The 144,179-nt window shown below is 39.0% G+C and overlaps 3 protein-coding genes and 1 long non-coding RNA gene across 6 annotated transcripts; 2 read left to right on the top strand and 2 right to left on the bottom strand.

Annotated features, from left to right (window-relative positions):
* The first annotated feature begins 44,779 nt into the window (after positions 1-44,779).
* Positions 44,780-99,061, top strand: LOC136676606 (dnaJ homolog subfamily A member 3, mitochondrial-like). 2 transcript variants are annotated; one of them, XR_010796305.1, is made up of 13 exons: positions 44,780-44,992; positions 46,614-46,750; positions 48,224-48,307; positions 49,373-49,573; positions 50,166-50,318; positions 51,592-51,739; positions 68,936-69,000; positions 70,140-70,268; positions 70,824-70,939; positions 72,021-72,118; positions 73,137-73,261; positions 90,305-90,364; positions 98,580-99,061. XR_010796305.1 is itself a non-coding variant. In XM_066653712.1 (12 exons), exons 1-11 carry the CDS (start codon positions 44,791-44,793, stop codon positions 73,247-73,249), a joined length of 1,446 nt encoding a protein of 481 aa, XP_066509809.1. In that variant the 5' UTR covers positions 44,780-44,790; the 3' UTR covers positions 73,250-73,261; positions 74,784-75,624. The 2 variants fall into 2 exon arrangements, 1 of the variants encoding a protein (XP_066509809.1); XM_066653712.1 differs by lacking the exons at positions 90,305-90,364; positions 98,580-99,061 and adding an exon at positions 74,784-75,624.
* LOC136676607 (GTPase IMAP family member 7-like) lies at positions 76,038-80,329 on the bottom strand. Its single transcript, XM_066653713.1, has 3 exons — positions 80,294-80,329; positions 79,440-79,485; positions 76,038-77,778 (listed from the first exon to the last, which is right to left on the bottom strand). The coding sequence occupies exons 1-3, from the start codon at positions 80,327-80,329 to the stop codon at positions 76,505-76,507; spliced, it is 1,356 nt and encodes a 451-aa protein (XP_066509810.1). The 3' UTR covers positions 76,038-76,504.
* A 10,235-nt stretch (positions 99,062-109,296) lies between the features above and the next one.
* Positions 109,297-131,457, bottom strand: LOC136676611 (platelet-derived growth factor subunit A-like). Of its 2 annotated transcripts, XM_066653720.1 has the most exons (6): positions 131,021-131,457; positions 128,587-128,683; positions 120,492-120,605; positions 118,282-118,469; positions 111,002-111,122; positions 109,297-109,890 (listed from the first exon to the last, which is right to left on the bottom strand). In XM_066653720.1, exons 1-6 carry the CDS (start codon positions 131,090-131,092, stop codon positions 109,880-109,882), a joined length of 603 nt encoding a protein of 200 aa, XP_066509817.1. In that variant the 5' UTR covers positions 131,093-131,457; the 3' UTR covers positions 109,297-109,879. The 2 variants fall into 2 exon arrangements, with proteins under 2 accessions (XP_066509817.1, XP_066509818.1); XM_066653721.1 differs by lacking the exon at positions 120,492-120,605 and having other exon boundaries at positions 109,298-109,890.
* Positions 116,704-126,515, top strand: LOC136676616 (uncharacterized). The gene is made up of 3 exons (XR_010796307.1): positions 116,704-116,828; positions 123,849-123,889; positions 125,985-126,515. It is a non-coding gene; the product is annotated as an uncharacterized lncRNA (long non-coding RNA).
* Positions 131,458-144,179: the final 12,722 nt, after the last annotated feature.

Raw genomic sequence — 144,179 nt, 5'->3', positions numbered from 1 at the left:
AGGGATGATGAGTGACAATGTAAGATGCGTTGGATGTGTGTGGAATCCTCTGCCTCCACACACACAGTTTACAGGACCTCAGAGAGAGTCCTTTCTGGTGGACAGACCTTTTCATTCTCTAAAATTACAGATATGTTTGAATAAAAGGGGCGCTTTCTGGGTTAAGATCACTCAGTACAGTGCTAGGCAATATGGGTGTCTTGTAACTAACAACAGAATCTGTGGTTAAATGTTCTCCTCCAATCATGCTGAGCTCCAGCAGTGAATTGAAGAAGGATGTACTGAGAAAAAAAAAACAGGACAGAAGTCAAACCGAAGTAGTACAAAAAAACAGTGTAAAAGTAGGATGAGATAGAGATAGAGAGAGGGGGGGGGGATTAATAATTAATTCTTAGAAGGAAAATTGGAAAACAGAAAAAGACAGAAGACCAATAGATGATGAAAAAAAGACCCAGAACAATCAGAAAGGACAAGAGAAAGTGAGAGACAAAGAGAGAAAGAAAGAGATAAAGAGTTTGGTTATGTGCTGAGACAGAAAATGCAGTGCTGGTTGTGTGTTTGTGTGTAGCAATGATAAATCAGATGTGGGAACATCAGCTCTGAACACATGAGACTCCTGAACGACGCCACTTTAAAAACTCACAGCACACATGCTCTCCAGATCCATTCAAACACTCTCTAAACAACTACCTCACTCAGTAATGGGTCTGCTTTCTCACTCATATGCTTATTTGCTTACACAACCATTACTGACAATCGATATTAAAAAACAGAGAGAGAGAGAGAGAGAGAGAGAGGGAGAGAGAGAGGAATCAGATAAGAAACAAGCAACACAGAAAGAGAAGGTGCAGGAAAAGGAAAAGAAGAGTAAAGAAGCAAAGAAAAAAAGATAAGAGCTCATTCAAAACTCATTGAACATATCTCTCACTGTGAAATGATACATTAATTCATTACCAATGTAGTATCGACTATACTGACTTCTGGCCATTGAGTGTGCTGTAGTGGTGTTTGGAAACAATCTTGACATAAATTGGAAGTCACTGGAAGCTTCAGGAGTAATAGAACAGATCGGCTGCAGGGGACACTCATCATTATGAAATGTTTGAGTTTTGCCTGGTCATCCTTAAATTACACTGTATTATAAAGATGCCAGATGCAGTAATACTGAAGTTAGTAATGAGAGGAGCACTGTGAAGTCTGCTGCTGAAATAGTTTCTCTTCAGGGGTCACTGAGGTCAGGCTTTATTTAGAAAAATCTGCAACAGACCATGCCACTGACCCCGGAACCTTGACATCGCAGCAGGGTCAAATGACCACAAATGATGCAGCAGCAACACATATGACTTGTTCTGCTTAATTTCTGAGACACACACATACACAGACACACATGGACTAATTAAAAACAGCAGTGAAAGAGCTATATCATGTGCAGTTCCTGGACAAAGGGTCAAGTCACTCCCCAATGGATCTACATTTTGCTTTCATCAATAAAACTCTTGCTTAATATCAGCTGTCCTGATTTAAAACCCTTTAAAGATACTTAATGCTTAGCTACAACTACCAACACTAACCCGACAAGCCGTTTGAATATTTAGTCTAAAAACAAAATGGCAATTCTCACAGGTCTCAGTTGTTTCTTTTTTCGAGGCCCCAGTAGAGAGTTTAAGAAGACTGATATTTCCCAATCCAGTCCTGCTTTCCAGCAATAGCCTTAGGCTCAAGATCAGCTCATTCTCTGTAATGATTTGCCTGCTAGTGAAAAAGATCCATCAGTTTAGAGAACACAGTTCCACTGCTCTACATCCCAGTGCTAAATGACTGTACCTGTATACTGTACATGAGGCATTAAACAAGCTGACATTGGGATCATGTTCAGAGTTTCCTATGTAAATAATTGTCCTTCATTAGTCCCAGAAATGTATTGCTAATGTTCTAATGGAATGTATTCTCCCTAATTCTCATAGAAATGCTCCAGCATCTAGGGTAAAGCCTTCTCAGAAGGGAAGAAGCTGTAATTGCAGCAAAAGGGGAACATATTAACCATTATTATGCTTAATTTTTAAAGAAACAAGCTGACTTTGTTGACTATTCAAAACCGGTTTCTTGAAATGTTGGTAATTTTTGTAAATACAATATAACTGACCTGTGATTTGTTTGTTTACCTGAGTCTTTATGTAACTGACAAGAATAGGCAAGCCTAGTTTTGCCGGACCACCATTAGCCATATAAGCAAAAGCAGGAAAGCCCAAAATACATAACCTTGTCATTGGAAGATCTGGAAAAGCTTTGGTGCTTCATATCAATGTCTTTGTTTACATCAGCAGCAGGTAGTGTCGCAGTCACACAGCTCCAGGGAACTGGAGGTGGTGGGTTCAAGTCCCGCTCCGGTGTGGTCTCCCCGTGTCTGTGTGGGTTTCCTTCATTCATTGTCTGTTAGTGCTTATCCAATTCAGGGTTGTGGTGGGTCTGGAGTCTACCTAGAATCACTGGGCACAAGGCAGGAAAACACACATTCACTCACACCTAAAGAAACTTTTGAGTAGCCAATCCAATGTGTGTTTTTGGACCATAGGAGGAAACCCATGTGGACATGGGGAGAACACACCAAACTTCTTACAGACAGTCACCCAGAGCGGGACTTGTACCCACAATCTCAATGTCACTGGAGCTGTGTGATTGCGACACTACCTGCTGTGACACCGTGCCACCCATTTTGTTGATTTTAAGAATTACAATTACATATTTATTCACTGTAGCTGGTTAGATTAAACATATGAAGGTTAAGGAGGCTTTGTGCAGCTATATGGATCTTTATATACACACTAACGCCACAAAATGTCTCCCCACCATTTCCCTTTAGAATATTTCAGACAAAGACACACGCTCATATGAAATGAGACAAATTCAGTAGTCCTCCTCTCTCTGTGATATATAATGTATGTATATATTGCTGAGTTCCAAGCCATCTCGCTGAGCTTATGAACAGCCACGGCTCTGGCCAAAGCACGTGGTGTCGTGCCAAATACAGCCTCAGAAACACACACAAACGGAGCATTTTCCTGTTTCGTTTTTATTTATTTATTTATTTAAATCTTTGTAAATGTCCTTGTCCAGTTCTTGAGTTTTCAGTGACTAACTTGACTCCAAAATTTGGGATGAGGCAAAATAAGGGAGAAATTTTGTAGAATATTTGATCAACAACTTTTTCAAGTACTTCACAATTAGCAAATGAATATAAACATTATAAAAGCAATCCACTAATGGCTGAGGCATTGCTCACATAGATGAACACACAATGGCTCTATGCACTGTGGGAAAATTGTCCAAAAGTTCAAAAAAAAAAAAAAAGGAAAAGAAAGACAATTCTTAATGCAAGATTGAAAAGAATTTAATTATTTCAGCACCTTTGGCTAGTCCAAAAACCATGGATGAATGTAGATGACCATCAAGCTTTCAGTTGGCATTGCTTGAGAAACTGCCATGCTTCTGTTGCAAATATAGTCTCATGGACTTAGGAGTACCATTGTCACTGTCACATAACAGTCTGCCATTGCCTCAAGAAACGCAATGAAACTCTGTTATGCAAATATTATATACAGAAATGCTGTCAAGTTCTTTGGGCTCAAACTCATTTCAGATGGTCCAAAAGAAAATGGAAGCATGTGCTGTGGTCAGATGAATCTGTTTAAGGATGGCTTTCCATTCTATCTCTGGACAAAAGGTGACAAATTAATGCATCAACATTTATTAATATAATAATAATAATAATAATAATAATTATTATTATTATTATTATTATTATTATTATTTATTTATTTATTTTTAGAGACTAGATGACAGACTACTGCCGCTGCCTTTATTCCTTAATGTTTATATGGATTGTCTTTCCTTTACTAGGCTGTAGGCCTGACCACACTGACCTCACCAAATGGTTATGTGGTGCTAGAGGCAACAATCTAGCACTTCTCCATTAAATTGAAAAGTTTTATTAAAGATAAAAAAAAACAACTGAACAAATGGGAGTAATGAGAAATTGCTGAAGGAGGAACAGAGCACATTCTTAGCCACTTTATTATCATACTGATCTTTCACAAGAACTAATAAAAAAGATTTTTTCTGCTGTTTCATTTTTTCAACTCTGTGTCTCGTTACAATCTGCCAGTCACTTGTACATGGTGCGGCCCTGTTGGGACGGCTGCTGGTGGGGGTACGCCATAAACAATCACAACACTGGCCTTTCCTGCCAGGAACTTGTATAATTTACTCCCTCTCCAACACACCACAGCACTTAAGTGCCAAGGGGAGATGTAAAAATCACTTTTCCTTGTCTTTGAGCTCTGAAAAATACTTCCAAACCATCTCTATCCCAATGTTACTGCTAACTAGTATAGAAGCTACATTAGCTACTCTTTTTTATTTGGCCTCAAGTAGAAATCATTTAAGATATTTAATCAGATTTGTTGTCTTTACTCACTAGAGTAAAGACTCACTCTAATCAACAGAGTATATTTCATATATCAGTATCTATCATATATAATTACATGCACTTCATAATCATATAACTGCACAAAATCTGATTTTGTTAGTAGTAATCAAATCATTTACATACACTTGGGAAAACATAATAGAAAAACTCAGAGTTCACATGCATCTTGCAATAATTTGTGAACTCTGATAATTTCTGATTTCGGCATTGCAATGACCAATTGCACAGACAGGCATGACACAAATTTCCTGCTGTGGCTTTTTGTAAACATTGACCCACTTTACCTATGAAGAGGGGTCTTATTTTTTTATGAATTCTAATCTTCTCCATGATTTCCCTATACTAATGCTGAGACAGTGACAGTGACTTTTTTAAAATGAGTATCTGTTCTTGGACACATCATGTCCCTCCCTTACAAACAGACCTAAGCAAGTGAAACTATGGATTTTTAGATAAAGAATGACAAGAGAACTTCAGAATGTGTCGGAGATGGCTCTAAACACTTTCCAGTTACTTTGCGTACACATGTAGGCTAAGAAATTAGAAAGAAATCAGGGTATGTATAAATGCACTGAGAATTCAGATTACTAAGCTAAAATCCAGCTCTCTTAAACAGAGAATTCTTAATCTGATTTCTAGACTCTGAAATCTGAGCTTAATATTTACATATTCACTTGCTCTGCAGAAATCCGATTAAGAACAGATTATTAAGTGGAAGTGAAGCCACTCAGCATCCCAAACTAACTTAACAGACAAGTATAAGCTTGTTTACAAATTAATATACTACATTATGAAATTCCTCAAGAAGCCTATAATATTTTGTTTTTACGTTTGTTTACAATGTTCACTATGTCCTGTTTTTCTTGTTGTCACTTTAAGCAAATTATCTGCTACAGGGCTCTAGGCCTTCAATAGACTTTTGGAATGCCAGTTGTGCCAAATCATGATTAATATGAACACAGGGTCATTTATGACTTGTGAAATATTTGTATTTACGAGTGTACATGCACTCATGCTTGAACGGTGTCAAACACACTAATGATTCTGCCTTTCCCAAAAAGTGCAATTTCCCAATAATATTCTGGGAAGCTTTGGCCTAGTGTACCAAGGCTAGATTAGAAAGAGTTGGACCACATTCAACCCCACCCACTTGGGTGGTTATGTTTAGAATTAGGTTGTGAGTCAGTTTTAGTGTAATTTGGCAAGAACACAATGAGGATTATGGACTTCTATTTCTGCAGTGCCGGCCTTCTCTTTTAGGTATGTTTCAAAATAATTTATAGACACAGAGTTTTCCAGCAGAACATCATCCAGACTACATTCACCGTCATATTCATATCCCACAATGCACCTGGTCCATCCTGTCCTCAGGTAAACAAAGCACAAGCATGGGCAGTCCACATGACAAAAGAGAAAACTGAAATGATTGGACCAGGCCCTTCTTCTCTCATTCTGAGCTCCATTTCAGACACTTGCAGGCCTGTTGGCAGCTTTGGATGGTGGACAGAGGCTAGTGTGTGGGTATGTGTATGTGTGTGTGTGTGAGTGTTATGGAATGTGCCCCAATAATTTGGGTCTAATGACTGGTTTAGAAATAAATTGGAAATCTGGAAATGAAGATTTGGCCCTAGTCTGCATTATTCAGGTTTTCTGTTTGTTAACTTATTATTAAATACATCCCAGATTTTCACATGAACCACTGAGATTATAAATATTATAATCTGTGACAAGTCAATATTTTGGCTCAAAATCAAATTACAAGTTTGTATCAAATTACAGACTGTAGGTTAACTGTTGCAGCTCAGGATGACAAAATTCATCATTGGCCAGTTTATGACTAGAAAAATGCTGCTGTCCAAATATTATTTGGGTGGTAGACCGTTCTTTGCACACAGTGACACTGACATGGTTTTAATATTGCTGTGCCTTTTGAGACAACTGATGTTGGTGTGGTGGAGCTGACTGAGAATCCAGGGTACTGTATCTCCTCTAAAACAATCTGCATTTAGAGCAGTCTTGGGGGCTATTTGGGAGGGTTGTGTCTCTAAACGCTCGTCTACTCTGAGCTTTTTTCCATGTGATTGGCGCCTATGTTTGTTTTCACACAGCTGCAAGTGTGTAGTGGGGTTGGAAGTGTAATACTTCAAATGATGGGACCTTTTTTGTATACCACCATTTCCCATATACTCCTGGTTCTCATTCTACCCCTGTTAAAAACGTCTCTGGCAGATTTTCCTTGGAAACATTGGTCCCTATATATTATGTATTTATATTAGCAGTCAATTGACTACATTAACCTTGGTGTATTGTATTCTGTTTTTGTTAGGAGAGACTTAATTTTAATTAATTAATTTATTAATTTACTATTGCCCTGTGGAGGACTGGTGCCCCTTCCAGGGTGTATTCCCGCCTTGCGCCCAATGATTCCAGGTAGGCTCTGGACCCCGCGACCCTGAATTGGATAAGCGGTTACAGATAATGAATGAATGAATGAATGAATTCATTTTCTATTGGTCATTGACACTGTTTGCTTTACCTATGTAGTATGGCCACAATTCTTGTCATTAATATTGTCGCTGTCCAATTAAAAAACATAAAAGTTACCTAAAATAGTAACTTTACAGGAGAAGAAAACCTTTTTTAACCTTCAATGGAAGTCAATGTAAAAAGATTTCTAGAGCATTTCTATTGGTCCATTCACCATTACATTTTCACATAGTGTGAAGGATAGCTAATTCATTCATTCATTGTCTGTAACTGCTTTTCCAATTTAGTGTCACAGTGGGTCTGGGGCCTACCCGGAATCCAACCATATCCAATCTTTCGGAATTCTGTTGTGATAGCTAACATATGCCTGCATTTTCTATAATTACGCTGAGTGATCTACAGTGATGTCAGTCAGTCTCCAAATTATAGAGTCAGCGCTTGTCAGATTTTTCACTTTCTTTTGTATTTAACTGTTTAGTGAATATTGGGTAGCAAAATGTTGGGACAGATATATTGGTTGTAGCCACAAAATCACTCTGAGCTCAAGATCAGCAGTTCAAGAACTACCCAGCTTTGGATTTGGAATCCAAACGACGCAGCTGTGAAAGCTAGCTTTATTGTAGCAGCGTACAATAGCAGCGTTTGCTGAAGGTCATAACTTGTGTTTGATGATATTTTTCTTTATTCACTTGGATAGTTTGATCGTTGATTGATGGAGTAATATGAGTTTCTTAATCTGACAAATTAACAGGATTTATATTGATAACAGAGCAACAAGCATATCTATGCAAATATTTACAAGCTGAATGCTGATGTGGCCCTCTGTGAAAATGAGTTTGACACCCCTGGAACATGATTTTTCACTTTCTGCAATGATTATTCTTTCACAGTCATTCACTGTCTGTAACCGCTTATCAAGTTCAGGGTCTCGGTGGGTCCGGAGCCTACCCAGAATCACTGGGTGCAAGGCAGGAACACACCCTTGAGGTGGTGCCGTCCTTCACAGGGCGAGACATGCACTCACACATATGGACACCTTTTGAGTTGCTAATCCACCTACCCACATGTCCAGGAAACCCAAGTGGACACTGGGAGAACACACCAAACTCCTCACAGACAGTCACCCAGAGCGGGACTCGAACCCCCAGCCCCAGATCCCTGGAGCTGTGTGACTGTGACACTACCTGCTGCATTACTGTGCCACCCTTCTACAATGATTAGAGTGTGAATTTTGCTTCTTTATTTTAGAACTTTATTTTAGGCATGCAAGGCTAAAGTGGCTAACAACACAGGAGGTGAATATTTACTCGATTAGTTTATCAAGAGTGCTTTTGGAAATATTAACCTTGCAACTCTAGCGCTAAAATAATGAAGCACATTTTGAACTCTAATCATTTCTCATTAAACCTTACTCAGTATAGACAAATCTATGCATATTCAATATGTACTCTTTAAAGGCATGAGGGATTTTTTCTTTGATGAACAGAGATGAGCTTTTAGGGGTTTCATAGATGATCAGAAGGATATTTAATCCAGCTAATAAACAGAAGATTTGTATTAGAATGAACAGAAATGTGTTCTCTGTAGAGAAGGTTTTAACTTATGTTTACTGAAATATCAACACAATATTTAATCTAATCGAGTGTGTCTAATTATTTTGGACACTGGTGTAGATTTAATCACACACACACACACACTTGTCCAAAATAGCTCTTTGGACTGAGCACAATATGTTTTGGTCCCCACAATGTGATATATACATATATTCATCACTCACACACACACACACACACACACACAGAAAGAGAGAGAGAAATTCCCTCTGCAATTTTTCCACAGAAATATAAATACATATCAACAGACAGTCTATATTGCACATTATAAATATACAGAACACATTACTCCCTGCTTCCCCATCATACACACACACACACACACACACACACACACACACTCACTGAGCCAGGTACTTTCCCTGCTCTCCTCCCTCTGTGGTTCCTCACAATTCGTACAGAATGTTTGAACATCCAGTTCTCCATAACACCCCACCCATTCCACCTCTCTCTCTTTTTCTCTCTCTCTCTCTCTCTCTCTCTCTCTCTCTCTCTCACACACACACACACACACACACCCCTCACTTATTCCTTCTATTTCTCTGCCACAAATGCTTGCTTTCCTTCTGTCACATCCATTTTTCTCTCTTCCTCCCCTATTTCTCTCTCTCTCATTTTTCTCCCCCTTCATCCCTTGCTATTTCTCTCTCTCTGTATCACCCCCAATATCCTCCTGTCCTCCCCCACATACCTCCTCTCTGCTGACAAAAAACAGGAGAGACAGAGAGAGAGAGAGAGAGAGAGAGAGAGAGAGAGAGAAAGATGAGATATTATGTTCAGATTCTGTGGAGGAATTCATGGCCAATCCCACTGCTTCATTCCTTCATTTCCTGCCTCAGGCTCACCAGTCTAGAAAATTGGAAACAGATCTTACTCTTTCTATCCTACTCACTCTGTTTCTCTCCCTAAATATATTCTCTTTCAGTCTCTCCGATTAATTTGATCACATCGAACTACAAATACAATATGTTTGTTTTTCCATTATCTCCCTTTGTATTATAGAACTTCAATAAAATTTCATTTGTAGCATCACTGGGTTAGCTTTTGTATTTTTGCTCCTGGGCTTCCCTTACAGTTGAGGAATATACTTAACTTTTACAGCACACTGTCCTGAAATCAACAAAGAGGTGGAGGGAAAGCAAGCATGGGGGAGTGGTTTCCTACATAGGGCAGTTTCTGCAGTGCCTAGCCTCAATTCGCAGCAACAGTGGCTCCATACTCTCTATTAAATGTTAGTGAATCATCCCAATGGTTTTTGAAGTTGTTAAGGTAAAAAACATTACCTACACTCTCAGAAAAACTGGTGGTACATTCAGGGGTACATCTTCGGTACCTTTAATTAGGGGAAATATTTGTACCATATTCTATAGTAATTTTAGATTTTTAAGTTGTGTTGATTTCATGCACCCAATTTCTTCTCCAGGATTTATATTTTATTATTTTATTTTGCACAGTTTTATAATGAAAGCTTGCAAATATTCACCTCTCCTTCTGGAGTGAACGTAATGTACTTTTAGAGACAAAAGTGGACTTAAAAACCACTGTTTTAAATGTACATTTACACTGCTTAGTCTCAATTATGCACTTGTACTGTACTTTGTTTTCTGACAGTGTGCCTTTAAACTCTATATTTAACTGAACACAAAGGTATAATATTATATAAATTTTGAATCTGAACAAATGTTAGAAAATGGTTAGATTTTTCTCTTAACTGCGTCCACAGATTCTGCTACTGTTTTGTCCTGCACTCCAAACTTCATGGTGAAGCAACAAATCATTTTGCTGTCGCACAGCTCAAGGGTCCTGGCGTTGTGAGTCTGAGACCCACTCTGGGGCCCTGTTTGTGAGTAGTTTGGTGTGGGTTTCCTCCAGACTAATTGGGAGGACACGCAAATGAAAGGCTTCTTGTTGAACTGAACTGCCTTAAGGAGAGACAATAGTTGGATGCTTTTGGTGAACCATATTACACAATTGGGTAGAAACGGCTTTGCTTGTTATGTACATGGCAGCTGGGCGAACTCTGCAAAGGTACTTTTGGTTTTGTGCAAGCCTCATAAAAGCTGTCTATGCAAGAAGTATGCTACCTGTGCTAATTTTTTATTTACAATATGCTTTTAATATTATTATAATGTTTTGTTGCCTTTTCCTTTATTATTGATGTGGCAACTTATTTATTTATAGATAGTTACACTTGAATAGCATCAACGCTGCCTAGAACGGCATTGCTTTTAACACTCACTCAACACACACACACACACAGGTGAGAAGTAGCAGATGGGAGGCGAATGTGCTAACCACCATGCCACCGTGCCACCCAATTATTTATTTAATGTATACATTAAATTAAAAAAACCAACATAGTCATGGTTTTTAAAAAATGTTAATTTTGCTACCGCTTTGACTCCTCTGTAAACTTTCCAAAACCTTCCACTGCATTTAGGACCTTTTCTGTGAGGATTTGATTGCATCAAGCCATGAGAATATTACTGAGGTTAGGTATTGATGTTGGAATCATCTCAAAGGTCTTGAATGTGTCCCTATCCCTCCAAAGAGTCAATTTCACTGTTTATATCAACATTAGTCATTGCTCTTCTATGGAAATTATACATGCTTTGTGTGCTTAGTTGAAGTCTTGTGTAAACAATGATTATGCTTTACTGGATTTGACCAGTAAGAAGGAATGTCTAAGTACTTTGTACATGCCCATCAAAATCTAAAGTTCATGAGCTATCCATGCGTGTTACTGAATAAAGTGTGAAACTATCCACTATTTATTGCAATAGACATAATATTTATATAAACACTGCACATGTTTATATGTGTGAATAAATATTTATGAAACATTCAGTGCATTTATTGTGAGATCTGGCTTCTGTTACATTAGACGCAGAAAAAAAGGACCTGCAGCCAAATATGTTCACTATATATATATATATATATATATATATATATATATATATATATATACACACACACATTTGTATATTGTAAATTAAAGCACAATAAAATAAAAAATAAAACCTTGTTTGTTCCTGCCCTCTGTCCAGTGATTCCACCCCCCTCTTTTTCTGGTTAATCCATTTCAGGGTCAAAGTGGCAAAGGGGTGAGCAAAGACCAGGCATCTTTGCCCCATGTAACTTCTTCCTCCTGGGGCGCTCCCCCGGCAGCCGGGAGATGTTATCCCTCTAGCGTATCCTGGACCTACCCCGTGCCTTGAATACCTCCAGTGAGTCTATTAGGCATCTTTATCAGATGCCCGAACCATTAGGCTGGCTCCTCTCAACGTAAAAGAGCAGTGACTCTACTCCGTGTTCCTCTCTAATCATTGAGTTCTTTGTCCAATCACAGAGAGTACGCCCAGAAACCCTCAAATTAAACCCATTTCAGTCTTTTGTATCCGCAATCTCGCTCTTTTGCTCAGGTGTCCAACAGTGAGTGCCTGGTGGCCGGACAGCCCACGTAATGAGCCTGAAACAGTAATGGTGGAAGATCATGTGGGCCCACCACCCACAAGATCCTGAGTAGGGGTGTGATGTGATGCCCATTGGGCACAAGGCAGGTATGACGGGTGCTGTAACTCTCTTGCTCTCGTGGGAGCCGGTCGCATTTTCTCCCTCTCCGCTCCTTATCTCCCCTGCTCGCTTCTCTGGTCTTGTCTTGTCTACCCCGGGTCTCTCTAACGCCGCTCTTCGAATTACAAATCAGAAATGGAATTGATCAGTTGGTCGCTCAACGCTATTGACACCATCTTCTCAAGGAGAAGTTTGGGCACGGGGGAGCCCTCCTGTCCTGATGGAACGACGCTGGCTGGATATGCCATGGATGGATGGGAGAGGTGGCGTGTGGTATGTCTGGCGCCTCTCTCCATTGAGGACATTGAAGATGTATACCTATTTGGATTTATGATCGTGGGATTTCTGCTGATTGGATTGGGCGGTGCCCTGGTTTATTGGACAATTAGAAGAGTTGAGTCAGTTGTAAACAGCCCAAAGAAACTGACCAACATGATTGATGGGATGGGCAGAGCCGTTGGGGCACAGACTGGGACTGTGAGTAGAAGCTTCGATTCCATCAAGGAGCAACTAACGGCTTTGAACGCCAAGATTGAACGTCTGGAAGACCAGTGCAAAATTGGAACTTTGAATCAGAGGGACTATTAGCTCAAAATTCAGCTCACATCTCTGATTCTAACAAGCTAAACTTTATCTGTTTTGGCTGTCCCTGCTATCAGTGACCTTGGCTGCTGATAATTTCAACTCCTCCAGAAGGAACGTTCATCATGGAGATCTGCTGCACCTCCCCTGTCTGGGCTGTGGGCTCAAGGACACGTGACCGCTACTACATCTGGATATTTTCAAGAACTGAAAAAAAGAAAAAAATGCACCACTCACTTATGGATTAAAGCAACCAGCTTGATTAGAAATGCACTGATATTTATCAAAAACACAGCAATTAAGTGTTATAACTGATATTACACACAGTGCTTGCAACAATTCATCAAATTAGTACATATTGTTTGTTAAAATATGAGCTTCTCTAATGCTTACCTCGAGCAATTTACAAAGTGCTACAAGGGGTAAGAAAAGCACTGAGGGACAAAAAGGGAGAAAATAGAAACTTTTGCATTTGTGTGTGTGTACAATAGGGAATTGTTACATTAATGAGGCACAAATGGATATTCTTAAAGGAATAAAGCATACCAGGTGGCATGGTGGCGCAGCAGGTAGTGTCGCAGTCATACAGCTCCAGGGACCTGGAGGTTGTGGGTTTGAGTCCTGTGCCAGGTGACTGTGTCTGTGACTGTCGGTGTGTTCTCCTTGTATCCGTGTGGGTTTCCTCCGGGTGCTCCTGTTTCCTCCCATGGTCCAAAAATACACATTGGTAGGTGGATTGGTGACTCAAAAGTGTCAATAGGTGTAAATGTGTGAGTGTGTGTCGCCCTGTGAAGGACTGGCACCCGCTCCAGTGTGTGTTCCCGCCTTAAGCCCAGTGATTCTGGGTAGGCTCCGGCCCCACTGCGACCCTGAATTGGATAAGTGGTTTCAGACAATGAATGAATGAATAAAACATACCACTTTAGAATAAGACTACACTTTTAAAGGCTTATAAATTGTTTAAAATCTGTTAATTAATGGTTATTAAATATGTGGCTAATGCATTAAAAGTCATTAATAACCAGCTATAACACAGAGTGAATGGGAAGTGACCTGTTGTTTGCCAAATAGTGAACCCACATCCATCTACACTGTTAAACCTCAAATCCAGACAGGTACTGCTCTTGGTTTTCCCCATCAGTTGACATTAGGCCTGTCAACATTATCACATATTTGTTAACACATTAAACCATTTAACCACCAAGTTTAATAAATTAACCACCAACAGATTATAATATAGTTTATCTAAACATGTGAAATGACTAAACTCACATTCTCAGGTCTGAGCTTATGCTTTACCTTCAGTATTAGACAAAAAAAGAGGTCAGTGTCGCCCTTTCTATCTCAGTTACAAATGACTTAATTATTTTAAAAGGTGTGTACAACCTATTTAGTAACCATGTAATAAACAGGATTCATGCCATGTATAAACCTTTTTAAATGTAATCTAATTTTAAAGTGGTACCCCATAATTTGGGGAGTATTTACACTGATTTTACACAGAGGCGAATGAGCCCCTGTTGTCATAGTCCTTGGAAGGAGGTGAAAGGAGGATATGAATAAGGTTTGGAGTTCAAGCTAAGCTAATATTACAGAATTTTAAGGAAGGCAGATTTCTGTGATACATTGCTATTGATCTGGTTTTAGAGTGCATGTTTGAAGCTTAAAAACAGTAAAAAAAAGCAATGTATTTAGGCTTTGTGACTTTATTGATTATTGCTTGCCTATATTGTCAGCTTATTTTAGACTGATGGGAGAGGGAAGTGAGACTGAAAATTCAATGTAAGTTAAGTATATAAGTAAGCCAGCAAATTTTAAAAATAAATCATACTAGTCAAAATGGTGAATCAGAGTAAATAGTAAAAAGAACTACTATACTATATCGTTCTAAATATGATTTATGTTACTGTAGTATATTTATACTGTACTTTTAACCAGTCTTGTATTGTAAACTACAATACAAATAACTATGAAGTGGTGGAGCACTAATGGTGCAGGTCAGGATTACAGAGTGGTGAGATTGAAAATAATACGGTTTGCTTAAAATAAGCCAGCAATAATTAATCATATTGTATAATGTATTGTATAATAATATAATTGTATTGTATAATAATGGGGCGGCACGGTGGCACAGCAGGTAGTGTCGCAGTCACACAGCTCCAGGGGCCTGGAGGTTCGATTCCCGCTCCGGGTGACTGTATGTGAGGAGTTGGTGTGTTCTCCCTGTGTCCACGTGGGTTTCCTCCGGGTGCTCCGGTTTCCTTCCACAGTCCAAAAACACACGTTGGTAGGTGGATTGGCGACTCAAAAGTGTCCGTAGGTGTGAGTGAATGTGTGTGTGTCTGTGTTGCCCTGTGAAGGACTGGCACCCCCTCCAAGGTGTATTCCCGCCTTGCGCCCAATGATTCCAGGTAGGCGCTGGACCCACTGTGACCCTGAACTGGATAAGCTGTTACAGATAATGAATGAATGAATGAATGTATAATAATGAATCTTATTTTTATACTGCCATATCATAAAAAGAATATTAATTAACTATAAAACATTATTTATAAAAGGTAACCATTTTAAGGAATCATACTGCTGTAATTGTATATCAGTAATGATGCATGTTGATGACCAGTGATGCTATAGGCCAGGAGTACCAGCTGACAACATTACACCCAAGGGATGGTGTAACATTGACTCAATGAGAAACCTTTTTACATTTCATATATTGGTGGTAATAAAAACACCAAAACCACAAAGACTCTTTTTTGTTGATCTGCACAACCGTGTTTCCATATTTACAGTCGTTTCTGTTATTCTCTGAACTTTTGCTTGAGTGATTATGAAATCATTCCACAGACATCCCACACTCACCTGTGTGTATCATCATCATCTTCCTCTGAATCTGTCTCATAATATCTATGTCAACATCTGAGCCAAAAAATTTGGAAACAAATGCTTTTGAAAATTAATAATACATTTATGTTTCATAAAAATACTTTCTAAAATTGCCTAAATGCATTTTGCTGCTGTAAAAAAAGTGTTTGAGGTTTCTGAATATTTATTATACTTATTTAGCATTTGACAGGTACAATACACTACATCTATGAAAATGGACAAAAATTCATTATCTGTAAGCGCTAATCCAGGTCAGGGGCACACACACACGGTCACTTTTGAGTCAACAATCCACCTACCAACGTGGGTTTTTAGACTGTGGGAGGAAACCCACGTGGACACAGGGAGAACACACCAAATCCTCACAGACAGTCACCCGGAGCGAGAATTGAACCCACAACGTCCAAGCCTTGGAGCTGTGTTACTGTGAAACTACCTGCTGCGCCACCGTGCCGCATGAACAAACATGCTTAGTTTTACTACAAGTAACATCATACAAATCATACGTGGAATTGCTTCAGTTTGGCAAAAAGTATCCTTGAGATGTTCTCCTATGTTTTCTTGATGATAGCAACAATTTTGTAATGGTTTGGTAAATGCATGAAATGCTTCCACTTCATTCATAGTTCAGTAGAATTCACTTAAAGAACACTTGCCCCAAAATGATGGACATTTGTTTTGGTATTTCTTTTTATTAGATGATGAAAGAGCCAGCTCCAAAGATCATGTATCATATTTAATACGTTTGGGTTTATAGGGTTATGGTTTGATGATTACAAAGCTAGTTACTGGTTCCTTATAAATGAGCCAATGCTTGTTTATGCTCAAAGCTTTATCTGGATTTTTCACTGCATTTTATTAAAATATATACTTTTTTTTTACTACTTACAAGTTTTATTTCTGCTCAAAACTAAGGGCAAGAGAGAAAGGGGAGAGAGTGACAAAGAAATTCTGATATGAGGTCAGATTGTGAACAGCTTTTAAAAATGACCTCATGTTGTGAAGGTCACATTGTCCACACAGCTGAGACAACAGAACTGACCAAAAGCATGCTTCTCTTAGTCTCTTTGTCCTTCTCTGTCTGTACATCACTTGCTCTCTTTGAGGTTTCTGTTCACATAACATGTATGTGTAAAAGTTACAAGAGGCCCAATGTATTTGATCTTGTGATACATATTATACACATGTGAACACTCAGAGAAACACACACACACACACATTCAAATTAACTGTAAGTCCTTAAAATAAGATTGCTGGAATTTCAGTGTGCTATTGTGAGTGTAGAAAGAAAGAAAGCTACGAGAAAAGGGGAGTGTGAGTACAAATAGATAAAAGAAAGCAAAAGAAGTGTGAGAGAGAGAGATCAGCAGGGAGGTGTGAAAGAGGAAGAAGAAGGAAAAGATCAAATGAGATCATTGAAATTACCAGAGTTAGACAGCAGCAAGAAAGTGTAGAGTTATAGACAGTGAAGAGATCCATCTGTTAGTGGTATGAGGTGAAAGTTCAGAAATGTCCCAGTGAAGTCTCTCTTAGGATCAGAGTCATTAACACTGTCTCTGTGTTAATGACACTCACTGGCGATAACAATGGGTCAGAGTGCTGTGTGTGTTTCACTCAGTGATAGTCTCTCGTCCCTCACTTGCCCTCGCTTACTCTCTCCCTCACACAGAGGCCGTGGGAAGTTTCCCTCAGAAAAAAAAAAAAACAACACTAAATGAATAAACAGAGAGCAATATCACTGTGTGAGCCCTTCACACTGCAGCTAAATATATCAGATTATAGTCAAGAGAGGCCACAGTGCTCTCTCTCTCATGCTTTCTCTTTCTATATCCCATAATCAGTCTCTCTTTCTCACTCTCTCTCTGGAGTTGATTTTTTATTTTATCAGAACACACACAGTGTGTGTGGGTTTAAGAAAAGTGGTGTGTTAATGGGGACACTTTCATTAATTAATTTCGTTAATTCTTTCACACTTTCAAGACACACACACACACACAAAGGTCCCTTTTCCCTATCAAGCTCTGTGGTACAAATGAATATTAATGAGTTTTTCCAATCTAATTAATATCCATGTAATTAACAGATTTTGCACTTTAAGCGTAGTCTTATTTTAAAATGGTACCAAACCTTTGAAACAGCTCTTTTCTACAATCTGTTCTGTAGGTGTAAGATCCTTACTTCATAATCCTGTAAATAACACATTTTAGAATATGGGACCATGACTGGAATAAACTCAGATATGAACATAAGTGAACTCTGTTACTCAACACTAAAAACATTGTTCTGGATGTACCATTGTGCTGTTTGAGGCATGTCATGTTTGAAATTGGCTTAATGCTAATTGATTGGTTATATGTTTTATAAATCATTATCTACATTAGCCTCCTCCAATGCTAAGATATCACCATTTGGAAAAAAGATCTGTGTATTTTAAAGCACTGATCTGCTCTGGCTGATTTTGGAATACGTTTCATTTGGCGTTGACTGCATTTTAATCATTAGACCCCCTTTTCAACAATAACAAGATTATTTTTTAAACAATAACATTGCCATGTTTATGGAGGAAGACCAGGCCTAAGGCATCTGTTGGATGAGAATCTGCAGCTGGACGACGCAGGAGCTAGTGCTATGCCAAGTTAAGTTCAGGTTTTTCTAAATTTCAGTACCATAAATGCCAAAATAGACAACACTAATAAGTAACTACCCAGGTGCTAGCATGATGTACTGTCAGTTGTGTTATCATTAAGAGCTGCATTCAGCTCTTTATGATTTTCCCATGTCTTTATTTACCTATATCAATTGTATTCAGAAATCATTCTGACCCAACACAGTTATCAGATCTGAGAAAAATTAGCAATACCAATAACATACTTCAAAAAAGCTGCACATTTCAACATATTTCTTCTAACTTCAGAAATAAATAATTATTTTACTATACTAGCTTGCTATTTTCTTCTTGCCAGCTATGCATCAAAAGGCAATACAATGTCTTTGTAAGGCAAATCTATTTTTGCCATTTTATTTTCTTATCTACAGAGATTTACAGTTAATTATGTTTAGTTCACCATATCATATGAACACAGCAGCTGTCCTTCACATTGTGAATAGAAATGCTACAAAATAAATAGAAATTAAATTATTTTTACACTGACTTCCATTTAAAGTTAAGAAGGCTTCTTAACTTCTTAACTTCTCCTTCTACTGTAACGATACTATTTGGGTGATATATGTTTTTCATCAGACAGTGACAATATAAGTAAATGTAACTGGAGAAATCTTGAGTAAGGTAGGGAATAAAATCTAGCCCACTGTGCCGGATGCAATTGTGTTTTTCACTATGCCTGTCAACTAAAGAAAAGCAATAATGTAGTACTTTATGTAAAAAAAAACCTCTTTTCATTACAAAGTCTGCATTGCTAGTTATGACTTTAAGGTGCATGATAACTTCTTTAATGTCTGAGTTGGATAATATAAAGACGATACCAAAAACTTGCAATTCCTGGTTCGTTATTTCCAGCCCATAATTCAATGAAGCAAAAGGACCAGTTCTTTTTTAAGTGGAGACATTAAAAAATATGTTATTCAAGTAGAAGTACAGATTTATTTAATTGAATTTGATGAAAAATTACTGTTGTGAGTAAATTACTGGTTATTAGTCAATGAATAGTAGAATGATCTCTAAGTACAAAAGAACAAAATAATTTTAAGAACATTCAAAGACCCCATATATATAAGCAATAAATCTCATCAAATCAAGGAGTGGGGCTTTCATGCTGCAGAAAAGATAGCAACAGGGATGAGTTCAGTATTCATAGATCCATGTGCATGTGTGTAAAAATATGCAGCTTTGATGAACAGAGTTGAGTTTTTCAGGGTTTAATACACCCTGGAGGGGGCAGCCAGCTTACATTGAAGCTGATTTTTTTTTATCACCGGCTATTCCTAGCTAATGTGTAATGTGTGCTGAGTAATTTAACAGGATTTACACAATTCGCTGTTTCCCGATCTCAGGCTATGCTCCCAGTTAAACACTGACTGGTTTGACTCAAAAATGATCAAATACCTGGTCAAAAGCAAAAAACCTGTGCAATGTAATATAACGCCAAGTTCTGGATTCTTAAACTGTAGGACACTAACATACTAAAGAAAAAGATGTACTTGATGCAGATTGACTCTCATTTACTTGTAAATCAAGTTGAATTCCAATCTAGTGAAACATGATTCAACTTAAACTGAGTTCAAGTGATCTGTAAACCTCTCTGGTAATAGCTATGTAAGCACTGACTGGTTCATTTAAAAGAAACACCAATATAATTGTTTTTCTTTGATACATGAATGTTATTTTCCTCAAAGCTATTGATCGGGAAACAGGCAAACCGATACAACAATTAGAAGTAATTTCAAAGTAAAATGCTAAATCTAACCTTTGCTAGCATTAGTAAGTGAAAAGTACAGCAACCAGGTTTAGGTACAAGGCTATAGGCTGTTGGGTACTGAGATGCAACCAATGCTAACTACTGCATGTGGAAGTAGCAGTGTAACTGCAGAATTCTTACAACAAAAATTAATTAATTCATTCATAGTCTGTAATCGCTTATCCAGTTGAGGGTCACCGTGGGTCCGGAGCCCACCCGGATTCAGTGGGCACAAAGCAGGAACACACCCTGGAGGGGGCGCCAGTCCTTCACAGGGCAAAACACACTCACTTACACCTACGGACGTTTTCGAGTTGCCAATTCACCGACCAACATATGTTTTTGGACTGTGGGAGGAAACCGGAGCACCCAGAGAAAACCCAAGTGGACACAGGGTGAACACACCAAACTCCTCACAGACTCCTCACACTTGAACCCCCAACCCCAGGTCCCTGGAGCTATGTGACTGCGATACTACCTGCTGCGCCACTGTGCCACTCCTAATCACATTATTTTCAAATTAATTAACTATTGCAATTCAGCAATCAGACTAATATTCTTTGATTATATATTAGTGTATTCCACCTTGTGATGTGTATGCATGAATTAATAAATGACAGATTTGTTTCTGAAGGTGGCCCATGGTGAGTTAACACGTCAGTTGGCCTACTGTATTTTGTGGCTGTAACTTTGCCAACCTCCAGGTCTGTCAAAAATGTCAGGGGGTGTCATCCAATCTGTGGGTGTAAAAATATTGGTAACCCTTGGTGTAACAGATGAGCTTCAATCTAAATTTGTATATTCCTCAGGACTTAGACACAGCAACATAATAAGCAGAACAAATGTGAAGGAAGTGTTTATATTGAGGGCTTATAATGAGCAAGCTAACCTTGGGTTAGCCTGTGGATTAGGTGCTTCTATTGTGATCAGACTGCCTGCTTGACCTGGAAAATGTATTTCATTAAAGCAGATCCTTGGACTAGCATTTCTGTAATGGCCTCACATTTAAATATTGGTAATTTAGTACATAATTACAAAGTTGTCTAGGACCAGACAGTTAGCACCCTCCACCATGCTGGATAAGCAGACTGAAAAAATCTAATCTAATTAATTAAGATAATGTTTTATCAAAATCTAAGGAAAATGTGTGATGAATTATACATGTTAACTTGTAGCTTTAAGCTTTAATTATTGAGGCCAATCATTCCAATGCCAAAATAATGAACCAAAAACATCTTTAGCTGGTTATATTTGTTTATTTACCTTTAAAAGGTGTTTGGTAGTGTGCTTTTAATCATAGATTTTCCTTACCCTTAGTCAAAATTGACCTTTCAGCAATAGACCAAAGACTCACACAAATAAAACTGCTACCACTGTACTTTCCTTGAAGCAATTAGTCATCAGTTTACTCAAACCACTCCCCTCCCTCCCGCTTACACACATCCCTCATACGTGTGCACTGAGCTGTGTGTGTAATGATGAATGTGCTGTGTTTATACTGTGATGTTGTCAGGCGTTCCAAAGCAAGGACACAACCTCATCCTGTCCTTTTTACAGTACTATTCATCAACAGGGTGGAGTGTATGTGTGTGTTCCCCACTAAGTTTGGTCAATGTTTAGCTAAAACAGAGCTAAAGACAAGGAGTGAGTGAGAGAAATGATTTCTAAAACATTGAAATCTATAACACAGCCTCATGTCTGACTATTCCAAACTCAGCTAAGATACTTAAAACATCTCAAATATGGGTGTACAGATCGTTCTTATTGTGTCTAAAGACTGGTGCTAAGCTATGATCTAACTGTTAGATCATGGCTTAGCACCAGCTATTACACACATATATACACACACCTACACAAGGCCATTCTTCACTGAGATGCTTCCTTCTGCTTTACAGTGGAAGTTCTATGCCTTTTTACCCTTCACACTCCAAACAAAAATTAAATCTTTTAAGCAAGCAAATTACTCTTCTGAGTTCACACACACTGAGGAGGTAATACCCTCTAAACCCAAACACACACACTCACATTTATATACATGATAATGCTATCCAACTCACATTACCATGCTTGTTCAGCGATTAGAAACCATGGTCTTGATTACGGTGAACAGCGGCTTATCGCATTTTCTCAGGCATAAAATTGGTATGGGACAAATGCAGAATGCACAGCCAAAATCAGATCTGTTTGAGTAAATGGTCGATAAAATTTAATTAAATAAATAGAGGCCAGTCCTGAAGGCAGTTTGTTTGGAAGGCTCCATTTACAGCTTTGGAAAGGGGAAGAGCACCTGGATGTTAACAAACACATTGGTTACATTGCTACTGTAAAGAACAGAGCTAAAGGCAAATTATCTTTCCCTGGGAAAAGCTGTTAGCTTGGTCTGCACCAAGAGAGAATTTGCAGGAGCTCTTTATGTTTGAAATGCTAACATACTTGTGAGCTACGTGTCTGTTGCTAGGGGGAAGTTCAGGTGTAGCGTAGAGAGAGTTGAAACTAGCAAGCTAACTTTTTTTTTTTAATAAAAACTATATACTTATGTAACTGCTGATATGGTTTTATACACAAATAAACATTACTCACCACTGTCTTCTAAAGATGTTAGTAGCAAACTACTACCACCCTCTAAATGTGTTCTTATCAAATGTGCCAAAAACCATACTTATTATAATATTCAGTTTGTTATAGAAACAAACTAATGGTGAAATTAACAGAGAGAATAATTGCATTCAGCTGAAATAACAAGCAATAACTGCAAGTTAGTTTGTTAAATAATGTGCATGACAGGCATAGTTTGGATTGCTTGTATAGAATGTATACCGGACTGTCATTTGAATATAGGGAATTTTAACTATATACTGGGCCCAAAAACAAGAGGAGGTCAAATTGATGGTAAGTTAATAGGAGTTTCACTAAAAGTTATAGTGGACAATGAGTATAGATGTAGTCTTCAGTGAATGGGTCTAAATTACATCCTAGTTGTTATATCTAAAATAATCATAATGGAAAACACTAAATTGTTCAAGACATGGATTGTGAAATACACATGTTCTCTATCCAGATTAAAATCTAGGCTGAAGTGATTGGTGTGCCTCTTTGCTGTGAGCTGATTCGGCCCAAGCTGGAATGCTCCAGTGCAGCTGATTGAATCCAGATGTTAATGTAGCTGCATGTGAAGTCAGAACACAAAGTAGGTCCAGGGGCTCGCTTTGACTCTGCCCACTGTTGAAACCCAAAACTCAGTTCCTTAAAACTGAACAGGGGTCACATACTGATTTTGCAGAGCATAGCTGAGGGACTGTTAGAACTGATCCGATATGTATATAGGGAAGATAGTCAAAATAAATAAATAAAAAAAATATATCAGTTAAAAATTACATAATTGAAAAAAGATTAATTAAGCTCTAAGAAATCTGTCCTAGAAAGAACCGGAGGGAAGTTATAGCAAGATCAAGAAGGTAACTTTTTGTAAAACATGAATCCTAATATTAATTATTAAAAAAGTATCATGCTAACATTCTTAAAAAACAACCTCTATTTCCACTAATTTAGCACATGTTGTAATATTGATTTGCTTTTGTATTGAATATCCTCAATTTTTAAAAAATAATTATAGACTATATTATATATATGTTCAATAATGAAAAAATATCAAAGCTATAATTATTTAATTAAGTGACATTACTGAGTCAAGTGAGGTACAAATCTGCTAAATTATAGTGTCCATCTGCTGCTGGGAATTTCCCTGAAATATTCCTCCAAAGTCAGTCCTGTTAGATCTGATTTGACATCATGACACATTAGATGTTTTTACATATTGACCTCACAAACACATACTCAAAATAGGTGGTCTGGCTCCATGGGCTGTTTACCTAGAGTAATATTAGTGGGGGTGTTGCACTCATCTGATCTGTACAGGGACAGGGTTCGCGTGGCAAAAAAAACTGATGCAGAAGCAAAGAGAGATTCCAGAAGCAAAAGAACGAACTTGGAACAAACAAACAAATAAATAAAGGGTGGTACAGTGGTTTCCCCCTCACACACAAAGCTAACACTTATTACTACAGCTACTCAATGTAATAACCTCTATCCGTTTGCTGTCCAACGGACATGCTAAAACCCTTAGCGCCTGATTATGTCTCCATGTATACCAACCCTGTGACAAACTAACTTTACAAACTGATAGAATATGCCAGCCCCTGTTCATAATCCACAACTAGGGTCTTAACCTACCCATTGTCCAAGATTTTGCAGTGTTGGAAGGATATCATAAGTTGCTCCCAGCAATGACTTGCCTGCATCACCCACAGCTCTTGCCAGGAAATCTTCCACTTCTCTAGATTCTCCCATCAAAGCCACTGGCCTTGCATTGCCTGTGACACTGCTGTTGCACACCATGCCTCCTCCTCATGCTCCAGTATAAAACTAGTCATCACTTGGCTTCTCTCTAGTGATGTGACCTTACTAAAAAGCTTTCCACGTATCACCTGACCCAAGGCCTGCTTTTCTGCAGTGTACTTTGGCCAATCACATCCCTTAGTTCTAGTGAGTTCCTGGCTACCTGCATGGCCACTTTCAGATTCCACCTCTGTTTTTGTGATTGGTGCTGCTGCGTTTACCATTGCATCTTTCGATCCTGACAAAATCTCACAACTCATTGCTGAACGTTTAAATTTGTCAACTAAACCTGTGAGTGGCAACTCCAGTACCCCTCTCCCATATCATGCCATGCTACTTAAATGCTACGGCACCCCTAGCCACTTCCTTATGGCCTTGTTAATAACCCTTTCCATTCCTCTCTACTTATGAGATTGAAACATCATAAAATGTCAATGGCCACCTAATATGAGGCAGTAAGCCAAACTGCAGATGCCACAATATTAACTTCCCTGGCAAACATGATCTATCAATGCTATTAACAGCCTTCACCAGTTCAGCTTTTGTATTTTGTGTTGTGTCATTTAGTGCCTCACTATAGACCTGTGAAGATTTTAGGTAGATAGTATATAGTACTGCAGGGATCATTTCCCCTTCCATTAAACATTTCCTTGCTCAAGTTTTCCTTTGACAATCAGACTTCTAGATTTGCTTGGTTTCACTTTCAGCCTAGCCAACCTTAAATTATCATTTAGCTTCTCCAGCAACCGCAGTGTTTAATGAACAGTAGTGGTTAGTGTCATCATACCATCCCTGTAAGCCCTAACTGGGTGGAGCAAAGTACTGTCATTCAACATTTTCCTGCCTACAACCCATTTAGTGCCCCTAATTACTACCTCCATTGCCATTGTAAATGCTAATGGTGAAATCATACATCCAGTCATTATACCGCTGCAATGATGTAACAAATTTCCCACATAAGTTTGTGGCACTGAGGCGAATGCATTAGCTAAATATAGGAAAACATGTAAATCCCTACCCGCTTTCTTAGCTGTCTGAATCTGATGCCAGAACCCCTGCATTTGTACTGAAGTATCAATTAATTAGCTTGCTTTCAAATAAGCAGCAAATCTCCATGCTATTACACTAAAGAAAATCTTACGCTCAATATTCAGAAGACTTATGGGCCAAAACTGTTCTATACTCACAGCATCTTTCTCTTTAAGGATAAGAATATCCCCTGCTCTTCTCCACACTTTTGGAATGATCCCTTTCTTCCAAAAAACTACCATAAACATCCACAAAAACATCAAGACCTCAGGTGCATACTTATACACCCAATATGGCACACAATTAGGACCTGGAGCAAAACCCGCTTGAATTCACTTAAGGGTGGAATATCTCGTGGCAACTCTAGCTCTTTTGCCTCATCTTTATCTGTATACACACCATTGAAATGCTTCCCTTTTTCCAACTTTTAAAGTTCCAGATTCTCCTTACCAAATAAAGTCTTCACAATATTAAATGGATTCTTAAAGGCAGCTGCCCGTGCATATTCCTCTTTTTTTCTCAAGTTCTCTACTCTTAACACCGCCAACCTACCTTTAAGCTCATTCTGTAGTACCTTAATGCCCTCTCTTTCCTCTTCCCCCACTCACCTCCATTACTTTCTAAGAGCCTTTAACTCTTTATCTATCCCTTAATTAGTTTATCTATTTCTACTTGCCATCTTACTGTAATGTGGCAGCTCACCCAGGGGTGGATTGAAACAGGGCAAGCCATCAACAGGGCACTAGAGAAATAGGCCTCAAGTGCAGAGACACACAAACAACCCCTCTGGATGTTAGGAATGCTGAGACAAAATGAAACATGAGAGGAAAACAAGATGTCAGGGGAAAACTGATCAGCTCAAAACTGAGCAAAAGAAAACAAAGGCAAGAGAGTTTCCCAAAACAAAAGGGAAGGACAAGATGAGACAAAAGAAATTAAAAATAGAACACAACTTATATCTACTTATTTATGCCAAAAAAAGGGTAAAGAAAAGAAAATATTGAATACCAAGAAAAAAAAACAGAGGGAAAGCTCTGGTGGAGAAGAAGAAGATAGAGAGACCCAGGAGAACACTCAAGAGCCTTTACCAAATTACCAGCCAGACTTGCACAGCACTCTGAAAAGAAAAACCCAAGACTGAGCACAGAGGTGTGCGTTGGCTTCCCTTAAGTAGGGGTAATCCTACCAGGTGGAACCCATTGCCCCAAATTAAGAGTGTCTCTGTCTCCCTCTAGTGACTGGGGGTGGCTTAGCAGGCAGCCTTGCCCCAGCCCCAGGCAGACCTCTTACACTTACTCTTTCTTGTTCCCTTGCATTTTTTGCAACATACCAAAAAGAGTTTGAAGTGTTGCCGTCATGACCGCATCATGCTTAATTAAGTGAATTCCATTTGGAGTGTTTACAGAAACTATTCTAAGAGCATATATCCAAGTGAATGAGAATGTCTATCACTGATAAAACTGCATGATGATGTCTGCAACAATAAGTTATGAGAGGTTTCATAGAAATAATTTGGTGTTGTGTGAAATGGCCACCATTTTATCTCCATTACCCTCTGAACCTCCATGTTAAAAAGGAATAAGCATTTTGACACAGTTCAGAAATAAATTGGTGCTGGTTTGGTAGAGGGTGGCATGGTAGTCTCGCAGTCAAACAGCTCCAGGTGTCACGCCCTCGTCTCGTCATGTCTGTTTTCCCAGGTCATGTGCTCTTTCTCAGCACATGGCTATGTTTTTTTATGTTCTAGTCTCCGCCTTTGTTCCGCCTCCTTGTCTGTCATCTGTTACCCTGCCCCCTTGTTATCTGTCTCAGGTGCGTCTCGTCAGTGTCTTGTATTTAAGTCCCCTTCCGGCACGTCCTGTTGGTTGGTCATTTGTTCTCTTGTACTTTGTCATGTCAGTCGTGTACTCAAGTCTGTCTGTCTCTGTAAGTTTCTCTGTTATTAGTTTCCACGTTGTCATTGTATTTCCTCTGTCGTTTAGTTCTTTAGTCTGTCTGTCATGTTTGCCCTGCTTGGATCCCCGTTTCTTGTCTTTTTGTTAAAGTCTCTTTGTTTTGTTATTATTTGTTATTAAAAGTTTATCTGTGCTTTAGCGTGTGCGTCCGCTCCGTCAGTTCGCCCCGCGTTCCTGACAGAATGACCAACCAAACTATGGACGCAGCTAGCACGGAATATTCTCAAGGGGTGTGCCATTCGCTGGACTCCATTCTGTACAGGCCCCAAAGATCCTGTGGGGGAGGTTTTGAAAGTGGCCTCAGAATGGAGTCGCCGGCTCCAGCTCCTGCCTGGCGCTGTTCCGAATCCTATACCGGAGGAGTCGACTCGTGAATCGAGTAGTTGCGCCAGCGGGAGTCGAAAGAGTCGGCGGAAGAAGCGTGCTGGAGTCCCCCCCTCGACGGTGGATTACCCCCTTAGGTCCGGGGAAATTTTTTGGGGGGGGTTAAGGGTAGGGGCTGTTAGCCTCCAACCTCAGGACGACAGAGGTGGGGCTAACAGGGGCGCACCTCTGAGGGATCTAATGGGTGTGCCTGTGAAACCCCCTGAACCCTCTACAGCTCCAGCGTGAGCCCGGCGAGCAGCACAAACCCCTGTACTCGTAAAAGCGGCGCCTCCAACCGCTCCTGTCTTCATGAACGTGGCGCCAACGGCCGCTCCTGTCTTCGTGAGCGCGACGCCCGCCTCTCATGTCTCCGTGGACGTCGTCGCAGGTTCCCCTGTCTCCGTGGACGTCGTCGCAGGTTCCCCTGTCTCCGTGGACGTCGTCGCAGGTTCCCCTGTCTCCGTGGACGTCGTCGCAGGTTCCCCTGTCTCCGTGGACGTCGTCGCAGGTTCCCCTGTCTCCGTGGACGTCGTCGCAGGTTCCCCTGTCTCCGTGGACGTCGTCGCAGGTTCCCCTGTCTCCGTGGACGACGTCGCAGGTTCCCCTGTCTCCGTGGACGACGTCGCAGGTTCCCCTGTCTCCGTGGACGACGTCGCAGGTTCCCCTGTCTCCGTGGACGACGTCGCAGGTTCCCCTGTCTCCGTGGACGACGTCGCAGGTTCCCCTGTCTCCGTGGACGACGTCGCAGGGCTCCCTGTCTCCGTGGACGTCACTGCAGGGCCTCCTGTCTCCGTGAGCGCGGCTCCCTCGGCCGCTCTTGTCCCCGTGACTGTGGCTATGGCCGTTTCTGCCCCCGTGACTGTGGCCCCGGCCGCTCCTGGTCATGTCCGTAGGTTGGCCCGAAGGACTTCGGGGCCGATCCCTAGAGTTGTGCCCAGGCTGGCTTCTCAGACTGCCCCACAAACATTTGCCAGTGCTGGGCATCCCCCTGTTATATTGGTTCCCCTGTCTGTTCCTGTCTCTGTCCTTGTCCCTGTGCCTGTCTGCCTTTGTCTCTGTCCCTGTCACTGTATTTGTCTGTCCCCTTGAATGTCTTGGTCCCTGTGCCTCTGCCAAGTCCTGTCCAGTCCCTGTTTCAACCCTCTGTCTTGTCTCATGTCCAGTACCCTGTTAGTCCAGTCCCTGTTTCAACCTTCTGTCCCCTCTCCAGTCCAGTCTCCGTTGCAGTCTAGTGTTATGTCACTAACGTTTCTGTCCGGTCCAGTGCCTTGTCCCCTGTCTCGTCACCAGTCTCTGCTCCCGTCCATTCCCAGCAACCAGTCCTGTCATCTGTCCTGCCTCATGTCCAGTCCCCGTTCCAACCCTCTGTCTTGTCTCATGTTCAGTCCCCTGTTAGTCATGTCCAGTCTCCGTATCCGTCCAGTGTTCAATCACCTGTCTTGTCTCCATTCCAGTCCCCTGTCCTGTCACCTGCCTGTGTCCAGTCTTCTGTCCCCAAACATGTCCAGTCTCCGTATCCGTCCAGTGTTCAGTCACCTGTCTTGTCTCCAGTCCAGTCTCCCTTTCAACCCTCTGTCTTGTCTCAAGTCCTGTCACCTGTCCTGTCTTCTGTCCAGTCCCTGTTCCCATCCAGTGTCATGTCCAATGTCAAAAACCCTGTCCAGTCTCCCGTCAAGTCTCATGTGTCCACTCCTGTCCTGTCCGTTCCAGTCTCTTGTTGCCCCCCCTTTGTCAGTCATCTGTCATGTCCCATCTCAGGTATTCGGTCCTGTCGTGTCCCCAGCTCCTGTGTCTGTTCCCGTCCTGTCCTGAGTCCTGTCTCCCATGGTTCCTTGTCTTGTCTTAATCTGTCTTGTTTTCCGTGCCCTCTCCTGTGCCAACTCCTGGGGGTTTAGGTGTACGCGCCTCGGGAGTTGCGCGTTCGGGGGGGGCATCTGTCACGCCCTCGTCTCGTCATGTCTGTTTTCCCAGGTCATGTGCTCTTTCTCAGCACATGGCTATGTTTGTTTATGTTCTAGTCTCTGCATTTGTTCCGCCTCCTTGTCTGTCATCTGTTACCCTGCCCCCTTGTTATCTGTCTCAGGTGCGTCTCGTCAGTGTCTTGTATTTAAGTCCCCTTCCGGCACGTCCTGTTGGTTGGTCATTTGTTCTCTTGTACTTTGTCATGTCAGTCGTGTACTCAAGTCTGTCTGTCTCTGTAAGTTTCTCTGTTATTAGTTTCCACGTTGTCGTTGTATTTCCTCTGTCGTTTAGTTCTTTAGTCTGTCTGTCACGTTTGTCCTGCTTGGATCCCCGTTTCTTGTCTTTTTGTTAAAGTCTCTTTGTTTTGTTATTATTTGTTATTAAAAGTTTATCTGCGCTTTAGCATGTGCGTCCGCTCCGTCAGTCCGCCACCAGTTCCTGACACCAGGATCCTTGTAACTATATACACTGCATACTCAAACACTAGTTAGCATTAGCAAAACAAAAAAAAAAGTGGTTTTATGCCAAAAATATGGATATGTGGTTTTACTGAGAGATATGTTGATGTAAGAAATCTCTCTCTCTCTCTTTCTCTCTCTTTCTCTCTCTCTCTCTCTCTCAGGCATAAATGTAAGTGGATCAAATCAAATTTATTTATATAGCGCTTTTCACAACTGATGTTGTCACAAAGCAGTTTCACAGAATTCCAGTAAGACAAAGATTTGACATGAAATGTAAAAACAAATGTAAAACCCTCAAGTGAGCAAGCCAGGGGCGACAGTGGCAAGGAAAAACTCCCCCAGCTGAGGAAGAAACCTTGGGAGGAACCAAGGCTCACAAGGGGTGACCCATCCTCCTCTGGTCAATCTACTGGTGATGATAGTTAGTAGTCCATGAGAACTTCAGTGTAGGGACAGCTTCAAGGCACTTGGTGGTTGCTGGAGCGTGGGCAGCTGGTCTGAAGCGTGGAGGAGGGTCTTGACAGTCATCCATCAGTGTCCAGACAGACAGGTGGGCAGTTGTTTACTCGGAAAGATGTAAAGGGATGGAATTAGTTTTGAACTGTTTTGTGTTTGTAAAGTAGAAAATATGAAAATTTCCAGAGTGTGGCTAATGACTCCGGCAGATCTGACTATGACAGCTTTAACTAAAAGGAGAGAACCAGGAGGACACACAGACACGGGAGCCTCCTGAAACACTGGCATCCCTCCGCTCCACCGTCAACAAACCTGAGTGATCGCGAGAAGCGGCGGGACGACAGCACCAGCGTCTCAGTTTACTATAATTCCCTGTGTCCATGGACCCCCCGGATCTGCCGCCTTTATCTATGGGGGAGCATTAGCTACCAAAAGATAAACTAAACAAATGTGTTTTTAGCCTAGATTTGAAGATTGCTACTGTGTCTGAGTCCCGAACATTTTCTGGAAGTCATTCCAGAGTCTGGGGGCTTTATAAGAAAAGGCTCTTCCCCCAGCTGAGGCCTTCTGAATTCTGGGAACAATTAAAAATCCAGTATTCTGTCATATGAGTGAACGTGGAGGCTCATAATAGGAATGGATGACTGTAATGACGCGAGTCCCATCTAAGTCTGTGGTATCAGATTCTGTTTCCTAGAAATAAACGCCTGTCCTGCACACTATGTCCTGGCTTTCATAGCAAATCAAGACAATATGTTGAAAATAGGCCCCTTCAATCAAAAAGAAAAGAGGGTTGCCTGATTTCATTAATAAAAAAATAGAACAGCATGGTTAAAAAAAAAAAGTGCTTTAAGGCACATAAAATTTGGTTTCCTTACATTTTTGGCAGGTTACCTGATACTGTCCTGCATTACAGACCATTAAAATTGGACTTCATTTTTGTAGTCTGTCTCATGCCCATTTTAGGAACTCTGAATATTTGTTATATTTCTGCGACCCCTAAACGTCTAAAATTGCCTGACCACCATTAACTGCAAATAATTTGTCACACAAATGTCACTGATATTTCAGTAATGGGGAGGTAGTAATTCACAGTGAGGCATTTGTGTCCTGCACATTTGTGCCCTAACACACTCACTTCATCCCAGTAAAGGATTGTTAATGAGGTGATTACTAAGATCAGGTGAGTTAGGAGCAGGCAAATCAATAAAAGGCCGAGTACACTATGCCACAACCTGAGGTAATTTACACAAATGAATAAATTCCACATAATATATATTTTTCTACACTAATGTTCTGACCCCACCCCAAGATTTTAGTAGGCCTGTATGCTAAATAATAATGTGAGAATTCAAGCACACATATTATTATGATGAAGAACATCAGTGTATTATATAATGATATAGGCATGTCATAAATAAACTCAACTTTATACTGGAATATTGGAATAATGTTCAAATTATATAAACAGAATAAATGTGCTAAGCCCAGGTGTAAATAGAAGCAAACTTCAGAAATCAAAATAACTTTGTAAGTCACATTTGGTGTGAAGCATGTGTTACTGTGTTCTTTTGTGAATTGAAAATAAATCTGTTACAGGATTGTATTTTTGTTACTTTTGAAAGTAAAGTTTCAAATAGCTTTCTACTCCCTATTTAGTGCATTAAAGAACTGTACACATGAGACAAATACAAAATGGACTTAAAATAAACTAACTGTGTGCTAGTCCTTTGCTGGGTGACGCACACTCTCACATTCACTCACACACCCACACTTAAGAGGCCTAACACTATTTCAAGCATGGACACACATGAAATGACACAACTATCTTTTGTTACCTCTTGTCTTAGCAAACAATGGATGTATTTGCTCTTGTCTGTGCCATCAAACATTATCTATGGCAAGTAGTTATGTGGCCACAGGCCAGATCCTCCTCATGCATGCTTGCTTCAACAAAGTAAATCACTAACCCAGTCAATCAGTCAGGTTTATATGGCAATTTTTTAAATTATTTCTATTTTCATTTTGTTATTTGTCCTTTATTAAGTTTCCTGTTGAATGTCAAAGGATCCCCTGAATTATGAGGTTGTTTAGAAGTGAAAATGTAAATAACTGAAAGAATTTTTGTAGCATAGCTGATTGCCACCTACTTTCTTTTTCTCTCTCTTTGGGTTTTCTCTGATGCTGACCTGAGAAAATGAACTACTCCCTTAGCCTCATAATTTAAATACAAGCTGCTCTCCTACACTCGTTTTTGTCCAGGCTAAATAACACGTTGAGCTCATTATTACTTTTTTCTGGAGAGAGATATAGATATTGTGGTATTAGGAATTGTTACATAAATCTAAAAAGTGATCCTAAATACAGATAAGCCTAAATAAATTGTAACAAAGCTAAAAGTATGTTTTTTCATTAGATTCCTATGGTTACCATTGAAGAAACCCATTTGAAGAAGCAAAGAATCAACAAACATAATTTGGCTGATTCAATAAGCTTCATCTTTGGTAGGAAAATGGATAATTAAAAATATGTTTCTTCACAATATTCTTGCAAAATGTCCCAGAGAATCTTATCTGCCTTATTAATTTTTAGACATAAAGTTCATCCATTTTTTACTCGCAAATCTTGTAGTATTTGTTATTAGAAAGTTCTTGGATTTCCTCTTTCCATACTAATCTACCACATTCCCTGAAGAATGCAAAGAAAAACCCCTATGCTGTTGCAACAGAGTGCCTTGGTTTTTCCCTTTCTGGAATTGAGCGATGGCTTTGCAGAGTGAAGCTGAACAAAACCGCACTCAGCACTCAGATCACTTTCATATGTGAGCAGTACAGGTTTCTCCATAGTTCTGCTGGACTCTTGCTGGTGTTAATGACCTCTGTGGCTCTGAGTGTGATGGTTGCATTGATTGAAATATAGCTGGAATGAAATGCTCATCAGATAAATGACTCTGACTCACACTGCTGTTATTCTTTTTTTTTGGCAAAATTCACCCAACACTGAGGGCAGTGAGGTCATTGGAGAATCAGAGATGTTTCTAACACTCTAATTGGTTTTGATGTGCGTCATCTCAGTCTCCATGTGGTTACCAGAGATGGAGTACAGGACTGAACTCAGAGGGTCAGAGTTACTCTCTCACAAAGACTTGACCTTGTTTTGAGTTTAATTAGTGTTTATCCTGTAGAGAGAAAAATTGTGATCCACTCCTTTGGCATAGCCAGAATATAATTTCATGGAGTCTGTTTAGAAATCTTGAACAGCTAACAACAAGTAAGGCTCATTTTTATAGTGAGAACGCTGGCCAGCAGTTACTAGACTCTTTAGCTAACAAAAGTTTATGTAAATTGTTTTTACTATTATTATTTTTACTACTATGAATTATTTATTGATAATGATACCCATTTGTTAGGACTATCTTAGTCACACAGTCCAAGCTGACAAAAGCTTCCTTCAGGACATGCGAATCCAGTCTCTGTTTCATTTTGATCTGGTACTAATGCAACACCACAGGACAGCTCAACTCACATGGTGAAGAATATTATAAAGCCTCGCTGAGTGATGGGGAACAGGGTAACAAAGCTGAGATGAAAACCAGCTAAAGAATTTTGCTATTAAGTAAGTAACAAGCTACTAAAGTTTCACTGTATGCTGTCAGAAACACTGTCACCTCTATGGTACATATTCAGTACCTTTAATTAGGGAACATAATTGTACTATAATGTATAGTAATTGATGGTTTTTAAGTTGAGCTGATTTAAATGTGCTCAATTTCATCTTCAGGACTCATATTTTATTATTTTATTTTACACAGTTCTATAATGAAAGCCTACAAATATTAATTTCTGCTTCAGGAGAAGAGAATTAAAAGACACTTTAAGGAACAAAACTGGACTTTAAAACCTCTGTTACACATTTACACACTATAATTTAGTGACCTTTTTTTGAGAGTGTAAAGGCTGTGTTAAATTGTCATTGCCTGCATAATTTGCCTCTATTTTAAAATACAGTCTATTCCTTTGTTACATATCATAGTGTATAATAACGTAAATGAGTCACTTTTTTGGTACTAGATCCTGCATGAATGAGAACAATGCTAAGTAAAAGTGTATTATACCATAACTGCACTGTCTTTTTTTTTACTTTGGTGGTAACCCCAAGGGCACATTTCAGTATCATCAGTTAAGGAACATTATTGTACCATATTATATATTAATTGTAGTTTTTTTAAGTTGTTTTGATTTAATAAAACCCATTTCATCTCCAGGAATTCTATTATGTTTTTTTGTTATTTTACACCGTTCCATAATGAAATATTACAAATATTCACCTCTCCTTCTGAAGAAGAGAATATTATGTACCTTAATGGAACACAACACAACTTTACAACCACTTTTGTATCTCTAAAGGTACTTTACACTTTTCACTTTACAGTTTGTACCTTTAAGGGCTTCTACTGTACTTTTTACTGAGAGTGTGAGTTAACTGGTGGGGCTTAGCTGTTGAATCTGTGCTCAGTATATTATCAATTTAATCTATATGAAATCTATAATTTAATCTATTTAATTTATATGCGTATGGAAAATGTGAATGCATGTGAAGTCACTGTGACCAGTTTTTCTTCTTGTTTTCTTGTTTTGTGCCAGATGCTGCCAGGATTCACCCTTAGAGATTCCCACAAGGGAGGCTGACCCTTTGGACACCCCAGTCAGGGGGCAGCTCCACTGGGGACAAGACAGTGGGCAAAGAAGTCAGGGACAGTGTGCATGAGAAAGAATCCAGTACAAACTGGGATATTCCCAGCGTGAGAATGGTAATTCTGTGAAAGATTTGGTGTAGCATATATATTTACATTGTGTGTATATATATATATATATATATATATTTCCTAATTTTGCCATGGTAAATGTAATACTACAAAAAACTTGTGTAATGTTTGTGTACCTCCTCATTGCTTGGAAATATGACCTCTCCACCTCCCTGCTATTACCTTTCAAGGCCAAAATAAATGTGTGTAAACAGGTATTAAAGTATCAAATGCTGCTTGGGATCGTGGGTGTTATATCATAGAGCTGCTCTGTGGTTTTGTGGTTCATTCCACTGCTGAGAACTGAGGCTGATCTGTGATCAGATAGAAACAAAGCATGGAAGAGGACAGACTTGCTTGGAGCATTCTCATTTGTCAAGTTGCAATTTGAGGGAAATTTAGGCCCCACCAACCCACTGTGTTTCTCTCTTCATGGGAAAAGGAATGACATCAGAATAACTGTTTCTGTGGGCAACCACCCCTGACTTAGCATTGAACAACAGTGGCCGGAAGACCTATCTATAGTTAGATAACGTTGCTTAATAAAAATGGAAATTATGCACTACTGAAATATGTTTCTCCCGCAAGTCTTAGAGGCTGAGGAAGTAAAAGCAAATGCTGTGACTTGGAAATAAGACATTCAGGAAGTCCCAGGAACCATTTTGGTGTGATCACATTCAGAAATTAATCAGTAATTTTATTGTGGTCTATTAAATGTAGTGAAGGCATAAGAATATTAGTCTTCTTTAAACCTTTAAATGTTTTCAATCAGTTCTGAAACACTACTCAGAACTTAACCTGGTCCATCTGAAAAATATGTAAAATTATTTTTAAATTGTCCCCCTTTTCTCAGATGTATTTAATCAATCGAAACCTGTCCTATATATATATAGGCCAAAATAAGCCACGAGGCTTAGGTGACTATTGATGACATTGTTAAAGGATTCACCCCTTTTACTGTGTCTATCACTACTGCTTCAACACCATTCACTGTGTTCTGCAGCCAAACTGGGATCAACATTACAATGTTTTAATATAGTCTCGAACAGAATTAAGCTGACAGTTAAGGTAATGTGTCTCTTATTCATGTCTAATGAGCCTTCGATTTTCAGCTCTATATTTTATGAAACTGAAAATCTTGTCTGTCCTTAAAACACATACCAACAGACTTGACACATCTGACTGTTTTATTATGAGTTTATTTGCACAGTGTCACGCCCTTATCTCGTCAGGTTTGTTTTCTGTCTCAGCACATGGCTTTGTTTTGTTGTCGTTCACACCCCGCCTTTGTTCCGCCTCTTTGTTCGTCTCCCTCGTTATCCGTTTCAAGTGTTTCTTGTTTGTGTTATTTAAGTCCCCTTCCCTCACTTCCTGGTGTCGTTCATTGTTCTTCGTATGGTTCATTTGTCCTTCGTGTTCTTTGTAGTGTTGCTCGTTTCTCTTGCTCGTTTCTCTTTCTCATTTCTCCGTTGTTCTCATTCTAGTCGTGTCATGTTGTTTATCTCTCGTATCTAGTCCGATTATGTTTGTTCCCGAGTTTTGTCGTTTTGTGTATTTCCTGTCTCAGTAGTTTAATCCTCGTCATGTTGTTTTCTTTATTGTTTGTCTATCTTTTGTTAAAATAAAGCTCTCCGTGTGTTAGTAAGTGCGGCCGCCCTCAGTCTGTCCGCACCCCTCGAACCTTACACACAGCTTTGTGTTTAAATTTAACATTACAAGAAAAAGGTTGAATCTCCAGAATATTAAAACCAGAATACCAGGGTTACACAAGGGGTTACTCAGTATATCAAACGAGGCTGTGAATTACATTACATACATTACCGTTTTATTTGTTTATGTAGATCTGTAAGTAGTGATTATTCAAACAGTACTGTAAACCAATACAAACCAATATATATATATATATATATATATATATATATATATATATATATATATACAAACCAAACATCTTTACATTTTAGCAAAATGTAAAGATGTTTGGTTTGAGAAACACTAAGATAAGTCACAGTTAAAATGTAATATTGTATTTTCATGAGATTTCTGGTGTAAACCAGTAGCTTTAATGTAATTTCAACCTAGTGATTCAGTTTTGTAGTTTGGTATGAACAGAATACAATGGGCTTTCCATGATCATACCAATGCAACACACATTAACACCACCACCACCATGTCAATGGCACTGCAGCAATGAGAATGATCAGCCACCCATATTATACCTGCTTTATGGTGGGGGTCCTGACCACTGAAGAGCAGGGTGAAACGGGGATAACAAATTATGCAGAGCAACAGGAGGACTACAGTCTGTAATTGTAGAACTACAAAGTGCTCCTGCAAGGTCAGTGGAGCTGTTAAATTGGAGGAATGTAGATACACAACACATGGTGTTCCTGATCCAGTGTTCGTTCAGTGTATAGAATAATGTCATATTATAACCATATATATATAGCTCTTATAAATTTATCTTTTAAATTACTTCTGTAACAACCTCTCTTCCTTGATTAATCCATGTCTGTTCTTGTGCATTATATCTGCTACCATGACACAATGTTTTCTTTATTTTTTTTTTCTCAGCAAATATGTGAGTCAGGCCTTAAAATCATTAAAGTTTGGGGGAGGAGGGATAATAGTCTCTATCTGCATATATATACAGAATATCAGATTTGACAGACAGGCTGTCCATAACCTATAAACATTGCAATATGAACAAAACTGACAAACAGGGCAGTTATAAAGTTTGATAACAAACAAACAAACAAACAAAAAAACAGCTGTTAAGCCTTTTTGGGCTCCATCTGTGCCTTTGTTGTACAATTTTAACATTAACTTCATCTCCTGTGCAAATCTAAAGCAATATTCAAGGACCAAATATATTTTGGTTGATTGAGAACAAGTCAGTCTCTATACATGACTTTAACAACATACTATTGTATATATAGCTTTAACATAGCTCTTAAAATATTTGTAGAAGGCTGGCCTGGCCCTTTTTGATGCCATTTTTTGCACATTTTGACCCAGGCTTTAAAAGTATTTCAGGCAAACATGATCATTTACATTTCTGAGCCTTCTGATGACTGGGAAAGCGAGAGAGAGAGAGAGAGAGAGTGAGAAAGAATGAGAGAGGTTCACACGGGATGCAGTGATTTAGCATCAGTCACCTTAAACTAAGACTAACCAGACGGCACAAAAGAGCAGCTAATTTTACCCAGAGTGTAATTATGGCCTTGGCTCTGACCCCCATGCGGCTATGTCTGAACATAATTACATGTTTGAGATGAGCCCAAATCCACTGAATTCGAAACCCATTATAGTTTTTAAGCCACTGGAGGGCATGCAATTGTAATTCGTCATGGGCTTTAGGATCCAAAAGGAAAGTGCAAAGGGAAAAGCCCACAAATAGAAGGGCCAGTGGAAATAGCATTTGTTTGTTCTTTTGGTGTCCAAGTACCAAAAACGCAAATTACACATGAGCCAAGATCAGTAATAGGCCTACAAAAGACTTGTCATGTCACCTGGAGACTTAAATTTTTTTTTCTTCTTTTTTTCTTTCTTTTTGATTAGCTCTGTTCCCAACACAGAAATTAATGTATTGAGCCTAATCTGTGTCTGTGAATCAGCACTGCATGTGCCAATGGCACATGCAGTAAGTTTAAAGCAGTTATAGGAAATAACTCTTTTCTTCGTGTAGATTTCTCTGGTGTAGCATGTGGCTTGAGTTCTGTTTGTCTATAATCAACTCTCGGGACATGAACCAAAAGACACCTGGGGCTGCTCCAACAGCTATGGTACCGATCCAGTCTACGCAGGCAGCCAATTAGCCTGACATAGGTTTTGGGTCCAAACTCCAGAAGAGAAAAGCAAAAACTTGGCTGGTGATTGTTAATAAATCACATCCAGTGAACTCCACCCAACAGATTTGTTTCTGTCTGGAATCTGAGGTGAAGGCTACTTTGGCAATTAGTGACTGTGAGTAAGCGAGTCTTGTGATTTAGTGAAAGGCGTCCCATTGCAGTACATCCAACACTAACATGAACCCAACACAACCTGAGCCCACCTAGTATGGAAGCCAGGAGCCTAGGTAGTGGTTTGTTAGTGTTCCATTAGACCATGCTAAGTGAAAACCTCATGCGACACTATCACTCCATGCCAAAGCATTTATGTGTGAGTGTTTTACAGGCATTTAGACACCATGAGCATTTGTAATTATTGCACAAAAATCTTTGCTGTTGCTGGGCTACTTTTATGGTATTTTTAATCTGTATATCAGCAATATTAAGCATCAGGTTGCCAGAGACTTTTAAGATTTTACCTCTTGATGACCATTGAAGTAACAAAGTTCCACATAAAAATAAGTTTTCCCACAATTGCAACAGCTCCAAGATCTTGTGTGGTCCCTGACAGATCCCCATAGTATGGGCTAATGGTAAAATTAGCTAGCAATGACATTAACCCTGCTGTAAATAAATTTGCCCTATAGTGAATAATAAATGCTAAAAATGTGTTTGAAATATGTACACAGAATTATATCTGAAGTGACATGCTATCATTGATCATTAATCAGTGATCTGGCTCTATGTTAAAAGTTGTATTGCTATGTGTTAACACTGCTAGTTAGAGTACACTCAGTAATGTACAGTACATAATACAGACTAAAAACACTATTATATGTCCCACGTTCTGAGAAATGATGTGCCTTGCACTTATAAAAGTATAACAGAACCCATAACCTACAAACTTCTAAAACCTTCTCATTTGTTATTGCCAATTATTTAGGTTAACATTCAAGTGGGTTCATCTCTAACTAGAACTGGGAAAACCTTGGAAAAACTATTTGACCAACTGTAAAATCTCACTTTTATGGCATAATTGATGTTTTTAGATATATTTTTCAATTAACCTCCCCAATCTAGAGCAATAAATCTGACCACTTCAAATACCCTGCCCTCGGGCTGGCATCCTAAAGATTGGGCAAAACCAATCTATGTGTTTTACGAGCAGCCACAGAAAAATGCCTCCAGATCAGAGTCATACGCCTGGAGATGGTGCATCATTTTGTCATGAAATTGTGAAAGTGATTGCCCAAACCACATGCCAGATGGCATCCATTTTGAGAAGAGTTAAATAGCTCAATGAACGGTGGTCAATTCTTTAAAATGAGCGACATCCTCTCAACCCCTGACCCTTCAAACATAGCTGGATGACCTGCATGTGGCTATGATCAGAGCCAATCACAGCACAGTAACTATGAATGTGGGGAGGGGCAGGACTGTTTAATAGAAAGCAGATTCAGAAAGGACATGTGAATGCCAACACTTTTAAAAACTATACACAAGCTTCTTGAAGTGGAATGATGACCACACCTATGACCACACAGCTCAAGCCTGCCACCTGGTCTGTACGAAAGCCCAATTTATGATACTGTGGAACTTGAGGTTTAGCTGAGTGTTTATGATTAACATGCTGGGAGACCCATAAAGATGGCTGGAGATTTTGGATCATGTCTCCATGTGAGACCATCTTTCACTGATGTCATGTACTGGTCAAAATTTAATGTTGTTTTCCTGACATTAGTCAGTGCACTGTCCTCGTGGTGCATTACCACAGTCATTTTAGACTAGAATAACTATGTTATATATAATGTTTATGTAATATATACTTTGTATGTTAGTGTCATGGTGATGCAACGGGTTGCGTCACTTTCAAATGAATGTGTAATGCCCTGTGATGGACTGGCAGGGTGTGTTCCCACCCAATGATTCCAGGTAGGCTCCAGACACTGAAAAGTATGAAGCATTTACAGAAAATTAATGAATAAATGAATAATTGTGTCTGCATTTCTAAGAAATTAGTTTCATTAAGACATTTCATGCATCTTACTTTGTGGTCCAATGAATGTGGATAACATGCATTATCTTACATGGTTCTGAAATTAAGTGCATTAAAGGTGATCATCTTGATTTTAACCCAATACATTTTTTTTTATAAAATTAAGAGAATTCCTCACCACCTATTAGCCCTCTGGCCTGTTTGCATAATGAAAAAAGGTCAATTCCTCCTGCATAATGGGTACACTCTTAAAAATAAAGATGCTACAATGGGTTCTTTGAGCAAAGCCATAGCAGAAACACTTTTGATTACATAAAGAACCATTTTTACTAATACGTTTAAATAAATCTTAAGATCGATTGAGGGCCTTATAAACGTTTAAAAGGTTCTTCACATTCACACATCCCTTAAACAAGCATGGCTCTTAATGGAACCAGAAATGTTTCTTTCTATTTTGACATACATTTCCTGTTTCAGAGCATTACTTAAGGAAGAACTAACTCCAAATTCAGGTGACTGCTGACAAAATGAAATTGCTAAAAACTAAACAGCTCAAGTTACTAATGAGATTCTGTGGTATGTCAAACAGTGAGTTGAAAACTTACAGACAAGTTCAATTTAAACCACAAAAGAATTACAATCAGTCTCTTACTCAAAAGGTGCAGAACTTCTGAAAGAATACAAAGGGAAGAGGGAGTTTGTTTTGCTGTGAGCACAGTAGTCCTCCAGAATAATTGATCTTGCCATTAATATGTTTACCTTTTTAGCAGTAACAGTCTCTTCTGGGAAAGATTTATACTAGATATTGGAACATTATTGTGAGGATTTGATCGCATTCAAACACTTGACCATAATGTTGGATGATTAGTTATGGATCACAACTAATTTCAAATGTATGCAAACTATTTTATCTGCAAAAAAATGGATTTTCAAAATATAAGCCCTTTAACCTCATTAAATGCTGGATTCTTTTAAAAGCTACATAGATAAGGGAGTTGTTAGTCTCTACTTGTCCTCTCCTCTCTTTAACAATTCTGAATCCATGGAAACATGAGGGAATTCAACAGTATGGAGGATTCAAAAACCAAACCACACACACAAAGAGGACCCAGACAGCAGACTTAACAAAACAACAAAAAAGCAGACAGACAGCAAGTAAACCAAAATCAAACTAAGCCCATTGCACAATATTGATGTCAGTAAACAGTAGGCCATATTTTAACTTCCAGCACACACACACACACACACTGCAATATTTGCAAAAGCTCACATTCTTTCATGTTTAGCTTAAACAAACACAAGCAACAGCTGGATAATCAAACTTTCTGTATTTTGACTCTCAGTTAATGAAAGTTTAAACGGTCAAGGCTAGTTAATACACAATTCACAAAGTGATGCTGAGTACAACTCATCTTTCACATCCTCAGACCAATTTAGGCAGCGGTCCTGTATCATCCTGTATCAATGCATATACTGTTTTAGTCTTTTCTCATCTTTCACACACTTTAACATTCATTTTAATAACTAGATGGAGACACCGCCAAGTACTGCTTTAAAATAAGGTTTAAAAATCTGTTTATTACATGGTTTTTAATCAGCTTGTAAACACCTTAAAGGTAATTAATAATCTTTTATAACAGAGATATAAAGGGCAACAGTGAAACTTTTCATCTAATAGTGAAACTTACTGAAAATGTCAAAGTAAAGAATATGATAATACTTTAGAATGTGAAATTAGTTATTTCATATGTTAAGGTGCAGCAGGTTATCATCAGTGTCTAAGAAGACATTCTATCAGTGGTTAATTGATTAAGCTTGGTGAGTAAATGGTTAAAATTATTAACAAATATGTACTGAAACTGACTGGTTTAATGTCGATTGAAGGAGAAGACAAAGTAAGGTAAGTATCCAAAGATCTGAGATTTAACAGTGTAAATGGATGTGGGTTCACTATTTGGTAAACAGCATGTCACTATTGCACTTTCTATTTATGTGTTATAAATAATTATGAATGGCTTTTAATGCACATTTTTTCATTTACAATCTAATTAAAAACCATTAATAAACCATTTATAAATATAGATTAATGTAGTCTTATTCTAAAGTTGTACCCATCAAATTGTATACAGATTCTTCAGAAAGTAATAGGTGCCAATCAGTCTTTCCTTCCTCCTTTTGCGCCATTAACATCTTGTATTGGTTTGGTAAGGCTTTACATTAGATGTATGAACATTGCTGTGAGGATTTGATTTTATTTAGCCAGAGAACCTTAAAAATGGTTGGTATTGAAGTGGTCAGTCCTGACCCTCTGTCTCATACCAGATGGAGCTTCATAACTCTTCTCTTAGTTCTGACACTTGGCAGTGGGCATTTTGACCTTAGGCTCATGCACAGCATCTAATTCATTGCATTTTTAATATCATTAGTTAGACATAGTTAAACATTTGTACCAGCAATGAGTAAACATTAAAAAAAAAAGTATTTTTACAGCTTCAGAATCATTGTGATGCTCCACTGGCCTGTAACAGGGCGAGACTTGTCATTGCTACTCTGGGCTCAGCATTGCAGAAATTGCACTATGTAACTTTTTGAGGAGTGTAGGAAATCACCACTCTCCCTTCCCTTCACAATGATTTCAGTGAAGTGCTTTAAAAATGTATTACACTAGGACGAACCACAAAAACCAAAATTTTTCCTAGTGTTCCTTTAAAACAGAAGGGATCATGAAAAGAACTCTCAAAAAAACTTTTGTCCATGTCATGCAGGCCAAATTTTACATATAAATCATGTTTACCCTCTCTTTTCCTGCAGTCCCAATGCACTCACACGCGGCCTTCAAACACATCACATACGCTGGCCCTGCGTTCAACCAAAAACCAGACTCATCATGCCTTTAGCCACACTTGTGATGATGTCTTGTATGTGGCTGGAGCGCTGTCCAAGCCTCAGAGGCCACAGGGAGGGGCCAGTCCACCACAAATTGAGGAGCACAGAAATAGCCAAACACTACTGACCTTCCACTCCAGGGACACTGTGGATGGGATAACTTTGTGTGTTAAATTTCAAAGGCTTGAGAGTCCAAGTATGACCCCAGACACTTATTGACAACTAGAAAACTGAATGGCTAAAATCCTATTTATTGCATAATAGGTCCTAAACATATCAGTACTGGTGGGGTTAGACTCCTTCTGACACGTCACTCAACGTAATAACCTTCGTCCGCAGAGTAAATCACATTATTGCCAAGGCTTTTCTGCTGAGATTATTCCATCTGTGCGTGCAAAATAAATTAGGCTAATTATTTATTATAAGGGATGTATAGAAACATTTGGACATGCACTGTATGTTGTGTATATGGCTATTCAAATTAACGGAGTTATGATGAGGCGCAGATTGTGAGTAAACGGCGTCCCCTGGTGTAAAACAGGGGTAATAACAAGTAAGTGTTGTTTGTGCGCTTGCGCGGAGCCGGTCTGTACGTAGCTTGTTTAAACATGGCTGCCTCCACGGTGCTGTGTTCCACACGCTGGATTTTAAAGACATTACCGAGGCTCAGTGGGGCTTCTTTGGGATTTAGCTCCTTCTCACACGCTCACATCTCCGGCCTGAGCGTCTCCGGGGGTCGGTGTTATTGTCTGGATCTTAGTAAAAGTCGCTGGAGGGAGAAAAACAGAGTGACATTGGGGAGACTGGCTGGTAGGAGACAGAGGAAATATAGTTTTTACACTGTTTATAATGGGAAATTAAGAGCTCTATATATAGCTTTATATTAAGAAAATACATAGCTCTATATTAAGAAAATTAAGAGCTCTCTCTCTCTCTCTCTCTCTCTCTCTCTCTCTCATATATATATATATATATATATATATATGTGTGTGTGTGTGTGTTTTTCGTAAAATGGATTCAAATTTAAACTGTTAAACATGTTATTTCATTTAACTGAGCTGAAAAACAAAGATGATGTAACTAATTTGATGTCACAAATTATAGTGAATTTGTTTAGTAGTCTTGGGAGTTGAGTACACGCATCATGGGAATTGTAGGTCTGTGCCCGGCCCATTTGCCCTGGGACCATAATGAATGATTTGCTTTAGAAACTACAGCTTAAGGAAATTGGTGGCCAACGCTTAGAAAAAGTGCATATTGATAGTAACTGAACATAAGACACATAATAAAAAAAATAATTTGCTTAAGTAACAGTTTCTACTGTAACGGGCAGTCTTTACCCTGGATGCTAATACAAGCTGTGTGTGCACAATTAAGTATTGGAGTCTAAAATTGATGCAAATTGTTTATTGTAAAGTGTGTTAAAAAAAACAACTTTTGAACATTCACACAGTTCAGCCACCTCCTCAGCTCCACTTACCACATAAGTGGATTTTGTAAGTCTACAGTTACAAACTGTTGACTACATTAACTGGGTTCTTCATAATTAAAAAATATGAGATAGTATTGCGGTGAAGGGTAATTCTCAGGGTTGCAGTGAAATTGATGTGGTGGGTGTGTGTTAATTTTGCAGTGCTATGAATAGATTAGACAGCAGTACTGTTGGAGTTTTATACACTATCCACTCACTACCTTGTTGGTTCATCTTGAGGATGTAACCTTAGCGATAGTATCTCATCTACTGACTAATTTTAATGGCAGCAGCTACTAAGGCTCCCATTATTTATGTGCAACTTACTTTGTACACTCTATTCTGACAAAATGAATTATGTGTTTAGACTGATAATTCTAGTACTTTGCCAGGGCTTTGTGCATCTGACTCATCCAGTGGTTTATTGGCTTTGGAGCCCAAATATTGCAAACTAGGCATTCTATGGCAGCAAGAACCCATGGAGATTTTAAACTCCTCTATATCACTGCTATATTAAGAACCGCTCTCCAACCAATATCCAGCCAGTATCCTGTGGACAATTTCCTTTGACCACTACTAAAGGAGGAGAGTGACTAGAGGTGTTCAGCAGCACTGCTGTTACTGATCCACTCATTCAAGCACATACAACACTCACTAACACACCACCACCATATCAGTGTCAGTACAGTGTTGCAAATGATCCACCACCCAAATTATACCTGCTCTGTTGTTCATATTAAGTATGCAGAGCAACAGATGGACTACATTCTAGAAATACAAAGTGTATGCCTATTGATGTATACAGTATGTTGTAACAATATTATATGTTAAATAATGCACTGTGTTTACAAGCACCAGGTTTAAAGCATCAGAATTAAACACCTGAAGGGCAACAAACTAAAAGCTTTTTATACTAATACTAACTTGGACGTGATCATGCGTTTTGTGTGTGTGTTACAGGATTTAAATGTCACAGAGTTTCTGGTTCACAGTATTTCCATAGCAGTTCAGTGCAGTATGTGAAGCAGGATTTCTACACTGTGCTGGGTATACCTCGCACAGCTACACAGAAAGAGATTAAGCAAGCTTACTATCAGGTAAATTATAGAGACTTTATTAACTCATACCTAGAGGTTCTCTTTTCCCTTTGTTTCAGTGGGATTGTTAAAGGGCAGGCATGCATTATTCTTTGGTTAAACATAATATTTTAAACAATTTTTTCTTGGTTAAACACAGTCCTCATTTTTAAAATGATATATTTTACATCCATTAGAATGAATCAGGCTGCATACATTACTGTGTTATTAAGACTGATGTACAGTGTGCAGATGTTTATAAAGGATTATTTACAATATTAGCTCAACTAGTTATATGACCCTCCTAGATGGGGTGATGTTTGTTAACATTAATGTAGAATTCAGCAGCTGAAATCATTGCTGATAACATTGTCATGAACAATAGAAATAAAACTTCTTAGACTTTAGCATGTTTAAAACATATTTGATTTGTTTTAAATTTACTTTATACTCCTGTAGGGCTGGACAGCATGGTCAAAATGTATATCACAATATATTTCTTAATTTTGGTCAGTATGATATATTTCCCATATCTATATGAACAGTATAAAATCCACTGAAAAACTTCCAAAAACAAACAAGAAATATGACATCACCATGAAACCTATTGGCTTTATATGTATTAATATTTTTATACTAAATTTTAAATAAAATGCACTGAACTGATGACAGTGGTTTGTAATGTACATCAGTCAGTGGCAGATGTTGAAAATAATGCATATTGAAATACGGAAAGTGTTAAAATTAATAACATTATTATTGAATCATTTTATATTGCGATATATATTGATATTCTATTATTGTCCAACCCGACTCTTCTGATATATGTAACTTGATTTAAGTCTGTTTTCATGCTAGCTTGCTAGCTTGGGGCTACTCATTCATTCATTCATTATCTGTAACCGCTTATCCAATTTAGGGTCGCGGGGGGTCCAGAGCCTACCTGGAATCATTGGGCGCAAGGCGGGAATACACCCTGGAGGGGACGCCAGTCCCTCACAGGGCAACTCAGACACACACACATTCACTCACACCTACGGACACTTTTGAGTCGCCAATCCACCTACAACGTGTGTTTTTGGACTGTGGGAGGAAACCGGAGCACCCGGAGGAAACCCACACGGACACGGGGAGAACACACCAACTCCTCACAGACAGTCACCCGGAGCGGGAATCGAACCCACAACCTCCAGGCCCCTGGAGCTGTGTGACTGCGACACTACCTGCTGCGCCACCGTGCCGCCCTGGGGCTACTCAGATAGTAGCAATAAAAAAATGTACGATAGATACCATTCTAATCCTAAAGCTACAAGCTTAAATAAGCTTAAATTCAGTAACAACATATATGTACATTATACTCTTTCAAAATATTGTTTACTTATCCAGCTTAGCTCATATTGTGCTGTGAGATAAATTACAGAGATTACATAAACAATAGCTCAAAACTCTAAGGCAAAATTGTGCTTTCCCAATTTAACATATCTTTTTCCCCAGATGGCCAAGAAATACCATCCTGACACCAACCCCGGTGATCCACAGGCTAAAGAGAAGTTTGCCAAACTAGCTGAAGCTTATGAGGTTAGGATTTAAATGTAATCCTTGCATTAGCCTGTGATCATTAATAATACATATTCTACTTTAAATTCAATGTCTGGGACAAAAGTTTTTGTAAAATGCAATGAAAAACAGGAATCTGTGAGTTGTTAAATTCTGAATATTTGATAAGCAAAAGTATAAAGAAGTGACAATTATTCAGACTTGATTGTATTTTGTAAATATAAACAAATGTTGAATTTGACACCTGCAACACATTAAGAATAAGTTGGGATAGGGGTAACATATGAGAGAAAAAATTGTAAAATATTTAAGTAAAGTCATTTTGAAACATGGGTATCATTGTTGGATCAGTCTTTGCAAGCAATGAGGGGCTGTGGCTTTTTTTCAAATGTTGTGAGAGAGTTACCAAACTGTTCAACTATCTCAAATAAGCAAGGAATTTAGCTATTTCAGCATCTACTCTATATAATATTGGGAAAAGATTCAGGCATTCAGAAAATCCTTGTCAGTGTACAGCAGTGGTTCTTAGTCCTGGTCCTGGTGTTTTTTTTGTGCTATTTTCATAAGCATTCTAATTATATTGTCCATGATTTAATTTATAAAAGCAGTAAAAATGGAAAAAAAATCCAAAGTGGAGAATTCTTTCTATAGGGACGGCATACATGTCTAGTCACACAAGGCTTGATTTATATTATTTATATAAAAGTTTTTATCTATTTCTCAAACAAAAATGCAGCTTTTGTGTCCCATTACAGAGCAACATATTGTATTTGATGTGAATGTTTTTTTTCTATCATTAAAAACATTTTGGTATGAACAGGCCTTATAATATATTTAATATACGTAGGAAGAAATTTTAACAAAAGCTTACCAACAGTAAATGTCATTAAATAAAGAAAGAAATTGAGAGTTTGAGAGTTAAAGCCTGTAGCATTAGTTTATTTACAGGCTCAGTTAAGACAGATTATTATCTACCATATAGCAGGAACTTATAGATATTAACCTTATTAACCTTTAAATATTTGTGTGTGCCTATTTGTCTGTCTTTATTTCTGTGCGTGTGCGTGCGTGCGTGTGTGTGTGTAGGTTCTGAGTGATGAAGTGAAGAGGAAGCAGTATGATCTATATGGAGCAGAGGGTCGAAGTGCTGGAGCTACAGGTCAGCAGCAGTACTGGAGAGGCGGAACCACCGTGGACCCTGAGGAGCTTTTTAGGAAAATTTTCGGAGAGTTTGCTGGAGCACGGGGCTTTGGGGACTTTACCTCGATATTTGACCAAACACCTGAGGTCAGTTCAAGCTCAAAAGACTGCCTTTTTGGCTGCCTCAATGTTTATTCCGTAAAGATGTTGAAAAATAGAGTAAACTGCCTGCAGGTGATTCTGAAAACTGCCATTGGGGCAGGGAAGGAACACTCCTTCACTTAAGTTTGTAACATAAAGGGCCAACTTGTTCTTGCAAACACTATTTTGTTAGTTACATTTATACAGTTGGGCTGGACTTTTAAAACCAGTGTGGTCCTCAGTGTCAGACATTTTAACGCAAACTAATCCACACAAGTATGTATTAGAACACAGCATTAAACAAGTGTGCCCAACACTGTATTTACCTGCTTCTGTAGCATTATTATAAATAAAATTTGTACTTGCTTGTGTATACTCAAATGCGCAGTAGACATTCTCTCCAGGTTCTAAAACACACAAACAGACTGGAGAGCTAGCAAATGGTGAAGTAGTAAGGAAATATCTTCAGAATTTGATGAAAAGTGTTTTCTGATTAAACCATGAACATCATCTATAAGTATTTACTGAATTGCATATTTAATTGCAATATATGTGCTTTGCTATGTCAGATCATGTCTGTATTTCTGTGTGCATGCAGTATGTGATGGAGTTGACGTTCACTCAAGCGGCTAAAGGCGTGAACAAGGAGATCACAGTCAACATAGAGGACAGCTGTCCACGCTGTGAGGGAAAAGGTCATGAGCCAGGCACTAAGGTCACACGCTGCCACTATTGCAATGGCACAGGCATGGTGAGAACGCCTTAGAATCTGTCTCCAAGGACATTTGTTGCTGTGTTGTTATTGTTATTGACTGTATTAATGACATTTTTTTTTGTGACAGGATGTAGTGTGTTGAAAGAGTAAGTCTTGTGGGGTTTGCTGTTTCCATGAATCATTTGGCTGGAATTCATATATTAAAATCTATATATACAAATTATATTTAATGTATTATGTGTATAGTCTCCCATGGCTGGGAATATCTAATTCTAATATCTAATATCTAATGCTGTAATATGAGAGTGCTGGAGTGCTGCAGTTGTGGGCATGATGCTGCAAGGCCATGTCCCTCAGTTCAGTACACTAGGGCCAATATATCATGTTATAACATGAACCTCAAGTGTTTTCTAGCAATTATACACAGTTTGCAATAGCTGTTTATTATTAGGTTTTAATATAAAGAATACAGGAAAAAAGTTTTTTTTTATCAAGTTTCCACAATATAATATAGTTCCACCCCGTGCCACATCCTTTTTAGACATTTTCAACAAAATCTGTATCTTGAATTGGTTCTGGAACCTTGATTTTCTCCAGCGAGCCAGTCTCCAGCCAGCCAGTTTTCACCAGTTTTGAGGGGAACAAGGGCTGTGTTATTCAGAGCTCCTCTCTGTCTAAATTAGGACAGCGCTAGAGCCTGGCATAAATGGATAGAGTCAATAAAATGTTATGGTTTAACCACTGTTTACAGCAGATTCAGATCATACTGATATATGATGCACTTGTAAATAGTGCCTGTAAATCAAGTTCTGTCTGTTTAAGTTAAAAGTGAGTATTCTGGAGAATGGCTTCACAGCCGTCCTGCTGAGCTGGTGAATAAGAGCAGTGGGGAAAAATAAAAGATGCTCTTTGACTTGGTTTGAACACAGTCACAGAAACCACACAAATGTAACGATTTACTTTTTTATTATTATTTCCTTGCGATTTTCTTTTGTTTAGAAATAAGAAAGTGGATTATGGTTCAGCTGCGCCATAGCTCTTTACTCTGCTTGAAACAAGGTGCGCAAACCGAAACCAAAGAAAAAGTCTAGGCACCCCACTTCTGACTTATCGTGTGGACAAGTAAATGCTTATCGTGCAATATTGGCACTCCTCGAGCGTCTCTCAGCCAAGGAGAACTGTGGTATAATGCATGGTACTTACCTCCATTAATGCATTTTGGTTGTTTACACCTGTGTATCAATGATAATATTGAGCTAACGTTACTCACCCACATAAACCTCTTCTTTGCTGTGTGTGTGCTTTGTAGGAGTCAGTAAACACAGGTGCATTTATGATGCAATCCACATGTCGGCGGTGTGGTGGGCGGGGCTCTATCATAATCACGCCATGTGTGATGTGCAGAGGAACTGGTCAAACAAAACAGAGACAAACCATCAACGTCCCTGTTCCTGCAGGTCAGTAAACCCATCAGCTGTGTCCAAAAATCTGGCACTAATTCAGCTTTTCCTGTTTAAAGAAATATGAATTGTTTATGAAAACCAAAATAATTTTGAAATATAGCCGCAAGCGGCAATGGCATGGTCCTAACACGAATGGGGCCAATGGCAAAAATGGCACTATGAGCCAACAATGAGGCCTTAGGAAGCATGGGCCTGTTTGGCCAAACAAGTGAAAATTGGGTGTAAGGTATTGTTATAGATGTTGTTGTAATGTATAGCAACACGGGGAGAACACACCAACTCCTCACAGACAGTCACCCGGAGCGGGAATCGAACCCACAACCTCCAGGCCCCCTGGAGCTGTGTGACTGCGACACTACCTGTTGTGCCACCGTGCCGCCCAGATCTCAATAATGTAGATGATAAAAGCAATATATGGTCTTAGAGTGCCACCTGCTGGTGAAAGTATTTACTATTGTCCTCAAGGGCTCCTGAAAGTCATTCACATTTAGACATTTTAATAGCTTACTGCACTTTGAATATTTCACTCACATGGACATATATGGTATCAGAGGAATCCTAAGGACCTGAACTTTAATTATTGATAATAAAATGCGGAACATTCATCACTATGTGGCTTACAGGCCCCTCCCAATTACAGAAGTCCAGCATGAACACAGAAACTGCACATAACATGTAATTGTCTAATTGTAGCTCTCCCTTTTGATGGATTAGTGTCATATTGTACAGGCTCCTTCAGGGTAAGACTCTACATATGTATGTAAATTGTGGTCTTGATTGGGCTTCATTTGTTTGGGTTACAGCTGAAAGAATGTAAAAACTCAGCACGCTTCGACTAATTGATTTATTGTTTCAACAGTTTGTCCAAATGTTGTACTTTTTTGGATAATTATTTACCTACAGATTCTGCAGATTCCAACAAAGTCAATTGTTTTGGAATAGAGCCAAATTCCACGGACTAGTTCGAAAAAGTTCAATTTTGAACAACAGTCAAATCCCATGATGATTGGATCTTGTTAAGGTGGTCAAACAGCTGCTGAAATCTAATTGGCCGATGATGATCACAATTTTGTCCAAATCGCGTTGTCCTTTATTTTTCACTTATAGCTTTGCCCATAGAAGCAGCATGCCAAAGGACGGTCCGAACAGCCTTGCGGATGCTGAGATATACACTTGTAGCTTTTACAGCGCCCCCTATATGAATATTGGCACTTCCTTTGACTTGGTACCTCAGAATCATGCGTGTAAGTGGAATTTGCAATTTGAACACATTTGAGTAAAGTATACAATTATTATGAATTTTCAAGTAATACAGACGAAGAGCCGAAGAGGTTCATTTGCATATGGCGGCCATCTTGAATCCGAATTCTAACATTTTTTGGATAATTATTAACCTCCAGACTCTTACAAACAATTTGGCACCATGCTCAAGAGAATTGGACAAAAATCCACAGACTAGTTCTCAAAAGTAGGTTTTGCAAATTATGCAAATTAGCTAAAAATCTAAGTAGGCAGAACTAAATGGTCCAAATTGCAAAATAAATTGTCTGATTCCAAGGAATCAGCGAAAAAAAAAAATTTCGTCTCTACGCCTCACGGTTTAGGAGATATTGACCTAAACGCGTTTTATTGCTCTATAGCGCCACCCTTAGGCCAAAAAGTGTCACTTTTATTGGCTGAGTCATTTAACGGGTTCCCTATTAGTCTGCCAAGTGTGGTGTTTCTAGGCCTTACGGTTTATGCTCCACGTTGCGTTTTAGCCGAGAAAAAGAATAATAAATATAGCCGCAAGCGGCAATTAACGGGGTTCTCGCTTAACAGGCCTGTTTGGAAGCAATAGGCCTACATCGCTGCCATGCTACCTTTTAAAAGCATTTCTATAAGTAGAATCTTAAATTTGAACCCATTTGAGCAAAGTATGGAGTTAGAGATGTTCAAGTAAAACCTGTGATAAGCTGAAGAGGTTCATTTGCCATCATGAATCAAAATGTCAATTAATTCTATAATTACCTAGGGTCAGACTCATGTGAACGTTTTGGCACCAAGCTCAAGGGACTTGGTGAAAAATTCATAGACTTATTGACAAAAGTATGTTTTGCAAATTATGCAAATTAGCTCAAGATCTAAGTGGGCTGAGCTTTATGATCCAACAGCAAATTAGTTTGTCTTAAGCCAAGGAATAAGGGACAAAAAGATTTCATCTCTAGGCCTTACGGTGTAGGAGATATAGACCTCAATGCTTTTCCCTTTGCTATAGCGCCACCATCTGGCCAAAGAATGTCATTTTCCTTGGCTGAGTCATTTTACACCTGCTGGACCTTGCTGCCAAGGGAGGTGTTTCTGGGCCTTATGGTCTTTGCTCCACATTGCATTTTGCATAATGTCTCAGAGCCACTGTAGTTCAACAGCACAATGTATAGTCTTAGACTGCCATCTGCTGGTGAGAAATGACTACTTTCCCATATTTTTAGATCAGCCATGAAAGCACATACAGAAAGATTTAAGCATGTACTCCTATGTGGATATTTACCTAACATGGGCATGTACGGTATCAGCTGAATCCTAAGGATCTGAACTTTAACAAAAAATTGTTGCACTTTTATTACTATGTAGCTTACAGGCCACTCCCAATAACACAGATCTAGCATGTATTCCTCAAGTCAAATATAAGCTATATGTGTACACTAATATACACCTATAACTCAAAAATGCTTTCCCCAAAAATTTTAAAACGTCACATACTTGATCAGACTGAGGACCAGATGTCATAATTAAGTTGGGGTGCCACTGCGTTCCTAGATGGCGCTATAACATAAAAAAGCCCATTTAATCAGTTTTTGTCCAATTGTAGCGCCCCCTTTTGGTAAATTTTGATCATATTGTACATACGTCTTCAGGACAAGACCATACATACTTCTGTCACGTTTGGTCTTGATTGGACTTAATTTGTTTGAGTTATAGCTAAAAGAATGTTTAAAGCTCCCCACACTTCAATTAATTGTTTTATTACAACAAAAGTTTGTCCAAATGTTGAACTTTTTTTGATAATTATTTACCTACAGACTCTGCAGATTCCAACAAGGTCAACTGTTTGTGAATATCGCAAAATTCCACGGACTAGTTCGAAAAGCTTCAATTTTGAACATTTGGAAACTGAGAAAAAGCAAAGCATTTTTTGACAACACTTGCAATTACAAAGTTGTTAGGCCCTCTGCAGAGTATAAAAAGAAGCAAACTGCGGGTCAATATGCTTAATTTTCACAGAGATATATAATATTTTCTTGATATAGCGCCCCCTAGTGGCTATCGTTATGACAATTTTTCTGCTCTTAGGGAGGCCTCCCAGGGACATACCAGTCAAATCCCATGATGATTGGACCTTGTTAAGGTTGTCAAACAGCTGATGACAGCTGATGGGCGATGACAATCACAATTTTGCTCGAATCGAGTTCTCCTTAATTTTCCCTCTACAGCCTTGCCCATAGAAGCAGCATGCCAAGCGGCGGTCCGATCCGCCTTACGGATGCTGAGATATAAACTTGAAGCATTTACAGCGCCCCCTATATGAATATTGGCTTCTCCTTTGACAAGCTACCTCAGAATCATGTCTGAAAGTAGAATATGAAATGTAAACACATTTGAGTAAACCATGAGTTTGTTATAGATTTTTAAGTAAAACATAAAATAAGCCGAAGAGGTTCATTTGCATATGGCGGCCATCTTGAATCGAAATTTCAACGTTTTTTTGATAATTATTAAACTACAGGCTCCTGCGAACATTTTGACACCAAGCTCAAGAAAATTGGACAAAAATCCACGGAGGAGTACACAAAAGTAGGTTTTGCAAATTATGCAAAATAGCAAAAAATCTAAGTAGGCGGAGCTTAGTGGTTGTATGTACTTTTTTGATTCGGCAGGACCCAAGGAATCAGGGAAAAAAAAGATTTCGTCTCTACGCCACACGGGGTGGAAAATCTTTTAATGAAAGCGTTTTCCTTCGCTGTAGCGCCCCCTTGAGGCCAATTGGGCTGATATTTTGCGCCTGAGTAGCGAGACCGACTACTACCTATTGACCAAGTCTCAAGTGTCTAGGCCTTACGGTTTGGGCTGTGCGATTCGTTTTATGGCAGAAAAAGAAAAAGAATAATAATAAATATAGCCGCAAGCGGCGATTTACGGCTTCCTCGCTTTTTAGGCAATAAATTTGCTTACGTTTGCCACTTTGAGATCATACACAACATTGCATACTCTTTGCTGACTTAAGAGATCCTTAAGAGAACCAGAAAATTTCTGATTTTGATCTGTCTGTGAGCCTCAAGCACCATTGCTAAGCATTATGAGATGGGTGGTGGATTATTCACAGTGCAACACTGCCATCTGGTGGTGGTGTGTTGTACTGGACCTTGTGGATCAAACCAAGCAGTGCTGTTGGAGCTTTACCCACATACATTTGAACATGAACTACAATCTGAATTATGACCTGATATGCACATATTTGGTATCAGCAGAATCACAAGAACCTGAACCTTAAGGATTATTAACAAAAATGTGGAATTCCATTACTGCATGGCATCCAGATGCTACTAAAAGAGTTATGTGACTTGCCTTAAAAATATCATACATGAACAGCTGTAACTGAAAAATGCTTTTGTCAAATGTTATGAAACGTCACAAGCTTCTTTCATATGTGCTCCAAAACAAATCATTACATTTTGTTAAAAATAAGATAAGACAAGATAATCCTTGGATGATGGGCTCTCAGCCCTCTTCACTGCACAGTGTGTATCAGTCTGTCACTGCCTGAGAGACAGTGGGTAGCACTGACTTCAGTATAACCCATGCATCACTACTTACAACATATGCCCAATAAGTATGTATGTATATGCTATACAGGTACACATATACAGCTTGTGTGTATGTATATATATATATATATTCATATGTTATATCAATTTGGAAATGTTGGAAAAATATTTATTTTAATTATTATTTTTATTATTTACTACTGTTGTCTCTTAGTAAAGCTATTTGAATCTGAGAGAGAGAGCGAGAGAGAGAGAGAGAGAGAGAGAGATAAGAGAGCATGTCAGAAAGAGAAGGGGGGAAGGGGGACTCTTCAATAATGCCTTTGAATACATTGCTGAGAATAACTCACGTATGTTTGACCGCGAACTAGTCTGTGCTTAATGACTTAATATGGACATATGTGGTATCAGCAGAATCACAAGAACCTGAAGTTTAATAATTATCAAAAAAAAGTTGAAATTTCATTACTGCATGGCATCCAGGCTCTGCTTAACACTGGTGTGTAACTTGCATTCTAAACATGACACATAAACAGCTGTAAGTCAAAAATGCTTTTGCCAAATGTTATGAAAAAACACAAGCTTCTTTCATATGTGCTTCAGAACAGATCAATACATTTAGTTGGTACTGCATCCATAGGTGGCGCTATAACAAATAAAAAACTTATTTTTAAGTATTTTTTCCAATTCTAGCGCCCCCTGTATGTGCATTTTGATCATATTTGAAACACTTCTTCAGAGGAACATCTTGCACATGTGTACCCGTTTTGGTTTGATTTGGGTGAAGTTTGCATGAGTTATAGCTAAAAGAGTGCATTTGGCTACGCCCACTTGTGTTTGTTGACGTATTGCAGCAACAGCGTGTCCAAATCTAAAGGTTTTTTTAATAATTATGTACCTACAGGCAATACACTTTGCAATGAGACCAATTGTGTGTTGATAGGACCAAAACTCACGGACTAGTACGATAAATTCCATAATCACATACCTGACAATTGAAGAAAATCTATAATTTTTTTTTAAATAGTTGCAATTGCAATATTGTTAGACACTACGTAGAGTGTATTATGCAACTATTAACATGTCGATAGGGTAAATTTTCACTGAGATATTCCATATTTCATGTTTAAAAAATAAATTGCGCCCCCTTGTGGCTATCAACACGAAAATTTTTCTGCAAATACAAAGTGTGTCCATGAACATACCATGCAAATGCCATGATGATTGGACATTGTTAAGCCTGTCAAAATAATGATGAAATAAAACTGAACTTTGATTGGCTGTTGACATCGTTAAACGTGCCCGTATTGAGTCGTCCTTAATGTCCCATATGTAGGCTTGCTGACAGAATCAGCATGCCAAATGTCAACTTAATTGGCCTTGGAGATCCTGAGATATTAGCCAAAAGACATTGTTAGCTATAACAGCGCCCCCTATAATATTTCATGCAACAGCAAATGCATGCTACCTCCGAATCATGTCTAGAAGCAACGTGTGAAAGGTCATCAGATTTGAGTTAAGCATGAAGGAGTTACAGATGTTTGAGTAAAATTTGCAATTCACGGTACACATTCATTTGCATATGTCGGCCATCTTGTTTCGAAATGTCAGGATGTTTGTGATAATTATTGACCAGCTCACTCCTGTGAACGTTTTGACACCAAGGTAATGGGGATCAGACAAAAATCCAGGGACTAGTTCACGAAAATAGATTATGCAAATTATGCTAATTAGCAAAAAATCTAAGTAGGCGGAGCTTAGTGGTTGTATGTACCTTTTTGATTCATCAGCACTCAAGGATCATGTAGAAAAAAAAATTTCATCTCTACGCCACACGGCGTGGAAAATCTTTTAATGAAAGCGTTTTTCTTTGCTGCAGCGCCCCCTTGAGGCCAAATACGCTGTTATTTTGCACGATCGTAGAGTCTGACCTTATTTATCTGGTGACCCAGTACTAAGTCTGTAGGCCTTACGGTTTGGGCTGTGCGATCCGTTTTAGGTGAATTTTGGGGGAAGAATAATAATAATAATAAAAATCAGAACAAAAACAATAGGCTTCCTTTGCACTTCGTGCTCGGAAGCCTAAATATAGCCGCAAGCGACAATTAACGGGGTTCTCGCAGAATAGGCCTGTTTGGAAACAATAGGCCTACATCGCTGATATGGTACCCTTAAAATCATGTCCTTAAGTAGAATCTGAAATTTGAACCCATTTGAATAAAGTATGGAGGAGTTACAGACGTTCAAGTAAAACTTGTGTTAAGCCAAAGAGGTTCATCTGCATATGGAGGCCATCTTGAATCAAAATGTCAACATTGTTTCTATAATTACCTAATGTCAGACTCATGTGAATGTTTTGGCACCATGCTCAAGAGAATTGGACAAAAATGCACAGACTTATTAACAAAAGTATGCTTTGCATTTCGTGCTCGAACCCCTAAATATAGCTGCAAGCGGCAATGGCATGGTCCTAACACGAAGGGGCCTAATTGGGACCTTTGGCCAGTCTGAGAGGTCAATGAGGCCTTAGGACACATGAACCATTTAGGCCAAACAAGGTAAAAATGAATCTATGATTTTGTTATATCTTCAACTAGCAGCTAACATTTGGAAATGTCTCATGTACTTACGAAGTGCCCCATAGACACCCTGTAAATATTTATTTATGATTGGGCCTTGTTGGGCCTTTCAAAGAGCTGCTGAAACCTCAGTGGCCAATGGCAGCCATTGTGTATAGTAAATATCAACAACAACATGGAATCGGATTAAGTACATCACTCACTAACTGCATGTCACGTGTCCATGAGGTGTCCATTAAAGCAAGGATCTGCACAATGAGGCCTTAGTGTTGGTGTAAGGTGCATCAGTACAGAGAGACCCTAAGCAGTTTTGGACAGTGAGGTTTCACAAGTGCTAATGAACCATTTGTTTTAGTTTAGCAAAGGACATGATATGACTGGTGAGCACCGTTTTTAATTATGATAAATATTTTTGTTCATATGTTATGACTTTTGACCTGTACAGAGAAATAAGTTCTTGAATGTAGATGAACAAAGCAATATATGGTCTTAGAGTGCCACCTGCTGGTGAAACAATTTACTACTGTCCCATAGAGGAGCTGAGCTGTTACAAATGCACATACAGATTTTTTAATCAGGTACTGCTCTTTGAATATTTCATTCACATGGACATATATGGTATCAGAGGAATCCTAAGGACCTGAACTTTAATTATTGATAATAAAATGTGGAACTTTCATCACTATGTGGCTTACAGGCCCCTCCCAATTACAGAAATCCAGCATGAACACAGAAACTGCACATAACATGTAATTGTGTAATTGTAGCTCTCCCTTTTGATGGATTTCTGTCATATTGTACAGGCTCCTTCAGGGTAAGACTCTACATATGTATGTAAATTGTGGTCTTAATTGGGCTTCATTTGTTTGAGATACAGCTGAAAGAATGTAAAAACTCAGCACACTTGGACTAATTGATTTATTGTTTCAACAGTGTGTCCAAATGTTGTACTTTTTTGGATAATTATTTACCTACAGACTCTGCAGATTCCAACAAAGTCAATTGTTTTGGAATAGAGCCAAATTCCACGGACTAGTTCGAAAAAGTTCAATTTTGAACAACTGGTTATTGAGAAAAAAGGATGCATTTTTTCACAACACTTGCAATTACAAAGTTGTTAGGCCATCTGCAGAGTATACAAAGCTGCAAACTGCGTGTCGATACACTTAATTTTTGCTTAGATATATCACATTTTCTTGATATAGCGCCACCTAGTGGCTATCGTTACGTAATTTTTTATGCACTTAGGAAGTGACCCCAGGAACATACCAGTCAAGTCTCATGATGATTGGACCTTGTTAAGGTAGTCAAACAGCTGCTGAAAACTAATTGGCCAATGACGATCACAATTTTGCCCGAATCGCGTTGTCCTTAATTTTCCACTTATAGCTTTGCCCATAGAAGCAGCATGCCAAAGGATGGTTCAAACTGCCTTGCGGATGCTGAGATATACACTTGTAGCATTTACAGCGCCCCCTATATGAATATTGGCTCCTCCTTTGACTTGGTACCTCAGAATCATGAGAGTAAGTTCAATATGCAAATTGAACACATTTGAGTAAAGTATACAATTGTTATGAATTTTTAAGTAAAACAGACGAAGAGCCGAAGAGGTTCATTTGCATATGGCGGCCATCTTGAATCCGAATTCTAACATTTTTTGGATAATTATTAACCTCCAGACTCTTACAAACAATTTGGCACCATGCTCAACAGAATTGGACAAAAATCCACAGACTAGTTCGCAAAAGTAGGTTTTGCAAATTATGCAAAATAGCAAAAAATCTAAGTGGGCGGAGCTTAGTGGTTGTATTGACCTTTTTGATTCGGCAGGACTCAAGGAATCAGGGGGAAAAAAAATTTCGTCTCTACGCCTCACGTGGTAGGAGCCCCGTAAGAAAATGCGTTGTCCTTCGCTGTAGCGCCCCCATGAGGCCAATCAGTCTGATTTTTTGCGCCTGAGTAGCGGGAGGGTTTACTACCTACTGACCAAGCCTCAAGTCTGTAGGCCTTACGGTTTGGGCTGTGCGATCGTTTGTAGTGCAGAAAAAGAACCGGAAGAATAATAATAAAAATAAAAATCCTAACAATTATAATAGGGTTTCAAGCACTTTGTGCTCGAACCCCTAATAATAATAAATATAGCCGCAAGCGACAATTAACGGGGTTCTCGCAGAATAGGCCTGTTTGGAAAAAATAGGCCTACATCGCTGATATGGTATCCTTAAAATCATGTCCTTAAGTAGAATCTGAAATTTGAACCCATTTGAATAAAATATGGAGGAGTTACAGACGTTCAAGTAAAACATACGATAAGCCAAAGAGGTTCATTTGCACATGGCAGCCTTCTTGAATCGAAATGTCAACATTCATTCTATAATTAGACATGGGCAGACTCTTGTGAACGTTTTGGCACAAAGCTCAAGAGAATTGGACAAAAATTCACAGACTTGTGGAAAAAAGTAAGTTTAGCTAATTATGCATATTTGCTCAAAATCTAAGTGGGCGGAGGTAAATGGTCCAAATGGCAGATTAGTTTGAATTAAGCCAAGGAATCAGGGAAAAAAAAGATTTCGTCTCTAGGCCTTACGGTGTAGGAGATATAGACCTAAACGCGTATCCCTTTTCTATATCGCCACCATCTGGCCAAAGAGTGTCATTTTCCTTGGCTGAGTCATGTCATACCTGCTGTACCTTGCTGGCAAGTGAAGTGTTTCTGGACCTTATGGTCTTTGCTCAACATTGCATTTTGCCTCAGATCCACTGTAGTTCAACATCACAATGTATAGTCTTATATGAGAAAGCTGTTATTTCTCACCAGCAGATGGCAGTCTGTTTGGATCAGAAATATTTCACAAACAGAAATATTTGAGCGTGTACTCCTATGTGGATAATTACCTTACATGGGCATATGTGGTATCAGCTGAATCCTAAGGATCTGAACTTTAATAATTATCAAAAAAAACTTGCACTTCTATTACTATGTAGCTTACAGGCCCCTCCCAAAAAGAGAGATCCAGCATGTATTCCACAAGTCAAATGTATGCTATATATGTACACATATATACACCTATAACTCAAAAACGCTTTCACCAAAAATTTCAAAATTTCACAAGCTTGATAAGCCTGAGGAGCAGATGTCATAATTAAATTGTGGTGCCACTGCAATCCTAGATGGCGCTATAACACAAAAAAAACTTTTTAATAAGTTATTGTCCAATTGTAGCGCCCCCTTTGGGTGGATTTAGGCCATAATAGACATGCTCCTTCAAGGTATGGTCTTACATAATCCTATAAAGTTTGGTCTGGATTGGGCTTCTTTTCTTGGAGTTATAGATGAAAGAACCTATAAAGCAGCTCACAATTCAGTTTATTGACATGTTGTAACAACACAATGTTAAAAAGTCATACTTTTTTTTAAAGATTGTTGACCTACAGACTCTACAGATTGCAACAAAACCAATTGTTTGGGAATAGCTTCAGATTCCACGGACTAGTTCGAAAACCTCAATTTTCAAACAACTGGCCATTGAGAAAAAACAATACATTTCTCGACAATACTTGCTATTACAAAGTTGTTAGGCAATATACAGAGTACAGAGTCCAGCAAACTGCATGTCAATATGCTTAATTTTCGCTGAGATATTACATATTTTCTTGTTATAGCGCCCCCTAGTGGCTATCGTTACGAAACGTCTTCTGCTCTTAGGAAGTGCGTCCATGGACATGCCAGTCAAGTATCATAATGATTGACCTTTGTCAAGCTTGTCAGGGAGCTGCTGAGTTCTGATTGGCCGATGACGTTACAATTTGGCGAGTATCAACTTGTCCTTTATTTTCCACTTAGAGCCTTGCCTAAAGCAGCTGTATTCCAAGCGGCGGACCGATCGGACCTGCGGATGTTGAGATATGAATTTCTAGTATTTAGAGCGCCCCCTATGTGAATTTTCGCACCACCGACGACATGCTACCTCAAAATCATGTCCCTAAGCAGAATCTGAAATTGCAACCCATTTGAGTAAAGTATGCAGGAGTAACAGCTGTTCATGTAAAAAGGGCGATAAGCCGATAAGGTTCATTTGCATATGGCAGCTACATTGAATTGAAATGTCAACGTTTTTTTGATGATTATTAAGCTTCAGACTCCTGCGAACGTTTTGACACCAAGCTCAAGAAAATTGGACAAAAATCCACAGACTAGTACGCAAAAGTAGGTTTTGCAAATTATGCAAAATAGCAAAAAATCTAAGTGGGCGGAGCTTAGTGGTTGTATCGACCTTTTTGATTCGGCAGGACTCAAGGAATCAGGGGGAAAAAAAATTTCGTCTCTACGCCTCACGTGGTAGAAGCCCCGTAAGAAAAGGTGTTGTCCTTCGCTGTAGCGCCCCCATGAGGCCAATCAGTCTGATTTTTTGCGCCTGAGTAGCGGGAGGGTTTACTACCTACTGGCCAAGCCTCAAGTCTGTACGCCTTACGGTTTGGGCTGTGCGATCACTTTTAGTGCAGAAAAAGAACCGGAAGAATAATAATAATAAATATAGCCGCAAGCGACAATTAACGGGGTTCTCGCAGAATAGGCCTGTTTGGAAAAAATAGGCCTACATCGCTGATATGGTACCCTTAAAATCATGTCCTTAAGTAGAATCTGAAATTTGAACCCATTTGAATAAAATATGGAGGAGCTACAGACGTTCAAGTAAAACATACGATAAGCCGAAGAGGTTCATTTGCACATGGCAGCCTTCTTGAATCGAAATGTCAACATTCATTCTATAATTAGACATGGTCAGACTCTTGTGAACGTTTTGGCACCAAGCTCAAGAGAATTGGACAAAAATTCACAGACTTGTGGAAAAAAGTAAGTTTAGCTAATTATGCATATTAGCTCAAAATCTAAGTGGGCGGAGGTAAATGGTCCAAATGGCAGATTAGTTTGAATTAAGCCAAGGAATCAGGGAAAAAAAAGATTTCGTCTCTAGGCCTTACAGTGTAGGAGATATAGACCTAAAGGCGTATCCCTTTTCTATATCGCCACCATCTGGCCAAAGAGTGTCATTTTCCTTGGCTGAGTCATGTCATACCTGCTGTACCTTGCTGGCAAGTGAAGTGTTTCTGGACCTTATGGTCTTTGCTCAACATTGCATTTTGCCTCAGATCCACTGTAGTTCAACATGACAATGTATAGTCTTATATGAGAAAGCTGTTATTTCTCACCAGCAGATGGCAGTCTGTTTGGATCAGCCATGAAGGCACAAACAGAAATATTTGAGCGTGTACTCCTATGTGGATAATTACCTTACATGGACATATGTGGTATCAGCTGAATCCTAAGGATCTGAACTTTAATAATTATCAAAAAAAACTTGCACTTCTATTACTATGTAGCTTACGGGCCCCTCCCAAAAAGACAGATCCAGCATGTATTCCACAAGTCAAATATATGCTATATATGTACACATATATACACCTATAACTCAAAAACGCTTTCACCAAAAATTTCAAAATTTCACAAGCTTGATAAGCCTGAGGAGCAGATGTCATAATTAAATTGTGGTGCCACTGCAATCCTAGATGGCGCTATAACACAAAAAAAACTTTTTAATAAGTTATTGTCCAATTGTAGCGCCCCCTTTGGGTGGATTTAGGCCATAATAGACATGCTCCTTCAGGGTATGGTCTTACATAATCCTATAAAGTTTGGTCTGGATTGGGCTTCTTTTCTTGGAGTTATAGATGAAAGAATCTATAAAGCAGCTCACAATTCAGTTTATTGACATGTTGTAACAACACAATGTTAAAAAGTCATAGTTTTTTTAAAGATTGTTTACCTACAGACTCCACAGATTCCAACAAGACCAATTGTTTGGGAATAGCATCAGATTCCACGGACTAGTTCGAAAACCTCATCTTTCAAACAACTGGCCACTGAGAAAAAACAATACATTTCTTGACAATACTTGCTATTACAAAGTTGTTAGGCAATACACAGAGTACAGAGTCCAGCAAACTGCATGTCAATATGCTTAATTTTCGCTGAGATATTACATATTTTCTTGTTATAGCGCCCCCTAGTGGCTATCGTTACGAAACATCTTCTGCTCTTAGGAAGTGCCACCATGGACATGCCAGTCAAATATCATAATGATTGACCTTTGTCAAGCTTGTCAGGGAGCTGCTGAGTTCTGATTGGCCGATGACGTTACAATTTGGCGAGTATCGACTTGTCCTTTATTTTCCACTTAGAGCCTTGCCTAATGCAGCTGTATGCCAAGTGGCGGACCGATCGGACTTGCGGATGCTGAGATATGAATTTCTAGTATTTAGAGCGCCCCCTATGTGAATTTTCGCACCACCGACGACGTGCTACCTCAAAATCATGTCCCTAAGCAGAATCTGAAATTGCAACCTATTTGAGTAAAGTATGCAGGAGTAACAGCTGTTCATGTAAAAAGGGCGATAAGCCGATAAGGTTCATTTGCATATGCCAGCTACCTTGAAATGAAATGTCAACGTTTTTTTGATGATTATTAAGTTTCAGACTCCTGCGAACGTTTTGACACCAAGCTCAAGAAAATTGGACAAAAATCCACGGACTAGTACGCAAAAGTAGGTTTTGCAAATTATGCAAAATAGCAAAAAATCTAAGTGGGCGGAGCTTAGTGGTTGTATCGACCTTTTTGATTCGGCAGGACTCAAGGAATCAGGGGGAAAAAAAATTTCGTCTCTACGCCTCACGTGGTAGAAGCCCCGTAAGAAAAGGTGTTGTCCTTCGCTGTAGCGCCCCCATGAGGCCAATCAGTCTGATTTTTTGCGCCTGAGTAGCGGGAGGGTTTACTACCTACTGGCCAAGCCTCAAGTCTGTACGCCTTACGGTTTGGGCTGTGCGATCACTTTTAGTGCAGAAAAAGAACCGGAAGAATAATAATAATAAATATAGCCGTAAGCGACAATTAACGGGGTTCTCGCAGAATAGGCCTGTTTGGAAAAAATAGGCCTACATCGCTGATATGGTACCCTTAAAATCATGTCCTTAAGTAGAATCTGAAATTTGAACCCATTTGAATAAAGTATGGAGGAGTTACAGACGTTCAAGTAAAACATACGATAAGCCGAAGAGGTTCATTTGCACATGGCAGCCATCTTGAATCGAAATGTCAACATTCATTCTATAATTAGACATGGGCAGACTCTTGTGAACGTTTTGGCACAAAGCTCAAGAGAATTGGACAAAAATTCACAGACTTGTGGAAAAAAGTAAGTTTAGCTAATTATGCATATTAGCTCAAAATCTAAGTGGGCGGAGGTAAATGGTCCAAATGGCAGATTAGTTTGAATTAAGCCAAGGAATCAGGGAAAAAAAAGATTTCGTCTCTTGGCCTTACGGTTTAGGAGATATAGACCTAAACGCGTATCCCTTTTCTATATCGCCACCATCTGGCCAAAGAGTGTCATTTTCCTTGGCTGAGTCATGTCATACCTGCTGTATCTTGCTGGCAAGTGAAGTGTTTCTGGACCTTATGGTCTTTGCTCAACATTGCATTTTGCCTCAGATCCACTGTAGTTCAACATCACAATGTATAGTCTTATATGAGAAAGCTGTTATTTCTCACCAGCAGATGGCAGTCTGTTTGGATCAGAAATATTTCACAAACAGAAATATTTGAGCGTGTACTCCTATGTGGATAATTACCTTACATGGACATATGTGGTATCAGCTGAATCCTAAGGATCTGAACTTTAATAATTATCAAAAAAAACTTGCACTTCTATTACTATGTAGCTTACAGGCCCCTCCCAAAAAGAGAGATCCAGCATGTATTCCACAAGTCAAATATATGATATATATGTACACATATATACACCTATAACTCAAAAACGCTTTCACCAAAAATTTCAAAATTTCACAAGCTTGATAAGCCTGAGGAGCAGATGTCATAATTAAATTGTGGTGCCACTGCAATCCTAGATGGCGCTATAACACAAAAAATACTTTTTAATAAGTTATTGTCCAATTGTAGCGCCCCCTTTGGGTGGATTTAGGCCATAATAGACAGGCTCCTTCAGGGTATGGTCTTACATAATCCTATAAAGTTTGGTCTGGATTGGGCTTCTTTTCTTGGAGTTATATATGAAAGAACCTATAAAGCAGCTCACACTTCAGTTTATTGACATGTTGTAACAACACAATGTTAAAAAGTCATACTTTTTTTAAAGATTATTTACCTACAGACTCTACAGATTCCAACAAGACCAATTGTTTGGCAGTAGAATCAGATTCCACGGACTAGTTCGAAAACCTCAATTTTCAAACAACTGGCCATTGAGAAAAAACAATACATTTCTTGACAATACTTGCTATTACAAAGTTGTTAGGCAATACACAGAGTACAGAGTCCAGCAAACTGCATGTCAATATGCTTAATTTTCGCTGAGATATTACATATTTTCTTGTTATAGCGCCCCCTAGTGTCTATCGTTTCGAAACGTCTTCTGCTCTTAGGAAGTGCCTCCATGGACATGCCAGTCAAGTATCATAATGATTGACCTTTGTCAGGCTTGTCAGGGAGCTGCTGAGTTCTGATTGGCCGATGACATTACAATTTGGCGAGTATCGACTTGTCCTTTATTTTCCACTTAGAGCCTTGCCTAAAGCAGCTGTATGCCAAGCGGCGGACCGATCGGACTTGCGGATGCCGAGATATGAATTTCTAGTATTTAGAGCGCCCCCTATGTGAATTTTCGCACCACCGACGACATGCTACCTCAAAATCATGTCCCTAAGCAGAATCTGAAATTGCAACCCATTTGAGTAAAGTATGCAGGAGTAACAGGTGTTCATGTAAAACAGGCGATAAGCTGACAAGGTTCATTTGCATATGGCAGCTACACTGAATCAAAATGTCAACGTTTTTTTGATGATTATTAAGCTTCAGACTCCGGTGAACGTTTTGACACCAAGCTCAAGAAAATTGGACAAAAATCCACGGACTAGTACGCAAAAGTAGGTTTTGCAAACTATGCAAAATAGCAAAAAATCTAAGTGGGCGGAGCTTAGTGGTTGTATCGACCTTTTTGATTCGGCAGGACCCAAGGAGTCAGGGGGAAAAAAAAATTCGTCTCTACGCCTCACGTGGTAGGAGCCCCGTAAGAAAAGGCGTTGTCCTTCGCTGTAGCGCCCCCATGAGGCCAATCAGTCTGATTTTTTGCGCCTGAGTAGCGGGAGGGTTTACTACCTATTGACCAAGCCTCAAGTCTGTAGGCCTTACGGTTTGGGCTGTGCGATCGTTTGTAGTGCAGAAAAAGAACCGGAAGAATAATAAGAAAAATCCTAACAATTATAATAGGGTTTCAAGCACTTTGTGCTCGAACCCCTAAAAATCCTAACAATTATAATAGGGTTTCAAGCACTTCGTGCTCGAACCCCTAAAAATCCTAACAATTATAATAGGGTTTCAAGCACTTCGTGCTCGAACCCCTAATAATAATAATAACAAATTAAAATCAGAACAAACACAATAGGGTTTCAAGCACTTCGTGCTCGAACCCCTAATAATAAGAAAAATCCTAACTATTACAATATGGTCCTACACTACGTGTTAGTACCATAATAAGATGTTAGTTTTGGGCTGTTTCCTTTACGAATGTTATTCATCCTTTACATAGGTTAAAAACAGTCAAACATCAACAAAAAAGGTGGGGTTTGCTCCCTGCACTTTCTTCAGAGGGAAACTTTCAGGGAAAATTATTTGTATTATGTGACTATTTTGCACTTTCTTAAGTGTCCTGACAGTGTGGGTGTGTTTTAGGAGTGGAGGATGGTCAGACAGTGCGGATGCCTGTAAGAAAGAAGGAGATTTACATTACATTCAGGGTGAGTTTTATTCAGCTACAGTTCCTTTGGGCATTGAAAGTTGGTGTATATTTTGTTTAACACAGTGAAGGGTTTGTTCTTAGACACATTCCATAAAGGTTGGTTTTATGTAGGAGCGGGTGGTATAACAATAATACCCTATACCACTGTATTTAAAAAAGTGGACGATATCCTAAAATGAGGGCGGTATTTATTACGTGTCTCAAATTTCGGTTCTGTGTCTTTAAAAGTCGGCTAAAATGTTCATGTGCATTAAAGAGAGCCACAGGGAGGGGCCCTGTGGGAGCTCAATGACTGCTGATGTCACTGTCTGAAAACAGGTAGAGAAAAGCACAAGCCCAATAGCCCACCTCAGTTGTAAGTTTAGCGCTGAATTTGGGTTAAAAGGGAAAGGAATTAAGCTGTAAAAAGACATAAATCTCAGAAAATCCTTCACTCGACTTTGTGCTCACAGTGCTTTTGTGCTTTATCCTCTAATTGTGTGTTTTGAGCCTGAATTCGTTGAAAAATCTGCTGTGATGTGCTAAACCACAAGTGCCAGTTAGTGCCAGCTGTGCTTCTAAACAGTGTAAACGGTCTTATTTCGCTTGCTTCCTAAATTTCTGTTCCTTCAGCACAAGTTGCTTAAATGTGCTCTCTCAGAAACGTGTTTTTATTGTCAACATGTGTGTCGGTGTGTCGGGCAGTGTTTAGCTAAATTCACTAGACTGTGCTCATGGATATAAGGCTCAGTGCAGACTGACAGAGCACGCCCTCCCCACGGTAATATCGTATACCGAGATAATATTTTGAGATGGTATGGAAAACGTGGATACCGCCCATGCCTAGTTTCATGCAATATTCATTGCAATGTTTCTGAATATAAATCTTGTTCTAAATCGAAGGAGGCTTTGCTTGTATTTAAGAAGCAAGTATTTAAAGAATAGGGATGTATTCAGTTTAGTTGTGTACTGTATATACTGAACCTATAAGTCAATGAAGCTCATAAATATAAATAATAAAACGGAAAGTGATTTTTATATTGAATGTCATATCCAATACTTCCTTAAATTATTTGTATAAATTGTGGTTGAAATGCAGAAGAAATGTTTAATGTCTTTAAATATATTCATTTGTTTTATTTTTTGTGTATGTCATAGATCCAGAAGAGTCCAGTGTTCTGGCGTGATGGCCCTGATATCCATTCTGATGTGATGATCTCTGTGGCTCAGGCAATTCTGGGAGGAGCAGTTAGAGCCCAAGGACTTTACAGTACCATTGATATCCCTGTGAGTTAGGACTGCACAAACAGTTGGTTTTAAATCAGAAAAGAATAAATTCTTCAAACAGTAGTAGGGTATTCTGCTTTAATTCCATGTGGCCTTTGTTATAAAACAAGCTGGTATTAGCCACAGTAGTCCAATGTTAATACATAGGCTTATCTTTTATTAATCTCAGTTATACATTAAATGATTATTAATGCTTTGGTGTAAAGAATTTCATGTCTGTGATGCTGAAGCTGACTAGGCTTGAAGCAGGGCCTCTTACCATAGCACAGAACTAACTTTGTTTTGAGCAGGAGACTTTTCCAGTGTGGACTTTGTTGCATGCTGGGCAAATGTATGTCATGGTCAGGAGTGTTTTTTTTTTTCTAGCAGCTGGGGAGCGGTGTGTGTCTATTTGAAGTTGTACAGCGTCCTTCAGATTCTATATAGCTTTTATGACAATTGAGATTTATATTAGAGAAAGTGTTCTTTCTCTGCCAGACAAGTGGTTCTAAGCTTTTATTTTTTTAAAAGCAGTTTTAGATACTGTTTAGAACTGTTTTTATTGGCTTCCTGCAGATCCCACCTGGTATTCAGGCTGACCAGACAATTCGGCTGTCTGGCAAAGGAATAGCACGCATGAACAGTTACGGCTATGGAGACCATTACATCCACATCAAAATCAAAATTCCCAAGTAAGAACCATGTAACACAGACAGGTCTTCTTAAGATTTTCACCAGTATCCTATATGGTCTAAAACTGTGGTCTTTCCATTTTCTTGATACTAGCTCCTGGTCTTAGGTTTTCATTGGTAATTACTGGAACAAAGAATAGGAATGAATTTGCTATGTTTTTACATAAAAATATTTATTTCATTGCATTACATGAAGAACTGTAGGTGTAGGTTTCAAAGATGTGTCCGCTGATTTTGATTTCTCTCAAGTTATTATCTCAACAGCATTTAAATGAACACTGGTTAAGATTTTGATGTTTGGCTCCTAGGTCTCCCCTCCTATTGTAATTAATTTTAACAGCACTCTACCAAAATGAAGTGGAAGCAGGAGGATTCCAAAATGTGCACAGTTTAGATTCTTTTGTGCTGAGTCAAGAGTAGTAGTGGCAGAGGTTCTGTTCTCCCAATTACCATCACAATGATTTTAAAGCTGTAAATTTAAAGTAAAATATTATTTAGTGTTTCTTTAAAGAACTCTACAAAAACAAGGTGACCTTCATTGATGTATCAGCCAGGAAATGAGCATAGTTCCTAAACATTGAGGCATGACTTTTTTTCACAGTGTTATATAAACTAGGTTGTGACCTAGTTCAGGAGTGTGAAGCCAACGTCATTTCTTAATCCTGAACTAGGTCATTATATAGTGATCTATTGCTTCAGACGCTGGGTAAGGTGTTGGGCTTGGGAATCATCTTTTGTCTGTTTTTTTAAGCTTTGATCTTAGACTTCAGATGAGATCCAAAGTAAAATGAGTTGAGAAGCACTGATCTGGTCTAAAAACAATACAGATTTCTTGGGAAGTAGTGGTGTAATGAACATGCTCAGAAAAATCTCATTTCAAACAGCATATCAAAATTGAATTTTATTGCTGTTAATTCAATTTACATTTCAGTAGTTTACAGTAACATATGACCACAAGGAATAATTAGTTTTGAATGGAGACATAGCAGTAATGTATAGAAATAAATTTTGTCTATCTACCTCTGCTAGTGAAGTCTGTGTTTATTGCTGGTATTTGTTCTGTGTTTTGTTCTTTTGTAAGGAAGTTAAGTCGTAGGCAACGGGAACTGGTGCTGAGTTATGCTGAGGAAGAGACAGATGTGGAGGGAATTGTTACTGGAGTCAGCAAAAACACAACAGGTTTTAACATTTATACCCGCTCAACTACTTTTACACAAGATAAGCACCGATCAACCACAACATTATGACCACCTCCTTGTTTCTACACCGACTGTCCATTCTCTCAGCTTCACTGACCACACAAGAGCACTTTGTTATTCTACAATACTGTAGTTCATCCGTTGCACTGCATACTTTGTATACCATGTGGCATCCTGTTCTTCCAAGGTCAGAACCACCACAGAGCAGGTATAATTTGGGTGGTCAATAATTCAGTGCTGCTGTGACGCTGACCTGGTTCTGGTGGTGTGTTGGTGTGTGTTGCGCTGGTACAAGTTGATCAGACACAACACTGCTACACTTGTTTTTAAAACCTGTGTCAACTCACTGTCCACTCTGTTAGATGTACTTACCTCGTTCATCCATCTTATATATGTAAGGTCAGGTAAAGTAGCTCATCTGTTGCTGCACAATTTGAGTTAACCGTCCTCTGTACTGTGATCAATGAACACAGGATGCTGTTTCCTAGATATCTGTGGTTGGTGCACTCCTATCAGTCGAGCAGTGACACTGAGGTGTTTAAAAATGACAGGTTCTCTGCTGTGTCTGATCTACTCGTACGAATGCAACACACATTAACACACCACTACCATATCAGTGTCAATGCAGCGCAGAGCATAATCCACCACGTAAATCATACCTGCTCTGTGGGGGTCCTAACCTATGAAAACAAGGTGTAATGAGGTTAAGACAGTATGCAGAGTACCTTACTGACTCCAGTCTGTAATTGTTGGACAGATTGCTCCAGCCTGGTCAGTGGAGCTGAGAGAATGGACAATGAGTGTAGAAACAAAAAAGGTGGTCATATTGTTTTAGTTGATCAGTGTCTTAAGCCAACACAGCATCGCCGGAGCCCTCAACACAGTTGGAGGAGAACATTTCCTGTCCTTAAAAAGAGTTGCAGCTAAGGATGTACTAGGCACACAAATGTACTAAACAGAAACAGGTAAGCAGAAAATGTTTGTGTGTTTGTGTGTAGGGGACTCCAGGCACGCAGGAGAGTCTTCTGAAAAAGACAAGAGAAAAGAAGAAGAACAGCCAGAGAAAGAGGAGGGAGGATTTTTCTCAAAACTGAAAAAGATGTTCTCTTGACAGGATCAGCAGGTAGGGTTTTTTTAATTATTTTTTTTGTTGTTGTCTTTCTTTTTCAATACAATTTTTTTTGACTAATGAAATGCAGAAGACAGTGGTATGCAAAAGTGGAAATAATGTACCTTGAAAAAAGTGGAGAAATTATGTTTAAAGTGTAGATACAAACTCAATTCACTTAGATTTCAAATCCATCCATACCACACAGCAGTTAAAAGTGGTCCAGATATGATTTTCAGCTGTTTACACTGTCTATGTAATGTGATCTACAGTACTGTGCAGATGTCTTAAGCACCTAAGATAATTATATATATTTAAACTAAAGTGTGGTGCATGCATAAAGTTTTATATAATCACATTAAATACAAAAATAATATAAAACAAATACGAAATATAAGATTATTTTTTCTATAAAGTAGTAGGTGATAGTGAGTTTGAAGAACAATGTTTTGTTCAGATTCTTCTTGATTGCATGAATTTGTTAAATCTACAGCACACATTATTTAAAATCATTATTTATTAACCAGTAAACCTAGGTATTGGATGATAACCTCAAATAATGTGGACTGCCAAGAGGAGAGATTTGGAAAAATTTAAACCAACACATTCACATAGAATATCACACTTAATGTTATTTGGTTTTATTCTAATGTTGGCCGTTATTTGTTGTTGTTTTTTTTTTTAGCAAATAAACACTTACTGCTTAGGTAAATGGCTTTGTAAATCTTATAGTCTCTGGTGCCTAAAACTTTTGCACAATACCGCATATCTGACATCAGTCTGAACAAATCACACTCCTAAACTGACGTGCATGCGCAAAAGGATGATGCTTCATGCTCATTGACCAGAAGGAAATCAGTTTCACACAAAGCACTTTATTTTTTAATTGAAGGAACTGTACTTACATCACATTACCCTTTTCTTTATTCCAAATGAGCTCTAAGTTAAAAACTGAGTATTAAAGACTTTAAAGAATATTAAAACATGAACTGATGTAACTTTCACTCTAAACTCAAGCTTGCAGAGTCTGTCACAAACACATGTACAAAGAGGAGAAGAGCAACGATCGTATTCTGGAAATTATTCTCAGCGGCCAGAATGACATAAAATTCACATGAAAAGTTTTACCTGCTGTGTGAACGTGTTCACCGAGCTTCATTTGAAGCATCTAACAACTGTATAGTTACACATGATCAACACATGAAATGACAATAAAACTCTTATTGATGAAGTCACTGTTACAGTGGATGACAGTACTGTAGCTTATCTTAATACACTTCTATGTTTATTCTTTGTGTAATTATATGCAAATAAGCAGTTTATATAAAAATAGAGATGTATTTTATGGACTGAACAACTCTGTAAGACTGAATATGAAATAAGTTGCAAATTCAATGCACTGTTAACATCTAACTAAAGAGTTAATAGATTAACATATTTAATATATATTTAGACCATTTATAGTAAAGTTATCTGCTGAAATTAATGTATTGTTTTTTGCAAAGAATTTACTAATTTTAAGCTTTTTTTTTATCAGTTTTTTAAATAGATGGGCAAAAAAAACTAAAGACTTTAAAACAGAGACCGATAGACAGAGGCATCCAGCAATCTACACAAATAAAGAGAGCTCCTCTTGGCCATGGCACTTCTAGTGGACTTTCCAAAAACAGCAGCAGAGGAAAGGAGATGGTCTGATAAGAAACCCCTGCTAACAAAACTTCTGATTAAATCTGTAATTAAAGAACTGGAGTTACACTTTATTTCTGTGAGGGTTTGATTGCTTGCAGCAACCTAAATTTAGTTTGTTCTGACTCCTCCAAAACGCATTGGGTGAAGCTCTCTCACTACAGAGAACACAGTTCCACTTCTCCACAGCCCTGTATTTGTGGTTCTTAACCCCTCTAGCTGACAGTTAGTATTGAGCATGGTGACTTTATGTTCATGTGCACTGATCCAGAGATTCTCAATTTATTTAATACTTTCCCATGGAAAATAGACAGACTATGTGTCTACAAGTATTTGTACATATAGTGTAGATACTTGTAGATTGCTAGCATATGATCTTAACTGGACAGTGGAGTCCCTAATAAATAAACCATGTCACAGTGTTCACTTAATTTATTTCTTCAGTAAATGTGATTTGTTACTTAAGTAAATACATTATTTGTCTCTTTTTGTGCATCTGTGTGTCTGTTACAAATACCAGCATTCAGAGATTCAAGATTGATTGATATATTGATTGATTGAACATGACAAATGCTACTCGTTCTGGAATAATTATAATTACCTTTTGTATTATACAAAAATAATAAAAAAAATTGATTGTTGTATAATGAAGCTGAAGTAGGGATGTATTTAGGAATATATGTGACAATATCAGGTCATTTTTCATTCATTTTTGAAAGAATATATTGTTCTGTTTAGTAAGTTGATTTACATAATTTAGGGTAATTTATAATTTAATAACAGATTGTTTTGGTACATGACTGCAAAAAACATATACATATATTTTTTAACAATTCAGTGTAATCCTGTAATCAGGCACTATTGCTTTTATTGTATTTTTGTCATATATTTCATTCAAATGCTAACAATGTGTACAAATTTCATGATATTGGTAACTCCATATTAAATATCAACTAAAACTTTACATGAGGATTTCTCAAACAGCTGAAAATAAATGTTTTTGAATTTTAAATAATTAATAATGGTTTAAAATTAATCAACTAAAGTTAAATTGTTTTTAGTAATTGACAAACCAAGTTGTTGGTTTAGCATATGTTTAGCAGGTGAGTACAGCAATTAAACAGTGATCATTTTATATCATTTTAGGTCACAGCTGCATTTCTCTTTAGGAAAATTTTTACTTTGACTGCTCAACAACTATATAATTCATTGGAATATAATTATAATTCATCATAGGACTTTGAGTAGGATAATTAAACACAAGTCATAGTAAGTCACAGTTGATTATGGAATATCTAGGAGGGAAGAAATTTCACATTCATTTCAATGCTGGCATCTTATTACACTACTGTGCACAAATTCAGCGAGGTGAGCACTTTTCCATTGTTTCACAAATGTTACAAAAAGTAGGCCATTTGCCTGTTTTTATACACCTGTGGCAATGGGACTAAATCAAACATCTGAGTGTAAAGACTTGATGGTGGTATGTCTTGATACTTTTTTCCATATAGTGTAGGTAATCTGTCAATTTCCAGAGTTTAAATGATTTAAAGTAAATATTTTCTCCTGCCTTCAGTTTGTGGCTCGTTTCTCTTTCAATCTCTGTAGCTGTGCTTTGTAATCTGAGTTTCTTTCTTTCAGCAGGTTTTCTTCCTCCTGTCTCTTGCTCTTCATTTGTTCCTCCAGTTTCTGCAGATTCTTTCTAAAGGAGTGCATTCCCCCCCTTTCCATCACCCCTTCTGTCTCTATTCTTTTATCACAATCCTCTTCAGACGTGCTGGGTTCTGATTCTCCCATCTCTCCAAAGCCATTCTTTGTCCTTGGACAGTGGATATTTGTCTTTGTATATTCCTTCTCTCTCTCCCTTATCTCTTTCCTCATTTGACTGATGTTCTGCTGCTTTTCCTCCACCTGCTTCTGCAGAGTCTGCAATATACTTATGTGCATTAGAATCTTTTCCTCCTTGTCCTGTACATCTGATGCTTTTACCTGCATTCTGTCAGTTAGAGCTCGCTTTTTGTCTTCTGCAACAGTTGTCTTAAGCTCTTCTTCTATGGCATCTATTTCATCCCTCAGTTCCCTAAGTAGTTTTTTATTCTCTGCTATAATCCTTTCACTGTTTTTTATCATCTCAATTCGTTTTTGCACTTTCTTCTTCTGGTGCATGATAGCCACTCTGTAGTCCATGACTTCTTGTTTTGGGTCCTCAAACGATTTGACTGCCAGCTCCGTATCTTTGGGCAATTCTTCCAGATTTGAGTCAAGGTCTTGATTCTTTTTGCCTTCCAGCATCATTCTGTTCAGCTTCTCTAGCAACTCTGAGACCTGGGCTTGGTCAGTTTTCACAATGTTGAATAAGTGAAACCATCCACCACACTGACACACGGTCAGCTGCAATGGCCCTTGCTTCAGTAAAATGGTTTCATCCTTGGCCTCTTCTTTCTGATTCAGGTCTGTGTGAGTAATGAGCACCATCAAGTATTTTGGAGAGCTTTTGCTAATAGTGTGTCTGACCACTTGGTGTATATCTTGGGACTTTTGCACACTCCACTCCAGAGGCACCACCAACAGATAAATGACTGTCAATTCAAGGAGATCTTGGCATGTTTCCTGGATGGTCCTAATCAGTTCCTGGTCAGAGGCCTCACTGCCGGTGAGTCCAGGTGTATCCACCACAGTCACAGGTCGGCCCACTATCTCACAGCTCTCAAATTTGCAGGTAAGTGTTTCTGTTCCTGTTTCAAATAATTCTTTTCCCAGGATACTGTTTCCTGCTGAGCTCTTCCCAGAGCCCTTTGGACCAACGAGAACCAGCTGCAGAGCTTCACTTCTTCCAGCATTCCTTCCTGCAGCCACACATATAAGTTATTTAGCGAAATGTGTATTTTGCAGTGCTTATTTTTTATGTCACGCCACCAGCACTATCAGCACTATGGACATGAAGATTGTATTACTGGATAGTCCAGAAAACAGGCCTACTTTCTTTAACATGAAGATTTTCATTTCTCAGATCATCATAGGCCAGTTGTCATGACATCAGTGAGAGGCAGTTTTAACCTCTTTTTTTAATGAAAATTCAAGGACTAAATCTTTTATTGAAGAGAATGTTAAAGTATGTCTTGCATGAAAAATCATCTCTACATTTTAATGCCCCTGCTTCATTTAGGGCCAACATACACTCGCTGACAAAATGCACCCAGGATTGCTGCAAAACTAGGCATGCAGTTATGTCTCTGGCAAATATGAAAATGATTATAGATGTAGTCTAATTAGACACTGGGTCTTGCCACAAGAATGCGTAAAAGTTCTTTCCCTGCTGCCCTTTTTAAAAAGGCTCTCAGAGGCTACTTTTAGGTAGTGTACCGCTTGGTGGGAGATGGTCATCTGCTAGACGCATCTCTATGATGCATTCTAAGACATTTAGCCCAGTTGACACTTTGCAAGGGGGTATGTCATTGGACTGAAAGAAGCAGGATTGTCGGTTTGATAAAATGCCTATCTAGGCTGTTCTGATCAAGCAGGTAAGACAAGTTGGCAGCACTGGTGTCATGAATCTTAGGACTGGATTCGCATCACCTTTAGCAACAAATCCAGGTTCTGTTTGGTACCTGCCAACTGTTGGGTTAGAGTATGGAGGGTTTGTGGTGAGCATTTCAATACAGCCTTTGCTGTCGAACGACGCACTACCCCAACTACTGCATTAGAAATCTAAGAGGCTATCGAATACAACAACTGGTCACCCCTAGTGGTGTTACAAGGGACATTGGCAGTTCAGTGATGCACACAGCCACATGGCTTACTTGTCATGGAAGGGCTTCCAACTGACAACACAGCAAGGGTTTCCCAGGAAAGTATCGGCCAGATTGCAACAATTCCTTGGTACCAACTGGGATGCCAGCTTCTGCAGCCTACAAAAGTGCAGGATCTACAGGCCCAGCTGCAATATCTGTCGGCAATACTCTTATGCCCAAACATATCTCATATTTCATCCAGGCTAGAGGCTGCCCAAAAAAGAATTAGTGCCTCCTTTCAATTGCCCCCAATAAATTCCTTTCGCTCTAATATTGTAATCACTTACATACGTCATCATTATGTTTCATTTGTTTATAAAAACTTCTTCTTGGTATTTTGTTTTCTTTGTTTTTTTTTTGTCAGTGAGTGTACTTGCATAAATTATTTTGATACACCATATACACCAAGTAAAGCTAAAAATTCTTCCTAATAGCCAAAACCCATTTGAATAAGCTTTTATACTTTGTTTAGACTATTTCAACATTGGTTAGTGTTTATTGTTACATAAACAACATGAGTGGAAATCTCCATATATAAAATTACAGTTGGTAATTTATTAGCTACACTCCCTGATATTCATAGAAACTCTACAATTTCAAATGTCTGTCATCAAAATTGTCACAAGTACAACAGCAATTAATCTTACTAACATGAGGTGTTACATGATCTTGTTCATTTTAACATGTGTGAGCTTGATAAGAACATACTCACAAACCTGGAGCATGGCCTTTTATCCATTTCTGGAGTTGCTTTCTTTTACTCTGTAACACATGGACAAAAGTTGCAAATATGATGAAAACCCTGATATGTGTTACTTACATGGTAAGTTTGGCATAATACATAAATCTAAGTTATTTTAAGAATTTTTCTATCAGTGAGGTCAGAGTTAAATTTGTACAAGCTAGTATCCTAGGTTGTATCCTGTAGTTAGTTGCATGATGCATGCTGGGTAGTCAAAGACAACTGATTAATGAAAATGCAGCAAAATTAATTTTTTGGAAATAATTTGGTTCATCAGTAGGTTAATAAACATTTTGGTGGGTTGGTTGTTGGCTTAACTGTTGAATTTGTTTCAAAATTACACTGTGCTTTAATGTTTTTGTATTATTGTCTGTTATTTTAATCCTAGTTTAGTTGCTTTTTTATAGAGAATGATTAAAGGTCATCTTGAAATCAATAGCTATATGTATTGGCCAATGACTGGTAGATGATTTACAATTACCTTTTCTTCAGTAGCAAACTAAGAATGTATGAAAACATGTATTATTTAAGCAAGTTGCAAGTTTTAAGGCTATTAACAATTTGAATAAAATCCTAGCAGATATGAGAATTGGCTTGAAACTAAATATATTTTGTCATTATGCCTTGACTACATTCCAGCTGATATACAAGTCTTGGGTTAGTGCAGTGCTTTACACCGCCGATGGGCTAAGCTTACCACACTAATAAAATTCCATGGGTAAGACAGCCACTACTACAACTGGCTTCTTCCATAACATTATATCAGTTGTAAGTCACTCTGTTTAAAATGTAGATGAAAAAAATAATTATTGTAGAAAATATTCTTACCACAGGCTGTTTTGACTTAGCCTCAGCTTGTCCCATACTGGCATTTAGTCATTTGTTTTCTTAACCATTTGGAAACACGTCCTGACAAAATGCTTTTCCTTTTCTCTGAGACAATGGACTTTGACCAGATCCATATTGTCAACCATAAAACTGAACTTTTAGTCAAGTTGGTCAAATCATTGAAACCTCTCCATGCTATGTATGTGTCATGTTTTATTTTTATTTATTTATTTATTATTTTTTTTTTTTTTGTAGTTCATGATTACCTAAATATGATAAAATGTGTTAAAAACGTAAAATAAACTTCATAAGTCATTGCTACAAACAACAGTACACATTTCAAAACGTTTTTATTTAGCATGTTAATTTTTCTAGTTATATACTTTCTTACATTATATATATATATATATATATATATATATATATATATAATATATTCTTGTACTCTCTGTACCCATTCCGTTCTCTTCTTCAGGGCTCTGGGATTTTGGGTTTAGTGTTTCCTTTTTTAACTCACCCACTTAATTTGAGAACTCAGGTGGTTCTGATGTTCTGGTTGATGATGTGGATTGTTCTCCTGGACTGGCTTCAAGTTTTTTGGACATCCTGCCTTTCCAAAGCACCCTATCCAATCTGTCTATCAGCTCTGAGACTTGGGTAAAGACATTCTTTATAATGCTAAGCAGATGGAACCATGGAACCATCCGCCACACTGACGCACTGTTAGTTGCAAAAGTCGTCCCTTCTGTAGAATATTATCCTCAGACTTGTCATCCGCACCCCAATGATATCTCACATCTCCCAAATTTGATGTGTTTCAGTTCCTGTTTCAAAAGCTTCTTTTCCCGGTATAGTGTTCCCAGCCAAACTCTTGCCAGAAGCCCTTGGATAAACCAGAACCAAACTAGTGCCCCACTCGTTCCAGGACTGCCTTCAGCCACACACATACATTGTTCATGAAGTGTCCATGGCCATTTAAAGATTAAAAAATAGATACATAATTAATAAAATTATAAAACCCTGAATGTGCTATGTTATCCATTGCCTAAGCTGGATTCTTGTCACCTGTAAAATTAATAGACCCTGTTGTGTACTCAAATATATCTCACCAAATATATGTTGACAAAAATATCTGGACTGCATTTGACAACAGAACAGTGTAGATGGCTGGTTATGACCTTTTTTGTCACTTATTCATTCATTCATTCATTGTCTGTAACCGCTTATCCAGTTTGATGTGTGTCTGGAGCCTACCCGGAATCATTGGGCGCAAGGCAGGAACACACCCTGTAGTCCTTCACCGAGCGGCACACACTCACACATTCACACCTATGGACACTTTTGAGTCGCCAATCCACCTACCAACGTGGGTTTTTGGACCATGGGAAGAAACCGGAGAGGAAACCGGAGCACCTGGGGGAAACCCACACAGACACAGGGTGAACACACCAAACTCCTCACAGACAGTCACCCGGCATAGGACTTGAACCCACAACCTCCATGTCCCTGGAGCTGTGTGATGGCGACACTACCTGCTGCACCACAAGGCGGCCCGCTACCAAAATATTTATTTTATAAAATACATATTTATTCAGATGGCACATTTTAAATGATCGTTAAATAAACTAAATACTGTTACAGATAATAGGAGAAGGCTTTAAAATTACAATGAGAACTCTGTAACCATAATAAAAAAAATATGACACACATACAGCCAGCACTGTGAGAAAATTACAATAATGAATATACAAAAGGTTGCATTGTTGTTCAAGTGGCAAAAGAAATTTAGTTGTTCAAAGTAATTTGACTATAGTCGTTTGCCTTTTAGTACACTGTATATGAGCAGAGTATATTCTTACCGGACCGGGTTCAGGTTTTGTCTCTGCTTGTCCCATGCTGAGAGAAATGGGTTTATTTACTTGACTGCTTAAAAATACTTCCTGACAGAAGCTGCGTTATTTCCTTGGAAATTATAGCCCATGACACAGACCTTATCAGTCATAAAACGATTTTAGCCAAGCCTTGTGCCCTTTGTGAAGAGTGTTCTTGCTCTACTTGTAATGGAACATTGTTTCTGTGAACTGTATACAACTGTTTTAATTAGAATGTATGCCTGCAAAAAAAAAAAATATATATATATATATATATAATAAAAAAAATAAATAAAATTGCCAGAAGTTGTAATACAACCGTTAAACGGACTCATCTAAATTCAAAAGTGTAAAACAATGATGATCCCCAACATGGGACCAGGGGATTTTTTTCATAGTGAAGCAAGGCTGCTATAGCTCACAAGATTCCATTACAAGCCGTATCGTAATTACAGAACATAAAACCTGGTCAATGTCCAGAACAGTGACACAATAGTTTCTCAAAAGTCTCACAGTTTTCCTTAATTGACCTGGGAAATATTTGATACAAAAAGAACCAAAGGTTTGTAGACATGTTCTTCAAAATTATATAATAATAATAATAATGACAATGTTATTTATCATTGTACAACAAAATGTGTCTTCCTCATTTAACCCACGGGTGGCACTGAACACAAATACTAGGGGCTGTGAACACACACCCAGAGCAGCAGGTAGCATTTGGGGGTTGCTCTAGGGCTCTTCAGCCATAGATGATCCTGCCGGTTCTGAACCAGCAACCTTCCGGTACCAAGCCAGGTACTCTAACCACTCTAACCATTAGGCAAACGCTGCCCCAAATGAAAGCCATACTTAAGCATTTGCACCCCAACCCCGCTTGTTAGAATAATAGTTTTACTCTTCTATTAAAAATATGTTGGAACATTGCAGTTTTTTTTTTTGAAGAGTTGGCTACATTCAGCCACACAAATTACAATAAGGTGAAATCAGTGTGTATAATAGGTTAGTTTAGACCAGCGGGTAAACATATATAGGTGAATTAGGCTAATCGAAAGTGTTCAATATTAGTGTGTGTTGCCCTGTCAAGGACTGGCACCCCCTCCAGGGTGAGTTCCTGCCTTGTGCCCAGTGATTCCTGGTAGGCTCTGGACCCACCACGATCCTGAACTGGATAAGCGGTCACAGACAATGGATGAATGCTAAAATTGTCCGTGGTTGCTAAATCGTAATTACTTCTCCTCTTCAGTAGGTGGAGCCCTCGCTCTTGTACTTAAGACCAGCATGACTACACTATGGCCAAATGTTTGTGAACATCTAGTTATCAACACTTAGTTTTTCACTTGATAGTGCAACATTTATGTGATGATTTGATTGCACTGAGCCATAGGAGCATTCTGTTACTGATGATTGATATATAGTTTTGGCACTCCAACTTAGCCTAAAGGTTTTGGTTTCCACCCCTTCTTCTAGCACAGTGTTTCTCAACTCTGGTCCTGGAGGCACCTGTCGAGCACATTTTAGTGGTTTCCCTGCTTTAACACACCCACCACAATTCTGAAAGGCTTGTCAATTAACTGATTAATTGAGTCAGGTGTGAATAAGAAAAAGGAAAAAAATGCCCAGGAGTGCCTCCAGAACCAGGTTTGAGGAATGCTGCTCTTGCCGACACTTGGCATTGAGTATATGCTGATCCAATATCCCATTTTGATTCATGCTTACATGTCCTCATATATTTGAACATACAATGTATGAAACTATTTTGCTTTTATAAATTGCCGGTAATACATGGACAAAGTCCAGACATGAAGCAGCACAGCTTAATTACATAAATAAAAAAACATAAAAAATAAATAAATAAGGCAGCATGGTGGTGCAGCAGGTAGTGTTGCAGTCACACAGCTCCAGGGATCTGAAGGTTGTGGGTTCAATTCCCACTCTGGGTGACTGTCTGTGAGGAGTTTGGTGTGTTCTCCTCGTGTCTGCGTGGGTTTCCTCCGGGTGCTCTGGTTTCCTCCCACAGTCCAAAAACACACGTTGGTAGGTGGATTGGTGACTCAAAAGTGAGTGAATGTGTGTGTGTGTGTGTTGCCCTGTGAAGGACTGGCGCCCCCTCCAGGGTGTATTCCCACCTTGCGCCCAGTGATTCCAGGTAGGCTCTGGACCCACCGCGACCCTGAACTGGATAAGAAGTTACAGATAATGGATGGATGGAAATAAATATATATATTTTTTGTCATTAAGCATTAATCTCCTTGATATTGACATAAAACAATAAAGTGACATAGGCACCTAATAGAATAAGGTCTGTAGGTATGGTTAATGCAATTTTTAAGCAGTAGTGCAACTTGGATTATTTTATAATAAGCTTAAAGTGTTGTGTGCTTAATCAGTTCTTGACGTAAGCAAAGTCCTGTATTGATAGAGGGTGTCAAGATCCTGAGTTAGTGTACTGATGGGAGGGGATGCAGGACCTTCAGTTTGTGTTGCAGGGGGGCAAAAAAGGGGGATGGGGTGAGAGCAGGGAGTGAGTAGAGCATCATGACAACCTGGTGGATGGAGCTATCCCTCAGTCTGCTGATTCTAGCCCGGATACTAAGCAGTCGCCTCCCTGAGGGCAGCAGGCTGAAAAAACTCTGTAGTGGATGGTAAGGATCGCTTTCCGAGTGAGGCGGGTGTTGTGAATGTCATGGAGGCAGGAGAGAGAAGTGCCGATAATCTTCTCAGCTGCTCTCACAATGTGCTGGAGGGTCTTGCGGCAGGACGCGGTGCAGGTGATGCAGCTGGTTAGGATGCTCTCAATGGCTCCTCTGTAGGAGGTGCACATGCTGGGGGTGGGGCTTTGGCTCTTCTCAGCTTGTGGATGCTCCAGGACAGGTCCTCTGAGACGTGCTCTCCCTGAAACTTGGTGCTGCTCACCCTCTCCACAGCAGTGCCGTTGATGGTGCACATTTTTCTGAAGTCTACAACCATCTCCTTCGTCTTATCCATATTCAGAGAGAGAGAAAGGTTGTTGTGTTTGCACCACAGGGCCAGGCGGCTCACCTTGCTCCTGTAGTTTGTCTCATCGTTTTTGCTGATGAGACCCATCACAGTTGTACCATCTGCACACTTGATGAGGAGGTTAGAGCTGTGCGATGGTATGCAGCCGTACATCAGCAGGGTGAATAGAAGAGGGCTCAGCACAAATCCTTGGGGGGTCCGGGTGTTCAGTGTGATGATACTGGATGTGTTATTGCCAATCCGTTCTGCCTGTGGTCTCCCGGTCAAGAAGTCTAACAACCATTTGCACAGAGAAGTGTTCAGCCCCAGCCGGTCCAGTTTGAGAATGACCTGTTGGTGGATGATAGTGTTGAAAGTGGAACTGAAATCAATGAATAGCATTCTGACATAAAAGTCCTTTGTGTCTAGATGTGTGAGGGCTGAGTGAAAGGCAGTGGGGTTGGCATAATCGGGTGAGCGATTTGTCCATTATGCAAATTGGAAGGGGTCCAGGGAGGGGGGGAGGATAGACTTAATGTGTTGCATGACTAGCCGTTCAAAGCACTTCAGAATGATGGGGGTGAATGCCACTAGACGGTAGTCACTGAAACAGGATGGCGACGTCTTCTTCGGGACAGGGATAATAGTTGTGGCTTTGAGGCATGTGGGGATAGTGGCTTGACTCTAGATGTTAAAGATGTCTTTGAAGACATCTGCAAGTTCCCCTGCACAGTCCCTCATCACACGTCCAGGAATGTTGTCAGGACCAGGTGTTTTCCGAGTATTGATCCAGCTGAATGATCTTCTCACACTGACCGTGGACAGTATCAGCACTTGGTCATCAGGTGGGGGACAGGATTTCTGTGCAGTAGTGCTGTTACGTGCCTAAAACTGAGCAAAGAAACTGTTTAGCGCACTCAGCATAGAGTGCTGTTGCAGGTACGTGGACGGGGCTTAATTCATAAATATTTTATAACAGTGTAGTAAAAATATGAAAAACACATATTTACAAAACAGTTCATATTTATTAAATACTGAATTTCATTTTAGAACATTAACTGCTGCAAGATATCAAAAGAGTGTAAAATCTGAAATTTTATTGCAGATACTTTCATCTCTCTTGAAATTTCACTGTCAACTTTGCGTTATTTTTGCTGCATACATCACCAAATGTTGTTTTGTGAATTATTTTGCTGGCCCAGGGAAATGAATGGCGTTTAAGTTTAGCTTAGTTAACACAGTGGCGCTATATCCTATACATTAGCGCACTGCTGCCACCATCAGGTGAAAGAAAAAACTGCCAAGTGCCAGCAGGCCACTAATGATGTATTCATAAAAGTAATGCAGCAGGCCAATTAAATGTTACAGCAGGCTACATTTGGCCTCCAGGGCTGGACTTTGGACACCCCTGAACTACAAGCTACAATTATATGTTAATTGGCGATAATAAAATGGACAGTGATAATAGAAGAAAGGTAGCATTATTGTTATGAATGATTGGTGTAAATACTTAGAAATTTAAGTAGTTCTCCCAAACAAGAGTGTGTGTCTGTACATAGGGGACAAGATATATTTGGCATAAGGAAAATACCATAAATATGTCTGAATGATGAACTATTGCTGTAAAATCTGACTCAGAAGCTATACATTGTATTAATGATTTCTGTTTGTTTTTTTCAAATTTAATGTGATCTGAACATAGCCTTTGTGTCGTAACCCTGAAGTTTATGCTTATGTCATTAGACAGCCTTTAATAATTCTCAAACGTAGTGTACGTGCTTCATGGACCTTTGGGAAGAGAAAGACTTCTTTGTGCTGCTTTATTACGTCATTTAATCTACAGAATCACTGCTGATGGATCATTAAAGTGGAAATGAGTGCTGTGTGTGTGTGTGTGTGTGTGTGTGTGTGTAAAGATTTTTCTTGGGTGTGTTTGGGTGGGTAATGCAGTGGCTCCTCCTTGGCTTGTAGCCCAAGCTTTGTGGTCCTCTGTGTGTACTCACACAGAGTCTGATATATATCTCTCCCCTGCCTAATGACAGCTTTTCCACAGGAACCACAGCACTCTGATCAAGGCAACAAACTGCCGCTCCACCATCTTTCCCACCAACCAGAAATGTGTGTGTGTGTGTGTCTAACAACACATAAAATGTTTTCCACCTCAAATTTTAGCCTGTTCCACACTCCATGCCTTCAAAAGTCAAAGCATAAAGGAAAACCTCATAAAAGTCCTGTGACTGGAGTCTGAATGCTTACTTTATTTAAAAAAAAAAAAAAAGAAACATAATTTATTTAACCCATCTTCAGCTTCCTTCTTTTTGAGGAGTGTTCCCAGGGCTGTTCTTCCCCTTAATAAAACATGTCGGTTAAAACCTGTTAGGTTAGATTCAGTGAACCAAACTTTATCACAGAGACTTTTTTTAAGGGTGTGAGTTTATCATGCAAACACAGGGCTTGGAGAACAAAGATCATACAAAAACAATGAGAAGCATTTTAAATAGGGATTTACTTTTTCACTCTGATTAGTTTGCCTCCGTAAGCTAAAATATACACTGATCAGCCCTATCATTATAACCACCTCTTTGTATGGACTAACTGCCCATTCTCTCAGCCTAACTGCCCAGTAGAGCACTTTGTTCTAAAATTACAGAATGTTGTCCATCTTTTGCTTTCTGCTTAATTGGCCCCCTTTCACCTTGTCTTTAGTGGTCAGGACGCCAACATAGCAGGTATTATTTGGTTTGTGGATCATTCTCAGCGCTGCAGTGAAACTGACATGGTGGTGGAGTGTTCCCCGCTAACAGGGAATGTTCTCACAACTTTGGCTAATGTTATGTAAAGGTCCTCCTAATGTTAGAAGCAAACATTCAATGGAACATCAATGGAACATTTCCTAGTTTTTCACAAGTGCCATGGCCTTGAGGTTACAGAAGCAAACTTGAAGATAGAGGGTTGCCGGTTCAACTCCCAGAAACGGCAAGGAAATATTCTTTCACGGCTGAAGTGTCCTTGAGCAAGGCACCTAATCCCTCAACAGATTCCCACTGAAGTGGTTGACAGCCCCCTGCTCCGGTTTTGTGTGCATTCACTACCCAATAGTGTTTGTGAGGAATTGCTTACTAGTTTGTGTGTTCACTACCACATGTGGGTAGAATTGCAGAGAAGCAGTTTCCTAATGGGATCAATAAAGGTGTCTCTTCTTCTTCTTAAACGTTACTTGATCTTGATAAAAGTTCTCCCAATGTTAGTCTGAAACTTTCTAGGTTCTTTATGTTTTTTATATTAATAGATTAAAGGAGTAGATGTATGGAATTCTTTAGACACATTATGAAAGAGTCACCTTTTTTACATCAATGTTTGAGATAAGGTCCACCATTGAAAAATGTGGATCCATTCATTTTGTTCAAATACATGAAGCCTTTTTTTTGTCTTATTATATATAATTCAATAATATATTTAGCACAACGTATTACTTTTTATCTTTTATCTACCCATTATCCATAGTGTTGCCAAGGTTATAGGGATTTGGCGGATATAGGAAGAGATCTGGATTGAGCCAGTTTTGTCCAGTTTATTCTAGACAGGGCACTCTATTAACAAGGTAAGAAGTGAGGAGTAAAATTATATTTTTGATTACCTGTTTTATAAGGTTTATGTGGCGATTACAGAGCATTATATAAATACATTCCATGGATTTAGTACCTTTAAGTTAGCTAACTGATTTCAGATAAACAGACTTTTCCACTCAACGGGGAACATGTTCATTTTCCGTTTGCGTACCTTATTTTGAACAGAGTAAAGGGTTATGGCACAGTGGCCTCTTCTTTCAAAATAAAAAATAAATAAATAAATAAATAAAACAGATATTGCTACGTCTATGTGGTTTCTGTTACTGTGTTTACCTCAGTCGAGGCTCGTCTTTTTTTCTTTTTTTTTTGCGTTTTTTTTTTGCGTCTTTTTCTTCTTCAGAATGTTATCATAGCAGGTGACTTTTATCATTATTGAATTAGACCACCATAGCAAATCAGAGCAATTTGGAGGAAAGGATTTATATTTTTTAAAAAATGGGAATGTTTGAGCCCTCTTCAGGGGGCTTAACATAACTACATAATGAGAAAAAAGTATGGAATATTTAAGGGACATAGAATGTTTTGACATTACACTGCTGACTGTGCAAGATTGCAAAAAAACAAAAACAACTAAATAAATGCTCCACTACAGTGCACAAAAGACATTATAGTGTATACATTTTATTAACTTGCAATGAGTGAATAAGAAAGAACAAGAAAACTGGAACTATAAACTTCCAAAGAACATTAAATTGTCAGTTTAAATAATGCTGAGGTTACATTCACTGGAAAATGTTCTGGAAACGTTATGTAAAGGTCTCTTTTCTCACTTTCAGGGAATGTACTTTTCTCACTTTCAGGAATGTTCCTAGAATGTTAAATTGTCTGTGCAAATGAGATCATATTCTGGGAATGTAACTTCAACATTAAGAAAACTGTACAGGTTATTGTTGAGGTTACATTCCAAAGCAACATCCCCAACAAACAAAATAGAACATTATGAGAACATTCCAAGACAGCGTTCCTAGAATAGTAATTTATTGGTGTAAATAATGTTGAGCTAACGTTTCCGATATATTTTTGTAACTTAAGAAAAGTGTTCTGAACATTAAAAAAAAAAAAAAACTGGACCAAAAAAATTTTAAACATTCCAGTGCAATAGCATTTGTTGCCTTGGTATGAGTGGATCAGACACAGCAATGCGACTGGAATTTTTAAACTCAGTGTCACTGCTGAATTGAGAATAGTCCGCAACCCAAAAAACCCAGCCAGCTGTGTCCTTTGTCCACTGATGATGGACTAGACAGTGACCAACACAAACTATGCAACAATAGATGAGCTACTGTTTCCGACTTTACATCTAAGGTTTACCAACAAACTAGGTGCATGTAATAGAGTGGACTTTGAGTGGGTACAATGTTTAAAATTTTTATGTGCTAAAATGCATTCCTTGTGATTGGATAGAATAAAACAAGAGTTATTTTAGTGCATGGCATGGTTAAATCAACACTGAGCTGCACCAGAGCCGTTTGAATGATTAAATATCAACTCTGGCCTTGAATTGAGATCCTCTCCTCTTGTGTTGGCTCTAGCATACAGGTGTACTCAACAGCTCGAGGAATGCCTTCACCCTCAGAACTCCAGTACTACAGGTGAGTGAGATGGGAGCAGAGGCCAGGTATTCAAGGGTTGTGTGATCCCATAGTTAATGACTATCCATAAAAGCATAAGCCTTTATTACAAGGCTGAATATGCAAGAGATGCCTGTACCAGCCCAGCCCCACAGCAATACCATGAAAGACTCAGAAATAAATTAACTACTCTAACACAAGTTTTCTGAATGGCTGTGCTGTAAATTATATTCACAGATGCAAACAGTGTTTTCAGAGGACAGTCTGATTATTGGGCAGATGGCTGAATACACAAAAATAATGCATGGGTTTTATACGAAATGCTTGTTAAAGCAAAAACAGATGTCTGTGGATCTCATTTTGGACAAAACCTTTAGTGAAATCTTCAGCTGTATTGTACTGGTCATTTTTTTGCTGTATTTTGCTTCTTGATCTTTACACACAGAGATGATATCATACTGTGCAAGGGGTATAAATACCCGAAATTCCTAGAATCACTGAACCCATTTATTGCTATTGAGCTTTTCCATATACACTAGTGAAATTTTGGCAAATTTGACTCATCGCTCATAAAGAACTAGGCTTTTCCTCTATGCCCTTTAATTGTGTTGCATCATATTTAAGATATTCTTAAAATAACACTTAAGTAGTTTTATTAATGTGGAACAAAGCCCTTGCCTGAAGTGATTCCTATTTTCTATCTAACTTCCTATAAATTCCCACTTCTGCTATCCATTTCCCATGACAGATTTTCACACCCAGCCACCTCCCTATCACCTCCATCTCTCTGTGTTATCTTTATTGATCAAGGAGGGGTCTGGCTTTCTGGCCTAAAGCATAAGACACCCATAGTTCCTGCCTGAATGCTTCTATAGTCACAATTCAACCACATGTTGAAGGCATTTTCACAAAGCTTGAGTAATGTTTAAGCCTGAATTTTGTTGTGCTTTCTCCCATCTCTGTAGATAACAGAATGTTGTACAATGTCAGAAACTATGCATTGAGATGAGTTCAAATTTGAGACTGAGTTATGTAAAATGCCCTGTGAAGGACTGGCGCCCCCTCCAGGATGTATCCCTGCCTTGCGCCCAATTCCCGGTAAGCTCTGGACCACCCTGAACTAGATAAGTGGTTACAGACAATGAATGAATTTATGAATGAGTTATGTGAAATTATACCCCTTTTCCCACAAGATAACATAGTTCTGTGGGGTCTCAATGAGTTTTCTGTGACCTGCTTTGGTCAAAATACCATATCAAAAAAATCAAACAGCACAGCACTTGCTTTGTTTGTTTCCGTTTTCACAAAATGTATTCAGTAAACGTATTTCTCTGGGCTAGTTGTGATTGGTCTTGATTGGAGAAACTCAGAAGGAGAGGTGGAAAAGTGCATGTTGCTGCTATTTATGTAAGACAGCATTTTATCCCATGTCCTCAGACATGGGCAAATCACAAAAGACTGACTGATATGTTTTATTTCAGTTTCTGGGTTGGTAGGGGCTCCAGATTCTCTAATCAATTAGCTAATACACGCAACAAGTGATTTTTTTCATAACATGTCCCCTTTAAGGTCTCATTTTTTTATGGGTTGTCTGTACCTTAAAGGAACACTAGGCGGTGTTTAACTGTAAAATGACAGTTTAATCACATCTTTGTGATGCTTCACTTACCTGAAATAGGGAGAACAGAGCCTAGATCATTGCTACCGCAGGCTCAACACTGCACAAAGGAGGTAGGAATCATCCAGTCCAAACACACACCTGCACTCCCCCTACAGCTGCAGAGTGTAATTCATTTTTACAGCATTGTAAAAATGTATTACACTCTGCAACTGTAGGGGGAGTCCAGGACTAATAAATGTCAAATTTTACATAGAGTTCCTTTAATATACCACTAAATAGTAATTGTAATATATTCTATTATTAAGCTTATTTTGTTTATTTGCTGGAAGATAATTAAAAGTATGCAGCCCAGGGTGTTTTCAAGGACTGGATTAAAATTGAATGTAAGCAGTGGTTTGTCAACTGACTACTCAGCATGAAAAATGCATGTGATCAGCCTCATAAAAAAAAACCTTCATCCTTTCATCTCCCCATCATTTTGCACTGCCTTCATCTCTCTCCCCAAGCTGTGAGAATAGATGCTTCAAAGTTCTCAGATAGGATCTGCAGGATCTGTGTATTCAGACATCATCAGAAGCCAGGCCTTTATGGTTTGCCAAGACTTTACACCAGGGATGTTTCCACATCACATGATAAAAATCCAAAATCTTTTAGCCACCACGGTTCCCAGATGACTCCTTTAACTGGAGGAGAGGGAGAGAGCAACTCAGGCCAAAGGAAACCCAGGAGAGAGGCTTTGCTAGACCACCCACCAGCACACACACACACACAGGACTAAGTGCTTTCACAGATTCATCAGTTTATAGGTTCTGGTTTTAGAGGAATAATTAGGCTCTAGATGATGTTCTATGTTCATTAATACATTAATATATATTTTTTATTTTTATTGTTTTTTCATTAACACCATGCAGCCACTAGATTTCAGAAGCAGTAGGTGTAAATATATGTTTTAAAGTGTTTCTGTGTAAGGTTTCATTCTAATTTAAAATCCAAACATTATCCCGCTCTTGTTGTTTTATGGTAACACTTATGCAGTATTAAAAATGACAGTAGTCATCATTCATTCATTCATTTTCTGTAACCGCTTTTCCAGTTCAGGGCCTGGAATCACTGGGGGCAAGACAGGAACACACCCTGGAGGGGGTGCCAATCCTTACAATAGTCATAATTACATAACCAAAATATTATCTAAATTAAGTATTACACTATACACTATATTTATGATCCCTAACTCTTAAGTTACCATCTAAACCAAAACTGAGACATACTTTTGGATATAATATTATCAACAAGAACAGAAAAAATCAATGCAAATGCAGGGACCAATAAATTCTTCTAGCTCGCCATTTTCAAATGACTTAATTTTTAGGTTATTTATTGAATAAAATAACACATTTTCATTCATCCATTCATTACCACAAAATGGCAGAAACTCATACTGTACATTTAGTGAACAGTGATAGGTTTGGAAGTAATTTTACAAGTAAGTTTAACATTCTATTAAATTACAATCAAATTTAAATTAAATATAATTGAGTTAATTTGCAGTTGGGTCAAGCATCTTATCAGGCTGCAGCCAGTTTGAGACAGATGTTGGAATTATGTTGAGCAGTGGTTGGACTGGGAGCATGCTGAGTGCAAGTACTCCAACCTTGAGTGAAATACTGATGTTATGCTCAAAGAATTTAGAAAAAAATAAATGTGGAAAACCTAGAGGGAGTGGAAGATGAGATGAAGAGGCTTTGGGGGAGGAGCAGAGGAGATGCTGATGGGACCATTTTTGCTTGCAGGCATACATCTGGTCTGTAGATTGAATGCCAGGCTGTATTAAAATGTACTCTACTGCTTTATATTTTACTTCTCACGCTGGCCTTAATCTGTTGCTCACCTTGTAGGATACTTTCCACCTTAAAATCCACATATATCTTTACTCTAACTGAGGTAACATGTGCCACTTCTTGTAATGACGACATCAAATCAAATCAAATTTATTTATATAGCGCTTTTCACAACTGATGTTGTCACAAAGCAGCTTCACAGAATTCCAGTAAGACAAAGATTTGACATGAAATGTAAAAACAAATGTAAAACCCTCAAGTGAGCAAGCCAGGGGCGACAGTGGCAAGGAAAAACTCCCCCAGCTGAGGAAGAAACCTTGGGAGGAACCAAGGCTCACAAGGGGTGACCCATCCTCCTCTGGTCAATCTACTGGTGATGATAGTTAGTAGTCCATGAGAACTTTAGTGTAGGGACAGTTTCAAGGCACTTGGTGGTTGCTGGAGCGTGGGCAGCTGGTCTGAAGCGTGGAGGAGGGTCTCGACAGTCATCCATCAGTGTCCAGACAGACAGGTGGGCAGTTGTTTACTCGGAAAGATGTAAAGGGATGGAATTAGTTTTGAACTGTTTTGTGTTTGTAAAGTAGAAAATATGAAAATTTCCAGAGTGTGGCTAATGACTCCGGCAGATCTGACTATGACAGCTTTAACTAAAAGGAGAGAACCAGGAGGACACACAGACACGGGAGCATCCTGCAACAGACATCACACACACACACACACACACACACACACACAGGCATTGTTGGGGGCAGGTGCTCAAGGCAAAATAATAAATAGCACCCATCACCAAATTTATTCATAAAAAAAATTTAAATTGTAAAACAGTAAAACACTTTAAATTCTCTGTCTGTCTCTCTGCTACAGTTTGTCCCACTCCCCCTTCATTAACCATGACAAACCTAAGTAAACAGCTGGACAGGGCTTTGAAATCATGTATTTCATGCCTCATGAGTCCAAAATGGTTCCTTTACGTTTTCAGCGGGTGTGACGCCTAAATGCCTAAAAGGAAAAGTCGGGCCGGTAGCCATGTAATATTTTCAGTGTCGCTCTAATGTTAAGTGTTGTGGTTAATTTTGCACCAGACAACATCAGGGACTGCACAAACACTGTCATTACCTGTCTGTCTGATGCTGCGGGTCAGATGAGAAGTGTGTAGTAGCGGTTTGGCCTGGCGCTCAGCCGTTGTGTTAAGCGGAGAAGGAGGAGTGAGGGGCAAGGCGGGTGTGGATCAGAGCAGAAATCTCAAAAGAATGCAAACACTTTTGTGGGGAAACTGAAGACAGAGAGGGTCATTTTTATTTTTAAATAATGATTAATTTTAAAAAATTGGCTTCAGCAGGAAGAGCACATTTTTCATCCAGGACAAACGAGCACGAGGTGCTTGAGCACCACTAGGGGTCTATCTGGACACGTGCCTGCACACATAGCCCATAAACGCCCAGGTTGACGTATGTGTCGCAAACCTTTTATAATGTCTGAAAAGTTCCCTACACAGCTTTAAACTTCACTTTTAATCATAATGTCCCTAAGTGACAATTACTGAACATCATGGATGAAGTCACATGAGAGTTTTTGAATTTGCATATGTCTGACCTCATTTACAGAATGAAGGTGTGCTTGGTAATTACAAAGAGACAATATGAACTCAGTCTGGGCTTTTAGAGGTTAACCTTTAACTCAGCTTCACCAACATTACTCCAGCCCCTATCCTTCAGACACCTTGCACACTCTAGCTCTCCTTCATTTTCCTGTACTTTTGTCCTTTTGCTTCTTACCCTTCTTCTGCTCCTAATTGTAATCGTTCATCTTGCTTTCCCCTTCTGCTTTATTGTGCCCAAACTTAACATTGCCCCTCCAAATCATTTCCCCTTCGCCACTAAACTGTGATCCTATACATTCTACTTTAACATCTCTTTACCCCTGTCTTGCCCCCCACCCCCAACCTAGATTTACCCCAGCTCATACCCCACCCCTAAACACCTGCAGTCTTCTCATGCCCTTGATCCTGACCTCATATAAGCTGCCTGCTGTGCTGCTCCTACACCTGTTAAATCCATCTATTCTCTGTGAATAAATTCACCCCTATCTCTTATCTGTCTGTTTTTTTCTTGCTAAAACCCTCCCCTATACCTCTGCACGCATTCCTCCTGTTTGATCTGGAACTCATCTCAAAAGCAAAGACTTCATGTCTGCATTCAAAGATAGTTCTGGTGAACTGAGTCCTTTGGTTCCTTTGTTTTCTCTAAGAACCATATACCTTGCTTGATAAAGAATTAGGTGTAAGTACACTACACTCTTAAGAAGGTTCTACTAAGGTTCTTTGAGAGATGATATAGAAAAACTACGTTTGGTACCATTAAGAACTACGCTTAAGACATGTAAGTGTTAAACATTTTAAAGGTTTAAAAATCGATCACTTTATTATAAGGTTATTATGGTTACCCATCTATATGTATTGCCCAAATATTTTCTTTATGCAACCAAAAGTGTCCAATATTTCTTCTGAAATGAAGCATATTATTAGAGGTTTTTGTTGCTCTTTGCTGCAGTAACAGCTTGTACACTTCTGAGAAGTATAAAAGCTATAGATATTGGAACATTTATGTCAGAGCGTCACTAGAGATTTATAAATCGGGGGCTAATTGAAGCTAAGCTTGCAGCAACTCAGACAAACAGATATAACAGTTTATCACATGCTTATTGATATAAACACAAATATAGCATGTTAGCTAGCCACTTCAAACTCACCCCTGAGAGAAATGTGTCGGGTTATTTGCCTGCCTTCTGCCTTCTTGTTCGTTCTCTCTCTCTCTCTCTCTCTCTCTCTCACACACACACACTCTGTCTTACTCTCCTTAGAGCCTGATTTTGATTTCATTTTAGCCAAGTCTTTACCATGAACAACTCTCAATTAAACAACTCAAAATTTACGTGATAAAATTGTGGACACGAGGGTCAAAGACCTTTAGCTTTTGATGCAGATAAACCGAACTTATCATGACAGATGGTATTTGATATATTATATTTTTTTATCATAGCAGAGAGAATAAAAATTAGAAACAAAAATACATTTATTTCTGAGGCTGTTGGAGGCCCTGGGAAGCATTAGTGAAGTCAGAGAAAATAAGTTATGGCACAACCCACACATCCAACGGATAAGACACTGCATCATTACAAAGGATGCATTTAGAGTTTACACATCTTAATGCAGATGTTATTTAGTACAAGATTAGCATTAGGCATGGCAATATTAGGTCAAAACATTAAAACTTTCTTGACTCCACTGACCATGCAAGAGTACTTGGTTCTACAGTTGCAGATTTCAGTCCATCTGTTGCTGAGCATATTTTGCTAGCCTTTCAGCATTTTCTTCAAGGGCCACCACTGATTAGGTGTTATTTTGGTGGTAATCATTCTCAGCGCTACAGTGACACTGACATTTACATTTACATTTATGCATTTGGCAGACGCTTTTATCCAAAGCGACTTACAAAAGAGGATCTAACATTCGAACTACAGCACAAATTATACAAAATACCTTACATTAAGTGCAATATGCCATGAAGTAATAAGTGAATTAAAGAAAGACTTTCAGTGCAAAAGATACTCTCGGAAGAGCTGGGTTTTCAAGGATTTCTTGAATGCGGAGAGGGTTCCTGTTGCTCTGATAGTGCTTGGAAGCTCGTTCCACCAGCGTTGTACCAGAGATGAGAATAGCCTCAACTGACCTGTACGTTGTATGTTGGTCGTGTTAGTTGGCGCTCCTTTGAGGAACGGAGAGGGCGGGCGCTAACGTATGGTTTTAAGAGTCTATTGAGGTAGATGGGAGCAGAACCAGTGAATACTCTGAAGGCCATCGTTAGTGATTTAAATTTGATGCGAGCAGCTAAGGGTAGCCAATGCAGCTCAACTAATAGGGGCGTGACATGTACTCTTTTAGGTTGGTTGAAGACCAGGCGTGCTGCAGCATTCTGGATCATCTGTAGCAGTCTCACAGCACAGGCCGGAAGACCTATCAGTTACAATAGTCTAGACGGGAGATTACTAACGTCTGAACGAGGAGCTGTGTTGTATGTTGAGTTAGGTATGGCCTAATCGTAACGTGATCTGCGAAGGTCAGCTGGTCATCAACCATGACACCTAGGTTTCTTACAACCTTGGTGGGAGCCACTAATAGGAACTCTAGCTTGATGCTGATGTTGTGGAGAATAGCTTGCTTGGCTGGGAGGATCAGTAGTTCAGTTTTGGATAAATTCAATTGGAGGTGATGTTCCTTCATCCATGTAGATATGTCAGAGAGACAGTCAGAGATTCTAGTTGCCAGTGAAGTGTCTCCTGGAGGAAAGGATAAATGACATAACAGAATGACATAAATGAAATAAAGGGACATAGCAGTGTGTGTTATGCTAGTATGACTGGATCAGACACAGCTGTGCTGCTGGAGTTTGTGAACACATCAGAATAGGGAATAGTTATGGATAATCTGTGTATTTAAGCATGATATTTACTGATAATTACTGATAGATACTAACTTTGGTTACTTGTCCTGGCTAATTAAATACATTTGGAGTAAAGGAGAGACTGAAACTTGGCAACAAAAAAGAAAGAGAAAGAAATGTGACCATTAGTGGCCCAGTTGATGGGCTGTAAACAGTTGTCAGTCAGATGGTTCTTCAAGTAAATGTTGTATAACATTTAAGAAACTGGTATCTCTCTCTCTCTCTCTCTCTCTCTCTCTCTCTCTCTCTCTCTCTCTCTCTCTCTCCTTTCCCTGCAGGCTCTCTCAGCTTTATTGCAGCCGCTTTAGACATCTCTTCCTCTAATCTCCATGGTACTGGTGAGTTGAAAGCTGGAGCCCTTCCCGTTCTTTTGATCCTGGCCTCTAAGCCCACTGTCCGTCCTGCCTGAGCCCAGAGGAGCCGCTGGCGACTGGGCAGTGGACACACAACAAAGAGTAGAAGCAGGGAGAGTCCAGGCCAGCGTGAGAGCAGGGATGAGCTGGCTAAATCACGCCTTTGTTCTTAAAGAGCACAAGGCTGTGCCTGCGGCTTTCGGACGATGCATGACCCTCTTCAGAACAGGATTTCTCCACAGGGAAGGGGCTCACTTGCATCTAGAAGAGCTACCAGTGTCTACCATAGATTTCAATCTTCCAAATTGATATATATCTTACTTAATTGCAATCTAAATATTTGGAAAAGATATTATTTTGACAAAGAAAATTTTGTAGATGTATTGTAGACATCTTGCATAAAAATGATTATTCTTTTTCAAATAAGTGTGTTAAGTCAAAACCAAACTGTGTTGTATTGCACTTTCCCCAGAAAACTCTGCGTTTTCTGAAGTCATGTGTGTCTTTGTGTGTATTCAGTGGAATCTCGTCCCACCATGGCGCAAGCTGGCACCTGACAGCCCAACAAAGGCCAGTGTCACAGGTCAGAGGTCATATGTCATGGCTAGGTTCTTCATACTTGGGAGGCTCTGCATAAATGGGAGCTAAATCACTCAGCATGTCTTTAACTCTCCCTAGCTCTCCAGGCCAAACTCTTTTCGGAGGGTGTGATATATACATAGGCTTACAGTGGTCTCCTCCTTTGACCCTTCGACAGAGCAGATGTTTTGGCCCTTTTCTGACCACCCAGAGCTTTGTGATTAGGCATAATTGACCTTGTCAGAGACTGGACAGGACCTGAGGCACAGGCAAAGCCTTACGATTAAACTAACAAGACACATTAAACAGATATAAATTACTTTTTTTTCTTTTCTACCTGTTAGTTAACTTCCTTTCAATCACACAGTGCTACCAAGCTTGAAGGGTGTAATCCCCCCAGGCTTTTTCTTAGAGGTAAAGTGCAGCCAGGTACCACTTCTTCACTTAAACTGCTGCTATTAGATCATCACTAGGGCTTAATTCAACTAATTCCCCATTTGTCCACAACTTTATCATCATGGGTGTTGGGGGTGGGACATTCTCTCAATTATAGATCCAAAAATCCTGTGGAATGTGGAATGATTTTCCTATATAAGTTTTATTCAGACGTAATGTCCTTTCTGTTAAAAAAAACTCAATGCAGAAACATGCTAATATATATATTAAACAATTAAATACTAATCTGCAGTATAAAAAAATGAAGAATAATTTGATTGCAGATGATGATATATCACTGTGTAAACTGCAGATGGAGGGCACTAAGTAATTTTATACACAGCTCTGTAAGACACTCATAAAACCTATGGTTTGAATCATTTATGTTCACTCAAAATCATTTCACCTGATAAACCAATAAGAGCTTGTATCAACCACCTTAAAAGACCTGCAACTTCTGAACAGAAACCAACCAGAGAGAACTGCAGTTTCCCACAGTTGTAGGCATTCCCTTTAAAGTAGAAATGGAAAGCTTATTTGATTGTGCAATCTATGCATGAATGTTTTGTTAGGTAAACAGACATACTATTAACGTGTCTCCCAGAGTGCAACTTACCATCTAAAGAAGATTCTCACTATTGTTTGAAAAGCTTATTTGTCATCTCATTTTTTGCCATGTTTTGTACTTTTGTGCACAAAATAGAAATATAAACATGGCTTATAAACACGGTTACATTAATATCCTTTTAAGTTAACAATATTTTTGCTTTTACTTTTACAGGAAATATTCCCATGCCATTACCTACAGACTATAGAAAATCACATTGATTTTAGATATATTGGGGATTGTTCTTCAGTTGCATTGTGGCCTAGTCCTACATTATAAAAACGTTATCTGAGATTGTTTTGGAGAAAGAGTCCCCCACCCCCCAACCCCTCTCTCTCTTTAGCCTAAGGTTTGTCTTGCCTCCAGCCCTTTCTGGGTTGCCATTATTTCCCAATGCTGTTGATTTCTTCTTCTCTTTTTCATGTCAACCCCCCACAGCCCCCAGCTTGTTTTCTAAACACCTCTCTCTTGTTCTCTGAAGTGCCCACTTCATTCTCTTTTTCCTTCTGTCTCCATCTCTGCTTTGAATCTCTGTTTTGAAAGGCTTAACTGCCCCTGAACGCCTTTTAACCTTTGCTCTCTTCCTGTCTTCCTCTTTTTATATTCTGTGCCCCTTCATCCTTAAGTCTGCCAGGGAGAAAGGAAGGCCAGACATAGGCTAGAGAGAGAAAGAATAAAAGAGGGGGAAAAAGGGAGAGACGGTCATGTGCAGAAGTTTTAGTGCCCCTGATTAAATGACATGTTTTGTTTTCGTTTCTAAAAGAAGTGAATAACATATTCACTTAGTATATATTATTATTTTTTGTGACGTCTGTGAATTTCAAGTGAATGTTTCACTTATATTCATCTGGGGAAAAAGGGCATTTGTGCAGAGATGTACAGTCAGGGGATTTCATAGAGCTACTGTACATTTACAGAAGTACCTCCATGTTCATGATATTCAACAAACTGTAGGTCAAATATATTCTGAAAAAAAAAAAAAAACATTTCCAAACATTTCCGAAGATTACAATATTCAAACCTTTAACTTTAACTTACCACACACCAAGTCTCTTCTGCTTGTATAGTTGTGTGGTTGTAAATTCAAAGAGTGCTATGTAGTTAGTCCTATGATGACCGGTACTGAACATATACAGGTTTTTCTTGTCATTTTTCCTCAAACAACAGAAAATAGAAACTAGTTCTGTAGCATTTACATTGTATTAGGTATCACAAGTAACCACATATATGAAGTGATTTTAAACTATTGTGTTGTTCACAGATATGTTCTGCTGCCTGGCAACCATAGCACTAGTGACAAATGCCATTGGCTGGCAAAGCAAGAATTGTGAATAGTACAAATAATAAATATATGTATTTACCAAACACCATTATATTTAGATTCACAGTTTATGAAGTCCATATGCTATGTGTAAACACATGTTTTACTGCTTTTAAGGGACTTTTACTACTGTAATGCATGGCTATTTGAGATTTTTGTATTTTATGCTTTGTAATAAATTCAGAAGAATATCATGAGAATATACCTCTCGACTGTGTCAGTGTTTCTGTGTGAATGAGAGAGAGAGAGAGAGAGAGAGAGAGAGAGAGAGAGAGATGTGATTTATTGACACCTCTTGTCAGCTCATAAGCTATTTCCTTTGTCTATTCAGCAAAAGCCCAAACTGCACCATTGCTATAACTCAGCAGGGGGAAAAAACACGCTTACACTGCCCCCAGCTACCCTAACTGACCACCCTGTGACCTCTCAGCCATCCGCTCTCTCCTGTCCACCCTTCCTTCTTCCTTCAGACTGCTTTCTTGAACATCAAGGTTGTTTAAATGTGTGGAACTCACAACTGATCTCAAACGAGAAGCATGTTCAGGAGTCTTGTACAAATTGTCTTAATTTCATGTCAACATTGAAAAGATTGTTTCAGATATCAATAAATATATTCAAGCATTCTCATAACTTGTAATGTCTTGCATAACAAATGTGAGTTTTTAAATAACAAACATGTAGGAGAAAGCCGTCAGGGGGTTCATAATTTTGGAGAACTTAAATATGTCTGCACGTATTTTAATAATAATGGTTGCGAACTAAAGTGTGGCAACAAGTGTGACTCTTATAGAATCAAGGTAGACACAGACTTGTGAAAGCTCTGTTTAATCAGGGTTCAGTTAAGTTGTTAGAAATATCACTCCTTCGTTCATCTTAAAATTGCTACATGTAAGTAAGACATATGTACAGTCTCCAAAAAGACAAGTACACAAGTATTTTTCAAGCTTCAAATGTCACAATGGGCAGAAATTGTATTTGACCAGGCACATCAAGTTCATCACATTATTAAAAATTATTTTGCTGTTCACAGAATAAGATTTTATCAATATTTCACTGGGGAAATATCTGCACATACCCAAGATGTTTTGTACATATTTGTTGTTATTATCAATAACAAATAAAAACTTTCATGCCTTGCGCCCAATGATTCCAGGTAGGCTCTGGACCCACCGCGACCCTGAATTGGATAAGCGGTTACAGATAATGAATGAATGAATGAATGAACTTTCATGCCTAACAACATGTCTGGCATGTACTTGTAATGTACTCCCTCTCATGGATAATTGTAATATTCTGTTTTATTATTTTTATTCAGTATTATCAGCTCTGTTAGCTGTATTTATATAAACTCCATTCGCAGAACATTTGGGACACATTCAGAAAAATACATTACAATTAATAGCTGGAATTGGTTAAATCACAAGAGTGGAGGTCAACATTAAGTATAAAATGTGTTTCACCATTTGTGATGGCATGGGTGATCTGCATATATGTGAGGGTACAATAGATGCAATAGAGTCTTATACTGGTATTTGTAGACACATATGCCGTGAACATGGCACCTTTTCTCAGAAACCCCATGTCTGTTTCAGCAGGACAGGCTTCATTCTGCATGAGTTACAAGCTTGACTGTCCTGCCTTTGTCCACATCTGTCTCCTACTGAAAATGTATATTACATCACATAGAGGTGACCACTCCTCTGTTGGGCAGCTCAAGTCTTCTTTACAGCAATAATGGGCAAGAAAAATCCACATGCAAAACTACAAGTATTAGTATCTTCAATTCCCAAAGGATTAAAAAGTTCAATTAAAAGAAAAGGTGTGAAAATGCTTCTGTTCCAGCTTTTCTGAATGTTTATATTTAACAAATAGTATTTATGATTATAATCTTTTCTTTGTTTTAATCTTTTCTTGTTAATTTGTTCAAATGAACAAATTATATATTTCTGTTTGTATTGCATTCTTAGAAAGTATCCCAGCTTTTCTGGGGACTGTAAGAACTGTTAAGAAGCCATTTTCCTGTCCAGTTTTGTCAGTCTCTGTGAAAAAAGTCTTCTGTACTGTGAAAACAGGTTTGATGTTTGACACATTTCCCCAAATTGCAAAGCTCTCTTTCTCTCTCTCTCTCTCTCTCTCTCTCTCTCTCTCTAAATGCAACAGGACATCACAATGGCTTTTAATGGCTTTGAGGTGGATGAAATTGCAGGATTAAACCTAAATATGAACACAAAGGAATCGTCACATGAAATCAGCCTATAATCCCTAAATGCTGTGTGTGTGTGTGTGTGTGTGTGTGTGTGTGTGTGTGTGTGTGTGTGAGAAATGTTATGGGTGATCTGGGCAATCATGGTGCACCATGGATTATTCCACGCATAAAAACATATCAAGAGCATTCACTTTTCTCTTCCTGACAGAGCTGTTCCCTCATTCATGGTTGCTGTCACAAAGCTGCTCTACAGACAGACTCAGGAGATTCTTTGTCCCCAGAGCCATTAGGATCTTTAACTCTTCCCACTGGAGTCGGAACCTGAGGGCTGACTGTGTCACATTCACTATATATAGGTCTGTTCGGTTAAGTGAGCAGCTTTTATGCACACCTCTAAACCCTTGTCCTCACCCCATATTCCTATGTATATTTATTTATCTATATATATATAGGATATAACCTAATGGCTTTTTTTAGCCAGTTGTACATTGCACATTTTTCACAATGTTTGCACTGCACATATTGACACTTTGTTTTAAATAACTTATTTCTTGATGCACCTTCTCACACAATGGTAGCAGTGCACTGTTCTTTGCCCTTGCTACTATAGATCCCCTTATATTTATATTTTATTCTTTGTCCTTGCATCTATATTTTTATCTTAATAATACTAATTTTTAAGATAATTTTATCTTAAAAATAACATTTATTTTATCGTTTGTATGCTCTTACAGTTTGATCTGCTTACCATGTCCTGCAAATGTAACATGCTCTCTATTCTGAAGTCTACAATGTTGTGTTTGCTGCTACTGGCTGCTAAAATTACTTTAGGACCAATAAAGAATCTCTCTCTCTCTGGACTGTTTAAGAGACATGCTCAAATGATCACAGAGAATCCTCTCACTATACTACAGTGATGTCTGTCTTGCATAAGAGAAATGAGACACAGATGAAGCTGGGGAAATAACTAATAGAGGGATGTATGTATGGAGTGATGGAGAGATAGTTGGAGGATGAAAGGATTAGTGGATGTACGCATGGAGGGATTGATGGCTATAGAGATGGATGGATGGATAAAGGGAATAGAAGGAGAGGATGGAGGGAGGGATAAATGTAGAATGAAAGCACGTATGCTTTGAGGAATGGATGGATGGATAAATGGACAAAGTGAATGTATTGGTGAATGACTGAATGACTTGACAGATTTGGTTGACAGTGACAGAGTTTTCATTTTGCTTTTAATTTCTTTTTTTTGTGCTTCTGTACCTCAACAATTTGTTTCTCACAAAGTGCAAAAAAACATTGACATGTTTGTTCTACACAGTACACACACACAAACTCACACACACACATGTTCATTCATGTGTGCCCACATTCTTTCATATCTGAACTAAAATCCTCTATTTATCTTCCACCGGCTTACCGCTAAGCCTCATGCTATTTCTTCAAATGCAAAGTTTCAACTGAACATGTGTAACTACTTCTTCAGAATCACTGTGTAAGGTCCAACTATTCAGAAGAAGTGATTTTAGATCTTTAAAGAAGCTTTCAGATTTCCACATTTCTCCGCGACTCTACAGTTCAGTCTTAGGTTGGTTATTTATTTATTTATTTATTTATTTATTTTATTTAGATGTATTTTTGCATCTCATAAAGCAAGTAAGTACTAAAACAAACTCTGAATCACCAGCCCATAAAGTTGTACACATCAGATATCCAGAGTTCTAGTAAAAATGTTCTTTTTTTATTTCCTTTTCTAAATAACAGCATTTTTACTGACCTTCAGTACATTGTACAGCAAGTTGTTTTGTCACAGTGAAAGAATGGACACAAACAGCTGTGGCTTGTATCAGATCTGAAGGGAAAGGAGCTTGATTCCCTACTCTTTACTCTCAAAGGTGAAAGCATTAACTGCTGTTTATCTAATGGGAACAGTTCTTGTATGTTACCAGTTTTTGCAGTTGTTATGAGTACCTTTCTATATTTTACAAAAACTCCAATTGACTTGCTTTCCACTTCCTTACACAAGTGTATATCTAATTTGCTTTGAAATTACTCTTGTAAAATGAACAACATAATAGTTGTTGTTTCCTTGGAAATTAAATAAATGTTATTTGATGTCAAAATCCATAAGCAGTCACCTTATGGACAGGTAGCCTTCTAATTCTCTTCAGATGAAACATTAATTGTAATTTGACATTTCTTACAGCCATTAATACGACAGACATACTAACAAAGGTCCGTAAAATTTACTGCTTCCAAACACAAGGGTTTGACAGTGGTATTCCTCTGAAAATTTGAAAACCTGCTGAGTTTATCCCAGGTGACCGTCTGGAACAATGTGATCACCTGTTTCCCTCATTACAGGAAGCAGGCAGGTGTTAGACACTGAAACAGGAAATGAACTAACCTGCCCTTGGGCTGAGATCCATATGAAACATCAAGCTTTTATTAAATATTCAGCCGACTCCAATCCTGCCTCAACACCTCCAGCAAATTCCAAAGGAAATGTGCAATCGTGCCCCTGAATAAACTGTAGTCCTCTGCATGGCTTCATGTTTCAGAAACTACAAGAGCCACACAGCCCCAGAAATTTATATTAGTTTGGGCTGGTTTGCTGAAGTTGCTAAAAGGAGAATAGTATATTTAGAGTAGAAAACTCACATCATATATAACTAGACATTAGCTGGAAGATGCCTCTATAATTTTATTGCTGCAGTGTTGTGAAGCATATGAATTAAAATATGAAGCTAGCTATTAAGCTATTAATTTTTTCAGTAATATTCTTATATATGCTTAGTTTAACATATTTAAAATTATGACAGCAATAGTTTTAAGACTTGAACCCCCCAAAAGAGGAGGATGGGGGGGGGGGGGGGGTTAACCTACAAATCTTCATAATCTAATGGCTGTAGTAGTGAGGTATTAGTTGCTGCGGTGTGTAGTTCTACAGTAAACACATATTACGGCAGTGAATCAATATATTGATTTGTAAACCTGAAGTACATGGCTGAGACACATTGGTTAATGTTTTAATGTTCTATATAAAGGCATTCCACCACTCTCCCCTTAACATTTCACAATGTAGATGTTGTATTTGTCCCAGTATAAATGGATGAGATAGGACAAAAGCCTAAGCTACAGTGACATTATTCATATTTATTTAGAATTAACTATAACATGAATTTAATTTTCAGGGCACGAAAACTGCTGACAGATTTTGATTATTGGGTGGCCTATGCCTTTCAGGTAAAGGCCTAACTTTTGTATGGTAGTAACCAATAGTATTGTGTGATTTTGCTCTATAATATACTGTTGGTAACCCCTGACTGCAGAGGTTTTTGTGGGTTACGTGACACACATGTAATGGATTTATCATTAATGGACTGCAGATATTTCAGTAAACAAAGCAAGACTCTGTAAGGATTGTAAGACTTCAGTTTACTGAAGTACACACCTGTACTCTACTGGTTACCCATTATGACCTGAAGAATAAGTTGACCCCCCATAATTGTCACTGTATAATTCATACCCTAGTGGAAAGCAATTTATGCTTGTGTCTTTTATAATTCAAGTAATTTTTCTGTCACTGCAACCCTGAAAATTAAAAGCGGAAAAAGAAGATGAATGAATGAATAATTTTTCTGTGGCTAAAATACAGCTGCTAGCGTGCATGCAGTTACCACTGAAGTTAGTGTGCTTTATAATGCCTCTTTCTTAGATAAAGAAAGAAATGAGTATCTTCAAACATGAGTATGAGAAACAAATTCTCTGTGTCCTGTCTTTTGTCCAGCTCTGTCTGAGGTCAGAAACTGATTCCAGTGGTCGACCAGACGTTGACTTATTTACACTGTCTGCTGCAATGAAAGCTTTGAAAGGGGATTAACCACAGAATTAAGTTACTCTGCTGTAACCCGGCACACAAAGACAATACAATAGATCTCTCTTTCTCAGACAGGTGCCCAAGAATGGAGGAAAGATAAACCTTTGGAAAAACCTGTCCTTGAAAACCACACATAATAAGTCACACACACATACACGCTTGTACTGGTGCCTTTTTGGAGACAATCCATTACAGGATATTTTCCCTCTGTATTATAGCCAAACAGTGCTGTGCTTATGCCTAAATGTCCTAAACATAACATTAAAATCAAAACCACTACTTGCAAATTATGATAGATTGGTCTTGAAGCACTTTGAAGTCTAATTGAGCATCATTGTCCTCCGTCTACCCCATAACTCAACATGATGCTAGCCAACATGTGCAACTATAATAACAAGAAACGTCCAAATGTATTGAGCTGTCCAAATGTGTATCATTGTCAAAAGATGCAGTGACAAGCTTCTTTCTATGGAAGCTGTTACATTTTTAAGAATTCTCATTCTCCTTTTGTGGATATTTGCCTAAGCAATGTTGACAAGGGGAAAGGCCCTTCGCACACCTCCCACATACAGTGTTGCTTTTTAGCATTTATTAACACATTCCAACAAAAACAATTCAGCCCTTGGAGTTGCACATGTCAGTCTGGAGGACGGGTGTTAAATGGTGTAAGCGACTGCTGGTGATGTAACGATTACACTATTAGTTTTAACTACATATGAAGTTTTCCTATGGTGACAGTGTGTATGTGTGAGATCCTACAGCTCTCTTCTTTGTCTTCACACATGATAAGCCTTGCTTTGTAATCAGGGTTTGCATGCCTACACACACCCCTGTCTGTGCACACCACTGACAATGTTAAAATTTTTTTGCACAGATTCATTCTTCACTTGAAATGTAGTCTGTCAGGCAAAACATTGCAACTTGAAGTTTTCTTCTTTATTTTTGAACTGAAGCTACAAAGCTAATGAATCTACTAAGTAAGGTCTAGCCCACACTACAGGACATTCAGAGCAATTTTGAGGCCGATTTGCTCCTCCCGACAATTGCAAAAGGTCTCCCGATTTTGGGCTGATTGTAAAAGATTATCTAGCCAGATTATCCTACAGTGTGGGGAGTCCATAATCCTGTATTTACTTTCCGATCTGCTCCCAATGCACTCGGGCCGCCCCAATTGTAAATCATAAATATGAAACATGTTCAATATTTATAACTCTGAATCCTGTAGTGTGGGTGAATGCTGACACCCAGGTGTGAAACCTGAGGTTAATCTCATGCCTGAAATATTGTAAACCAATGAGAGGTGAGCTAGGGTTGTGGTTTCACTGCTATACATCCTGTATGTTAGCATCTAATTTGTGAGAAGCTCTTGCCGGCTTTATGGATGTAGCAGTTCATGAGAAATTCCTGTAAGGTTTTGAGGACTGTAGCTGTCTGTTGGGCATAAACAATCTGAAAGTGTGTGTGTTTCATGGGCCAGACATAATCTAAGCTTAAGCCCAAACATATCAGCGTTGTAGATGGGTCTCCAAAGTAACCGGTGGGGAGATTTGTCAATGGGGAAAAATTTAGCAAAAGTCACAGGGTAAAATGTGTTTGGATTAAATTTTTTATATAACTTTTACAGCCTCTTTCTACTTTACTTTTCTTATGCTTAATCAAATTCATATTACTTTAAAAGACCAACAATATTGCTGCATTTATAAATAGTTTATTAGTAGCAGTTATTGTTGAGCATTTGCTTGCCTGATTGTTCTACTGTAAAACTAGCGAATATCAGTACTGATAGAAAAAGTAGCTACAAAAATAGAAGTATACACTAAAAAAGTGTTTCCTGGAAGGAAGAAATCTTGTTATAAAAGTGAAATGTTGTATTAGAGACTCCATTATCTCAGACAGATCCAATGAGTGGCATTGAGATGTAACAATAACTAATGTTCCATTATGAGTTTTCAGAGTCCATGCAATAAAATCCCTCGATTAGACAAATGTTTCCTTTACGTCCATTTTTTTTGTCACAGTTTGAGGCATTAAAAGTCCAAAAAACGTCCAGGCCATTTGTCCAAACCACAACAGCAGTGCACAGCCAGACAGTCAGATGTCTATTGTCTACATTTTCTGACATCTGACTGAGGATTCTGATTGGACAAGGTGGGTCTTCTGATTCACCCTCTCCGCCCACTTATTTGAGTCACGCTCACCTTATATCTGCAGAAAAACACAATAATACATCATATTAAGCATAATTCCTGTTTTGTAAACCACTTTGTTTAGTTTGTTGCAAAGTCTTCCCAGAATGTATTATAAAGTTATTTTTTACCAGCTCGGTGCTTGAGGTCAGTAACGAGAGCACAACAGATAATATATATGTATATAACTGGAAAACAGGAGGATCTGAGAGTTAATGTTAATGAGCTGTGTTCAGGTTGTGAGAAAACAGCTCTAAACATGCAGCAAGTTAACGATAATCTCTGGCCTTGTCCCAGACTGCACACTGCTGCACTAAATAGTATATAAACAATATATATATATATATATATATATATATATATATATATATATATATATATATATATACCCTTATCAGTGTTTCTGTAGTGTAGTATGTAAAGTTGTATAGTGCATTGTTTGGGACCACATCATTATAAATGCAGTATTTTACTGCCTTATCTCAAGGAATCAGCTCATAGCTATCTAATATTTTGGGAATGGGGTTGACTTTGACTCAGCAAATATGTCCTCTCCATATCAAACTCACTCCTACGCCCTTGCTCATTTCTACACAGATTGAAAACTGAGAAACTGAAGCACAGTTTAACTAATAGGCCAATTTTCTGTACTTTTGAATGTTTGAACATTGATGTTAATGTTGTATCTGGTGTTATAATGTTAGCTAATGATTTAGAGATAGAAGTTGTTGTTACTTTAATAAATTAGAACATTTGTAAACTTGTGTATTTTATTTCCTTTTTTTGAGGGGGAGATATGGTACAGGTGGGGCGTGGAAATTCCCCTTTGTCTGAGGTGGGTAATGATAGAAAAAGTTTGAGAACCACTGGGTTACACAAACTTCTCCTACCTTTTAGCTTACTCAAACAGTCTGACTAAGAACAGAATATGTAAATGTTTTATTTTACTTTCTGTGTTTCTTTATCCTTTCTGTAGATATCTCCCTATAGAGCAGGCAGGGATTGAGGGAAATAAAGAGATGGAGACAGGCTGATATTGGGAAGGTCATGTATTTTACTGTGCAGCAATATGGAGGGCTTGGAAAGACAGGCATGAAAGAGGATTTTCTGAATGCAAAATGCATGTGTACCTGAGTATATGCGTGACTCTGTGTGGTGTTTGGACATGCACACACACTCCAGATGGTCCTCCAGCTGCACCTGCACTTGCCTCAGCTTCGGCCTCCTGCGAACATACTCTAACTTTGCCACCTGATAGAGAGAGAGACACACACACACATATACATACATATATATATATATATATATATACACATACATATATATATATATATATAGTAAGGAAATGTGTTTGGTAGATTATTTCTTTGTTGTAACAATGCTGCTTGGCAATACATTTTATACCGCTGGAAAGCCTGTTAATTTCCCTTTTAAATAGTGCAGTAGAGCTGAGTATGTGGGTTGCGCCCATGAAAAACTTGCCAAATCATCTCTGCCAATGCCAAACAGCTTATTCTGCCATTGTCTCATTTGGTGGACTGGATGATTGAAGTTTGAAGAAACAAGACATATTGCAAATTTATTCATTTAACAAACAAGTGCCTCAGTAGCATGTGAAAGAAGCATACACACCTTCAAGAGGTTTCATCTTCTTGGGATGCCCACTTCGCGGCCTGTCTCTGACATCCCCCATTATATGGAACTTGGCCTTCAATTTGGAAATGGTACTAGGGCTCACCTCACATAATGCCGCAACTTGGTTTTCACACAGGCCCTATCCAGATCAGTCAAACATGGCATGCCAATTCTTGGAGCAGACACCTACTGACCACTGTAGCAGGACCCATACTCACAGATGCTGCCAATCAGGTGTCAATCAGGCACCTGATTGGCGGCACCTTATTGGCAGCACCTGGGGATACCAGAAGCTCAAAACAAGTGTCAACAGCAACAGAAAAATGAGCTGTTTGGCAATGGCAGAGAAGATTTGGCAAATTTCTCATGGGCGCAACCCACATACTCGACACTACTGTTCTTCCCACAAATGCATTATCTTCCAAACACAAATTCCCTTACATTTTTTAACTTAAACTTAAGTCTTAAGTTTATATATATATATATATATATATATATATATATATATATATATATATATATATATATATATATATATATATATATATATATCTCACTGGCGGATGCTGGTCTTTCAAAGCTCAATTTCGGCCTACATCATAAAATGTGTCGGTTTATTTATACGTAAATTCTACCCTCCGTTCCTTTTCAAGAAAATGATCTGTGACAACAACGCGTCTTTTCCAGGGACTTGACTAGTATCCTCTCAATGGCGAGCAGAGCTAGGCTGCTTAAACAGCCTTGGCCCATGTGAAGTGTGTCCGCCTGTGAGTGCTTTGTGACGGTGGAGGGGCTGCACCTGCTGGACAGAAACTGCGATAGAAGTCAGAAAGAGTGATAGAAGAAACCCACCAGAAATAGAAGCTTTATTTGTCGCTAGTCGTTTTTAACAAAAGAAAATGCCGCTAAGAGGATTAAGAACGTCTCCGGTTCAACTCAGAACAGAATGAAAATTTAACACTCCCACAGATCTTTACACCAAAGGATAGCTGATTCGCTCATTTCACTGTCAATCAAAAAGGGATTCAGCCTCAGACAGATCATCCAATCATCATGCAGAAGCTGAGCGTCTGGGCCAGCCGAGGCCAACCCACTGCCCCATAGACCCCCAGAGACGCTGAGCCTCAGATGGGCGGGACAAAGCCCAGCATTTATCCAATGGCTTGTCTCGTTTCGCTGCACTTCGCTGCTTCACTATTGAACTCTGTTTAAAGCACTGTGAAGCTGCGGGAATGATTGAGAGGAAAGCTGCCTCTTTACTAGTGATAAGAAGCTGATTCTGAACAAAAGTTGAGCGCGTTGTAGTGCATATTTATTCCATGACATGTACACACAACAGTATATATTTGATCACTTATTTTTTGACATTTGCAGTCTTAGAGCAATCGTCTCTGACATATATATATATATATATGAGACAGAGAGACACAATTTTGTTTTTATACAGTGTCAGGACAAAAGGTCATATATATTGGTACATTTTTACAAAGACAGGAGAAGATAAATACACCACTTACAAAAATGTATGATAGTGTCACAATAATTTCTTTTAGTCTGCACATCCAGTAATGCCACATACATGGCATGTATATAAAAAAGCAGAAAATCCTTCTCAGCGCCACAGTGACACTCACATGGTGGTGGTGTGGTAGTGTATGTTGTGATTGTATGAGTGTATCTGACACAGCAGGGCTGCTTGAGTTTTCCAGCAGGAAGTGGCTGCGTTAAAGCTGCCAAATCTACAAAGGAAGTGGCATTAATGAAAGTGAGAAGTCCTCAATTGGCAAGTATCTCATAAAAAGTTTGCTATTCCAGTGGCATACAACGAAACACTGGGTGCAAGATGGGAACACACCCTGGAGCGGCTGCCAGTCCATTGAAGGGTAACACACACACACACACACACACACACACACACACACACACACTGTTGAGGCTGGGCTCAAACCCTGGTGCACTGTGACAGTGACACTACCTCTCGAGGCATCATGCCTCCCAATTTTGTTATTACAGAATTCCAATAAATGTACAAAGCAGACACATACACACACCCATCTATTACAGAAAGGTGAGGCCAGGTAAAAGAAACATTTTAAATATGTATTTTAAATCTTTCATCTGTTTGATTCTTTTTACAAATATACATACACATTTTATAACTTCTTTGCAACTCGTGCCAACCCCCTGAAAGCCTGATTGTACAACACTCCATTCAGCTCTGAACACACACACACACACACACACACACACACACACAGCTCCAGAACCACAGAGATAAATGGATGGCAGGAAAAGAGACGGGTACGTAGCTCCAGTGGTCTATGCCAGTTTATGCTACTGAACTATCCCGTGGGGCTGAAACCCGGTACGTTCACCAGCCATGAAATCCTGCTGCTCCTCTCTTACACTGCCAGGCCAGAAAAGCTTTCCTAACTGAATTATAAATGGTTATATAACAGTAGAAACTAAGAAATGACTGTCTGTCAGCACTGTAATCGTAGTACTGGTAATAACGTACACTATTCTGGATATCATTACCATAACCAAGCTCATTCTGTGTTTATAAAGCAGACCCATTTTATCGTGACTGTAACCAGACAAAGTTTTCTCTTTTAATAGAGAATCATGGTGCTTTACCATTGCATGGCATGGGCTTGGCTCGATTCAACACGGCTTGGCACGTCACAGTTTGACAAACTTTTCCCTGGTCACTTTTCCACTAGCACAACTCTCCCAAGGAATGTAACCAGTGATGTTGCAAATCCTGTCCCTAACTGGTACCACAGGCTTTTTCAAAACACAGCAACAGTGGTGGTAACCTTAGTCGTCATATATTTGTGTGATTTTGTTTTTTTGGGCTGAACATGGCTCTGTGTAACAGTTGTCATAGATCAGAAGAGATTTCCTTGTAGCTTGTCTTGCTCCTGCTGGGGGTTTTATCAACCACCAATTTGAGGGGCCTTTGAACCTCTTCAAAACACCAAGGCATAATTTTACAAGCTGCCATTGTGAGTCCGTTAAAAACAAATATGACTGCTGTAACCTTTTTACAAGCGGCTAATGCTGGATGTCTGCTTTTTGTGGTGATTAACAAGTCTCTCTGTTCGATAAGCACTCTGCAAGGTTTACACCTCACATTAAGTACCTACACTTGGCTCTGTTCATACAATGTGCAAGCAGGGCCTTAGTGCCCAGTTCCAGGGATCAGGTACAATATTTGGCTAGTGGAAAAGCAATAGAGTCTGTTCCATGCAGTGGAAAAGCACCATTAGTGTCAATATAGTAAAAGATGAATGCCTTGTTGCTCACTACTGTTATTTGTGCAACACAGTGGTCACCAAACTTTTTACATATAAGATCGCCTTTTGAAATCTGAAAAAATTAATGATTTACCAGCATAAATGCCAGCCTTAGCCTACTTAAAATAATAAAGCTGTATATGTCCCCATAGCCTTCAATATCACAAAATGAATCTGTTGACTTATTTCAACATTCAGCTGGGTGTTGGCTGTGGTGGTACTCGGTGCCTGAGGCTGTACACTGTCTGCAATTGCTACACAGGTGTTCTGACAAGTTGTGCTACCTAACAATATATCCCAATATAACCTATCCTATAGCAGCTATGCTCATGCTCAGGCCCACAATATTAAATGTTTAATTTGACAACGATGATATGCTCCTTACCAGGGACGTCATTGGGCTGGGCGGTATATTGATATATTAAAATATATCGGGATAGAACAGAGCATGATATGGAGTGAGGATATATCGTTTATATCGATATTTGAAGTTTTTAAGTTTCTCTATGCCTAAATCTTGTATAGAGCCATTCTGTTCTCTCATTATGAGTCTGTGCTCTGCTCAGCTTGTCGGTTTCGCTCTGCTTACAGCCCCACCCGCGTTCTCTCTCTCACACACACAAGAGAGGCGAGTATCGCAGAGCGTTAAGAGGAGTTAGTCTATAAAAAGAACAGCGGTTCGGTTATATGGAAATGGTTCGGATTTTACCAGTCAGATGAGTAGCAGAAACAGCTATCTGCAGGGAATGCCTAAAGGAGATAATCTCATAATGCGCTAGTACTACCAGCTTATTTCACCACCTACAACAGCAGCACAAACTTCTGTGGTGCCCTACTCTGAGGTGCTGCTGCTACTGTTCTGAAGCATTCACGTCCTAGTTCCCCCAAACCAGTTCAGACAGCATTGCAAGCTTCATTAGCTAACGCTGTGCCTTACAAAATGAAAAGAACAAAGTGGCGTGGCAGTAGTTCACTACATAGCAAAGGGTATGCTCCCTGTTTCAACAGTAGAGCAAAAGGACTCCAAAAGTCTGATTAAAACTCTTGACCCACAATACCAATTGCCCAGTCACAATTTATTTGCATAAGAAGTACTGCCTAACGTACATTTAAATCAGACAGACCCTTTCCAACAGGCTCGCGAGAGTAAACCTGTGAGCCATATTTGAGCATGACTATCCAATTTATTGAAGTTTGAGAGATTAAAAGTGCATGTCGGCAGATGAGCTATTTCCCAGAAAACCACACTGGGAGCACATAGCCGAAGCCTTTACACTGTTCTTAAAAGAACTTTATTACAGACACTGTAGGTCTGTAAATTAATAAAGCAATTATTAAAAAAGTCTAAAATTATTACAAAAATTAAATTATTACAAAGTCTGTATTGCCCAGCCCTAGGCATCATAGTGGGGTGAAAAATGGGGCTAAGTTACCAGGGCCCCATGTGAGGGAAGGGCCCTTAAGGAGTCTGGAATATTTACATCATTTAAAGAATACATTAAACTAACTAACTAATGTAAATGTAATATTTTGGGTAAAAAAAATCAGTTGATTGATGGATTGAATTTTGTGTCCTAATCTACATATAGTGTCTGAGGGCAGGCACCCTCACCCCTTGCATGAAATGGTTTAGTCTGCCTTCACTGTTTTTTTTTAACTAGGCGCATTTAACTAAATCCGGTTTTCAGAAAAGAAAAGAAGCAGGAAAGAGACTGCTACCAAACTTATCTTCCAAGAAAGGTGAGCCCAAGTATGAAAGCAAATAGCCTACATCAGGGGTGTCAAACCAGATCCACGGAGGGCCGTGTGGGTGCAGGTTTTCCACGCAGAAGCCACACCTTATTCCACCTGTTTTTAATCATTGGATCTAATCAATAGATCTTGACTTTCAGTAGTGTCGGGCTTTTGCGTGGTTGAAAAGAACACCTGCACCCACATGGCCCTCCGTGGATTTGGTTTGACACCCCTGGCCTACATTAAATGAACTCCTGTGTTTATAAAACGCTTCAATACTATCGCAATTGTAAGTGCTAAAAACTGCATAACACAAAATTAGAAATAACATAATGCCTTATCAGTAATCTGAGGTAAACTCTAAATATTTTTTTTGTTAAGGCCTATGATGCTAGGCTACCTTTTGTGGAATTTACTGTTAGAGCTTTTAATCAAATAAAAATAAATTCAGTAAAGTTTTGTGCAGTGCTTGTGCATAGGGCCCAGAGGTTGATGCTATGCCCCTGCTACTTACAGTTTTATTTATTTAGGCAGCTGTATTGTAAAAGTACACAATTGTCGCTCATTTCGACAAGGTAGCACACCTCAGCAGAACACCAGGGTATAGTGTAACATTCGCTTGTGTTGTAATTTGTAATCCACATGAAATATTTTTTTAATAACTCCCGTTTCAGCCGAAACTGTCAGGGCCATGTTGGCTAAGCGGACAGGGCAGAGACACTACAGAGTCACAGCACTATTGGTCAGGGAAGCGAATTCGCATGTCAAAATTCACATGTCAAAATTCACAGTTATATGCCCCTGCTTAACTAGCTCATGAACCACTGTGGATACAGAATGACACAGCTATAGTAACTTAAACCTGATAACTGAAGCAACATGTGATATTGCGATTGACTTGCATAGCCTTGGAGATTGGTAACCACTTGTGTAACTGAATAAATCTCTGTACTCTGCTAAGGGCAAAACACCTTATGGAACCAAAACCTTGCAGAGGACTTATTGGCCAGGGACTTGTCAATCATGAAGAAATGCAGACATTCAGCACAAACTAAGTATTTGTAAAATCTCCACTCTACAGCAGCCATCACATTTGGTTTTATCCGACTCACATTGGCAGCTTGTAAAATTACGCTTTGTTTTTTCAAATTGTCAGAGGGGTGATTAGACGAAGAGATATAATTACAAGGTTTTGAGATTCTCTCTTTCCTGGTGTATAAAAGAGTGTTGATTTCTTCCTCAATCTGTCACTTTCCACAGTTTTACCAAAAAATTGTGTTTGTCTTTATGCACTGGTAAGTCGAGCACTGTGCAGCTGCAGAGCTGTGGGGGAAAGCTGGCATTTCTGGAATATTCTGGTGTGCCATGCAGTGTTCTTGTTCCGGTGTTCGTCTCAATAGTGCAGAGGTCCGTTAGTGAAGCCTCCCCACAGTCTAGAATTTCTGGCAGAGATTACACAGAGAGCTTTTACTGAGGGAGGAGAAGCTGAGGAAGGAAAGAAGAGGAGGGTACATGGGAGCTAGAAAAGATGGAGGAGTTTGTGTTTCTAAGCAGTTGGGTAGCAGTCCGTGTTGCTTCTTTAACAGTAATTACAGTAAGGCTTTTTTTCATGTAGCTGCATGAGAATATTCTCCCTTTTTAAGTGTTGTGTGTGTATGAACATGTGTTTGTATTTTGGCTGGGTGGCAAATGCCAACGTGTTTGTGTGTTGTGGGGGTGGGGGTGTGCTCATACATTCCTACCTTGACAGTTCTGTGTGTTTTTTTGGTTGGGTGGCAGCGCATGTTGCTGGTGTTGCAGCAGCCAGAGCAGCGTGTCACCTCCACACATGGAGGCCAAACCAGAAAATTTGCTGCCGTTGAGTCCACCTGACTGCGGGGGATTTCATACACCACTGTACGAGTTTTACACACTGCCAGAACTGCCTCCTCTATACACAGACATACACACAGTACACACTGTCAGTTTATTGTGTTCATCTGCTTTGTACCTACACCTAAAGTATACCATTACTGTAGCTAGACAGGGGCTTGTTCTAAGTCACTGAAAAGTACAGTGCATCAGTGGAAAACACATTCAGTAGATTCAGTAATATATTAAAAGTGCCCTAAGTATTAAAAACAGTAAAGAACAACTCAGTATAACCATATACAAAAACATTTCAAGTTTGGATTTTTTAATACCATAAAAAGCTAAATCTGTCATGTTTAAATTCTCCTAAAGATTAATTTAACTGACAAATATACAAAGCAAAAATCTTGACCAACTTGATTGTTTTGTTTAAAAAAAAAAAAAAAAAAGATCTGGGAAAGAGGAATGTTTTCCACTATGTTACATTACATTCCCTTTTAATCACACTTTTTAAACATCTGGCATTGTTTTTCTGAAATAACCATAGACTCCTCAGAAAACTATACTGTCTTGATGGCAGCATGTGTCTCTAAAAACCTTTGCCTCCATATCAATGGAAAATACTCACATAAGCATGTCACCAAATTTGTGGTTACTGATACATCCCTAACACCACCCCTAACCCAAAAAGTTACATTTAGCCCAGAGTAATGATGACAAAGGCTCTATTTTCCCTATCACAAGTCAGTAAGTAATCACAATAATTTTGAAGCTGTATTTTTAAGGTAAAACTACAAACCACTTCAACAAACCACAGATTCACAGATATTTTATTGCATTTTACAACATTTCAGGGAAATGTGTATATATGTATACACACACACCCATATATATATATATATATATATATATATATATATATATATATATATATATATATATATATATAATAAAGAAAAATTTGGGCTAAATTTAGCAGCTACAAAACTACAAAGTGCACCTACACCGATCAGCCATAACAATATGACCCCCTCCTTGTCTCTACACTCACTGTTCATTCTCTGAGCTCCACTGACCATGTAATCTTAAAATTACAGAATGTAGCCAGTCTGTTGCTCTGCATACTTTGATTTTCCACCTTTCACCCTGTTCCTCAATGGTCAGAACCCACACAGAGCAGGTATGGTTTGGGTTGTGTATCATTCTCAGCACTACTGTAACACTGAAATGGTGGTGTGCTGGCATGAATGGTTCAGACACAGCAGTGCTGCTGGAGTTTTTAAACTCCTCAGTGACTCCGCTGGACTGTGAATAGTCCCTCAACCAAAAATATTCAGCCAACAGCATTGAATGGGCAGCATTCAGTGACCACTTATGAAGGACTAGCGGACAACCAACACAAACAGTGCAGCAACAGATGAGCTACTGTCTCTGACATCTACAAGGTGGACCAAAGAGTTATGTGTCTCTAATAGAGTGGTCAGTGAATGGACACAGTGTTTACAAACTCCAGTGCTTATAACAAAACAACACACACACACTCTAATACACCCCTGTATTCAGTTTCACTGTAGCACTAAGCAGGATACACCACCTATGTTATACCTGCTCTGTTGTGGTCCTGATCATTGAAGGACAGGATTAAAGAGGGCAAACATAGTGAGGGAATGGACAGTAAATGCAGAAACAATGAGCTGGTTATAATGTTATGGCTGATTCTTGTATATAGCAAGCATTTCTGATAAAATAACTCAAATGTATATAATGTAATATCCAAATAAATTGCAATTGAATCTACACAGAATATGGACAAACAAAATCTCCATCTGTTCACAGAGAACCTGGATCAGGTTTTGCTCTGAGCTGAGTCAAATTCAGCCATGACACAAGCAGCAGAAAGTGAGCAAGCAAGTGTAAAAGAGTGAGTACATATATATTGTATATACACAGCTAAAATAACATGCAGCAGACTCTGGGAGAGTGTGTGCTGATCTAAGAAGGTTATTCAGTTCAGACTCTGAACAGGCTGCAACATGATTGCTGACATGTATGGAATCTCTACCTATTAAACTTCATTTCAGAGTGTGAATGCGTGTCTTACCGATGCTTCTCTTGCGTCTGGGGTTTGAATGTGAGCTCTTGAGGTTGGTACTGTCATTGAAACCATCTTTATGGTAGTTCCATTTAGTCTCACGTACTGCCTCATTCTCTGCACCTTTTAGAACAACAGGGGTGTGTTGTTATATTTTGCTGTTTTCTCATATTTTCAGTTTAGATTAATTTGTATTTTCAAATCCCATTTAAATATCTGTCTCTGCTTCCGCTGCTCATAAACTTAGGTGGCTGCATCTGTCCATAATTATTCAGGCTGGAATGGTTGGTGTAACCAACACACTCTTCTCAACTTGGTCAAAAGCCTTTTTTTGCATTTGGCAATGAAAATCTGAGCAAAAGCATATAATATTTCATGAGCACATAGGACAAACTCGAGAATGAGTACTCAGTCTCTAAGGCTCCTGGGAAAAGTCACTGCTCAACATAAGTTCAGAAGGCAGTGCTGCCTTGAGGAAAGAAGGAATGCAATTGGTTACAAGCCAACAGTGGGGATGAACCTGATTGATTAGAATGCATTGGGTGGAGATTTTCAAATACCACATAATAAACGCTTAGACACCCATGGTTTGAAAGCTCTGAATGCCACAAATGTCTTTGGAATAGGTTAGTGTCTAATATAATTTATACCCTTTTTTGTTACTGTACACTGTTTCATAATTTCTTAGGAGCATTGAAAAATATTTTGTATTGTTTGAATGGAGGATAATGTAATTTGATGCCTCAGAAGCCAATTCTAAAGTACATTTTGCACACTTGATCTATAATTGCTCTGCCTCTGAAGAAGCTGCAGAATGATTATACAAAAATGCTGTGCTTCCTCAGAGGCAGCAGTCATGTGCTCATGTGCACATCCATTCCTACCTTTGTGCCTGCCTCAGAGGAAGCAGAGCCTTTTTATTTAATAACATTGTGCAGCTTCCTCTGAGGCAGTAGTATAAAAGTCATAATGTATAGGAAAGTACTTCTTCAGAATCTGCCCCAGAGATACCAAAAACAACCAGTCACACATCTGCTATTTTGGCAAGACATGTAAAAGGAGGATTCATTTCGGACCAAAATGAGAGCCAGTACAATGAATACATGGAAGTGCGTATACCCGGATGTGCAGATAGCCAATTAGAATGCAACTGGCAGAATTCTGAGAATAATGCCAACTTAACGCACTGAAGGTATCAGACTCTCTACGTCTGCTTGTGGGCAGTGTGTCTTTGGCTAAACCTAGCTAGTAACCAATTTCATTCCTTCTTCCTCCATGGCAGCGCTGTTTTCAGAATGATTTTGAGTATTGATTTTGTGCATATCTGAGTAGGAGCAGTGACAAATGTGACAGCACATTATTATTGCACAAGAACAAATAGAAAGTATTCAATCTTTCATCATTTCTCAGATCCAGTATTTTGTCCTCTTTCTCCAGTAGAAAAATAGATGATTCAGAAATAAATGCGTCACATATCTATTTATACACTGTAATGTAATAATTTGACTGCTTTAACTGTAATAATTATGAACAAATGTCATCGTCATCATCATCATCTTTTCCACTTATTCATTTCAGGGTATGAACAAATGTACAAAAATATAATAATACAGCAGTAATGCTGCTGCTCACTCCAAACCCTTTAGGATGAGTTGGAATGGTGTTGGTGATTCAGAACTAATGATCTGACATCTTTAACTAACCTCACTAATGCTCTTGAGGCTAAGTGGCATCATTTTCACAGCACTGTTCCAACTTCAAAACTTTCAGATAAAAAAGGAAGCTTTTACTGAAGGACATGGGTAAAAAACGCAAACTTTGACCATAGAAGGTATATATATATATACAGAATAAAATTATAGTTTACAATTCTTCCTTTCCCAAAACGAGCCAAGGCATTTTGGTGGTTGACTTTTGTCACATTAGATTAGCTGTGTATGACCTTTTCACTAAAGGTGTGAGTAATTCCATCATCACGCTAGCTATGTCCATGTCATGAAGGAAATAAGATGTGCATTTCTGTAATTGATCAGACAAGATCTGTGTGCTTAGACAAGTTTCTTGCTTGTTTTCATTGACTGAAAACCACACAAATAAGCTCTCACTCATACTGTAGGTGTTTAGCCTTCAGGGAGAATAAATGTATATGATTAAGACTTAAAGGAGACTTACTGGAACTTGAGGCTACCTTTGTGCTGTAATGTCATGTAGTTAGCCTAAGTTAATGCATGCTTCACTTGTAGTGCTTGGCTCAGCTTTGGGGACTAATGGAACTGCAGAGTGTATTTGTTGAGTCTGGTAGAGGAGATTATAAATGCTTGAGGAGTTTTAAATGCTTGCAGAGCCTGGCTGTTCTTAAACAATGTGCCTGATGATCTGGACACACTCATTGATGAAGAAGTGTTTTTAAATTGCGAATCTCCATTAAACAGTGCCGTGTAGTGCAACAGAGGACAACCGAGAAGAAAGAAAAATTGGAATAAAATCGCTACTCACAAGGGTTCTAGAGGCAGTGCTGCTTTTCAGGCACATGAAACGTAATTGGTTAGCAGTGGACTGGCAGTGATGAATGTGATTGGTTAAAATGGATTGGGTGGAGATTTTCATATACCGCACCATAAACAATTAAAGGGTCAATCTAGGCCCTTGTGGTTTGCCTGCATTGACTGCGAGAACTTACTTTGGAAGAAATAAATGTGCAATACACTGTACACTCAATTCTTTTTCATGATTTTTTTAGAAATGTTGCAACAAACCCAGTATTTTGTTTTGCGTGAAAGGAGGATAATTTAACTTGGTGCCTCTGAAGAAGGTGTCTCCTGCTGCTCAAATATGTCTCGAGACTAAAGGCTAATTTATGCTCAACGTTATATACGTATATACGGACTGAGCCTTCTGTCCGTACTGTGTTCATTTTGTACGTAATTTGCATGTTTTCTGAAAGCTTACGGATGCGGGTGGGACAGAGCAATACTGGAGACCGCGGGGGCAGTGCAAGATGCGAATGGTGTTGCTAATCGCTCTGCCTCATTCGCACTGTGCACTCTGTTTTACAGACTACACGTTCCTCCGCCATCGCCATGTTTGACTCTTACTCCGAACAGCCCTCTACTGGATGTGTTGCTCAACGACCATGTCAACAGAGCTGACACAGGGAGTATAAATGAGACTTAGGCTTCAGTAATCTCACATGTGCCTCCTCTGCTAATCTAACCTTCAGTTACACTAGATGTCAGAGCCGTTTTTGAAAAGAGTTGATGGGATTTTAGCCACAAGAACCTCATTACAATTACTAACGTTTGATGATTACTTCTTCATCACAAACAGTACTCCAAATCCAACAAAAATCTATGCTTTTCTTTGCAGATTCAACAAGCTGCTTCTGCACAGCAGGGTACAAGTACAGGGTTGGTATACTTTAGCATAGATTCATTTTATTCATTATGGAATGTAAAATATTAAAATAAATCTTTACTGGGTAGATTTTTTTATACTTACTAAATGTCACATTAATTCAGTCAGCATAGTCCCAGAATTTATTACAGGTACATCGAGGGGGTTACAGGACAAATAGAACTCATAAAAGTGCCATTTCAATCAAAAAAATGAGGTAAGGTCACAAAAAGGATTGAATGGCCTTTTCAACGTAGAACCAGCATTGGGAATCCTACGTGGCCCAGGACTGTGTGCAAAAAAGGTCTGGCATGGTGAGTAAGCAGTAGCACTGCAAAAACACTCTGCAGCACAGCCACCAGCTGAGCCTTTCTCCTGGGGCTACATGCCCCTCTTGTTGCCCCCGGAAACCACCCCTGCATGTAAAGGGGAGGGAGGCTTCAATTCAGGGCTGAGCAGTGGAGATTGCTAACCAAGCCTTTCACAAACTTGTTAGCAGACCCGAGAAAACCAGTCCTGGAGGCACACAAACACACACATGCTAGGAATTCAACATGAATAATACATTACAGCACTGGCATTCAGCTGCACTAAGCTCATAAAGGCAGCATGACAACAGCATAATAGAGAGAGCCTCTTGACCTCCCTCAAGCACCAGCAGCTCTACACATGCAGCTGTTTGCATTTCAATTACACATCCAGAGGGGAAATCTGATCTGATGCGAATACTTATGGAGCTCCTGTTGCACATTGCTCTATCAGGGCACTCCATAATATTTGTGGTATTCTTGTTTATCCACCATATGCGAAAAGAATAACTTTAACAGTAGTTGGTTAAAAATACAGACATTATACAACCTTAAGTGGTTTAGTAGCACTGCTGTAATATCAGCCATTTAAAAGCTGATGAATTTCATCAATACATTTGTCTAATTCTGTGGATAACAGTATATCATGGACGTTTTTGCCATTTTTAGATATCAGTATATACATGTTACTTTTAGAAATAGGCCAGGGCTAAAGTGTGGCCCACTGATTTAAAGGAACACTAAGAAGAATTTTTGCCTTAAACCTTATGGTGATCCTTCACTGACCGGTAATAGGGAGAACAGAGCCTCTGTCATTTCTACTTTGGGCTCAGCGCCGCAGAAACTGCACTGTAACTTTTGGAGGAGGGTAGGAAACCACACACCCCCTGGATTTCTGGATTGTAAATTTGTCTCTGCAATTGTAGGGGTAGCCCAGGAGCTAAATATACAAAACCTTTAATCTGCCAGAAATGTAGTTGTCATGTCTTGACAATCTGATCCAATCAAATGACAAACATATAGTACCTGTCAAATGTTTGGACATGCCCATTTAGGGAGGGTTTCTTTTGTTTTGGGCCATTTCCCACATTGTGAATGTACAGTACCAGTCAAAAATTTGAAAGTCTTCTCATTCAATATTTTCTTTGTTTTATAATATTTTCTACATTGTAAATGAATTTGGAAGACATTAAAACTATGTATGAACACATATGGAATTATGTAGTAAACAGAAAAGTGTTAAACAAACCAGAATATTTTTTATACTTTAGATTCTTCAAAGTAGCTGCCTTTTGCTTTGATGACAACTCTTGGTGTTCTCTCAGTCAGCTTCATGAGGTAATCACCTGGAATGGTTTTCAGTGAACAGCTGTGGCCTTGTCGAGAGTTAATTTGTAGAAATGCTCACCTTCTTAATGTGTTCGAGACCATAACTTTGGTTGTGCAGAGAATATACAGGGAATAGCCCTATTCCACCAATGATTAATGAGATGTGTCCAAACTTTTGATTGGTACTATATTTTATACTATGTATAAATGGAAATCATACTTTAATATTAAAGTATTTTATAATATATAATACAATGCTATACATCTTTGTGTAAGTGTGTGTAATGCCCCGAGATGGAGTGTGTAGGGTGTGTTCCTGCCTTTCACCCAATGATTCTGGGTAGGCTTACATATTATTATTTATAGCCATTTGTCATCATATAGAAGCTTTCTGTAAACTATTAGGTCAGCTAGGTCTAATAGCCTAGGTGTGGTTTGTTTTTTAGATTTTTTGTTGGCCTTCTTTCTCCAGCAGACTAATCTTGAAAGACAGCAGAATTCCCAGCGGAGAATGTGACATCAGTCACCCAAGTTCACACATACAGGCAGTATGTGTGGCGCCTCCTGAAACTAGACAGAGACGCCGTCTCCGAGACAACCGTCGCGGAGGCCCTGGGTATAAAAGCAGACTTGGACAGTGACTTCTATGAACTTCAGAGGGAGATTAAAGAGCACGTCCTTCTCATAGACCAGATTCTCACAGCCGTTGAGTTGCATGATGTCTCGAGGCAGGTTACCACATCCACTAAATCCCAGCATGAGGTCAGTAACCGTTTGTTTTTGCTGTTGCCGTTTTGTTTATGACCACGTTGGCAGACTGTAAAGCCCAGAAGCCCACAAAAGAGGCTTTTGCTAGGTGGCATAGGGTATTGATCTTGTTGATTTGGATGTTTACTAGATAATTATTGTATAAACAGATCTTCTGAAAAGGTCGGAAGGGTTGGTATGGGTGTGGGAATCCCTTGTAACTCTAAGAAACAGGAAAATCCAGACACCTGCTTATTCTACATTTCTTCTGAATAAAGGGGTTTTCAAAACTTTGTTGCTGTGATTTTTTTCTGCTTTTCTGAGAAGACTTTACAATAGATATTAGACCATTTAATGATCCTTTAATGGCATTAAGACACATTACCTTTAATATGGTCAGGTAGTGGTGTCAGATCCTAGTTCTTGATCACAAACACCAGCTCAGCACATCAAGTTATTGTATGATATTTTAGCTCCAAGAACAGTATTTCAGCTTCTCAGCAGTCCATTGTTGGGGGGTTGTATAACGCTTTAGCTGACATTTGGCTCTAAGCTGCTAGGATTCTGACTGGTACCAAGAAATGTGAGGGCATTACCCCTGTTCTTGCATTGTTACACTGGTTTACCAGTGAAATTCAAAGTTGATTTTAATGTGTTATGGTTTGTTTTTAAAACTTTTTATTGCCTAGTTCTGCCCTGCTCTGTTTTCATTCCACACCACATGCTCTACGCTCCTCCAATCAAATGCTGTTGGATGTCCCTCACTCTTGGTTGAGGTTTAAAGGGGACTGGGCCTTTCTGTAGCTGCTCTATGACTCTTGAACAATATTCCAATATAGTCTTCCAATATTTATAAAAGAATCACATACAGTAGATATTTTACCTACTTATTCACTCAAGTGTTTGAATCCCTTTAAAAGACCAAGCTTTCAGTCTCCTGTATGAGTTCATTTTATTTTATTAATTTGGTTCTGTATTTTAATTTGTCTTGCCATCAGTAGCCCTTTTATTTCTTTATTTAATCTTGATTTGTTTTTACATGCACTTACTATGCTTCCCATAGTTTTTTAATATGTTCATACCTGTACAGCACTTTGGCTGACATCTTTTGTCTTTGAAATGCACTATAGAATATAAAGGTGACTTGACTTGACTTGGGCATGTTGAACTTGTCAACTTGTTTCAATAGAGATTATAGTAACTGTGTGCCCACAACTGAGCGCATGTTTCCAGGATGAACGCACCTTAAATGGGGAAATATTATGAAAAATCACTTCTTGAGCTCCTACCCACCTAGACGCTCTGAAATATAAAACTACCCGGTCAGTGACCTGCCCAAGTCTGAATTATGGGATAAATCTTGTCATTCTGATTTTATGATGCACTGCTTCATCTTGATGTCTCCAATAGCAGCCATGGACCCGTATATATGTGAGAGCACAAAGACAGGATTAAACAGCAAAACAAACAGAGAGAAATCATTAAAATCAGAGAAATATCACAAAAACCAAGAAATGGGACGAAAAGAACATGAAAATTAGTAAATAAGCCATGTCTAAATACCTGACTGCTGGGTGTATTGTAAAAAGAGGCTCATTTTCATTTAAAGACATGTACACTGAAACCGGTTGTCCTGATAAATGCTGTATAGACAGGGTGAGAATGGTGCTGTGCTTTTAGATACTTGTATTTTGATATTTTGGTATTCCTTGACCACAGCATGTCACAAAAAATTTATTACAACCCTTTATAGTACACCTAGTAGTGCACCTACAGTGTACTACACTCCCCTTTGAAGGAACACTATGTAGTATTTGTAGCTTAAAAATACAGCTTCAAAATCATTGTGATGATTCAGTGACATGTAATAGCGAGAATAGCACCGCTGTCGTTGCTAGTCTGGACTCAGCACTGCAGAAACTGCACTCTGTCACTTCTTGAGGTATGTAGGAAATCAGCCCAGCTCTCCCTCCCTTTCCTTCCATCCCCTTCATTTTAAGACAGTTTTGTAAAAATAAATTACACTCTGCACTGTAGAGGAAGCCCAGGAGCAAAAACACCTAAACTTACCTAGTGTTCCTTTAAAGTTGCTGTGTTCAATAGCTATCAATCTAATATCAAATCATGATGCTAGGGCTTAAACATCGCTCTTTGTTACAAGAATTATCTGAATGTGTTTGCTTGTGTGTAGTTATAAAACACAGTTTATAAACTGAAACCGACTGTAATGCCACATTATGGCAGACAGTTACTAAAAAGCTGTTTTGGAGGTTTTAACATTTTTCCTAAACTTGATTGATTATTGCACATTTGTTTATTTGCCTTACCCAAGGATTGGGACTGCAGGAGCCTCTGGAGTTCACTAATGCTGCTGATCTCGCTGCTGTAGATTCTCTCAATCAGCTCTTGGGGTAAAGACTCTGCCTTGAGGAGCAACATGTTCAGAGTCAGTGTGTTGGCAGGTTGAAGAGTAATTTTGCTTATACATAGCTTTTAACTCATGGTAAATACAGCTAAACAAACAGCTGTGTAGATGTCCTGAGTATTGCAGAAATTTACATAATATATTTAATATTGTACTCGCAGGACAATTTGATTAAACCTACATAACATTCACTCAAATGTGAATTTCATGTTGTTTCAGGGTAATCTAAAACAAACCTCAACTAAGTATACATAGTCATGGAATAATCATATAATCAGTCTTGCAGAAGTCAAAAGTATATACTCAGTACTCAAATATCTGTACAGTACAGCAGCTGAGCTCCCCCGCCACCCCCCACCACACACACACACACACTCTCACACAAAGAGTTGGGCAGTGATATTAGATATATACTTTATTGTTTATTGATCCCAAAGGAAATTTAGCAAGGGATCAACTTACTGGGGATAAACACAGGGAAAAGTGGTGGTAATATATATATATTATCATTTAACTTCCCTTTCACTGTAGCTAATAAATGAATAGATATATCTTGTGCCTATGTATCACTCTCCAACTGTGTGTGTGTGTGTGTATCTGTTGTATGTATGTTCAGCATTTATGGGGACTACTGCCAGCCATGCTGACACTGCAAGGACTTTAGTACAACTCCAGTATTTTTAAACTATTTTTTGAATCATTTCAATGTTCCTTTGCTGACTGTGGCTTAAATGAATAACTGTTCCACCAATTTTAGAAATAACCAAAAATAATATTAATTACAGTTCAAGTTGTACTGCTTTTCTTAAAAATACATTCATTCATTCATTCATTATCTGTAACCATCCATCCATCCATTATCTGTAACCGCTTATCCAATTTAGGGTCGCGGGGGGTCCAGAGCCTACCTGGAATCATTGGGCGCAAGGCGGGAATAGACCCTGGAGGGGACGCCAGTCCTTCACAGGGCAACACACACACACACACATTCACTCACACACTCACACCTACGGACACTTTCGAGTCGCCAATCCACCTGCAACGTGTGTTTTTGGACTGTGGGAGGAAACCGGAGCACCCGGAGGAAACCCACGCGGACACGGGGAGAACACTTAAAAATACATGTATATTTTTAATTACATTTTTTTTTACTTTTAATACACAATTTAGGTGCCCTGAACATCAATATTTAACTCAACTCTTCAGTCAAAATTTTGGTGAAAATATAAAAAAAGCACACTTTTCTTCAATCTGGATAATACTAATTCTTAATGAATACGTGATTTTCTTATATTTCATATTGTGTTCAGTTAACTGGGTTTAGTAAATATTGAGGTATTTAAATATAACTGTTTAAATACAAAAACTATACAATTAATTGAATTATTCAAATGTATTTTTTATTATTATACTTCAAAGTGAAATTTAGTTATAGAAAAAAAATTTCTCCAAGAAACGTAGATATTTTTTTTTATTAAGGTTTTAATGTATAATCTATGTTGTTTACCTAAAATCACTAGTGACCATATGCAAAACTCTAGACACTCCTTGCCAAATTGTTTGTTTGTTCACTTTTTGGGCCTGTGCAAAAGATATTTTAGAGTTCATGTTTTTTTCCCCTCAGTATGTAAACCAAAATAGAAATGGTGCGTTAAAATACTTAAGTTTAATGCCCTTTCTGCTCCCTGTAGAGGGAATATTTAACCTAAACATGTCATCAGCATTAGATATGATTTAGCCTGGTGTGGTTTAAGCTTGCATACGACTATATTCATTTGTTTATCTGAGACCTTTACTGTACTTGCAAACAGTCTATAGCTAAAAATTGACACTAACTTATCAAAAGTTTTGTGTGTGTGTGTGATTTTTAGGAATGAAGGTTATTTATAGTATGCTACGTTATTGCCCGTCGCTGCAGTGACTTTATCTTCACACCTTCTATGAAGGATTAAGTCTAGATGATGGAACATTGCGGTGACGATCTGATGCCATTCAGTGTAAGGTCTGGTACAGATGTTAGATGATCATTTCTGGCACTCCAACCTATGCCAAAGATATTGGATGGTGCTCCATCTCTCCATAAAACCCAGTTCCTCTGCTCCACAGCCGAAAACTGGAATGCTTTATACCCAACTAGCCAAGGCTTGTCCTGGGGCACAGTGAACGTAGGGCAAAATGTTACCTTTGCTCAAAGGTAACATTTTGTTACCGCCACGTTTCTAATGAGATAATAGGCTATACACAACGAGTCAGCTGAATTAAATATAGAGCGTATCAGTGAATGTAACGTGGAACACAATAGGGGAATCAACCAGAAGAGACGCGTGTGTGTTTACCTCAGCAGCGGCAGTGCGGGTGTGTATGAGACAGAGGCAGCAGGCGAATAGGCAGCAAAGCGCTCCTCTCATCGCTACCGGACCACCGAGCACAAAGAACAACCGGAGACCATCCCCAGAGACAGCGTGTGTGTGTTCCAATATAAAGTGCGTCTTCCAGGTCTCAGATCACGGTCCGCTTTTTCTAATCCGAAGCGTCAGGGCGCGAGACGAGCAGAATTGTGGAGCGCGCACAAGACGCTCATTTCACGTCAGATAGAAACGAATATTTTAGCATCTTTCTCTCGCAACACAATCACAATCCTGCTGTTAACGTAGAAATGCAGGCTGTAAAATCCACGGACAAATAACTGTAAACAGTTTGCGGTCTCTTCTCCTCCCTTCTCTGTGACGCTCGTGCCTGTTCGTCGCTCCGTTAGTCTCTGAATGAACTCCTGACTCCTCTCGTCTCTGAAGAAGAAGTCCAGCTAGAAGCTGTATGTGCGGGAACACGTGTGTGTGTGAGTGCGCGCGCCCCCAAAGATTCCTCAAGGGTGGTTTCCACGAGAGCTTTTAAGCAGCACAGGCACTTAAACACAATATCTGTAGACCTACATCAGTCAAACAGCCAAAACATTAACATGATAGCCTTATGTGTACACTCATTATTCATTTAATCAGCTCCACGGGCCATAAAGGAGTACGCTGTAGATCTACAGTTACTGACTGTAGTCCACCTGTTACTCTTAATGCTGTATTATTTCCCTATCACCCTTACCACCATAGCACATGTAAAGATTTGGTTGGTGGATCATTCTACACCACTGGTTGTGCTGTTAGTGTGCGTTGTGCTATGAGTGGATCAGATAGAGTAATGCTGCTGGAGTTTTTGAACACCTGAGTATAGTCCACCAGCCAAAAATTAACGGCTGATAGCATTCTGTGTCCACTGTATTTTTGTCTTCCAAGTGGATTCATTTTATCAGTTAAACTCAACTTAGCTTTGAAGAAATAATATAGAATCATTTATTTATTAATTTTATTAGTTCAGACATCTCAGACTTTGAAAAAGTGATAAGGAAGTGAGAGTCATACTGATTAACTGATTCTGACTCTTTGTTGTTTTTTAAAGAAAGTCTGGCCCTGTGCTTACAGTCTGCTTGATGTCAAGACCATTAAGGTTCCTGATGGAGTCTACTGATTAAAAGTTAGCATTTCCTGTGTAGGGAACACAATCAAAGATGACAATTATTTTCTGCCAGTTAAAGCAAACATTATTTTTTTTGCTGAATTAAATAAAAAAAAATTAAAAATATGCTCCCCCACAGGACCAGCACAAAGCAGGTTTCCTTTGGATGGTTGAACATTCTTAGCACAAATGTGACACTGATGTGATGGTGGTGTGTTAGTGTGTGTTGTGCTGGTATGAGTGGATCAGACACAGCAGTGCTGCAGGTGTTTTAAAGCCTCCAGTGTTAAAGCTGGTCTGAGTATAGTCCACCAGCCAGAAATAGTCAACAGTGTCCTGTGTCCACTGATGATGAACTAGAGGACGATCAACACAAACTGTGCAGCAACAGATGAGCTACTCTGTTTGAATTTATACCTGCAATATGGACCAATGAGGTAAGTTGGTATAAAAGAGTGGACTGTGAGTGGACACAGGGTTTAAAAACTCAAACAGCACTGCTGTGTCTGATCCACTGGTACCAGCGCAACGCACATTAACACGCCACCACCACGTCAGTGTCACTGCAGCACTGAGAGTGATCCACCACACAAATCATACCTGGTCTGTGATGTTCCTGTGGGAGTCCTGACCATCAGCATTGGGCCTTTGAAGCATTGGAACTGCATTCTCTGGACTGACTTTGGTCTGGAACACACCCCAATTCCTTTGAGATGTATAGAGCCAAAACTAACTATTCAAAAACACTGCCTGAGCTTACTAATATTTTGATAACCAAATCCTCACAGCAATTTTTCAACACCTAGTGTAAAATCTTTCCAGAAGAGTCAAAGCTGTCTATACAGGAAGAGATATACATCCTATTAATTCAGATGTGTTGACTGACCAGGTGTCTACATTTGCACACTTGTGTCAGTTTATGAAGTGTCTGTGATTGACTTTAAAACACTGGTATGGTTTTGGAATTCACATGTGAATTTTTTTCCCAGTGAAAACTGAGCAAACACAGCAGTTAACAGTGTTAATATGTAACACTCTCAGCTGAGATTTGAGCTGGTGTTTACATTTGAAACACCCCCCTGCAGACAAATGTCTAACGGGAAATATGGGGGAGAGAGGGCCAGGGTCAACTCCTTTCACCATTCAGCCTTCCTCCCTCTCTCTCTTTTTTTCTCTGTCTCTCACTCTCTGTCTGTCTTAGATGGACAAATCCTTAATTAGTCTCTCTCAGTCCAGACAGGAAACCCCTCCACTGCACAGTCACTGGAGAGAGGTGATGTGCGAAAAGGAAAGAGCGCTCAAACAAGAGCAGGATAGTGAGGCAAGGCCATGAGAGGTGAGCTCAGTGTCCTAGAGCTGAAATAACAGCAGATGAAGTAGGTCAGATGCATACCCACACATTCATACAGCCCCACACATTGGGTTTTAATTGCCCTTGACTATCATTTTCCTGATGCTGCTGTGCTCCTTAACCCAAAGGAATTCTAGACTAAGTTCAAACTAACCTTGAAGCTCTAACCAAAATCTAAACAGTTCTAACAGTCTTAAAATATCTAAATAATGAAGTTTTAAACAAAAAAACAACAACAAAAAGACATGCCTAACTAACTCTAAATGACAAACCCAATATAAAAACTAATTCTGGCCAAGGGTAAGAAGTTAAACTAAAGCTAAACATACAAGACAACAAGTCTAAACAACTCTAACTCAAATCTAAATATCTGTAACAAAGTTGAGGATTTCTAACTAACCAACATTGAGGCCCCATCCACATAGATGTCTATTTTTAAAAGCTAAGATTTGGCTTCCTCCGTTTGTGAAAATATCCCCGACCAGACAAACTTGAAAATAGTTTCTTTATCATGCCAAGCCAGTAGGGGCCTTGGTACCTCTTTCAGAGAGACCTCAAAACACCACAAAGCATGAGGGAAAAACACAGAAGTTAAATCCCAAATCACTTCATAATCTATGTATTGCACTACACAAGTCACACAAATAATTTAGTGAATGTAGATCTTAACAGTCCATTATACATTTGTAATACAACAATATTTGTATTTATTCTTAAGTGGGAATCTGAAATCTAATGTTATCTGAATATATACGTTTTAATTTTATGATTTATGTAATTCCCTGTATAGGGAATGAGGAGCTATTTGAATTTTAGCCAGAAACAGGCACACTGTGTGATGTCAGTGTTTCTGCAAACCTCAGTTTTCCTTGTCCACACGAGAACTCTTACAACTGCATTTTTGAAAATCTCCACCTTGGGGAGCATTTTAGAAAGCCAGTTAACTAAAAGGTTGTATTTGTGTGGACAGGAGGCCAAAATGCATACAAAAACCTTTGTTTTTAAAAATATCCATATCCATGTGGACGGGGTCTAAAAAGCACTAACCAGGTCTGAACAAGTCCTAGCTAACCATAAATGAACAAAAGAATTAACAGAATAAAAAAAACTAACTATTTTGAATAACTAATGCAGGTCTAACCAGCTTTAGCTCATCCAGGTCTATATAGCTCTAACCATCTCAAACAGGTTCCAGTATTAACTAACCTGCTCTAAAAAAATGTACCCAAGTTCATTCATTCATTCATTGTCTGAAACTGCTTATCCAGTTCAGGGTCGCGGTGGGTCTGGAGCCTACCTGGAATCATTGGGTGCAAGGCGGTAACACACCCTGGTGGGGGCGCCAGTCCTTCTCAGATGACACACACTTACACATATGGACACTTGAGTAACCAATCTATCTACCAACGTGTGTTTTTGGACCGTGGGAGGAAACCAGAGCACTTGGAGGTATACCCACATGGACACAGGGAGAACACAAACTCCTCACAGACAGTCACCCAGAGCAGGACTTGAACCTCCAGGTCCCTGGAGCTGTGTGTCTGTACCCAAATTAATAAAACTATCATCATCATTATCTGTAACCGCTTATCCAATTCAGGGTCGCGGGGGGTCCACAACCTACCTGGAATCATTGGGCACAAGGCGGGAATACACCCTGGAGGGGGCGCCAGTCCTTCACAGGGCAACACAGACACATTCACTCACACCTACGGACACTTTTAAGTCGCCAATCCACCTACCAACGTGTATTTTTGGACTGTGGAAGGAAACCGGAGCACCCGGAGGAAACCCACTCGCACATGGGGAGAACACATCAACTCCTCACAGATAGTCACCCGGAGCGGGAATCGAACCAACAACCTCCAGGTCCCTGGAGCTGTGTGACTGCGACACTACCTGCTGCGCCAGTTAGTAAAACTGAAAACTGTAAATCATCCATCCATCCATCCATCCATCCATTATCTGTAACCGCTTATCCAATTTTAGGGTCGCGGGGGGTCCAGAGCCTACCTGGAATCATCGGGCGCAAGGCGGGAATACACCCTGGAGGGGACGCCAGTCCTTCACAGGGCAACACAGACACACACACACATTCACTCACACACTCACACCTATGGACACTTTCGAGTCGCCAATCTACCTGCAACGTGTGTTTTTGGACTGTGGGAGGAAACTGGAGCACCCGGAGGAAACCCACGCGGACACGGGGAGAACACACCAACTCCTCACAGATAGTCACCCGGAGCGGGAACCGAACCCACAACCTCCAGGTCCCTGGAGCTGTGTGACACTACCTGCTGCACCACCATGCCGCCCCAACTGTAAATCAGTCCTGTATAACTAACCTAGGGCTAAACATCTGTAAGAAGGTTCAGAAATGTCTAAAATGTTTGTACTAACCCTAAATAAAAAATTTTAAGATACAAAATAAAGAACACATTTTTGTAATTCTGCTTGGCTGCCTTCATTCAAAGATTGGGTATTGAACAGGTAACAGATGGTTTTGTGTGACATATCAAAGTGAAATTAGAATATGATATGGTAAGTTTTACAGCAGCTTACATACAGATAAAAATAGTACAAAAATATAAGCAATATAGAATAAAATGGAATTAAAGATAAAATAGAATGTAATACAAAAAATGTAATACACTTTAGAATGTATGACTTGTAATATACACTATAAAAAATATTATAGCACAAAGTGCTATCCTGTGATGTGATTGGCTGAGAGACGTTCAAGTAGCATCAATACTGCATGATAATGGCACTCTGACTGAGGCTTTTTGGTATTGTTCCACAAAATACACATAACCTAGCAATGATGCTAGTGCTTACAACACAGTGGGGGGGTGCCTAGGTTTTTTCAACCAACGGTGAACTGGTTTGATTTGCTTTCAGGTACTGTATTTTAATCAGAGTAAGTTATGGGGCAGTGGACCCATTATCAATGTTCTGAGAAATCACAGAAATCAAAGAAACCGCAAGCAAGTAAAAACAGGAAAATGCTAATTTTGTGTGGTTTGTGTTCAGAACGAGTCAAGGCGAGTCTTTTTCTGTTCACCAGCTGAACAGGACGCCAAAATACTCACCTTTAACTTAAACTTGGCATTATTTACCTGTGTATCATATGTCATTATAATCTAATCCTCATGGTAAACAATGAATCTAAACATCAAAATGGGATGTGTGAATGGATTACCTCACGTAAACTCTAATAATAAACAATAATGAATTGTGGTACAATCGCAATAATATACTTGAGGTTTGTTTTATAACATGAGAAATTGGCACTGATGCACTGATCTTTAGCACTCAAAGATCTTGTTATAATCCTCCCTCTGTGTTATTCCTTAAATATATAGTAGTCCAGATGTGCAGTGTGTATAGATGCATGGATGAGGTAGTTCAGCAGCAGTAAAGTGCCAAAGGACAGTTATATTCCATACAAACATACATACATACATACATACATACATTCCATAGTATGGACTGTAAATTAAGCAGTGTCTACAAGCTACATCAAAAGCTGATGAAACTTTCAAATGACCATGTTATGGACCCTTTAAAGTCATTTGAGAGCTATGGTTCTGAATGTATGTAGTCATTTATTTTGGTGACAATCCTTGCAACAGGTCAGTGGGGGATAGTGGACATCATTTCAACCACATACTGAACTTGTTTCCCTTTAATCCACTGTATGTGTGTGTGTGTGAGAGAGAGTCAGTCAAGGGCTACATTCCTTTGTCTGGCTTCAGCTGTAAGTTGGAGTGGAATGTGTGTGAGGATGAAGAAAGACACGCACACTCAAAAGAACACAAGCTTGAGCAGGTGAAATACCTGGAAATGTAGCTTGGTTATAGCGTCAGTGTAAGACATTCTTGACATCTGAATGGGAAGAGGGCGGAGCCAAGCAATTGAAGGGGAAACAGTTTATTTACATATGAAAGCATGACTGGAAAGTGTGTGTAATATTGTGGCATGATAGAAAGCTAAAGGGCCTTCATTATGGCTGTGGCAAAAATAGCCAGAGACTAGAGGACTCTGGGAGTTGGAGTCCCCAGAGATTCAGCACTGCCAAAGAGAACGAACCATACAGTAAAACCACAACCAGCTTAACTGTGGGAAACCATGAAACACACATACACACTCATTCTCTCTCTCTCTCTTTCTTTCTCTCTCTCTCTCTCTCTCTCTCTCTCTCTCTCTCTCTCTCTCTCTCATACACACACACACACACACACACACACTTAACTAAACCGCTCACACATGCCAAGTTTCTTGGGAATAGTGCCAAATCCTAAAACCCTGCTCTCCTTCCCATCTCTCTGAGCATGAGAATTTACTTGCTCACCCATTCATTCAATCATACACAATTAAGGGAGTTAAAAAAGAAATGGAGAAGCAGTTGGAACACCTTCAAATCAGGTTCAGCCTGGAGTCACACAAAAACTGTCCCCATCAAATGAACAGCCATGTGACAATTTTAATCAAAAAACATGTAATATTCTAAGGATGTTTCCTCACCAGTTGCTCACTCTCCAGTCTGTGTGCATGCTCAAAACCAGTCTAAAGTGTATACAAAATCTCAGTGCTTGTAAATGGGTAAAAAACAGTGTCCCATTTGTTTATGCTAGGCTTTCTCTCTTTGTCTCTTTTTAGACAACGAAGATGTCCACATATTGAAAAGCATATTTCTCAATTCCTGCTCCATAGATGAGTAAAAGCAATGGTGGACAGTAATGAAATCAATGTAATTCGTTACTATACTTAAGCACTTTTTTCGAGTATCTGTACTTTACTAAATTATTTCCATTTTGGGCTACTTTTTACTTTATCTCCTCTCCATTTCAAAGTCAGATATCAGTAACACTTTAAATATAAGCCTGCTAATTACTGGGTATGTACAAAGTAACTACCTGTTAAGTAAGCTGTAAGATAAAATAAATACTGAGTAAGTAAAGATTTGATAGTAGATATATGTTAATACTACTGGGTATCTTACAAACATTTTACAAATAAGGCACACAACTATGTTCGGAATCCATTGTACATCTAAGCATAATTATAGATTATTAAACTGAATTAAAATATGACAGTTTATGCAAGTGACTATTACTGTCATTTTTTATATATAAATAAGGAATGCAGCTACTATTTTGAATTCACTGTAGTTCTGAATTTAATTATAGATACTTTAAAATAATTTACAGTGCACATACAGAGAAGGACATAGTCAGCTACTTTCATTACAGGCACTAGCAGATTTTCATGGTGCTCTGTACTCATTAGGTTCAGGACATGTGATTTACCACAATAATCATCACCACATACTCTGGACATATTCTACACTGTTTTGCCTATATATATTGAGGCATTATATGTACATAACTGACTAATGATGACTGGAGGTTTCTCTTCTGCTCACATGGGTACTGCAGGGCATTGGTGTTGCCTTCCACACTTTCATTGTATTCACACAAGTGGTCTTCGGAGTATATCATTACTTGTATATATTTAACATCCTTTGAACAACCCAGACAATAAAGTAAATATGCACTCTCCAGATTTAACCTTAAGTGTTATGTAAGTACATCTTAATAACTTTCCTGTACTTACTTTACTGTACACGCAGTGTGGGTTGTAAATTAAAATGTCGCTTAATACCCTATACTCTCCTGTAACTTACTTTTAAGTACCCTGTAATATAGGAAGTGCAGGTTGTAATCTAAAATGTACTCTCCTATAAGTAAACCCTAAATATTAGGGTATTTTCAACATGCAAAATCAAATCTTGATAGCTTGCAATTTTTAAAATACTTTCAACAGAATAATTCTTCAATAAAAGCTTTATCTGCTTCTTTTCTTTAATTAGCCCACCAAAAAACACACAAAAACAATTAAAAAAAAATATACAAACATACAACTCAAAAAATATTCTTTCCCTTGTTTGTTTCCTGCTTCATTCTGCGGGTGGGTCAGTTGGCGCATAGCTTGGCACGTGCCAAGTTAATTTTATTAACTAACTTTGATTATTTCCATCATAGGCCCATCTACTTTAAATTTACCCAGCTATAACCCCTGTGCAGCTAAAAGATAAATATATCACAGATTGTAGCATGTTGAAACGTTAAAATAAAAACATAGATATATTTGGCTGAAAATACCCAGGAGCAGAAACAGCACCAGACAGAGAATACTGAGCTCAAAGGGACTTGTTCATTTGTCTTTGCTCTGCACATGAGCTCCACTTGCGTCATTTGACTGAACCATGGCCACTCCAGGATCAGATTCACTCCCAAACAAGTCTTTGGTCACATGACCATGGAAGATCCTCAGAGTTAAAACAACTGATTCATTCAGGAATCATTTCTCTTTGGTTTTGAGTCACTGTTACACAGCTGATCTACAATGAGTGACAAGAAAATTAACTTATTGATCAGCAAAGGTTGTTTTAGGGTTTCATTACCTATTCACAAGTGTCATTTAAAAATTAAAAAGGGTAATTTTCCCTCAGGGGCGGCACGGTGGCGCAGCAGGTAGTGTCGCAGTCACACAGCTCCAGGGGCCTGGAGGTTGTGGGTTCAATTCCAGCTCCGGGTGACTGTCTGTGAGGAGTTGGTGTGTTCTCCCCGTGTCCGCGTGGGTTTCCTCCGGGTGCTCCGGTTTCCTCCCACAGTCCAAAAGCACACGTTGCAGGTGGATTGGCGACTCGAAAGTGTCCGTAGGTGTGAGTGTGTGAGTGAATGTGTGTGTGTCTGTGTTGCCCTGTGAAGGACTGGCGTCCCCTCCAGGGTGTATTCCCGCCTTGCGCCCGATGATTCCAGGTAGGCTCTGGACCCCCCCGCGACCCTAAATTGGATAAGCGGTTACAGATAATGGATGGATGGATGGAATTTTCCCTCATATTTTGTTGCCTCATATTAAGTGAATACCTGAAAGAATGTCAGTTGAAAAAAAATGATTTTAAATGAATTACTATTTACTATTTACGTATTGTTCACTATTGACAATATGAAATAATATAATAGTTTCTGTATATACACTTGGTTCTCATGCTCAGTACTCAGGGTTTATCCTTCCCTGTTCAGAAGCTACACAATTTACAGCCACACAGATTAATACAATATACATGGTACTAAGCTGTACTTTTACCTTACTTAGCAGTTAGTTAAAGAAAAGTACAGGGTACAAAACTATTTAAATAATTTTAATTAATTAACTAATTAATTAATTAACTATTTAAACTATTTTAATTAGAAGCTAGTTACAAGAAAGTACAGCATACTAAACTATACTTATGTTTATAATTTCAGTAGATTCAGAATTGTAGGTATATGCTTTTATTGGAAAATTATTTGTAATATGCCTGGTAATAAAAATATACATCTACTGTCATACCCTTAACTGTACACCTAAGAGGTACTTATTGTTTGTCTATGTAAAATGTTTGTAAGAAAAACTTATATTTTTATCAAATGCTTTATTACTCTCTGATTATTTTATTTTGTGCCTTACTTAATAACTTACTCCTTAAGTTATTTGCAAAATTTTTGTAAGATATCAGTGATAACTGCATTTACTTACTTTGTACTTACTTACTTTACTTACTTTATTCTTACTTAAATTGTAATTACTCCAGGCTGTAATTTAAAGTGAAAGACAACACCAATGCATATTCCCTGCCGTACCTATGTGAGCAGAAGAGAAACACCCATTTCATCATTAGTCAACTAAGTACATATAATGCCTCAATACATATAGGCAAAACAGTGTAGAATGTGTGTGTGTGTCTGTGTTGCCCTGTGAAGGACTGGCGCCCCCTCCAGGGTGTATTCCTGCCTTGCGCCCAATGATTCCAGGTAGGCTCTGGACCCGCCACCACCCTGAACTGGATAAATGGTTACAGATAATGAATGAATGAACACAGACACACACACACATTCACACCTACAGACACTTTTGAGTCACCAATCCACCTACCAACATGTGTTTTTGGACCGTGGGAGGAAACCGGAGCACCCAGAGGAAACCCACGCGGACACGGGGAGAGCACACCAACTCCTCACAGACAATCACCCGGAGCAGGAGTCGAACCCACAACCTCCAGGCCCCTGGAGCTGTGTTACTGCGACACTACCTGCTGCACCACCGTGCCGCCCTTAATCCAATTTTATCTATAGTCTATAATCTATAATTATGCTTAGAAGTACAAAAGATTGTAATTACATGCATTATTTGTAAAATGTTTGTAAGATACAGAGTAATAACTACATATTTCTATATCATACCTTTACTTCCCCAGTATTTTTTTTTTATCTTTCAGCGTACTTAACAGCTACTTACTCTGTACTTACCCAGTAATTAGTGGGCTGCAATTTAAAGTGTTATTGATATCTGACATTGAAATGGAGTGGAGCTAAAGTGGAAAGTAGCCCAAAATGGAAATAAATCAGTAAAGTACAGATACACAAAAAAGTACTTAAGTATAGTAATGAATAACATTTACTTCATTACTGTCTACCACTGCTTTTACTCATCTATGGAGCAGAGATAGAGAAATATCTTCATCCTGGTTTGTGCTTTTCAACATTTGGAGTTCTTCATCATCTAAAAAACTCCACATCCAAATATCACTCACCCAATGGTGAGAGTCAGTTTGGAGATATATTAAACATAAAAGTGAAGTGAGGTCAAAACCAGAAGAAATATTCTAAAACCCAAAAATCAGTACAGTACATGTCCAAAAGACAAAAACGAGTATCAGGCAAAAAGTCACAAAATCTAAACCATAACCTGTTAAAGAAATAGAGGTCTCAGAATTGCAGAAATAGTTCTGTACTATACTTTGCAACTATACAGACAAAAACAGAGCTTAAAGGAACAATGTGTGAATTTTTCACCTTAAAATTAGAGACTCAAAATCATTGAGATGTTTCACTGTCCTGTAATAGGGAGTAGCCTCTTGTCATTGCTACTCTCAGCTCAGCACTATAGAAACTGCACTATGTAACATCTCAGGGTGTATTCACAGCCTTGTGCCCAATGATTCCAGGTAGGCTCTGGACCCACCGCGACCCTGAATTGGATAAGCAGTTACAGATAATGAATGAATGAATGAATGAATGAATGAATGAATGAATGAAGAACACTTTTTTGTGCCACATAGAACCCTGTTTTTGAACCGTGGGAGGAAACCCACACTGACAACACATCAACTCCTATCAGACAGTCAACCGGAGTGGGGCTTGGACCAACAACCCCAGGACCCCGGAGCTGTGTGACAGCAACACTACTTACTGTGCGATGCCCAGGGACTTATTATGCTTCTAATAAATTGTCTTGTACTTCATTGCATGGTTCTGAATACTATGATGAGCATTGGCTCTGTACTTTGGCAATGTCCTTCCAAGTGTGTAGGTTCATTTCTACAGCAGCTCATGGCAGGTTGAGTAAAAAGAAGTTTCCTCTCAAGTGCGCAGCTATGGGAGGCTTGTATTTTCATCCAAGAACAAAAAATTAATAAATAAATATTATCATTAATAAATATTATTAAAAAATAATTGAATTTAATTAAACTAATAGAACACCAGGTAAAATTTGTTGATTTTGCTCCTGGGCTCTCCTATAGTGTTAGGGGCGGAGGGGTGTGGACTGACGGGGGGCGGACGCAAACGCTAAGAACACAGACTATTTAACAAGACTTAATGAAACAAACACAACACGACTGGGGCATGAAACGAGCAAGGGAAACGAGCAAGAGAAACGAACAAGACTACAAAGAATACAAAGAACAAAGCGAACATTACGAAGAACATCTAACATAGCAAACGAAACTAGGAACACGAAGAACAGCACAGCTTGAACATGGCACACGAAACAAGGAACAATGAACGACTACAGGAAGTGAGGGAAGGGGACTTAAATAACACAACAAACAAGAAACACCTGAAATGGATAACAAGGGAAAAGACAAGGAGGCGGAACAAAGGCAGGGCATGAACATAAACAAAACAAAGCCATGTGCTGAGAACAGGAAAAAAGACGAGACGAGACGAGGGCGTGACAGATGCCCCCTCCTGAACGCGCAACTCCCGGGGCGCGTAACTTAGACCCCCCAGAAGCTGGCGCAGGAGGGAGCACGGAAAACAAGACTGTAACACACAGGAAATAAGGCTGGAGACAAGAGACTAGACTCTGGACAGAACAGAAGACTGACAAAGGGGAGAAACCAGTGAAGAATCTAGAAACAGAGACATGAAAGAACTAAAGACGGGTGGCAAAGCACTGAAACGAAGAGAACGGACTGGGGACAGAACTTGAGCAGGGACAGAAGACTGAATTAACAGGGGATGGGACCTGGGTCTGGAAAGGACTAGACAGAACAAGAGTGTTTACATGAGACTGGACAGGAGTGGACAAATGTTACTGGACGGGGTGCTTAACATTGGACAAGACACTGGAGGACTGGACGGGAGACAGAACAGATGACGGGACTGAGTGCTGGGAATGGACAGGAGACGAGACTTGAGACAGGACAGAGGTTTGAAACGGGGACTGAGGCAACACAGGAGCAGAGACAGGGGACTGAAACAGAGACTGGACAGGTGCTGAGACTGAGGACGGATACTGGAAGT

Source organism: Hoplias malabaricus, chromosome X2, assembly GCF_029633855.1.
Source record: "Hoplias malabaricus isolate fHopMal1 chromosome X2, fHopMal1.hap1, whole genome shotgun sequence".
NCBI classification, from domain to species: Eukaryota; Metazoa; Chordata; class Actinopteri; order Characiformes; family Erythrinidae; genus Hoplias; species Hoplias malabaricus.
Note: the sequence above shows the minus strand (reverse complement) of the source record. Positions and strands in the feature narration are given on the sequence as shown.

Bases quoted from the DNA above. Each gene is read 5' to 3' on its own strand.
- LOC136676611 (XM_066653720.1), bottom strand. From the start codon at position 131,092: ATGAGAGGAGCGCTTTGCTGCCTATTCGCCTGCTGCCTCTGTCTCATA. The intron at 128,684-131,020 runs GTAAACACACAC...TTGCTCCTCAAG, and splicing joins CCCGCACTGCCGCTGCTGAG to GCAGAGTCTTTACCCCAAGA. The intron at 111,123-118,281 runs GTAGGAATGTAT...TCTCTCTATCAG, and splicing joins AAACACACAGAACTGTCAAG to GTGGCAAAGTTAGAGTATGT.
- LOC136676607 (XM_066653713.1), bottom strand. From the start codon at position 80,329: ATGGGACAAGCTGAGGCTAAGTCAAAACAGCCTGTG. The intron at 79,486-80,293 runs GTAAGAATATTT...CATGTGTTACAG, and splicing joins CTAAGTCAAAACAGCCTGTG to AGTAAAAGAAAGCAACTCCA. The intron at 77,779-79,439 runs GTTTGTGAGTAT...GTGTGGCTGCAG, and splicing joins GATAAAAGGCCATGCTCCAG to GAAGGAATGCTGGAAGAAGT.
- LOC136676606 (XM_066653712.1), top strand. From the start codon at position 44,791: ATGGCTGCCTCCACGGTGCTGTGTTCCACACGCTGGATTTTAAAGACA. The intron at 50,319-51,591 runs GTGAGAACGCCT...TGTGCTTTGTAG, and splicing joins ATTGCAATGGCACAGGCATG to GAGTCAGTAAACACAGGTGC. The intron at 70,940-72,020 runs GTAAGAACCATG...TTCTTTTGTAAG, and splicing joins ATCAAAATCAAAATTCCCAA to GAAGTTAAGTCGTAGGCAAC.